Raw genomic sequence first — 105,613 nt, 5'->3', positions numbered from 1 at the left:
AAAAAAAGACCTTTCCCTCTGATAAGGTTGATAGACAGTTTAATCCCCAGATCCTCTGTGTGAATTTTCCTTATCTTCCTTTTTTGTTGTTGCATTTGCTTGCTTGTTGTTTTGTTTTTGGGTTTTGTTTTGGTTTTTATTTGATTAGCTTCAATTGTGAAACTACATGAAAAAGAGATAGATCAAAAGAAAAAAAGACATAAGGAGAGTTAATCATATGCAGGGAAAGGGTTATGCAGTCAATGAAAATCCAAGAGCACAGCAATGGTACAAAGGCAGAACCATTTTACTGTGATTTACCACACAGGGGAGAGCTTGCTTTGGCTTTGACACTTGAGCCACAGAGCAGAAATGGATTCTCTGATGGTGGCACTTTATGTTAGAAAGTCATTCTTTATCCTGCATCCATCAGGGCACTCGTGGTGCTCAGCTCCCCTGCACACAAGGTGTTTAAATTTACCATGTGTAACCTCCCCTGCTTCTGCAACAAAACTCCCTCCAGCATTTCCATCATCCTGGTCCAGCACAACCCAAGGCAGCCCAATCCCAGGGCATGTGGATGCTCCCCCAGCATCCCCAGGAGGTCTTGGGCAGCATCATGAGCAGCTGTTCCTCTGCTTTTAATTTTTTTCCTCAGGTCAGAAGGTAGGGAAGATCAAGTTGTTCCTGTCAACCCAAACAGCCTGAGCCAGATCCACAAATGTGTCCAGATGCTGACATTCCCTTCCATTTCCCATGGAACTTGGTGACTAAATACCCACTGCTGTGGGCACAGGAGTCACAGTTCTATTGCAAGGTGTTGCACAAAACAAATCTTTTTGACTGCAGCAGGCATCAGTTTCCCAAAGTGTTACAGGATAAGAAAACCTCCTGCATGGTCAGTGTGTGTCAGAGAGGCTGGATCTGCTCCCCACCCTGCCCACCTGTGTGCAGCAGAGCACAGGCAGGCAGAGGCACTGGGAGCATCCTCTGTGCCAGGACCAGAGCACTGGGTGGCTGCTTCATCTCACTCCAGTGCTTGTTTTTCTTTTTTCCCCCCCCAGAAAGAGGAAAGTGAGTTGGACAAGGATTTTGGTCTAGGAAACTCTGGCTTTTGAATGGCTAAAAGGAAAATAAACCTTCTTTCTAGTCCGAAAAGGCACAATATTAAAAAAAAAAACAATTCTAGACCCTTTACAAGGAAATGGAATTGTGCTTTTTGATAAGAAACTGGTAATTTGATATTTGATAATATTTGATAATATTTGATAATATTAATCTAGGGGTTGAATACACAGGGTTAGGTACATTTCTGACCAAGTTACTTTGAAGTGACAAGCCATGAGTGTCTCCTCAGAAGAGTTTATATTTTTATTACCTTACAGAATTTCACTCTCTACAAGATTAAAAATAGTAGTGAGTTCATTAATCAGCTTTTAGGCTCAAACAGTCCACAAAAGCTTATAAATGTTTCTTAAACTACAAACAGGACTGTGCAATAAGCAAGCAAACTGTACTGTGCATTTGAAAATCAACCTAATGATGGATTTAGAGGCTTAAAGCAACTCTTTCACTGCACTTGTTGGAATCTTTAATTATGCACTTCTCTTCATCCTCAGCCATCAGCTGTGATACTGAACTAGAGAGCTTTAGAAATCCCTGGGTTAGGCTGGGTTTAGTGTCATCACACAATTACAGATTCAGCTTATTTCAGGAAGACAGAGCAGCTGGAACACTGCTGAGTTTTGTCAAGCAAAACATGGAGTTCTACAGGAAGTTTTTAAATTAGGTTTCAGGCCAACAGAAGCAGCTCCTAAATATCCTGGCAGTGCTTTGTCTGGGTGACACTGCCTTGCTTGGGGTTTGCCTCTGGGCTTCATTTTTTAATGGCTGACACTTCTATTTAGAGAGTGAATACATGGGAACTCCTTGAAAAAGGAACATTTCTGAATACATTTCAGTGTACACAGGCTTGACTCACAAAGTCTGTAACACACAGCTCCTGGTAGTGGCCCCTTCCATTTTATCTTGAGATAGGAGCCTTTTCTCCACCCAGAGCACAGTGACTGCTGTGCTGCTGCACTCTGGGCTGCTCTCCCCTCTTAGCTGAGCACTGTAAGTGAGAGGTTCTTTTTTCCCCACTGTAATTTAAAATATCAAACCAAAGCAGATTTTGTTTTCTGTGTTCAGTTCCCCAGAACAGGCAGTGCTGTTCTCCAGGAGCAGTGAGTTAGAAGCAAAGTCAGCAGCTGACAGGTGCCATCCATTACCTTCACAGGAGAGTAACCCTGGAGGGCCTACAGGATTAGTGCTGGGGAGCCTCTGGATTGAGAGGAATGAGCCCCTGGTGGGTAACAATCAAACAAACACTCCTGCTGTTCAGAATTCTCTAAAACAGGGTAATGGTTGTAATCTTTGCTATGAGCTCTACCCATTCTGTAGCTGGTAATCCCAGCCCTTCATCCCAAGATTAAAGGGCCACATGCTGATACAGAATTTGTGTTCTTGGCTCCTGTTCTCTGGTCAAACTGAGCCTTTCACCCTCCAGGAATGTAGTTCTGTCATTTTTTTAATTGGCAAAAAGTGAATGTAACAAAGCAAAAATACATATTAGCTGAGGGAGCTTTAAATGGCAGGGAAAGGACTTTGGTGTTGATAGATGAGAGGGAATTAGAGGACACACTGGTACTGTGGTAAAGATACAGGAGCCTGCAGGTGCTGGCTCACTCAGCAGGGTGGCAGTGGTTTTTTTGCATCTTCTTGAAAATTGCTGTCTGATGCAAAGGATCAGGGCTCTGTGAGCTACCAGTCAGGCTCCTGGGCACTATGGAGCTGCCACAGGCAGTCACTGAAACGTGTCTGTATCTCATGTTCAGATCATTTGCACTCATCCATGTTAAATGACTGGAAATCAGCAGCAGCTCCCATTTTAGGCTTTGGGGAAAGGCAGTGAAACTTCCATGAGTGCTTGTGATCCCTCCACACTTCCTCAGTGAAGGTGAATCTAAATGCTTTTCAACTTTTGGAAGAAATCTGAATTTGAATTTCAGTCTTTCAATGTTCATATTCCTTTTGGGACTCTGGGTCCCCTGTGATTCTTGGACAAGACATTGAACAGTTGCATGACTTGCCCACCCTATAGTTTAAAGACAGGCACTGCCCACTCTGTGGGACTCTGAAGTGCTGACAGCCAGAACCAAGGAGAAGACATCTCCAAAACTTTTGGAGATGGCTCATATAAAAATATCACCAAACCCTGCCATCTGCCCAGAGATTATTCAGGCATCTGCCACGCACAGAAATATCTGGCAGAATAAAAGAGTCCATAAACCTGATCCCAACAGTAACTGGTGCAACCAGCAGCCTGACTTCTCTGCTGAAGAATCTGCCACCACATCACATGAGAGATGAGGGAGAGCCTGGTGATATCTTTCCCCTCCGACCTCACATGGCCAGATGCTGAACCCCACCTTCCAAAAGGGTTTCCCATGGGATCCTCAGGCATGAATTAGTGCCATGTTTTGCACAAGCACAGGAAAAGTCCCTGGCCATGTTCCATGCCTTGGCCCCAGTGCAGGCACACATGCACAAGGCAATGGTGCCCTCTGCTCTGTCCTCAGCCACTTGCTGCCCATGGCTGTGTACAGAGCCAGCTCAGGGCTCTGAATCAGCCTCAGTCAGACACCATGGAGCGCAAAAAGCAAATCTGGCTCCTGCAGGAAGCTGAACAAAATGTATAAGATACATGCTTTGAGCTGAAAATGTACTGACAATGTATTATCTACACATGCCCATTTTAAAAAGGAAATGACAGAATTAACAGGAAATAAAGATTATTCATATTAGGCCTGACCCCAACACTAGTAATCACATTGATTGCCAAATAGCTCCACAAATACTTTTCTTGTACTCAGTGAAAGTTACTTAAGTAGGCAAATACTGCAGGGCCTGGCAAAAGTGGGAGAATTTGGGCTTCTCTGATTCAAAGGTTTATTATTAACAAAACCCTAGGTTGCTCAAACCCCACAGAATGGTTTCAAGTGAACAGTCACACCACTAGTTGGAGAAAGGCACACATGTGATAAAGGAGAATGAAACAGCTCACTGACGTGTTGAGACACAGCTGATAAGGAAAACAAAAAACCAACCTCAAAAATAAACCAGTTCAGTTTCAGCCCAAGCCAGTAGCAGCATCTGGTCTCTTTTCTCTCCCAGCATCAAGAAGATGTGTGCAGCAGTGCTGAAGATATTTCCAATTCTAGCCATCCTTGCAGGTAAGAATAACAAACTGATTGAGATAGTGCTGGAACAAAGGAGCCTGTGGGGGTGAGAGAGCAGGTGAGCCTGACCAGCAAACTGGGAGAACTTGAGAGATGAATTATTTCAGGGTGGAGTAAAAATCATGGCTATACTGCCAGACCATCCTCTGGAAATCCAAAAACTGAGCCCTGCCTGCTAAGAGCTTTTTGCTCAAGAACAGAATTTTGGCTTTGGTAGATTAATGCTTTGCTCTGATGTCAGGAAGTGGCAAAGAGCTCTTGTGTGGAGAGTTTAGGTCTTTCATGTGTTTCAAGGTCAGGTTTTTCCATACTTAGCTTTTGTCTCCCCTTGATAATAGGGCTGGAAGTTGATGTCTCAGTTCCTCAACCACCAAAAAATTTTTGGGGGGGATGCTTAACTTTAGGCATGCAAAAAATCTTTTAATTAAATGAGGACTTTTAATGCAAAGAATCTTTTCATTAAATCCAGGAATTTTATGGTATAGTAAAAACTATGTATTATTCATGTTTCAAGGGCATTTCATTGTGCTAAACTTTACATCTAATATATACAGAAGCAGTCATTTTAATGCTCCATGGAGATAAACAGCCCCTGTATCCACTACAGTAAATGAAAGTCAGTTTCCACATCTTCTTTTCCAGATGGAACTATCTGATTTGGGTGCCACAGAAATATTTTAAGTAGCTACTCATGGAGTTTCAGTGTTCTAACTCTCACACACATATAAACCCAACAGATTTTTACCTTCGATATGAAAAGCAGTTCTGAATTGGTACCATATATCATTTTCAAAGCAATGTCCTCTAATTTGAAAGTTCTGGATTTAAGATTAGCCATGTGCCCATATTGGTGGGCACTACTGACTGGGGGTTCCTGTTGTGGCTCAGAAAAGATCAGCAAACTTGGATTTATTTCATGAGTGTTAAAAACTGCAAAGGACTTCAGTGAAAGTGGGAGATTCCTAATTAACTGTGACTTTCTCTGCGGGAAGGAAACAGTCTCTATAATATTGAGAAATAAAAAATAAAACTATAATATTGATGAGTAAAGACACAGATCAGCCATTTTTAACAAGTTATGGTCCTGTTCACACAAGCTGTTTTCACTGAGTTATTTCTTATTTGTACACTTTTTAAAATTTAAACCAAAGGCCTGTATGTAGGAAATGGGATTTGGGGTTGGAAGCCATAAATGCAGAGTGAAAGTGCCATTAACATTCATGGTGAGGAAACAGGCTCTGTTTCACTCTGCTGTCAGTCAGAAGATCCATGTTTCAATTAGCATTGGTTTAAACAGCCTTTTTACTTGAGGGAAGATTATTTCAATTAAATGTATTTCTTCAAAATATGGTTTTATGGAAACTAGAATGCTTTGTGGAGTAATTTTTGCTAAAATTAATTTCTTCTGGAAAATCTTTTAACAATCAGATTCTGTGGCACTCCTGACTCTAAAACCAGAGAATGATAAAGTAAATATGTGGAGCAGATGACTGGAAAATGGATGTTTTCAGCAGAATAACACTGTGTTGAAAGACAGTACCTTTAATCCTGCAAAGAGCAGAAAATAAATACATGTAATCTGTGGCAGGAAACAATCATCCTCTGGCCAACAGTAATTCTTAAAGCTGAGAACAGTGAACTGAGATACCTAAAATAAGATGGCACAGCTTTTCTATTAGATCTCAGTAAGGATTAAGCTGCTGTGAACTCACGTGACAAGCAGAACTGGCAGCCAGTCCTGGGATCCCCTTTCCCCAAGGCAGCTTTGACACATTCAGGTCAGGCTCCAGCCATTCCTGTGACACTACATTATATGTCTTCACATATAATATAAATCTTGTTGTAGTTTAAACCCATTAATTTTCATCCTAGCCACCATCAACACAGAAAGTATATTATTCTTTTCTTCCTTGCAGTGAGCTTTTGCTATTGAAGCCATCAAAAAAGGAAAACAGTTTAGATAGGTTTGCACACTGTATTAACTCATGAATTTGCAATATTTAATAGTTAAAAATGACAAAATAGATTGTTTATAAAAAGAAACAATCTATTTTGTCATTTTTAACTATTGAATATTGCAATGACAAAATAGATTGTTTCTTTTTATAAACAATGTTTTCTCAGACAGGGCTGTTAATTTCAGCAAAATACTCTTTAGTATTACTGCAGATTCTCCTTAAACTCTCCAAAGCAGCACCCCAACATAAGGTGCACAGATCCTGCATTGAGAAAAATATTTTACATCTTTTTCTCAATCATTAATAAATGCAATAAACCCACATGAAAATTATTATAACATTAAATTCTCACCTTGCCTGTTTTGCATAGAAAGCTCAAAAGTGTTTAATGTTTTCCATCCCACTGAAAAGAAAAACATTCTCAGTCTGAATCTATAGACATTAGCTTTCAAACTGGACTCAATAACCTGAAATTCAGGCTTATTTTTCTGACAGCTCTCTCTTTGCTGTCATGTGTCATCATGGCTCGTAATTCACAGAGGATAGAAACAGATGAATACTGTGAGGTGGTGCTTGATTCCTTTCATTACTGTGATTGTGTAGTCAAGGCTGATCAGAGCACTGTGGGGAAGGGCTCACAAGTTGTGTTTGCTCCCCTTCTGCTCTGAGCTCAGCAGAAAGGGTTGATTGAGTTATCAAAGAGCTCCCTACAACCCACACAGTAAAAGCACTTCCAAAAAGTTTAGTTTGATTTTCCAATGTAATAGCATTGGGAAAAAAAAAAACAGCTTCTGGTGGTAAATACTTAGAAACCTAAACAAAAACAAAGCAATTAGAAAAGAAAAGCAGAGAAAAGCTGCTGGACTCCAGCCTGAGGGATCCAACAGTGCCACTGAGTCCCAGTCAGAACATAAAGGGTGTATGAAGTGAGAATACTGGAGGTGATGATGCTCCACGTTGAAGGAGAGCAGATATCTAATGAAATAACTGCAAAAAACCCAAAAAGGGCAAGAAAGGTGTGTGAGAGGGGTAGACACAAGTGTGAATGAGAGTGCAAAGGACAGGAAAGGTGTGTGAGAGGGGTAGACACAGCTGTAAATGAGAGTGCAAGCACAGGAGAGCACTGTGAGTGCAGAAGAAACCTTCAGTTCAACCACAGACTCTTAGTGAGAAGATGACTATCAGCCAATGAGAACAAGTGTGGGTTTAGGAACTCTGCTTTTTAAGAATATTATTTGTTGTAAGGGCATAAGTATTCTGGGGGATTAATTAGCTTGCTACCTTTTACCCAGTCCCAGCTTGTTATCTTTGAAATTTCCACACAAAGCACAAGGGAAGCTGTACTGAAAAGGAGAACAGCCAGATCCATCCTACAGTTTGTTCAATAACACAGAGAGTGATAATTCCTGCATGGCAGCCCCAGCTGATCTCTCTCCTCTCCACTCTCCCTGCCCACAGGCCACACCAGTGGGGTCGTGGTGACAGTCCCCGAGAAGACAGTGAATGTCACTGCAGGTGGAAATGCAACCCTCGTCTGCACATACACCAGTTCTGGAACCCTGGGAAATTTCTTCATTCAGTGGAGTTTTTACAGTGCCAAAGAGAGCCAGCTGCATACAGTAAGACATTTGTTTATTATTACTATGAAATGATATTTGAGATGTCCTTAAGTCCGTAAAGGGTCTTGTTATGTTTGATGGGGTTATCCTTACTACAGACCAGGTAATGTTGGGGTTCCTACCCTAGAGATTAAGGACTGGGGTGTAGTGAAATGTAGGGGCAGATGAACAATCTAGGCTCCTAGCTCCCACTGACATGCCTGACTGCCATCACAAACTGATGAGAAAGTACAAAAGCGACTCAGATACTCAAACAACTTGCTCCGAGTCACACAGGAAGTGTGAAGCAAAGACCAGGTGTCCAAAAATCACACAAGGGCTGCAGCTCCTGAACCAGCTCCCTTTTCTCTTGTCTGGCAGATATTTCCTGCCATTGTGAAAGCTGCTTTCCTGGTGAGACGCCCTTGCCTATGACAATGTGTTGTTCCCCATTTAGGGGTCAAATGAGAGCTCCTTGATCAGGCCCTGCAGTTGCCTTTTGGCAGCTCAGTGAGAGGAGCTGTGCATGGTGGTGGGCTGTGAGCACAAAGTGAGCAGCAAGTGTTGGCAGCACTCTGCAGAACGTTGTCATAGCAGGAAATTTGCCACAGCAAACTTGCATTGGTATTTCCCAGCATCCCATGGCTGTCACTGTGGAAACAGAACAATTACAGGTCAAGGGCAAATGGTCCCTGCCCTTCCTGAGACCCCAAAAGGCTGCAGAGCCAAACAATATCACACTCTGGGGGATAATGAGACAGTGGAGGAGGCTGGAGGGTCAGCATGGAGGGGATTGGGAAGGACACCAATACCAGCAGTGACTTGGTCTAAGCCTGAGCCTCTCGTGTGGCTGTAAGGAGCTTGCAGAGCAGCCTGGTCTGCCTGGAAGGGGTCAGGGATGGGATGTAAATCTGTCTGTATGTACTCACACTACTGCCCAAACCTCAAGAACTGTATGTTAATCTTATGTTTTGGTGGGGAAATGAACCCATGAATTTCATTCCCAGCATAAGACACAGGGTATGAGCTCCCATCAGCTCAATCCTGACAGGTGGTGAGCAGTCAGCAACACATTCCTTCAGAAGAAGAAATCCTGATTAGAAGTGTTGCTGAATCCTTGAAGATTACTGGGATTCCTTTTCCATGCCCTGGCTTGTGCTTGTGGAACAATCATTTCCCATTATTTTTATTCTGTTGCCAACATTTTTTTTCCTGAAATTCTGAAAGTTCAATTCTCCTGCCTGGTGTTACAGCTGAGAGTTGATGTAGAGAGATTTGACTCAGAGGAGTGTCACAGTCCACACTCAGGATATTTTTGTCCTGTTCATTATTATTTCCTAATAATATTTCAGTAGGAGGCTTGCCATTGCTGATACAGCTGTACCTTCCATTTGGTTTGCCAATTACAGCAGAATTAGCCTGTAATTTGCAGAATGTGCAGGTTGTAATGTATTTGGCATTAAACAGCAATAGCCAAAATGTAAGAAATGGCAATTTAACCCAAGACAGAGCTGCTCACTCACCTGCAGTATATCACAGCCACAGATAAAGCCTGTATCAGTGCTAAGTACAAACTGGGCCCATCCCAAATTCTGACTCTAGCTGAATAACACACTCATGTAGGCACACCTTGCCTGATTGTGTAGCTGAGTAGTTGTTACTCATTGTTTGCTTTCCTCAAGTTAGAACTGTTTTATTAAATGAAGAATTAGTCCTGAAAGGGTGGTAGCTACAGGTTTCCTAAGTTGTTTATAGCACAATATATTATAATTTTGATCCAGTATGTTACATCTTAAATTATAATTGCTTGTTCGGGTGGGAAGTACAGCACTGACATATAATCAGGCTCATCTCATCCAGATTTGGTTAGAGTCTTTCTGTTCTACTTGCATCAAATTTTCCATATTGCAGCACACTAAATGCCATATTTTTTTCTGGTCACAATCAAGAGAAATAAGCAGATTGCAGTTATAAGTATTTTAGAGGGAGAATCACACACTTTCAAGAGATCCAGGAGGGGAAAACCATTTGTAAACTTGGGCTAATGATGAGAAAAATACCCCTTGAAAATTACAATCATAAAATACTGTGGGTGGTTCAGAATACACTCGACAATAACTAACCAATGCAAGACTACCAGATGTCAGGGAAACCTCATGGATCAGTCCCCCCAGTGCTCCCTCCTGGCTTCTGCAGCCCTCACTGCAGGCAGTGGGAAAGCTGTGCCTATAAGGTCCATGGGAAGCATTGCTGGGAAAATTGCAGCAGGATTCCCCCATCTGAAAGTCATTTCACGGCAAATTCACACATTTGTAGTGGCTGTGCTTGTGAGGGGTGATTTGCATTTTCATTCCATAAAGTCAGTTCAGTGTGGAAAGGCCCTGGGTTAGTGCTAATCCAGCTCTCCTTGAGCACCGAGGCACAATCCTGGGCTGGCAGGGAGGCTCAGGGGGTTCCCTCCCTTTGCTCCCTGCATCCTGCTGCTGTCCCTGGAGGGTGCAGGACTGGGACACTGCTCTTCTTAAAACGCTTTCAGCAACCCCTTCAGTCTTGGATTACTTGACCCTGTGTCCTTTCACCACCACCTGGCAATTCCTTACCATTTTCAACCTATTCACTATAAAATTAATGGTGCTAATGCAAACACTGGGAAGAAAGGCTTGTGACTGCTTGTGGAAAATATGGTTTAAGAAATCACACAACACAGCTGAACATAAAGTTGGGTTTTCACCCTCCCTCTGAATGAGGCTGGTATTTCTATTTCAGGCTGAATTTAAGAAAGGACTGGGAGCCTGAAAGCCTGCATGTTTTCTTCTCACAAGTTTAAACAAAAAGTTAATCTCTCTACAAACCTGGCTCTGCCCTGGTGGATTGGCACATTGCTGAATTAAGTTTCACATTTTGTTCCAAGTAGGAAACATATGCATGAAAATGGAAGAGGTTGCCAGCTTTGGCTTTCATTGTTTAGGTTAAACAATACTAATATGCAATGCAAAAATATATTTAATATGCTGGTAAAATGCTAAACACAACTATATTGGAAAGACTGGCACCATATCTTACTGAATACCAGAACAATAGCTTGAATTTTAACTGGAATAAAATTATTTAATTTTATGAGGTATTTAGATTTTTCTAACCGATCCATAACAAAGTACCAAACACTTCCTTGTAAATAGCATACATTTGCCCTGAAAAATTTTTGAAAATTCTGGCTCTAGTCAAAGTTTGCCATTTTTTTTCACCATCCAATTGAATAAAATTTTCAAATTCCATTTTTGATTATTGGAAAATTCTGCCAAATATTTTGAAGACAGGAGACTTACAATTTCTGTAAAAAATTACAGAAAATACATCTTCTCCCACCTACTAAATTTTAAAATTTTAATTTACTTAATGCTAGATGTCTTGATGACCATGTTATTCACACAGGCACTGTACTGAAAATAATAAGATTAAGCAGAAGAGATATTCTCTATAACAAATACATGTGGAAAAAATTATTGATTTTAATAAATACTGTTTATTTAAACAACTGAGAACATGGCCCTTTCTCTCTACAATGGCAACAAGTAACAGCGCAAGCTATAAACATTATATACATTTATAAACGTTTTATGTAATTAAGGCAAATTTATACCACTAAGGACCTTTTGGCTTTAAGCATTAATGAATGGGAGGGTTAAATTGCTAGGTTTTAGGACATATCATATAATGGTCAGAGGCCATAGGTACCCCTTTACTTTACACTGCCACTTACAGTCCAGATTTTACAGTGTTTTGAGATCCATAAGCTCAGGTACAGTCCTGCAGTGAAATCAGCAATGCCAGGAGCAGGACTAGTGCCAGTATTAATTTAATGTCCCTAAGTACTCAGCAGCAGCTTTTACCTTGCCACAAGGGCGGGCTGCGCTTTTCTTTACTTTGCAGCCCTGCTACTGAGGCAGATCTGCCTCCCAGCACAGCCTTGCTGAGGCTGGTTTTGTCTTTTGCTGCTTGTTGTGGTGTTTCCCTGCCCTGCCCTGCCTTGTCCCCCTCCCCAGGGCTGCCACAGGTGTCACAGCTCCAGCCATGGCAGTTACACCAGGGGCAAGGAGGAGCCACCACAGCCAGGCTGCTCACGGGCAGCACAGTGCAAAGGGGGCAAGCAAACAGAGCCAGGTGTTCACAGCACTCTTTTGAAGACAGCACAGCTTTAGTGGGTAAATATAAACGTTTTTTTTCCTAATTGAGCCTAACTCTGCTCTTTTCCTGAGATGTTTCTCTAGTAGAAGTAATTTCCCTCACTTGAACTTAATAATGTAAGTACAAAATCATGGAAAATAGGATGCCATACATATTTTTAACTTTTTATTTTTGCCATTTAGCCCTTAGCAACATGCCCTTTAATCCTGAATTTAAGTTTTAAATAAAAACTCCCAGCCAAGGATCTTGAGAACTTTCCAGCACTGAGTGATCTCTATTTTATCTCAACAAACTGAGGCTAACGCCACTCTGCTCACCCAGGGTCCATCACAGCCTGGCCTGGTTCATAAGGCAAAGTCCCAGCTCCTGCTAAGAGCTACATCTGTGCTTCATTTCATGCTCTGAGTCACCTGGCTGGCCCCAGTGTAAAGCACCTAAGTAAATGTTTGCAAGCTGGAGCCTCTGTTGACACTTCACAGGCGAGGCTGCAGCCTTGCAAAGCTAAATCCAACTCCTGAACCCAGCCTGGGCCACACCTTGAGCCTCAGCCCAAGCCACCCACAGCTAAAGTCACTGAAATGATCAGGGACAATGCCTGGCCAACCAAGACGTGCCCAAGGCAGGATTCTTGATTGAAATTTGAAATTCACTATATGAGTAAAGGTCATGGATGCTGTTACTTTTAGGCAAAACAGAATTATTGATAGACTTCTTTTGAAAATCTTCTCCAAAAAAAAAAGCAAACTTGTGGCACATTGGTCAGCAACAGGGGACAAGGAGGGAAAGTCCAAAGGAGGAAAGAGACAAGAGTGACCTGAGCACAGATGTGTCAGCTCCTTCCACCCTGACCCCCCAAATTCAGATTATCAGTAGTCCCAATAGCAGCACAACTCAGCTGCCCAGCACAAAGCAAGGCACAGCCCTGGCCACTGGGCTAGCCCAGGTGAGAGCCAGAGGCCAGCCAGCCCTGTATGTGGGGGGTTTCCATCAAAGCTTCTGAAAGAACAAATTCCCCTCCCTGTAGTCTGAACAGTTCAGGGGACACCTTCACACACTCTGAGCCACAAGACACCTGAGATGCTGTTCTGCAGAGCTGCCAGTGCTGCAGGGGACACCAGCCTGGGAGCAGAGCAGTCCTTCCCAGCCCATGAGAAAGATGAGCCTGTGGGAAACACCTCCTGAGGCAGTACAGGAGCACGTCCTGGAAAGAAAGGGCCTCTCTCACCCATAAGCATTTCTTTCTGCCTAGAGCTGATTTTTTAGAACTGAGTTTTATCAGCACTTGGATGCCTGAGCAGGCACTGTAAGGAACAGCTCCATGGGGAGCAGAGGCAGCACCTGCAGAGCAGAGGGATGGAGCTGCTGGTGTTGTGTCACTGCCATTGGAGTGACTCTGGGTGTCACTGGGACCATGGGGCACTGCCTGTGGCCATCACAAAGGGAAGTGCAGGCAAGAAGAAAATAATCAGGTTGTAACTGGGGTGTTTGGAGCAAACATTAGACTTTAATCTTAGTGTGCCTAATTTTAGGTAGAATTTAGGAATAAGCTTGTTTCACCTTGTGGTTGACAAGGCCTGAGGTACTTTCTGTACAAAGCACTGAACCCAAGGCACCCTGCCCTTGTGATCAGCACGGATGGTAGGTGGGGAGCTGTGTGAGAAATGGCTCTTTGATTTTGGGGGAACATTTAAAGTCTCATTTAACTCTCAGATCAGCACATTTTTACTCAAATGCAGCATTCCCCGTGCCATGGTATTCTGAGTATGGACGAAAAGTCAGTCAGTCTTTGTCAAAAGACGGTGTATGTGACAGATGCACGGGGAAGATGTAGCTGGAGATACAAGGTAAGAAAACAATCCCCATAATCTTAAGGGGGAAACAGAGCTAAATAGCTTCTACTAGATTTGTGCTACTGTGAAACCTGTATTCATATTCTGTATTGAAATCTCAAAAGCTGCCCATGACTGAAATAAGTTGAATTGGATGCATGATCCAGAATTTTTAACTCACCCTATTTTTTATTGCATTTTTCTCTGTCAAAATTATTTTGGATGTAGCTGTTGTGTTTGGGTTTTTCTTCCCCACCTCTTCTAGGTGGGTGAACTGGCACCTTCAGGAATATTCTACCCAAAGTGTATCTGAAGGGTGTGTGCACCCACAAGGAGCCTCTGGGCTGAATGTGAGCAAGACTGGACAGCCCAAAATTGGGGCTACATATTTACATAGAAAAAAAAAGTCATCCTGGATCTCCTTTCTAGAATATAAAAGGATTTTGAGATGTGGTGGATACCAAGGACACTGAGCTGAACCAGCTTCTTCTCAGCTGTCAGCTCAGTGTTCCAGCCCTAATCCATTCCAAACTCTCTGACTGCAGCAGGGTTCCCATCTCACCATGAGGTACAGGGTACAGCCTAATGTAAACTGACATCTAATAATAACTGCTGAAGAGCAGTTGCACCAAATGCACTGAGAAAACACATTTGTTCTTGATGGGAATTATTCACTAATAGTTCGGCCACAAGAATGATACTGTGAGAACATGAAAGAGCTGCTCCTTCAATATATTTGCATCAGTTAAAGCTGCTGAATGATTAATCCTCTAAAGGCTTCTGACTCCCTTCCTTTCTTCTACCAAAGCACTATTGTGACAAGACACTTCTTGTCATTATTAATACCTTCAATTCCCTGTGCAAAAAGCCCAGTGAGGGATATCCCTGTAGTATCCCTACTACCTTCTGGCAAATCAGAGTTTTGACAAAAATGTGTGAAAAGAAGCTGTGGATGAAAGAAGGGATTTGGGCCCAAATTCAGTCATGTGACATGTCAAAGAAACCAACACATGTGTGAACATTTGCTTTCTTAGCTAGCTGAGCTCAGAACCTGAGCTTTGGGCCTTCGTTGACGCTCTGACTGTGTGGCATTTGTTCTCTCTTTAGATGGTAAGATGCTTAAGGAAGTGATGAGCATTTTTTCCCCTTGCTGTTATTTTATAAATTCTGTCCATCCTCAGAATTCAAAAAGAGATCATGATCTCAAACCAGTAAAGTTGTTAATGTCCTCCATTCTCTAGTAGCTTGAGAAAATGTCAAACAGAAAATGACAAACAACCCAATGACAGGGCCCTCTGGATGCTGGAGCTTTCCAGCTCTCCAGGCAAAGACTGAGTCACACACAGAATCCACCAGAAAAACATCATCCAACAGGATCCTAGAGCTTTACATGTGCTGCAAAGGGAGAAGAGGCTGGGGGAGGAAAGACAGGTATTGGAAAAGAGGTCATGTCCTGAAACTGTCCTCCAGTCAGGAAGTCAGGATTCTGTGGAGATTAGCAGGACACTTTGTAATGCCCTTCAAGTGCATCTCACAACTCTGATATCCATAAGTACTGGGCACGTAGAGCATTGTGATGCAGTGACTCCAGGAGATGGGGATGGGAGGAGTATTGACCTGGAAATTATGGAGTCCATCCAAAGCCATCTGAAAGACACATATTTACACAAATTCTAGTATATATTTGTCCTGCCAAAAGAAGAAGAGAAGCAGAGGGAGGAATGTTTTGTCTAATTTCCTGCCTGCTTCTTCACACACCCCCTTCACACCCTAAGGAAGATCTTTCTACAGAAGTTGTATGACAAAAACCTGTAGGTGGGTTCCTCACACTCTGCTCAACATCTGGCAGCTTTTCAAAGTCCTCAGCTCAGCCTCAACTCTGCTGGCAGTTTCCTCTGCAGGCAAATAAATATATTCTACACCATCACTGGGAGAAACTGCCTGTGGACATGAAGGGTAACCACAGCTCTGGTTGGGATGGCTGGGACAGCAGCTCTGGGCACTGCCTGGCCACAGCTTGAACAACCAGCTAAACTGCAGCCCTTTCTAAGGTCACAGATGTCTTCTGGGCAACTTTGCTGTTCAGCAGGAACAAGTGTCTCAGATTGTGAAGTTATTAGGGACAACAGTTTTAGAAGTGATAATCTCCACTCCTTCTTCTGTCAGTTGTTTGATTAGTCACCCAGGCAGCTGCTTCCAGGAGATGTGAAAAGGCACCATTACATAATAACTTGCCTGAACAAACTGGCTGGTAAGGAGAAGCAACGGCCATTAATGCATCCTCAATATTGTTTCTGCTCTGGTAAATCATCAACTTCACTACAGCTGCTCATGATTTGCTAGAGGACATGAAAAGCTTGTTTGAAGGGAAGCACAGCAGATTTTTTTTTTTTTTGCATTCAAGATGGTGTACTTGATTTATTTATCACACAAGATTACCATTGACTAAATATACAGTTTTCCCATATACACACATTTTAGGTAATATGGAAAGAAAAGTCAGTGATGTGTGTCTGTAGAAGAAAACATTGGCTGGCAGTTGACCAAAACCAGAAAGTTTCTTCAACAGAAAACAATTTTTTTACTTTTGAATAGAAAAAGAAACACTTTTGCAAAGATTTTCATTTCAGTTTTCTGAAAGCCACAAACCAGCTTTTCAAGGACAGCATAAAACCAATTTGAACCAGGGTTTAAAATATGCATTTTGAGTGTATTGTTTAAAATGGACTATGAATTCACAGCCAATTAACTGAAACATATTCCTCTTAAATGAAATTTCCTGTGTACACAGTCCAATCATACCTCTGGGACAAGAGATACACTCAGCAATTAATCAGAACATTATTCAGCCTTTTTGGTGTTTACCACCTTCCTTCAGGCAATGAACTCCAGAGCCAGGGAGATAAGCATGGAACAGGAGAGAACAGAGAACAGGCAGGAGCCTGCAGAGGAACTGAACACATTGCCTGAGAATGTTCCACTGCCTTTATGTTCATGGCTGACAAAAAGTGACCCAGTAAGAAATTCTGTTTGAATCTACGAAGAGAAGAAACAATCTCTGCTGTGTTGACACCTGCCTCAGATTGAACAGCACACTCAAAATATTTTCTCTGCATTCATTGACTCAGAAAGAGAGAACACAGGATTAGTTTTTCAGTGCATTGTATGAGGACTTGAGCATGTAATTCACCCTGACTCCAGGTCAAATACACCAAGGAGCATTTGCTCCTCTGCAGGGTTTACTGACATGCCCTGCCTGCATTTACAACTTGCAGTGCCAGTCTTATTCCCAGGAAGAAGGGCTGTATCTAAATGAGCATTCTGTGGACCCCTTCTGCTACTCCTTACTCTCACATAATCCCAAAACACTCTGAGGTAGATTGAGCAGAATTTAGCCCCTTTTTCCAACAACCAAGCCTTTAATAGGGTATGATGGGCCTGACACTTCTTTCATGCTGCAGCAAGACACACATTACTTCATTTAAATCATTGTAGAGCTTTATGTCACATTAGTGTAAGGAGCTGATGGAACCCCTTTCACTGGCCTACTCCAAGAGTGCAGTTGGAGAGGAGATGGAAATCCAGCCCATCACTGTTGAGAGCTGTGCAGGGACATCAGCCTCAGAAGAGGCTGAAGTTAGAAGTCACAGTTCTTGTAACTTCAGACCCTTGCAAGAAACAGTGATAAATAATACTCTGCTATTGCTCACTCAGATAAATGTAAATGAGACAAATGGGGGGAGTGTGTTTTTGTGATTCCAGGTACACAACTTTTTTGATGAGTGATTTGTTTAAACCAAACTCCGTATTTTGAAGACTCTCCTTCCCCAGAGAATACAGTGTGTCCATCCAGACTCTGGTTTGGCAATAGAGTTCCATCTCTAGACATTTGCAAAGCACAAAATCAGTTTTAAAACTGATAGTGTTGCATGTACTCAATGGAAACTGGGAGGAGTATCCAGCTTCAGCACTTTCTAACCAGGTCTGTCATCAAGCTGACCCTGGACCTCTTACACTTCCCCACTGTGCCAGCAGTGTTCCACACCTTGGGAATGCTTTGGTGTTCAGAGCCCTGCCTCAATTGTACCTGGTGTTTGTAATCCTGGGGCAGGGAAAGATAAAGTCTGGCTGAGGAGTATGCAAAACTGCTCTTGAGAGAGGGCCAAGCTGCAGTCCTGGAGCTGCTGGTGCTGTGCAAGCTGATTCTGACCTTCATTCCAAAGCCATATCTTTGCATAAACCAGCTGTGCTCTGACAGTTTTGGAGTGTACCTTGCTTTAAGCTAATAAAGGCTTTTAGATAACATTTCTTAAAGACTTCAGTCAACACCATATCAGGGAGGATAAACAGAATTAAGAATTAATATTCTTAATTCAAAATGCAATCAGTTGATCTGCAAAGTAAAGCAAATTGTACTTCTCACCAGGGATCTGCAGTATCCCTAAAAGGCAGGGAACTTTGACCAAAAGGAAATTTTGATACTAGTCAAGTGAGAATGGCCTGTGAAGAGGAGTCTTTTTCCTACAAGCATTTTCCCACTATTTCCATTAAAAAACACACTGTTACTCCAATTTCACTGGTGATTCTGGAATACTGCCAGTAGGAACAGTGTTAGATCTATTTGGGTCACAACATTCTGTATGGACACCTCTCACAAGTTCAGAGAAATGACTGAGTGTGCTGGAACTGTTCACTTTGCTGAGTGAGTGTCTGTAGATGCTGGGGGAACACACTGCCTACCCAAATACTGTCACTGTCATACAACACTATCATTAACACCTCAGAAAAATGACAATTAATGAATTGTAGTTTTCCACATCTTTGTTCTTTCAGGTCTTGGTTTCAGAGCAGAGTTAGATTGGGCAGAGGGCAGGTACTCCTTGAGAACTGCTGTACTTACCCAGAGCAGATGAGATACTGCAGTTCCTAAACAGACTCAGGCCAAGGCTCAGACTGCCATCGGGCTCTGCAGTGAACACAATTCTACCTCTCCTTTCCATCAGCAGACAACAAGTTTGGGCTTATGAGGCCACTTCTACTCCACAGTGTTACTAAGAGTAGTTAATGCTACTGAAGTCAGTGAAATCAGTCAATGTTAAATCAGCAACTTTTATTTGGGAGGAAATGCTGCATTGCTTAGAAACATTTATCCTTACTATGCCTATCATTTGGCAAACCATTTTTTTACTATTTAGTAAAAGGGGAACTTCTTGATCCCAAATAGGAACCCCCCAACCACAGGCCAGCAGGTATTCTTTATTTCCTCCCTGATATAAATTCAAAAAGCCAAGATAGTCCATGACACTGCCTCCAAAGCTGATGACACAAACAAGAACAGCATGGCTGCTCTAATTGCATGTGTGATGACTCTGCTCTGTTCTTGTACTGCATCCTCATGGCTTTCAAATTTACTGCCAACAGATCAGGTGCCCTGTTTGCCTAGACCTTTGTCTTGTGAATTCATTTCAGTCCTCTGTTTGCGGAATTTTACAGAATCCTTTCCAGATTCTATATCTGGAAAGCTCTGCAGCCACCCACTTTTTCCAATGACAGGTCCATCCTTGTCATAATCTTCTACTCTGTCTCTTATTAATGCTATCACAAATTATCAGTGCTTCACTTAATACCATTATTCACTGTGCATGACTTAGCATTTTTCACAAAATTCTCATTTGATGTTCAATGGTCTCGCTTTTGTTTTTGCAATTGCATCAGTCTGCGCTTGGAGTATGCACAAAGATTTAGCTACTGTCAATTACACAATTAAAAATACCATTTCTGAAAAGCTTGTTTTTTAAGAACATTTAGAATTATGTATTCAAATGTACTATGTCTTCATTTCTGCTTTCTTGGGGGAGGAGGCAAGAAAAGGGGTGACATTGCTTGGCTTTAATCAGAAATCAAATATATTCTGAGTACCAAACAAAGCAGCAAGAAGATCTTTTGTTATTAAACTAACAATTGTTTCTTTATCACAGATCTATTATTATTCAGGAGGCCAGTCTTACTCCTATGGAGCATTTAAGAACAGAATAACAGCTTCAACAAGTCCAGGGAATGCATCAATAACAATCACCAACATGCAGCCCTCAGACACTGGTTCCTACACCTGTGAAGTTTTCAGCCCTCAGGGTGATGCTGGACAGAGTCAAAAATCTGTGATTGTCAATGTGCTGGGTAAGTGCCTCCCCTCTCTATTGCTGTATTGTCTTTTTCATCCCAGATTATGAAACACTGAATTCACAGCTCAAAATGCGTAGGGCCAGAGGGAATGACAGGCTGTGGTAAACAAGGCCCATGATGCAGAGGGAGCTCCCTGAGTCACTGCTGCAGCGCTCCAAGGGCTCTGGAGGCAGGCAGAGCCTGGCTGCCCTCTAGCTTCCAGCCACAGCTGACCTGCTCCCACTCCACAGCTGCCTCAGCTGCAGGCAAAGCTCACTCGCCCACCACTGCCCTTCAGAGTCACTTTGTGCTCTCAAAAAGTTCCCTTCTGTAAGCAGGTAAGAGGGTGGCCAGAATTACCCAGCTTCACTCCATTTTTCATACTGGAAATCAAAGTGATACTAGTTTTGGTTAAAATAAAACACTATTTTAGCTGGGAGTGACAACTTCTCACTGAAACCACTACATGCAGTCCCAGCACAGTCCAAAACTTTGCTAATTGTACCTAATGTTGATCATGGTGCCTTGCATAAATGTAGGGAGAGGCAGCAGCACAGCCCAAGAGTTCTGACTCACATAAATTCCCAAAACCTCTAGAAACTTCCTATTTATTGGATGAAAGTAGTACAAAGTTTGTTTTGTGTGAAAGAAAGCAATAATTCAACCATGAACAGGCAGAGCAGAAAGGATGAAAAGCAGATAAACTTGGCATCACTTGCCTATCTTCCAGGCATAAGCAAAAGATACATGTAAACTGATTTCCTGAAAAACCAAAGCACTACTGTCTAAAATTCCCAAAACAAATAGTAAATCTTGGAACAGTTGAGTAAAAGATTGCACTTTTTACATGAAAACCAAGAAAAGTTGTTGTTTGGGCTACGTTTGCTGGTGATTTCCCTTGATAGCACTCTAAAGAACCACAAAAGCATTTCTGGAGGTAGGAAATTAAAAACAATGGTGAAAGTGAAGACAGAATCTTCCCTTTTGTGCAAAGTGAGGACATTATATAAAAGTGGATACATTTTTAACAGAACTATAGGTGATTTATTTCCTTCACAACTGTTAATATTCTGAAAGAATTGGGCCTTGATCGTCTCCCTCTCTGTGGAAAAGCTCCCGCCATGCCTCTAAGTAAAATGATGTTGCTATGTGGCAGAATGGTGTATGGTGAATAGTGAGTAGTAGTGAGTGAAAATAATTGATAGTTGTAGTTTCAACACCTCCCTAACAGTTAATATGCAAATGAAAGACAATAAAACTGTATCCTAGGCCATGTGCATATATTTAATATTACTCCTTTTTTAATGGGAGAGGCTTTGGTCCATGAATGAGACTCTGCTCTTGGATGGAAACCTGTACATGGAGTTCAGCTCATTGCTCACAGCAGCTTGGTACCAGAACTTGAGGTGAATGTTTGCAGCCAGGTGTGCGCTCCAGATGTGTCTGTTCTTATTTTACAGTCAAACCATCAAAACCTTTCTGCAAAGTAGAAGGAACCCCTGAAAAAGGCCATCTGATCTACCTCCTATGCAACTGTGAAGAGGGCTTGCCTCGCCCCACCTACCGCTGGTACAAAGTTGATGAGAACACCCTCAAGCCTGTGACAGAACAACTTGGTATGTAACCACAGGACTAACATACCATGTTCAGGATCTGAAATTCCAGCATTCCAAATGCTGTGTATTACATAGGCTAATTAAAATTAATCCTCCTCTTCCAATAGTCAATGTCACAGGATCATATTTTTACTTATTCAAATCAACTGACAGCTGTCAAAACCACAGGATGCTTTTTCTATTTAATGTATATAAAAAATTTTGAAGTCCATGCCTTTAAATTGTTAAAATGAGAGAAATATGTATGTCTTTACATCTCTCCTCCCTTGAAATTTTGAGTGAATTTAAGTTGAATCAATTTGTCATTCAAGTACTAGCACATTCTTCCCTCCCAGAAATTTTCTGGACCTGTTACATTTTCATTTGTGGAGTTACACAGACAGCCACAGTATCAGTGTGGGTAAAACATCAGCCAGACTGGTTGGCAGAGTAGGGGCTTCTATTACACCCCCAAAGAATCCACTGGAGCAATTTTCAAAGAAGGTAAATATTTTATTTTAAAGAATATAAAAAACCACACAAATAAATCAATAATTGCTGAACCCTTTTTCTAATACCTGAATAGCTCTGAGTTACCCACTACAGAGAACTGTTTGCCTCTACAGAATAAAAACAATAACGTGTACCTGCTCCCCACTTGTCACAGATCCAAACTCTGGCATCCTTTACATTGGCAACCTCACCACCTTTGAAACTGGCTACTATCGGTGCATAGCCAGCAACCTGCTGGGGAACAGCACCTGTGAGCTGGACCTAACAGCAAAACGTGAGTAAAACACACCAAAGCAATCACACCTTTGATGGAGAACATGCACATCTTGCAGGAAAATTCTTTAACAACTTTGAAGCTTAGATTATTTTTTTCCAAGTAAGAACAGAACAGGAATTGGAGAGCTCTGGAGATTTCATCCAGGCCTGCCCAGGCTTTACGACGACCTAGAAAACTGATTTAACATCCTTACCTTAATTTCCTGCAAGGAGCAGGAGCTGGACCTGGGTCTGACTGCAGAATCTTTACTGAGAATAGACAGACAAGGAGTTTTGAGCAGTTTCTTCCAGCCAACAGTCCCACTGAGGTCTCCCCACCCCAGAAATTACAACCATCAGTGAAATGTGGCAGTACAAGGACTGGGGCACTGGAGATGTGACCACTAGCTGAAAGGCAGAACTAAAGGCAGCCTGGATTTCAGGATGTGTTTGCAATGATTGAAAAGCAAAGGCTTTTACCTACTGTCAGTATTACAGCCCAATGATTCCTTTAGCCAGGCACAAACAGGGAGTTTGTTGGGAGAGGGAGCCACCCAGTGAGAGAGGAGGCAGCAAAGACCACCCAAGCACAGAGCTCTCAATTTCCTCGAGCATCTTTGGCCACCCTCCTGCAAAGAGTTCTTTGAATCCAATCCCTTCATTCTGCTAAAGGCTCCTGCACTAGATTTCCATGGGATTTTGCTATACTACTACTTCTTTAAAAGTCAAGTAATCTTTTTCTTTCATTTGCAGATTCAGATGGTGGTATTGTTGCTGGAGCACTGATTGGAGCAATTTTGGCAGCTGCTATAATTTGCATTATTGTCTGGGTCTTAACCAAGAAGGCAAAAAATAGGAAGCCATCAAATAATGAGATGCAGTAAGAATTTCTGTTTATTTCATTTTAAGACAAGTATTTCTGTAAAGCACTGCTGCTAATTCAGAACTAAAGTAAAATGAACAATACAAGTTTTGAGAAAACTTCCAGAGTGAACATCTGCTTTTGGGGGACTTTTTACCTGTTGCTTTTATAACAGAAGGTGCCATTGCCCTCTTCCCTATTTTAACAGGCAGCTTCCACTTAGCAGCCTCTGAAACAGTGAAGTAAATGTTTTTAAACAACACAAACTAAAGTGGCAAGTTATAAAAGCAGCTCTTTAGAGTTAAAGTTAATGGGGTCTGATAAAAGCAGGTGGAGGAAGTAAAAAAAGAAAGAGCAGCTAAGGGTCACCTCAGGAAATTTACTGATATTTAAACACAGAGGGCTCAGGTCAGTGCTATCTGAAATTACAGGACACACACTTGGGATACTCCCAGGCATTTCAGATTGCAGGAAACACAAGGTTTAGACAACAGAATGGAACCCAGAATGTCCAGTTTGATCCTGCCCTGGAGATGTTTTCTTCTCTGTGCTTTGGTTGCTCATTTTTCCCCTAAATTGCCAAATCTTCTGAATAGGGATAATCTCATGCACTATATAGACTGTATTCAGCCCATTGATGTAAAATTCTAAATAATTACATAGAGTTGAGGCCAGAGAAAAACTGTGACTTGCCTGTAGCACAGGTTTAAGACTTCCTAATACAGAATTCTGCTAGCCCAGACCAGTGATCAGTCACGCATGCACCTGATTTCTGCTTTCAATTGATGTAGCATTAACACGTGGTTTTGTACTTGGATCCTAATAAATCTTACTGCATTGAATTAATCCACTAGCATCTGATATTTTTTACCATGTGAAAGTGCTTCAGTATTGGGAGTTGGTTTATTATTGTTTTGATAAGATAAAAGGAATTAATACCTGTTACAAGAAATATTTTTCTAGATTTCCATATTTTCTAAAACACTAAATGTATTTTATTTGACCTTTCCAGATTTCAGTCTTTTCATAATTCTTTTCTGACTGAACTCTAGTTTTTGTGCCCTTCAGTGGGACCCCAGATGTACATGGAATTTCCCAGAAAGCTCACATGGAGCAGCAAGTTTTGCTATCACTCCTCAGATGCTGCAGCACTCAGTTTCCCTTTCCACTTCCCTGGCATAACATTTAAACTAAAATCTATTTTATTCTAATGGGATCACTTAAACCAGCAATGCAGATGTCTTTCTAGCTAATATGCTGTCAGTCTTTCTGTCTCAGCACCAGCGGTGTTTTAAACTCTTCACACAATCTTGAAACAAGTCATCATAACATCAGAGTCACTGTTCAGATAGCAAATACAAAGATTCATTATTTTGAAAGACTCTAGTGTACATGGGATTTCAGCATGTGAGATCACAATCCTAATCCTGTCTTTCTGCAGAGAAATGGTTCAGAAACAATCCAATGCAGACTATGTTCAGGTACCCAATGAAGAAAACATTCCTGTGACCACAGTTCCATCAAGCAATGCAACAAATGAATACCCCAGTGTTGATGAAACAGCAGCTCCTGCGACACCTGAAAATGGCGAGAAGCAAGAAGCAGAAAAAGAAGAAACAGCCTAGAGTTTATAATAGTTTTCTTTGTCACCTTTGGACCCCTTGTACAAAAATTATTGCCATTGAATTAACATAGAAGCATGACTAAAACTTGTATTCAAGGCATTTGTATTGTGACCCACGGGGGTGGATCAAAAATGGTCTGTTACACAGGCACTTCATAAATAGCAGATTTGGCCTTTAAAGTGAACCAAAATTCTTTTATTATCTAGTTATACAGTACAAAAAATTAGTATAAAAAGACTATCATCTACATCAACCTATTTTGCAAAACTAATTAGGAAATGGGCTGAAGCATTTGTCAAAGTAAGAGCTTTCCAGTCAACTACCAGTACTGCTGTGTGTGCACAGAGTTCAGAACCACAGCAGCCTTGTCCAGAAACAGTGTTAGCCAACCTCCTTCATGTGCACCAAATAATCATGGCCAGTACATTGCAGTGTTTCAAGGAACTGATTTTGCACATCAGAAGTAAAAACAGGTTACATTATTGTCATCAGAATGCTGAAACACCTGTTAATATCTTAACAGATGTTAAGAACTGAATCAAGGAAATCTTGTGTGTCTGAATTCCACCTAAGCTAAAAAAAATTTAAAAAAAAAAAAGAATCCTGGAAAATTTTACCCTGTTGCTGCCTGACGTGGAAAACATTCTGTTAACAGTGACCTCCTTGGCTTAAAGCTCCCAAGGGTGCCAGTGTTCCAGAGTTGTCTGTTTCAGCAATTCTGGCTTTCAGTTTAATGGAACTGGCATTTGGGTACCCAGTTCAGACAGACATGACTGTTGTACACAACAGGAGCTGGAGATCTAAATCCTTTGCAAGGCTTGTTCCAATAGGCATGCACAGCAGCACATTCCTCATGACACACAGATAAAGCTACTTTCAAAACTTAGGAGTGATACTGCCTTCTATACAGCACATGAGTTTTGATTGCTTCCTCTGTCTGAGATGATTTAAATCTCTTTCCAGGCTAGTCCTACCCACTAAGCAACAAACTCAGGCTACTTTTCTTCTGGTCTCTTATCCCAGTGTAACAATCTATCTTCTGTAGATGAAAGCATCAAGAGGGAGGTAAGTGGCGCACAGCACACCAGCAATGACACGGAGAGCCGGCAGTTGAGCCACGAGTGCCCTCTTGGAAGAAGAAAAGGGAATTGAAACACACACACCTGGGTCACTAGACAATCCTTCTCCCTGGGCCTCATTTCTAAGGTTACATAAACTGTTTTTCATAAAGGCAAAGATAATACTTCCAGAAAAGCTCAAGGACCATGGGGCTCAGGCAAAGGCAGACCCACAGCCTTGCTGATACAGGCAGACACTGGTTTCAGTCTCATGCACTGCAGCAAAGCATATCTGGCTCAGGGATCTCGAGCTTTTTGGCACTTAAGTTTTCATAGGATCTAATATTCATAAATCCTTTGGTGACTGTTCCTAGACTATAAACATTAGTTGTATGCAACATTTAAGATTTCTGGGCTAAAACTTTCAGCTTCAGTTCCTACAGCTCTAAGTACATTTTTCAAAATAGTGAGTTATAAAAATATATATATATATATATATAAGGAAAAAAAATATGTGGCAATATTTAAGGATGTAAGACATGAGATCCTGGTTAATATTTATTTTGGATCTTCAAGCATAATTGTATTCATTGCTCTTTCCTCAGTTTTCTGACTTCCAAATATTTTTCTTTGATAGGTGCGTCCCATCAAAGTGTTAGCTTCATTCCAGACTAAAATAGTATTAATGGTATTCTTCTAACACTATTTTAGCCAAAAACTGTTTGTGCCAGTCTGTGAGGGTCACACCCTTGCTAATATCAATACTGCCATGTTGTAGCAGGGGATCCTCAGACTCCTCTCTCCCCAGAATATCCAGGGTAAATCTCAAATTGGAATCTATACAGAAATCTCCTTAACCAGGCAGCTCTTATTGACTCTGTGCCAGGCCAAATTCCTCCCTCACATCCTGCCATCCAGGTTAAGCAGCTTACTGAAAATATCTGATATTGACAGCCAATTTGTGCAAACCTGCAGGATGATGACATTAAACACACTCAGAAAAAGCAAAGGAACAGTCAGTACTACCTGCTGCTCTTCGGGGGCTATTTCTTACTGAAGCTGTTTCCTGATGATATAATTCAAATCCATTATTGGTCCAAAGGCTTGGCTGACAGCAATAATTTAAAATACTTTATCTGACATTCCTAAGCATTCTTTTATTCTTGTCCTTCATAGGAAAAGATTAATGGCTTCATGTCACTGCTATACCTGTACTAGTTCTTCTAAAGCCATTTCCTGCATGGATGTGTACTTGTCACATTGTTCTTACTGCTACACCTTTCCAGCTTCCACATCTCTGCAGCAGCACTACTGTGATTCAAGAGGGGACTCTATTATGTGGTCATATTTCTTTTAATCTTTCCTTCATCTCACTTCCCCCATTTATCTGCTGGTATTCCTTATCTAACTTGCTACAGTAAGATAGGAGCTTATGCTGGTGAAGTTGTCTCTAACTTCTATAGATGGTACAGTCTTCCTAGAACATCACAGGTTTTATATTTGTTCAAAAAGTAGAAATTGCTCAAGTTGTGTTTAAGTTTTATATAAAAGAAACAATTCACCACATTCTTGACTAATGACTCCTCTCATACTTCTAACCACCAGTGAGTAATAGATGGTAGTAAAAAGGCAAAACAAGAAGCAAAACAGGCTGCTGGGAGTAAGGAGATAAGGAAAATAATATGTATTTGGAGTTTCTTACCAGAGTGTGGTGTTTTCTGTAAGTCTTCTGGCAGATGTTTGTTCTCATTTGGGTGTTTATCTAAAGTTTATTAAGAAGGATGGGGTACCATTCCCAGCTCCCCACTAATACTCTTGGCAAAGCACAAGTCCAATTAGGTACTGATCCACGGTGTGTAGCTGTAAAACCCTGCAGGGCTATGCAGGATACACAAACATTTTTCAGAAAAAGCTTTAGATATTCCAACAGTCTGTGCAGCATGGCCCATTTATCTTCCCACAGGGAGTAGGGATCATTAATATGGACACCAGAAACTAAGCCAACATCCAAGCCACCATCTCCTAAGGAAGCAGATTTACAAAGCTACAGAGCAGGGTTTTTTTGCTATACAAAGATCAAGAATGAACAAAGAACTCTTAGATTCAGCTGCTCTCCAATAAAATTTTCATCCATGCCTGTGCAATGTATAAGAAACATTTACTCAGTCAGGTTCCTCCTTCAATCAAGGTCTGCATGGCCAGAGTTTACTGTACAGGCAAGTTATCCCTCCTGCTCCTAATGAGTCCCCTCAGTGAAATTTAACCTGCATTTTGCGTTCTAAGATACATTTAAAGTCTTGGTGAAGGTATTTGTTTGGTTGTAAGTTTCTGTCTTGCTAATCAAAATAAAGTGCATTACTTTAATCCCTACAAGTCAAACTGTAGAAACTGCCAGCTTGCATTTCACCCTTTCCTTGAGGCTGAAGAGCAAACATGCTGCATTTCCATACTTGTAACGGATGGCAGGGTTTCATCTTGTTGTTCACACCCCAAACATACAAGCTATTTAGAAAATACTGGTTTTCTTACATGTCAGTTTAATAAAGTTTTATAATACCAAAGACTTTTGTTTAGGAAAGTTCTTTATTTCACAGAATTTCATTTTTTGTTCAAGTGGAAATCTATCCACCAGTGACAAAAATTATCTTAACATCAGGAGAGGAGGTCACTTCTCAGGCTCTACCTTGTTAGCGCTGCCTTGTAATAACTTAATATCAGGATTTGCTATGAGTAAATAAAGGTTAAACCAGGCTTCTGTTATAAAATAAGATCGTAAACTTCAAGTGTCAGTGCTGCATATGGGAGTCAAAGAGAACAGAAAAAAAAACCTTCAAAAGGAACAAGAAGAAAAAATATTAAAGTTGAAGTACATCCCAGAGGAGTATCCAGAGCCATCCATTATAAAACAGTGTATTTGCAGAGGTAACCCTGAAACTGTGCCTGCATTCTGCAAGCAGTCCAGTGCACTTCATCAAATACATGTATTTAAAGACTCAGAGAAAAACAGGATAACAACCAGTAACAACAGAAAAGCTTTAAAAACTCAGATTTCACTTAATACACCAAGAGTAGCAAAAATGGATACAGTTATCTAAGTAACTAAGCAAACTGCATTCCACAAAGAGAAATACAGTGTAGCTTAGAATCATCTGGAGAAAGACAATCAGTACCCACAAAACAGACAAAACCCCATACACATATCACAAAAGCTAAGAGAAAAAACAAAGACTCTGGAAGAAAACAAATTTGGATTTAAACGGCTAAAAGATTTTTGGTCCTGTTTCTTGAAATAAATAATTCTAAACTGTGATCTGAAGTAGAAGGAATACCACATTTATACACATCACACTGTAAACTGAAAGAAAACTGCAAGATATTGAAAAATACTTTAAAGTCAGTGAACGATTTAATTAACAGGAAGTACAAAGAGTTGTTTTGGCACTGCACTTGAAGGACAGCTTCAATAAAAATATTTCATTACCATGCTGATACCATACATGACATCCCAGATGAACTATCAAAATATGAAGTTTGCAATCCTAAGCAGAAGTGCAACAGGAGACAGACTCAAGTGAAGCCCCCTCTAGCCTTCCACCATTCTTTTAAGGATGGCTCCCAGGCCACCCTTTGCCACTTTCAGAGGGGTCAGCTCTTCTTTATTCTCAATGTGAATACTTGCACCATGAGACACCAGCAGCTTTGCCTCCTCCACTCTCTCTTCATCGCAGGCTAAATGACTGCAGTGAGAACAAGAAACCCACAGCCACTGTTAAACTGTCCAAACTTGTAAAGAGCAACAATTACACCATGTCAAAATGACAGTGTCAATGTTGGGGGGAGATACATCTGAGAACAACAAACCCACAAGCAGCCAGCTACCTAGACAGATTCCAAAGCTTGCTGTCCAGTCCCTCTGCTGTCATTAAGCAACTCAAGAACATTCCTCCTGCTGCTCTCCTTGCAATGTTAAGACAGTTCTTTGGGTTAGGATTTGGCTCTGCAGTCAGCAAAGCTAAAGAGAACATAATCCAAGGTGAGAATGGAAAATGGCAATCTCTATTAAATTGAAGGTGAGAAATAAATTGTCTGATGCTAAAAAATTAGTGAGTTACTGCAAATGCAGCAAATGCTTTTTTCCATTTAGCACAGTGTCCTAGGAAGAACTCTCTGCATTCCAGGGCCATAGTGGGGTTTATGTACAGCTAAAATTTACTGCTTGATTTTATTCACAGCACAATCTGGATTCCACTGTGGTTTTGACACCAACTTCAAAATAGCTGTAACCCTTACAGATTCAAATTGATCTCTAAGGTATCAATAAACACTGGGCTGATTGTACTTCAATTGCAACTTATTTTCTTTAGAGAGGTGAAGAAAAACTTCTGAAATGAGTTCTTGCTTGGCAGGACAGAGTAGACCAGCCTGCAAGACCAGTTTCCTCTGACTCTGATGTCATTAGCTCACTTTCTACCCTGCAGCAACAACCAATGTATTATAGATTAATAAAAAACATGTTGTACACTCTAAGTGGATGCAGTAACACAAGTTAAAGTATGCATGTACAGACCACAATGGCAAAATACTAAGTATGACTTTCTGAAATAATTTTTAATTGCACAGGGATGTGAAGCAAGAGTGTATTTTGAAGCAACAAAAAAATTAAAGAAAGAAAAAGACATTGAAGTAATGGAGTTGCATTTCACAGAGGTTACTCTATATTAAGCAAAATAAAAATAAAAAGTTACTTACAGAGGAGTATTCCCTTCAGAGTCCCGTATATCCAAAGTTGCATTGTGCTGCACGAGGATCTGGACCATTTTTAGGTTTCCTTTGGCTGCTGCTCTGTGTAACGGGGTGGATTCAAAATGGTCTGTTGCATCTGGATCTGCTCCATTCTCCAAAAGCATGATTGCAATCTGAGCATGTTGAAAGAGAAAGGAGCAGGGGAGGAGGATGTGGGCTTAATACACCTAAACCCTTCTTCCAAGAACACCAGCAGCTCCAGTAGCTTAGGTAAACATACCTCCTGCTTATTTTTGGAGGCTGCATAATGCAGGGGTGTGCAGCCATTCTGATTGACAGCATTTACATGAGCACCCTTAGCAATGAGGGCTTTCACAATTTCATCACGGCCTGCTGAAGCAGCGATGTGCAAGGGAGTCCAACCAGCCTACAGAGGCAAGAAGAAATCCACATTATTCAAACCATGAGTTTCAGGCAGAAAAACGTGATAATGTACAACCCAGACAAACCTGAACTACTCACACTACTCATATTCCTACCAGTGTAAAGCTAAAATATTATTGATTTTCACTAGATGCAAGGCTCATGTCTTCTTACATGCCTGCATTCAGTACCTGGAAAAAGCTGCCAGTTAAATGACAGAAATCACTTCTGCTATGCAGTTATGCATGGTATCTTTGCAGAACACTTTGTCCCTGTAGAATTGACACTAGTGCCTTTTTAAGAACAAACAGCAGTAGTAGAAAAGAGTGTTAACAACTTTTTCTATATCTTACTCTCTAAACAGAGGAGACATTTCCTTCTTTATGGATGCTTTGCAATGGCTACAAATATTTCAACTCTTCCTCTAGAACAGGAGCAAGCCATGTCCTTTCCAGCTGCAAAACCACTGAACCTGCACCTGCTTTATTAATGCCTTCCCCAGTGTGAGAGATCTTCAGGCTGCCTCATGATTTGGCACAACATATTTGAGAGATCACACGGAGATAAAGGTCATGTGAAAACCATAAGAACTACCCAAATGCCCCTGGTTTTGCAGCTTCCTTCAAAAATACAGCTCTCCTAAAATTCCGGGACAATAAGCAGGTCTGAAACCTCCTCCTCACGCCCATTTCTAAATGCGGAATACTTCACCCTGCCTGCCCAGGGCACACAGAGCAGTCGAGACCGGCCCAAGTGCCAGACACCGGCTGGGGGCCCCGGCCGGCGGCAGGAGGGGGCGAGGGCGAGGAGGGAGCGGCGCAAGCGGCTCCGGGAGCAGCTCCGGGAGCTGTCAGGGCCCCTCCGCGGCTGAAACCGTGACAGCAGCGGGCCCGGCAGCACCCGCGCCCCGGGAGCGCCCCGCGGCTCCCTCAGACTCACATCGTCCTTGTCGTTGACAGGCACGCCGAGCCCGAGCAGGAGCTCCGCGACGTCCGTGTGTCCCGCCGAGCAGGCCCAGTGCAGCGCGGTGCGGTGATCCTGCGGAAGGGAAGCGGTCAGCGGGTCAAGGATGGGCAGCGGCCGGCAGGAGCCGCCCCCAGGCCGCCCGGGGCCGCAGCTGTCTAACCTGGTCGGCCCGCGTGGCCTGGGCCCGGTCGCGGAGCAGCAGCGCCCGCAGCTCCTCGAGGCGCCCTGTGAACGCCAGGTTACACACGGCCACGTCCGACACCGCGCCCTCCATGCTGCCACCGCACCTCCCCGCCTGCGGGGCGGGGCCATGCCTCCGAACCGCCAATCAGGAGGGTGCCGGCGCTCAGTCCAGCCAATCGCGCCTGCCTGCCCGCCTGCTCCGCTCGCCGCTCGGGCCGCGGGGGCTGCTGGGGTTTGTAGTTCCATGGACGCGGGGGCGGTGCGCTTCCGACTGGCGGTGGGACTGCAGCTCCCAGGGCGCCCCGCGGCGCGGCCGTGTTGTGCCTCCGTGTCGGGGCGAAGGGGAGGAGGATGGTGACAGCGGGAGGATGGAGGCCGGTGAGGGGCGCGGGGCTCGGGCACGACTGGCGGGGCGGCGCTGAGGGGCCAGGCTGGGGCTCCGGGGATCCAGCGGGGCTCCCGGCGGCGGGAGACGCCCGCGGGCTGAGGGACGGGGGCCGGCGCGGTGCGATCCGCCCTGAGGGGTCGCCTGGCGCTTGGGTCCCGCGGCCTCTCCCGGGGCCGGGGCTGGGGGCTCGGAAGGGGGCCCGGGCGTGAGGGGGCTCGGCCGGGGCGCGGGGCGGCCTCAGCGGAGGGGCCGGAGCCCGGTCTGGCAGCCCCGCTCCGGGAGGCGCCGCCGCTCGGCGGGCAGCGCTGTGGGAGAGCGCCGGGAAGGGGAAGGGGACCTCGGCAAGGGAAAAATCCCGGCGGTGCCTTCTGCAGTGCTCCGGGGTGTCGGACGGCAGCGGGGCCGAGAGAGGTGGCCGCGAAGGGGGTGCAAGTGCCTCCGGTTGGATTTCGGGGGTCCAGAGTGTCTTAAGTCTTTGCAGTAAAAACCAGGTAATTTGCTCTGGAAGTGCAGTGAGCGACGGCTTTTCTGACGGAGAATGCAGAGTACGGGGTGAGAGTTGTTCTGCTGAGCTGACAGCCCTGGAGGAGTCTGGCTCGGAGTTTCGCCACTGCCTGCGGGGACGCTGAGTGTCGGGGCTCGGCACTGCTGGCCCCAGGCTCCAGCCAGAGGGTGGTGCAGCTCCCTTCTGATCGCTGGAATGTATATTCTTTTTAATGGACTCTTACTTTATATATATGATTTTACATTGTTTTACACTTGAAGCGTTGCTGCACTCTTCCAAAAAGCACCATTTTAACGAGCTAGAAAATAGTTGGACTGTCTTGTTTTGGTAGTATTAATTATCATTTGTTATTTTTCACTAAATAGATATGGTGTTGAATAATAACATTAATACATCTTTTTTTTTTTTTCTGAAGTGTTTCAAATCTCCAGTTGGGAAAGTAAAGCCCAGTCTTGCTAAAACTTTTCACATGCTTTCCATTAAGCATGAGGCCATAATCACTCTGATTTGTATTTTTTCTACGTTTCAGATCAAGCTGTGGTGCCTAATTTTTTTTTCCTTTCCTCATTATCTTGAATCAAATCTCATCCTCACTGCAGTCATCCTGAACTTCTGTCACTGGCTTCAGTGAGATTGCTTATAAAGGTGTTATTCCTGGTGTTCTCTCAGCACTCACTGAGGATCTAAATAAAAAACAAGGCTTTGGTTATTTCAGTCAGAACAGCTTTTAAGGGAGAAAATTAAAAGCAGCTGGCAGCACTGCTCAGAAGCCCCAAAGACTGTAAAGACTTACTACAAACTATTTCAGTTTGAGAGCTCCAAGTTGGGTATAAAAGAATAAGGGGATAAAATGGAGTTTGAATTTTGTGTATTCCTGTTCAGTTTTATCTAGGTATGAAAACCAGATCACTATTTTGTCAGACTACTTAGAAGAATTTCCAGAAACTGATGAGCCAGTGTGGATTTTAGGAAGGCAACACCACCTAAACACAGGTATCTTTAGAATGAAATTATCTGTAACATTGGTAGAATATTCATAGATTCACATGTAGCAACAGCTCCTGATTTCCTTGTGTTCCCTAAATGAGGGAAGTTTGTTCTCCATCAGTGAGACACCAGGTGTAAGCAGTGGAATTCCTCCTGTACAGAAGCCAGAACCAAGGCCAATGTGCTTCCACTATAATTCATGCAAAATGATCACATTCATAGCAGAGGCTGTCAGATGTGAGCCTGGTCGCTCCACAACATCAGGGCCTCAGAAATAGACATATAAATAACTTTTGGGAATGCTCAGCATTACTGATGTCATTTTCCTATGAGGGATGCTATCTGCAGCCTGTTACTTGCAACTGAAATGCTATTTCAAATAACAACAATAAATTAGTCTATGGCACATACTGCATTTTAGTGAAAATAAGTGCATGACCTAAAAGTTAGAGCAGAGTAATGTGTTTATATAAAAGTAAGATTTCAGAAATGAGTTTTGCTCCCTGGGGAGAAGACAGGGCCATCCTCCTGTGTAGAATGTCAAAGGCAGTGGCCCCCAGTGCAGGACAGCCCAGGGTGCTGCATGCAGCCTTGATCAGCTGGAGAATCCTTTGGAAAAGCCAGTCTGAGCCACAGCTAAGGGAAAATGCAGCAAACAGGATTCTTAAGCATTCTTCAGAGCCTTTGGAGGATTCTGTAAGTGCAAATGTGTTTAAACAAACAAGAAAAAAGAGAGGTTTAATTCAATTTAACACTATTAACCTTTTCTTAAAATTACTTTCTGTTGGGTTTGGAGGTAATGTATAATTCCATGTTGATTTGCATGTAGAACTTCTTAACCTGCTTTACCAGTTCTTTCCTGAGGACAGTTCTCCAGAGTTGTTTTATTCAGGCTGGGCATAGTCATTCCAAGCACCTTGTAAAATTTCATTGGCTAATAATTATTTAATCTTTAATAAGTTAACTTTAATTAGCAGTCTGCAAAAGCTCTCTGTGTTTGAATTGCTAAAAATGTTTTAAGTAGTAAGGGTCTTGTATGTAAAAGCTATAGGAGCCTTCCATGCACTCTATATAGTAACTGTACAGGGATAATTTGAATTTTTCAGTTTAAGTCCGTTTTGATAATTTATTTCCTCTTAAAATTATTCCAGACAAATCTAAGTTATTGTTGGATATAAGTGCTCGTCTCTGGTTCACATATAGAAGAAAGTTTTCACCTATTGGTGAGTATTCAGCATTCCAGCAGCCTGGTTATGGATTAGCAGGATTAGTGATGATGTTGGGGACTGAAAAGTTATTTTTACAGTACTAGAACATTTTGATCATAATTTAACTGTGTATGCAAACAAAAGATTAAAGCTATCAAAATCAGTGTTTGCTTATACCTGTATATAATCAGGTATTCATGTTTGTGGGGAAGCAGTGAAGTGACAGCAGCACTGTGGGGAGAAAGGAGCTGGCTCAGTGGGACAGGCTGGCTCCCCCTCAGCTGTGGTGCAGTTGTCAGAGGTTTGACTGTGAGTTTCAGTTGTCAGAGGTTTGACTGTGGGTTTCAGTTGTGACTGTGGGTTTCAGTTGTCAGAGGTTTGACTGTGGGTTTCAGTTGTGACTGTGAGTTTCAGTTGTCAGAGGTTTGACTGTGAGTTTCAGTTGTGACTGTGGGTTTCAGTTGTGACTGTGAGTTTCAGTTGTGACTGTGGGTTTCAGTTCTCAGAGGTTTGACTGTGGGTTTCAGTTGTGACTGTGGGTTTCAGTTGTGACTGTGGGTTTCAGTTGTGACTGTGAGTTTCAGTTGTGACTGTGGGTTTCAGTTGTCAGAGGTTTGACTGTGGGTTTCAGTTGTGACTGTGGGTTTCAGTTGTCAGAGGTTTGACTGTGGGTTTCAGTTCTCAGGGGTTTTTCTGTGGGTTCTCTCAGAAGCTGGCTCTGTGAGAGCAGAGCCCTTGCTGATTTGAGCCCCTCTATTCACAGGAGGCACTGGTCCCTCGTCGGATGCAGGCTGGGGATGCATGCTGAGGTGTGGGCAGATGATGCTGGCCCAGGCACTGATCTGCAGACATTTAGGAAGAGGTGAGTACTGTTGCTGAGGCAACTTTTGTGTTATTTGGAGGCTGTTTCATTTTTGATGTTGTTTTCCATAAAAGCATAAAACCTAAAGTTATTAATGAAACTCTCTTTGATGCCCTGATAAAGTTATTAGTGAACTATTTTTGTCTGATGGGGCAAAATCATGTCAGCCTTAAGCAGAGAAAAAAACAGAGGAAGGACAAATAGGGAATCCCACTGTTGTTATTTTATAAATCTTTTTGAGGAATACCCAAATTGAAGCCAAGGGAGAACTTGCTACCATGGGTCTGAGTTCTTCCCCTCTTTTCATTGCATAGCCACCAAAATGACACCAGGGTGATGGTGTCAGTAGTGACAGAGTGATAGACACCACACAGAGTACTTCACAAACCACTCACCCATCATCAGCCTGAGTCCAGACCCCACAGCAGACCCCACTAGTGTCTGTTATTCTGTACTGACACCCCATGTCCCAGGGTCATGGGTGAGTGTCTAGGTCTGCTCTTGTGTCACTCTCCTGTCACTTACCTTGCTGTGGCTGGGTCTGTGATCCTTATGCTCTTTTGTCACTGTTTCTATGGCAGCACGATTTGTGGATTTACCAATTTAATCACTGAATACACAAAATGGTAGTGCAAAGATTTAACTGAAAGAGTAGGCAAACAAACATGTTACCTGAGAAAAACTAGATCTTGAACTTGCAGTATGGATCTAAATAGGATCAGCCCTGTGTAAATGTGAGGTAACTACCTTATGTCAGAAGCAGAAGCTCATGTGGCAAAGCCATGGTTTGCATTTTGCTGTGGGAGAGGGCCAGCATTGTGTTTGGATTTTGCTTTATGAGTCTTATTATCCTACAAATGTTTGCAAATCTGATAAAGTCCAAACAGAACAGATAGTTTTAAATAGTCTTGGAAGCTCACATAGAGGAATAGCTATCAATTCTCAGCAGTGATCACTCAGGATATACTTGCAGTTGGCACTGTTATTTAAGTTTCTCAATTTTCACACAATAGCATGTGATGATAAAGGGCAGCTTGATAATAAATGACAAGGTGTGACTTCTAGGATCTCTAAAGAAAATATAAATATTAGAGATGGATCATCTCTTAAAATCTCATTGTATGGCTTTCTGCCATCTAGAAATTTGATCAGTACAATGAAAACATTATTTTTTAATCTGTATAACTTTTTTCCTGAAAGATTGGCAATGGGAAAAACACAAAAAGCAACCAGAAGAATATCACAGAATCTTACGGTGCTTTCTGGATAGAAAAGATTGCTGTTATTCCATCCACCAAATGGGTAAGAACACACATCAACTTCCTTTTGTCTTGTTGAAGTTCCTACGGTGTTGAAACATTTTTAAAAGGTGATTATGAAGACAATGTATATTTTTATATAAAAATAAAAATGTATGCAAGTGGGTATGAAGGATAATAATTTAGAAATATTATTCACTAAGACCTAAATGAATCTGTATTCTAGAATACAGTGTGCAGGTTTTGGGTAGCAGAGTTGATAGTGTTAAAATAGACAGTCATAGAAGTTATTGCTGTAATTTGTAAGTAAGGACATATTTGTAGTTGTCATTACAGTATAGGAACTTCTTCCAAGGGAACTAGCAGTCATTAAGTGTTGAAAAGAGTATAGATTGAGAAAATAATTGTTGTTGCTAAATACAGCTTGCACTTGCTCTAGAGTGTTTGGAAAGGTATTAGTAGGCCATGCTGTGTGACACAGACTGTGACCAGCCTCTCTGTGGTTTTTCCTGTGTGTGTTTTCCTTTTCAACAACAGCACAGATGGGTGTTGGAGAGGGGAAGTCCATTGGAGAGTGGTTTGGACCAAATACAGTTGCTCAAGTACTGAAGTAAGTCATGGCAGGGCCTCCCTGGGTGTGCTCCTGGGCTGCCCAAGGCTGCTGGGGAGAGCCTGGGAGCTCCTCCTGGCCTGGAGGCCTCACTAGAGCTGACTTTGCTGAGGGATGGGGAATGTCCCAGATAGGGAATGTCCCATCCTGCAGCTCCTGGGTGCCATTTGCTGCAGCCCTGGGACAGATACGTTCTGGAGAGAGAAAGGAGCTGAAGGATGTCCTGGCCTCCAGCTCCTTTCCCTTACAAATTCTTCTTGACTCACATACCAGTTTTTCAGGCTTATTTTAGACAACCAGCACTGCCTGTGCAGCTTGAGAGCTCCCTTCCCCAGAGTTCTGGATGTCACACAAAGTGGACAGAAACCTGTGTGCTATTATGCCACCCCCCTAACTTTTGGGTTCCAAAATCTTGAACTGCTCTGACTTTTAACAACCTGAAAATAGTTCCACTGAGTTTAGTGGAACTTCTTAAGCACAGAGTAATGTGGAAAAACTGGCATAGGAATTTTTTTTCTTCTCTACATGATGTTAGGCACCATGGGCAGAATTCTACAGTGGAATCTGTTAATTGCAATAAAAAGTAATAAACCTAGTCATGTGGTTGAGCTGTTACTATCCCTGCATTTGGCAAAAGGACAAAACAGCTTTCACATGGTATAATGTGTGTGCTTTTCCTGGAACCACTCATTTTTTTTTTCTAAGTATGTTAAACACTGAAAGTTATCTTTTTATTACATGGAGACTTAAAAAAACCAACAAATTTTTCTTCCAAATAAGTGACTTTTTTACTCAAGAACTATTTAACTGTCCTGAGTTAAAAGCTATCCTCATGGTCCTAGTAAGCTTTTATTAATTATTGCCTCTGTGTTTTCTAGGAAGCTTGCTTTATTTGATGAATGGAATTCATTAGCAGTTTATGTGTCTATGGACAATACAGTGGTCATCGAGGACATCAGTAAGTGAAACTGGAGCTTCTGCAGCACTGCTGTAGTGTCTCAGCAGATACCAAAGAGTAGCTCAAGCTCATGGCAAATTTATATGTTTGGACAAACTACTTCTGGGAGCATTAGGGTAGTGGTTGGATTTGATGATGTTAAAGGTCTTTTCTGGCCTAAATAATTTGATGATTCTGTGATTATTTCCTTGGTGACAGTTTTTGATTTGAATTCACTCTCCTGAATGTATCTAAGTATGGACAAAATCTTGGCACCATCCCTATGTGTTCCCAGGGTAAGAAAAGGAATGAAGGAAATGGATAATCAGGTTTGGGGTTTCCAAAAGTAAGGTTAGCAGTGAGGGATTTTTGGTGACCAATTCCACATACCATGTGGATGAGAAAGTGGAGTTTGGTCTGTGCTACCTTAACTCCTACTCCAGCAATGGAATGAAGTTGAAGTATGTAAAAATACAGGGAATTGTTTGTAATACAGAGTTTGCCAGAAATTTGCTTTTGTCAAGCAAAAGGGAAATGAGGGGCAGCAATCCTTCAGAAATGTGTGGCCCATTTTCAACTTATAACTGTAAGAAGGGTGGGTTTACAAGTGGTATTCAGCCACAGCCTGGTTCTACTTTAGTCCCTACTTCTGCTTATTTTATGTCTACATCACTGGAAGGGAAGAGTTCCCTGAAGAGTTTCTGATGCTTCCTCCCTGCTATATCATCTCCCAGGCAAAGCTGGACAGCTTTAATACTGCGAGTAGTAAATGTAGCTTCAGTCTTAAACATTCATCCCCTCATTTTCCCGTGTCTCACTAATGTGCCAGCACATACTCTGACTGCCAAAATTACTTCTACTAAAGAGTCAGGATTTCCATGCCTTGCTCCTTTTGTCTTAAAACAGGAGCTCTATAAAGCTGTCTGGAAAAGCAATTTAATTCATGATTGAAAGATCTCTGTGTTGCTGCTTGCATTCACTGATGTCTCTTTTCATTCCCCCAGAGAAGATGTGCTGGTCCCCTGCCCAGAGCAGCAGTGTTGCCCACAGCAGTGCACATTTGCACAGAAGTGCTCTTGGCCCAAACAAGAACACAGCAGGATTGTGCCCAGGCTGGAAACCCCTCCTGCTCATAATCCCTCTCCGGCTAGGGATTAATCACATCAATCCAGTGTATATTGATGCATTTAAAGTAAGGCATTCTTCAGTCACTTGTTTGTGTATGTGAAAAAGTTCAGGTATCTGGTACATCAATAAACAAATCAATTTAATTTTTCTCTCTTTGGACTCCTAGGAATGCTTTAAGATGCCACAGTCTTTGGGAGCATTAGGAGGGAAACCCAATAATGCCTATTATTTTATAGGATTTTTAGGTAAGGAAGAAAGAAACTTACTCCAAATATCCATATGACTGAAAGAGAAAGGATTTTCTTTGGGAAGGGGCAGTAGTAAGCATTTTAAACGTGAGAATGGAGAAGAAGAAACATACCTCAGACACTTCAGGAACAGTATGAGACCATCCTGATAGGAACAGAAAAGAAGCAGCAAAGCTTGATATTAAAATATGGAATGATATAAGCAAGAACAAGACACTAAGTTGGTAGCATTCAACAAATGTCAGGTGCCACTGCTGCCTAAATACTGTATTTTTTCTAATCAATAGTACTTTCCAGTGAAGAGTGTCTTGTTTTATTCTTTTCCTTCCTGGCTTTCTTAAATTATTGTCTCATATTTTTCAATTTTTTTCTCAAGGCAGTATGTCTTTCACTTCTTCCATGTCTTTAGTAATTAATGCAATACTTGATCCTGGATTCAGCCTTTGATATTTTACCCTGGTTTGATCTGTAACTCCTTGGATATTTTGTTCTTTCTTTTGTAAAACCTGAGCTGTTTTAGTCAGACTTATTTGTTCAATTTCTGGGTGAATGCCTAATGGGATTACAGATTGGATTTGTGGTCATCCTGTATCTTTGATCTGAGGAATGTTAGGGATTACTGCAGTTGAGATTTTTAGAAAATGTACTGGACTTCTTGTATATAAAGGAAAGTATGTGACAAAGGTAGAAAAAAAAAACAATTCAAAAAATCTACCCTAAAAAGTAACAGTGGAAAATTATACTAAATCCCCGTGGGATACTGTTGTGCCTTTCTGTTGTACAGTTCTCTTAAAGACTCCCTAGCTAGAGAGTTGAGATACGGACTGTGCTGACAATCCAATTTATGTTTTACAAGTCTGGATGGATAAAGTGTTCATTACTGCTTCTTGCTTGTTATCACCATGTGAATTTTACTCCTCCAGGCAATGAGCTGATCTACTTGGACCCTCACACCACTCAGAGTTTTGTAGATTCAGAAGAAAATGGCACAGTTGATGACAAGAGCTTCCACTGCCAGCAAGCTCCACACAGAATGAAGATCATGAATTTGGACCCTTCAGTAGCTTTAGTAGGTGTTAGAAAATAATAAATGTGTGTACTTTGTTCAGAGCAATACCTCTGTGTATTGGTAAGGGCAGCAACATGTTTCCTTGATCACATCAAGATCTCAGGGCACTCTTCTGCAATCTAAAATTCAACACATAGTAGTTGAACTGCATAGGATACATTAATTTTAGCTCAAGCAGGGAACCAACTGTTTGTATCTTGGGGAGCCAATTAAGTTTCTTTCCTGGGTAACATAGACCTTTTCCAAGAAGTAGTTTGAAAGTCAAAGCAAGGAACTGGATCAGGTTTCATTATTTTATTCCATCACTATCATCTGTGCATTGGTTGTTCTCAAGAAGATACTTAACCTGAGCTTGTTTTATTTAATCTACAAATCTTCAAGTGAAATTACTTGTAGAATAATCCAGTATAGACCACAAGAATACTGTGGTAGTTGAAGAAATTCAGTCTGATCTCATGCCAGTGTCCTTTGGTTGGGTTATGGGTGATTGTCACTTGAGATATAACCCATACATAGATACCACAGCATCTTTGCTCATTGACATACTGTATTTAATATTACTGTGTATTCTTTCCTTAGGGCTTCTTTTGCAAAGAAGAATGTGATTTTGATAACTGGTGTAGTCTTGTACAAAAGGTAATACTACTATCTTTTTTGCTCTGTATGAAATCATGGATACTGTTCTTTTTTGGTTAATGGAAATTTCCAGCCTTCAAATCAAATGATCCCCAGTGAAGGTGGCACTAATGATCAGGGAGAGCTGACACTGCTGATGGTTCAGCATTTTGCAACCCTGAGCCCTGGCACTGGGGGAAGTGCATCCACCCCTTCTGAGTGTGTCTTCTGTTAGCAGTACTGTGTTAGTGGCTTATACCTAAGTCATTTACTGAGAAACACAGCAAGCAGCTGGAATATTAAGCAACAGGGATGTGAATATAAAGTACCACCAACCAAAAGCATTTATTTAAAAAAAGGCTACAGAAAGCAGTTTGCAAATAACTGAAGTAGAGGATATGATGGAGCTCACCTGATAGCAGTGAAATTTTGCTTCAATAATAACTTGTTTCTCCTGATCAAAACCTATCTTCCAAAATCTCTTGGATTTTTTTAGTAGATAGATCTGTCTTTTGTTCCCATTGATCAACAGAAAACTTGAACACAGAAAGGTTCAAGCAGGTAATTTACTTTTAAAAGGCAGAAGTATGTTCCTGGTATGTGTTTGCTCCATGTAAACAAAATTACAGATGTATAAAAGCTTGTTATAATCCACTGGTAACTTGTAGTTCAAGTAGGACAATACTAGAGATGTGTGAAGCTGTGATTCATGATGGCAGGTACCTGACCCAACAGGAATTTACAGCCTTTGTTCTTTGGCAGATATACAGTGTTAAAAATGGTTCTTGGTTTGTATTCTGTCCTCAGGAGATTCTAAAGCAGCAGAGCCTGCGGATGTTTGAGCTGGTCCAGAAGCACCCACCCCACTGGCCTCCTTTCATACCTCCAACCAAGCCAGAAGTGACAACCACAGGGGCAGGTGTGGTACACTGAAAGCAGAGTGGGGCTCCTCAGCCAGCAGGAGAACCACTGGGCTTTCCTGAGGATCAAGCAATCAGTGCATGATTAAATGCCTTGCTCTTACAGAGTATCAGTTATCCAAACAGCCCCTGTCCAATTTACATGTGTTAGCACAAGATATTTTTAAATCTTTGAAAATATTTCCAAGGCAGCATTTCGGAAGGATGGGGGGAGGTTTGAGGGTGTTTTTAGTAAACAAAATCAGGCATGTCCTCACATTCTAAATGGTTTAATTTATTTTTCAGAACTCATTGAATCTACTGACAAGCTATTTGAATTGGAAGAAGAATTTGAAATCCTGAGTGTATGAAGGAAACTGTGGTGACCCTTCTGAGTGTTGAACATATTGCTAATATTATTGCATTGACATAAATTACACAGCCATGTTAGCCCACAAGTGCCTGAAATCATGGATAGCAGAGCACAAACATCTGGTATCATCCAAACTCCTACAGGGACAGTTCCTTCTGTCAAAGAGCTTCCCCAGATGGAAAGGCACTGAAAGATTTTATTATAAGACCTGAAAGGGAACCTCTTTTTAATGTGTGTCTTTCTTGAAGACAAATGGACCTCTGAGATTAAGGCAAAAATAAGTCTGTCAGTGGGGCTGTATGTTTGGAGAAAGGGATAACACAAAATGGGTATTTCTTGCTCTCATATAATGCAATAGTTTAGTTCTTAAAGCAAGAGTCTTCAGTTAAGGAGGATGTCTACTTCTGTTCCTTCCTGTGGGCTGCATCATAGAAAAAATGCATTGTCTTGTTTAAAAGATCAACTGGATCAGGAGAAAATTGTTTCCTTGTTAAATATTTTAACATGTATTTGAGCAACCACACTTTATGACAAAAATGTTTCTGTGAAAGGAACTATGTCTAACGTATCCATTTTGCAATAGCCTTCCTGTTTCTGGGAGACCTCAAGAGGAACAGGAGCCTCAAATAGTTGATACAGATCACAACCACTGTTCTGATATATTTCACCTTGACCTTAAAGTTCAATCATTAAAACTTAGGCTGACTTTTCTTCCGGAGCTAAAGCGAGTCAAAGGTGGTTTAACTGTACCTTATTTATTTTAAAAAAGATTTACACAAGTATCTCTGTCACTGCACTTTATCTGTGCATCTAATAAATTTCTTAAGCTTTTCATAGGTTGTATGCTGCTATATTTTGTTAATTTGTTTGTGTGAACTAAATATAACCCAGGTTATCTTAAAACTTAATATATAGGCATATGCAAATTACTTAATTGTTGGGTTTTGACTTGTTGCCTTTTGAAATCTGTTTTGGTAAAAGTGCCTTAATTCTCCAGTTTTATCAGCAGAGCCGGTGCAGTTTTGTTTCTTTTTAGAAAGAGTATCTCTGTAGCAGCTCTAAGAAAACCAGCTCAGAATAAAGGCAAAGATCTTTTAATTCATTCTACAGTTCCTTTTTACTATCACAGTCCCCATTCTGATCACCTTGTCACAATAGTGTAATGGACATGAGTCACACACTTTGATCTTCAGTAATAAATGACCATGTAGAGAAATCCTGAATGCTGTCTCCTCTCACTTGCACTTCTGCATCAGGGCCAGTGTGATTTCCAAGAAAATAGTCATGACATGGGCACAGTCATCTTGTTTGCCTTCAATGTTTATTAGCTGTGGTTTGGAAATACATATAGGAAAAATATCATTTTCTTTCCCTCTCCATGGAGTAGCTGCACAGGTTTTGTGTTTTGTTTTTTTTTAAACAAAGTATTTATTTTTCATTAATACATGAAGTTACTATGCTTATGACATCAGTTGCAGCCCTCTCCTCCCCAGAGACAAGAAATTAAAATGAGCCCTTGTTCTGAAATGCTCAGTCTTGAGCAGTACCTGCTAAAAAATAATTAAAAGATCCTCAATGGAGTACCAGGTGCTCATTCCCCAAGCCACCCTTAGCCCCTTCAGAGAGGAGCCTGAACCTTGCAGAGCTCTTGAAGGATTCTGGGTGGGGGTAAACAGCTGGATGAAAATGGGGCTGATGGCAGAACAGCTGGTGATTGGAATTCCTGCTCCCTGCACCTGCCAGGGAGTGGCTGGTGGAAATGGATGGAAGCTTGGACAGGGACAGCAGTGGAGCTGGTTACTTTGAGAGAAGCAGCTCTCTAAAGGCAGTACTGCTTAAAATGCATAAAGCTCTGGTCCTGGGGAACAAATTAATTGTGTTAGCATGTGTCATGTTGAAAAATAAAGCCAAGTCCCTGCAGATAAAAGACCTGACCAACCAGACTCTTTGTAGCACCATGGGAAGCCAGTGGATGAAAATTTCCTTGTACTTTGTCAGTTATCTGTGTGATTTTTCAGAAGTCTTGAGCTTTGCTCTGTGCACACAAGTGCTTTAAAGATGTATGGGCATAATCCAGGATGTAAATCCCACATGCTCTGTCTGTGCCAGGCCAGCTAGGAACTAGATTGAATATCCTGCAGGAAAGGACTGCTGCTCAGGAGCGTTAAAACGCCTTAAAGATACTTGCAAAATACATCCAAAGCAGTTGCTGATCTTTCACAATTAGGAATAAGTGAGATGAAAGACTACATTGTTCCTCAACTTCCCTGTTCATCTCTAGTGTGGTTTAACTCCTGGACTTGGAGAGCTCTGACCTCCATCTGTGAGGATAATAATGTGTTATGCAAGTAATACTTTCATCTTCACTGATTATTATCTGCTTAAAATAATGTCTCAGTTGTGCATTAATAATAATTTTCTGAATAATTTTATCCTCAAGATTTCTAAGCCAAGGTGAGAGTGTATTTGCAAGGCACTCCTTTGAAATGTCCTGGAATGTCAATAGACAAGGAATTCACACCCTTCACTCCAGAGAGGTTAAAGGTAATAACTTTAGTCCTACTGAATGAATTCATTATAGGTATAACCATACCTTTGTCATGGCTTTCCCCTAAAATATACAAGGAAAATCCAATTAGTGGCACTTCTCTTTAATTTTGCCCTGAAGGAAAGTTAACAGTGCATACAGTAGAGATACAATTTTCTTTAACTTACAGCAATAAAGCCCAGAGGAAGGAGTGTACAACACATGGTGACTGCAGGAGTAAAAAATGTACATCCCATTGCTGCTTACTCCTGTATCTGCATAAGCTTGCATGCCATCTAGTGAAGGCTCTACATTTCAAACACACACAGCTTGAATAATAAGCTTGAAAATAAGTGTGCCAAAGCTGCCTCAGAAAGGAAATTTATGTTCAGAGTAATAAAATGTTGGCTAATAAAGTATGGCTGTATATCAATGGCTGCAAGGAGATAAGCACAGACCTTGAAGCCAACAGACCTGGAATATATTTCAATAGAAAGCAACGGAAAATGGTAGAGGTGTTTTGGATTTATCTTCACATGAAAAATTGCATTAAGGTAGGCTGTGGATAGCAGGCTGGATTAGAACTGGTTACCTGTCACTGGAGGAAGAATGTTCCATCTGTGTAATAAGCAAAGCAAGTAATTCATTTTTCAATTTTTCTAAGAAAATCCATTATTAACCATTAGTGCATAGTGTTTCCAAGTCACCCAGCATATCCTGATACATTTTAGCTGGTTCTGTGTTTCACAGGAGAATGAGTCTCCACTTGCTTACACTAGACCAAATACTGTTTGCAAAGGCACTAATTAAGCAAAGTCTCTCTGGGCGATGACTGGATGTGCCTCGGACAGAGGAGTGGTACGAGGTGTCAGCTGCTCTTCAGTCTGAGTAAGGAACTCACTGAGACTTTCTGAGGTAGCCATAAAGGAGGGGAAAAAAACATTGAAGTAAAAAACATAGCACCATGTTTCATTTAAAAAATGGCTTCAGAACACTGGTCTTTCCCTCCTCTGCGCACAAATTCCTGGACTTGAAACTTGATTTCTGTAGAGTTCTGGCTGTCTTGATTCACCCATCAAACACACACAAAAGAGGTTTGTGAATTTACCCTTCTCCAGTCAGTGATGTCTAACGTGGGGTAACAAAGCCTGTTCCCATAACTGCACCTCTGTTACTACAAGTTCTTCATGCACACCTGGCAGCGGCTGACGCGAGTCCGAAGCTGCCCCGCCTTGAGCGTCTCTGAGGGGGGAGCACTGACAAACTGCTGCTCCTGCTCCACCGTGGTCAGCCAGAAGCTGTACTTGTTGGCAAAGTAGTGGCACGTGCCCCGAGCACCGTTGCACTCGATGAAAGGAGTAGCTCGGAAATCCTCCAGGCAGGAGCCAGGTGAGACCAGGGACTGGCCTCCACCTTCTGCCCCCGCTGCAGTGTGCTGAAATAAAGATGGCAATTCAGTGAGCTCAAAGGAGGTAAACAGGCAACCAAAATTACACCCTGGCTATGTGTATCTGTCTCGAGTCAGGGCTAGAAGGCAAAGAGCAAACATTCTTAGGCTGAATATGCAGGCCTGGAATAATGGAAAACCAGCTTTTCACTTGAAAGTTGGGAAAATTTGTAAACAACGATGCTGACGTCATGTTTTTCTAACAATCTTACACTAATAAGCTTCTAGGAGAGTGCACTGAAAAATTTTTTCCACTGAGAAAGAGGATTAAGTCAATACTGTAGCTGAATTACTGTTTCCACATTTAAAGGTTTGAAGAACAAACATCTGTGGTGATACAGAACTTAGGCAGCAGTGTTACCAGCAAAACTGATCAGGGCAGGTGCTACACAGAGCAAACTCAGAGCTACAGCAACTCAGCTGGTGAAGAAATGCACTGAGGCAAGAAGAGACAGGGTTCCAGGTTCCTGTAACTCACAGAACACAGTCTCAGTGACCTCATTAGAGAGGAGAGATGGAAGTGTTTAAAGCTGCCTTTGCACCAGCAGTAGTGTCCTTACCATAAGGAAGGAGTATCCTATCCACAGGCTGCGCCAGCCCAGGGGACACTGCGGGATGGTGATGTCCTGGCTGTGCACAGCCACAGCCTGGGAAGGTGCCTCACACACAGAGCACCTGCTGATGTACTGTGGGATCTGGACGCTGTCCACGGGCATCATGGGGATGGGAGCAGTGGTGGAGAGCCAGTAGGACTTGTCGTTTCGGCTGGCGTAGTAGCACACTTCGTTGATGTTGCAGTAAATGAAAGGCATGGTGCTGAAGCGAGGCAAACATGAGCCAGCAAAACCTGCAAGAAGCAGAGCAGCAGTCACACCAAGCATCTGCCAAAGACTCCAGGCCATACACACCAGCATTAAGTGCTGAGGATGGCATGAGTGACACCGCTCCCAGTGCAGATCTGGCCAAGCCACCTGCCACCAGCCCCACCACAGCCCTCTGTACTGCCATGGAGGATTGCTTTTTAATGTAATTTTGTGTTGTTCATTCTTAAGAGAATTCTGTCAACTCACCGAGATCCTGGTTGTGGGCCTTCTCCTGCCCCTCCACATACAACAAGCTGTATCCATCCCAGAGCTTATTCATGCCAATGGGACAGGGGGGGACCTGCTCTGACTGGCTGTGCTTCACCAGGGTGTAGCCAACGCCCACGCTGCGGCCCGGCATGCCCGGCAGGCCAGGGGGACCCAGCTTCCCGGCAGCACCTGGGAGACACAGGAACAACCACCACTGCCAGGGCACAGCGGGGACAGCAGCTGCCTCTGTGCCCCACCTGGCATTGCTTATGGCACTCTGTACAACGAGGAGCACAAGCTATATGGTTGTTATATGAATTACTGGACTTAACAGCTCCAAATGCAGCCATTTCACAGCACCACCCACCCATTCCCTTCCTCTTTTAGTTCTCTTTCTTTGCCCAGCAACTCTGGTGCCAGGGTGTTAGGTACATCTCAGAGTACAGTAGTTCTGAGGACCTCAAAGCACCAACCAAATCCTAATTCATTCATTTTTGCTATAGCACTTTTCTTGATGATATTTCTCTTCTTTCTCACTACACCTTTCCTCCCCTGTCCAAGCCTCAGAGCTATGGTTACTGTGAATACTTTAGCACTCCTCTAGATCTTCAAGATCATTCCCACATCCAATAAACATTAAAACCAAAAGGTGTTTAGAAATGCACCTACAGAAAGCACTATGATATCAACAAGGACATGTGACAGAACTTTCCTCACTGAAGATGACATTTCCTTCATTGCAGATACAAAACACAATACCACAGAAATCTCCTGGTTTTCCTAAGCTAATTGGCTGTAAGCAAACACAATTCCACTGTTTGCTTCTTTTTTATCTGTGCTCCCCAAATCATAAAATTACCTTCAAATCCCTGTGGTCCTGGGGTACCTGAAAGTCCTGGATCCCCAGCTATGCCAGGGGTTCCAGGTAAGCCATCACGTCCTTTCAAACCAGATCTTCCTGGCAAACCTTTTGGGCCTGAAATAAAATACAATTATTAGTATCATTATTTCCTCATACTATTGGCTTTGACTCCTGCAATCTTATTCCAGAAGGGAAGTAAGATGTCAGCAGCCATGCCAAGAGCTCACTCTTCACCAGCTGTGGTTATAAACAGCCACCTCCAAAGGAGGCTCCACTTGATCTGGTTGTCTGTAAAAGGATTGAGAGGTGCAGCTGGGTATCACACATGGTTAAAAATACAGCATTATGTTTATACATATTATTTGATGGAATTCTTTCCTTAATTAAAAAAACCTGTAAACATTCCTAATGTATTTGATAAAGTAGTGTTTTTCTTCCAGAAGAACAGCATTTGGGTGATCTGAGTGTACTTTTTACCTGGTTTTCCAGCTGGGCCATGTAATCCAGGATCTCCATCAAGGCCAGGAACACCATCAATGCCTGGCAGACCAGGTAATCCTGCAGGGGCTGTGACTTCTTCTGGCTGTGGGGTTATTCCTGGAGCCCCTGGTCTGCCAGGGAGACCTGCACATGGGCAAAGGATGTGTAAGTACCCCACAAAAACCATACAGATTTGACACTAATCCTGACACAAAGAAGAAAAATGTGAAATTAGAACCACCTTTGTACATCAGCACTGAGTGTCTTGTAAAAAGTATGTCAAGCTCTTTCTTACTTGTTTCAGTCTAAAAAAAATCAAGAATCTCCCAAATAAGCCCATTAAGGGAGCTCTGAAATCATCTCCAGCCCAAACCAGGTGCAATAAATAACAGCTTTTTAAATCCTCCAGCACTCACCTCGAGGGCCCACTTCACCTTTCAGGCCAGCATAACCAGGATCCCCTGGAGGTCCATCTTTACCTGGCATCCCCATTAGGCCAGGCTCACCTCTTGCACCTGCAAAGACACACAGCTAAGACTGGGCCTAAGCACTAATTCTGACCCACAGCTGTGGCTCCCACTGATGGCAGCAACAGCACTGGGGCTCCAAGACGGAGAGAACCACAACCAGTCTGTGCCAAATTTCACATCCACAATGGCTAGAGAGCCTCAAGACAAGAATTTCCACTGCTACCTAACTGTGCTTTATTGAAAATACCCTTCCCCTTCCTTGGGTAGCCCAGGGACAGGCTTTGGAGAGGACACATCTTTACTATTAAATCCATCTCTGTGCACAGCACAGAGGGATGGGATCTGCCAGCCTACAAAGACAGCACAGTTGTTCATCTGGCAGTGGTTCTCCAGGTTCTCCATCCTGCCCTGTCTTTTGAGTTGTGTGGTGTCTCTCAAACCTTGCTCCTTGAGTTCCTGTGTGCAGCTGCTCTTTGGCCTCCTTTCTACAGACCAAAGAGAGATCAACATGCTCCCTGCCTTAGCCCAGAACAACATCTCTGAACTCCTACAATCCTCTTAGCCTCTTGTTGAGACCTAAATCCACCACACTAATGCCTCTGAGCATACAGGACAGGTGGGATGAAACAGCAATTCCAGACCTAGCCTAGAGAGCTCAAGCAGGTCAACAAGCACAGCAACATTGCAGGTGGACACCATCTACTCAGGAAAAAAACAAAGATAAGAGGAAAAACATAATTAGGGACACATTGAGAACACGTAGAGCTGGCCCCACTTTGCTGCTTTTGGAGCCAGTAGGTAAAAGCTGCAGGAGCCAAAAGGGAAGACTGAGACACAAAATTCAGCTGTTACACCTGAAGGAGGAGGCCACACTAACCACCCAACAGCCATTCCTACTGTCACATGACAGCTGCCAAAGCACTCCCAGGTCCTTTCAAGGCAAGGTTACCTTTGAATCCAGATGCTCCAGGGAGTCCAATTGGACCAGTGGGTCCCACATCACCCTTAATGCCTCTCAAGCCAAGAACACCAGGGAAACCTGGAGTGCCTGTGTCCCCTTGGTCAGAAGCTGGGCCAGGGGGCCCTCGTGGTCCTGGAGGACCTGGAAAACCTAGAGACAACAGAGTTCATTGGCAAAATCTATTTCTGGGGCAAAGTGAATTCTGGGGCTATCCCCAGCATTTCTTTCTGTGTGGGGAAAGGCTGGAGTCCCAGCCTCTCCAACAAGGATCTGAGGTAATGAATTGTACCAGTGCCACCCTGACAAAGCTTCCAAACCACACACACCTGAACTGCCATCAGTGCCTGGAACACCAGCATCTCCAGGTCTGCCCCGTATATCAGATGGAAGAGAAACTCCAGGTGTTCCTGGCAGGCCAGGTAGTCCCATAGGACCAGGGGGACCTGGAATAAGAAACAAAAGTGAGGGACAACCAAAGGTCTTCATGGATCTTCACAGACTTTGACAGAAGCAGTGGCTGGGGAGCATTTCCATTGAGGAGAACAAAGAGACATCTCACTACAGGAGGAGAAACAACACATATAGTGCTGTTCAGGAGAGATATAGATACTTTCAGAACTGTGCAACCAACTGTTTCTCAAAATACAGAGCAACATCACAGATTTCACATTTGCCTGTCAAGCTTCTAACCACCTTTGTGGCTTCAGGAATTGTCTTTGGTAGTTCTGCTGACCATGCAGCCCATTAACCTCAGCTGCAATACATCCTGCTTTCAGAACATCAGTATTTACCCATGTCTCCTGATGAGCCTTTTGGTCCAGGGAATCCTGCAGCTCCTCTTCCCAAGCCTGGAGAGCCTTCTTCACCCTTTGTACCTGGGAGACCTGCAGGTCCTTTCAGTCCAGCTTCACTCAGACCTAATTAAACATGGTTAACAAAGGTAAGAGAGCCCATTCAAACTGCCTAATAGCAGTCAAATTATGACACAAAATGAGTGGTGATTTAAAAACTAGACATTTACTACTGTCTCTGCTGTTTTCAGTAGAGCAGCTGGAATTGGTGATCTGGTGCCTCACGTGTTACTCTGGTTGTGCAGAGTGAATTTAAACAATCTGTGAGAAGAGCACATGACTGTTCTGGTCTCCCCACAAGCTCTTGCACAAGAATGGGAACACAGCAGTCCTGTGACAGGATCTGCTGCCAGGCTGTATGCTTGTCTCTCACTAGGACACACCAGACTCAAGGTTCTGGTCTTTAAATAACCTTGTGGGCTTCATGCTGCAGCTCAGGGAGGGAGTTCAGTGTGCACAGACTGCAGCAGAATGCACACAGGCACAAGTGGTGCAGGACTGAGGCTCCCTGAAAAGCTGCAGGGAGATGTTCAGAATGCCACTCTAGAAAAAGGATACGCTAAAAGCAACTCTCTCAGGAAAATTGTGGAGGATCTATATGCTGCAAATCATGGCCTTCTGATAATGTTTTAAACAAAGAAAAAACAGGTATTGTTTGAGTTGCACACATGAAGCCCATCCATTTTCATGCATAAAACAGCCGCCACAAAATTTAGCTGCTACTTTACAACATGACTGTAACTAAACAAGTCTTTTTGGTAAGATCTTTCTTCACTTCTTTCCTTTAGTAAAACCCTATTTGCAACACAGAACTGCATTCCATTTCATATGATTCAAATATGAGAAAGTCCGGCAAAAGCTCCCTAAAAGCAGAATCTGGAAACAAATCAAAGAAATCAGTTTCTGATTTTATTGATGCCTTCCCTGAGCTCCATAAAATGGAGGGCTCTGAAAAGCAGTACAGAAACATTTCATTGCTAAGTCCAATTCAAAGCAAGCATTTGGTGCTGCCCTGCTCAAATCAAACATCCGTTAGAAAGAGTTTTATGATTTCATTCTATTAGTTTTCCAGAAGTGACACAATCCTTCAGGAATTCAAGGAGAACCATCACCAGAAAAGCCTTTTTAACTCCACAGGCTGCATCCTGTTCTTACTGGCATTGAAGGAGAGTTAGTTAATGCACATTCAATATGCTGAGGTTTTTCTTTAGGTCATAATTAAAGCCAGAACTGATGAAATAGGGGAATTTTGTGGGAAACGTTGCTCTCATGGAGGAGAAGTTACACATCTCCCTAGCTATCACACTTCCACTACACATTTCCCTTACCTGGTGTTCCAGGAGAGCCTTTTGTGCCTGGCAAGCCATTCAGACCATTTAAACCTGGAAATCCATGAAAGCCTGAGGAGACATTGGGAACACAAAAGTGAGCACAGTACATAAAGCTGTAAATCTTCCTTCACACGAGTGCCCTTCACAGAAACTCTTCCCACTGCTCTCTCCAGTTTTACCCTCCATGAACACCCATTAGAGATTCAAACCAAGTGAAAGCCCCTCCCTTTCCAGCCCTTCCTCTGCTCATTCCTAGCAGCTGGTGCCTGCACAAGGTTGCCAAGAGGAAGCCCTTTCCCACACACAGCTGGCCCATCACACGCTGCCTGCCCGAGACACTTGGCCAAAACTCTGCTTTTCTGACCCAAATCCTCCTTCCATCTGCAGATTGCACATCTACCTTTAGGTCCCACTGTTCCACGAGCTCCAGGGAATCCAACAGATCCTGGCTGTCCTGGAGGTCCTGGTGGGCCTGGGGCTCCTCTCAGCCCAGCATTTCCAGGGATTCCTAAAAGCAAGCAGAAAAATATTCCTGTACTACACATCGTGTCCAGGCTGAAACAGCTCACAGCTCCATCTTACAGCCTCTGTTCCTGCACTTGACTCATAAAGATAGGTGAATAAACTACTATTTAAATACAGCAAAATCAGATCCAAATCTCTCCTCATGCCACCATTAGCATCGCATTTATTAAACTATCTTTGATTTTTTTTAATCATAGCAGTAACGTTCTTCACCATCCACTAAGTAACACATGAACTGTTTACACACAAATAACTAATTAAATTGTTTTTTCAAATAAAACATTTCAATAACAACTTTCACTGTTCTCCAACCTTTGATCTTGATAACCATTTGGGAATCTACCTGCTGATTACCCACAACCCAAAGACACTTGTAGCCCTTCGTCTGGGTAGGTTTGGCTCTAGAGAGGGAACAGACAAAAACATTGCAATGAAAGAGCTGTGAAGAAGCTGCTACTGCTTGTATCTAACTGAGATCTTCCCTATTTGTTAATGGGATTCCTTTGGGTTTCAGTGTTGCAGGATTCACCATATTTGACCAGCAGGACAAGGTGACACCTTACACTACTGTCCAAGAAAATTCTCATTTTCTTGCCAAACTTTTTGTTTAAGCTTCAGCTGAGACAGGCCAAACTGGGCTAAGGAAGCATCAAGGTGAGGTTGTCATAGTCACAACAGGAGCTGCAGAACTTGGGTGCTCACTCCAGTACCTGCTGGTCCTTCTTGGCCAAGATCTCCTGGGCTGCCTTTGGGTCCATTCACCCCAGTGCTTCCTGGATAGCCTGGTTCACCCTTGAGTCCTTCTCTCCCTCTCTCTCCTACAAAGATATAAACATACAAGTCAAACTGGAGCAAGGCATGAAGAGGGTGAGAAACATGGTATGCTGAGGTTGCAGCACTTGTGTTTGCTCAGCCATCACCTGGGCTGGACTCCCAGGGTGCCAATGCCAGTGCAAGTTCACTCCTCAAGAAGTGAAGGGAACCCAGCATTAGAACTGGGCTGGTCTCAGGTGTTCATTATCATCCAGATTTGTGCCACACCTGGATTGCAGACTCCTCAAATCTCACTTTCAGGATTACAAAAATACCCAAATTTGGCAATGCCAACCTGTTTAGTCTCTAGAATTTTGTATTCCTGAAGTGAGCAACCAAGGCCTACTTTACCTGGAAACCCTGTGTCTCCCCTCTCTCCTTTTGGTCCAGCAATGCCAGGAACACCAACAGATTCTCCCTGTTCACCTGGAAAAGGAAGGAAAGGCCCTTCTGTCATTGACTGTGGACATCAGTTTCCAGGGCTTGTTTAAGAAAATAAATCTTGCTATATTTCAAATTCATGGTGCAAACAAAGACCATAGCAAATGATGCACCTGAGTCTTATAACCACCAACGGATGCAGACCCACTCATGCAAATGCACAAGACAGACACTTCCAGGTAATTGCACAACATCCTGCACTTTTGACATGAGGAGATGAGAGAAAAGGGAGCTTCTTGCACTGCCCAACAGGCTTCACACAGTGCTGTGGCCAAACTTTCAGAGGATCATAAAGTATTTATGCTTGGTATGGGTCTTGTCTGAATGAAGGCTCCTACAAGGGGATATGTACTTGGAACCAGTCACTGGAGAGCAATGGACACTTCCAGAACACTGCTGATTCTTTGTGTCATTAACATTAGGACTGTGCATAATGAAATACCATATAGACTGTGAAAGGGTTTTTACCCTTTGGACCAGGAAGGCCAATAGGTCCTGGGAATCCAAGTGTTCCTGCGGTGCCATCTGAACCCTGAAAGAAACCAACCCAACCACAATTAAACTGTGCTTTTTATTCTTGATGTTCCAAGCTTGGGTCATGTGGAATAACAGAACACAAAGGTGTAGGAAAAAATACTGTGTAAAATGCCATTTAATGGTATGAGCCAAACAAAAACAATCTGGAAGTTTTGTAAGGAAAAATCCTGCCAGGTTCTGCTGCCGTGCTACAGAAGTACCAATTAGAACACAGGGTTTTGCAAAGAGCACCCAGAGAAGAAGGAAATGGTACTTTACAAGGTATTTACCCTCTCTCCTGGCATTCCTGGAAATCCCATGATACCATGTGCACCCTTCTGTCCTGGCAGGCCAGGTTGTCCAGGTGGGCCAGGGAAGCCTGGGTCACCATGAAGACCTCTCTCTTTGCTTGGTGACCCAACTGGACCAGGGAGACCAGGCTGTCCACGGCTTCCTGGCATTCCTTTATCACCTGGGTAATACAGAAGAGTGGAATTTCATTCAATAATACAGACATCCAGCTCATTTGTGTCAGTTGACCTGTTACCCTAAACTCCCCTAAAGAGGAAGAAGGGATGGGATTAGATCTACAGAACAGAACTCCAAAGGAAAACTGTTTTCTCAAAATCCAGAGCTGCCATATGCAAGTCTTACTAGAATGGGAATGGCAGAACTGAAAACAGTAACACTGTGGGCACTGCCAAAAGGACAGACCATGCTCCACTGATAACAAGCCCAGATACTGAACAACTGATACTGGCAACTAACTGCAATGTTGTGAAATACCTCTAGGTCCTGGGAATCCTCCCAGTCCAGCTAATCCAGGATCTCCTTTGTCTCCTTTGATTTGCAGTGCCTGTTCTGAAGTCCCAAGAACAGGAAGACCTGGTGGACCTATATCACCTCTGTCACCTGAAGAAATAAAAAGTCAGGAAATCTTCTTGCAAAATAATCTAGCAGAGAAAAACAGAACTTCCATGTCTCCTGATGCAAATTCATTAGTAGTCTTTGGTAACCAGGCCAAAGTATTGGAAAATAGAAGATTACAATATTTAGAAGAAAAATACCAGACCCAGACATCTCAGAATTGCCTCCTAAGTCCCTCTGCTGAACAGCCAGCAAAAGCCATTCAGCTGTTTCTCACCTTTTTGACCTTGAAGTCCCACAGCTCCTGGACTTCCTTTTCCTCCAGCTGTGCCAGGAGCTCCTTTAAAGCCATTCACTCCAGGGACACCAGGCAGTCCTGGCATGCCAGGGAAACCAAGCAGGCCAGAAGAGCCTTTCTCACCTGCATAGAAATGTTAAGAATTAAAAAGGGAATATCAGTCTCTGTACACCCACCCTGGGGCAGGGAGAGGCTGCCTGGGTCTGGGCAATCACCCAAATCTGGGTACTTAAACAAGCACATGGCACAGCACTGTCACTGTCTCCACTCACAATAGTTTCAACCAGCACTTCTCAGGTCACCTTTGAGAGCCTGGTCCTGTTTCCAGTGGAGATCAAACACAATCAGTTTGCAAGAGAACAACATGCAGTTCCACAGTTCTATTGCTTTGTGTTATTCTCCAGGTAACCAACAATTGTATTGGTGCTTAAAGATGACAGTTTGTAAATTTTTCCTTCCCATTTGATTTGTGCTTGATTCTCTCCCTTCTTTCTATAAATTTCATTCACTGTTCATTTCTTCAATTTTCTTGTCTATTTTGAATTACACAATCCTTTGTCCACACGGACCTAAGACCTTTAAGATGGATTTTCTTAGGAACATTATTGATAATTAAATCCATAATTTGTAACTCAGCAGCAAAACAAATGCATCCCAACACTAGCTGGGGATTCATTCCATTCCAGCAAGTTGGGCCTAAAATCAGCACCAGCAAGGTTATTTTTTTTTGTGGTCACAGCAATCTCAGGACTGAACCACCTACCTTTTGGCCCAGAGAAACCTGGACGTCCATCTTGACCAAAGGGCCCAGGTGGCCCTACGAATCCTCTTTCCCCAGGAGATCCTGGAGCACCATCAAGACCTGGGAAGCCTTTCATGCCAGCAGGGCCTTGTGGTCCTACATCCCCAGCCACACCTTTGACTCCAGGAGGTCCTGAATCAATACAAGAAAGAACTCAGTCCGGGACATTGCAGAGAACCAGGACAGCTTGTGGCAGCTTCCCAAGCTCTTTAAACACAGCATTGTTTTTAATAACAAATGGACCTTATGGCACATGCAGCCTACTAGAGGCATAAAGCTTAGAACTGCAAAAGCATTAGTCATCTAATAATGAAATACCTACAAGGAGGGTTACTGCCTACATCACTACACAACTGGCAAGAGTGAAACCCCTTATTTTGACCACCAGAAACTGACCTGCAATGCACAGTCTTACCTCCATCATCAGGGCAGCCAAGACAGAATGGGGAGCATCATTAATGCCAGCTTCTGCTCCCTACCCCATTGTCTGGGTGAACCAGACATCAATCAGCTAGACAAGTTCACAAGTTCTTTTTTCACCTTGGTAGTTGAGCTGTACTTCTCAAGATCCAATTGCTCACTACAGGAGCAAGCTGATTGTGCTCTCACAAAACCAATACTATATGCACTATTTTGCCTCTAAATGTTTCTAGCTGAAGCTTTGTAATGGTTTACAATTTTAAACAAAGGCTCTAACCATTGAAAACAGAATGCTCAGATCCAAAGGAATAAAGAGAAGGAAAACTTAGGTTGCTTCTGAAAAATTACATTTGCTGCAGTAGCAGTCAATATTTGAGCTCTGTTACACTCAGAGCTTTGTGCTACAACCCAGCAATTTTTAAGCAGATGAAAGAGCTGCCTAATTTAAGAAGACAAAGAAAACACACACTTAAAATCTCTGCATATTAATAATTTCCTTATAGGCTTGAGACTTTGCTACTGTCTGAGCATTCTCATTACAATGGTTCTTTGCCTTCTGCTTTGATTAGCAATGATAAGGGGTATCACCTATGGTCAATGCAATTCTTGTAGCATTAAAAGCTGGGTTGTTAGTCCATGAGCTTTTATGCTACACTGCATTTTCTCACCTTGACAGCCTATGTGAAGAACCCATAACCAAACAGTGTGACATCAGAAATGGAGAGTTGATGATAAATGGAATAGAAACATGGTGAAGGAAAAAACAGACAAAATATGTAAACAGAAAGAACAAGGCTACAAAAGAAATTAATGATTCAGGGAGACAACAGCTGCAAAAAAAAACTTAGTTATTTGGAGCTTATCATCCTAGCAATGGGAGGTTTTTAAAAACAGTTGAAGAAAAGTCAAATATAGCATACAGACCACAAATGTGAAACAATAGAGAGGCAGAAGGAATGCTAATATTAAAATTTTTAAAAATTAAAAACTCTGTAATTTTCATGTCAAGTGATACTGCTCTCATTCATTTGCTGCCACTGTGCTTCAGCACTGTCATTCTACATGTCAGAAGAGCACTTTTATGTCCCAGAGCATCATCTACCAATTCCCAGGTCTCTCTTTGCTTAGTTCTCAAATCTTTCATATACTGCTATGACACACTTCAGTCAGTGCAGCTTTACAGATACTACTATACTCCAGTGGTGGGGATTTTTTCCTCTGAAGTGAAGGAAAATAAAGCTCTCTTCTGCCCCAGCAAAGAGAAAGACAGAGAAGACAAGTGCTTGTCCTGAGAACGTAAATTTTTCAATCTATATCACATTTCAAGTAACCCTACATAACAGAAGTTAATTGTCATGAAAATGGGAAATGAAGATTAGTCAATGATACAGCCAACACGTAAGAGCAAAGATGTTAAAAACTTCATGACATTTAAGATGCTTTCTTCTATATTTCTTCTATACTTCCTACAGTACTGGAGTAACATTTCCCAGCAGGAACTGCCCAGCAGTCAGAGTCAACAGGCTCAAATTCTGCACTATGGTTATCCCTAACCAGAGGTAGGAGCTCACTCCAAGCAATGCAAAACTTCTCCCACACTTCAACACCCCAGAGCTCAGCTCAGCTCCTTGTCTTCATCTGAAAACACCACATACCTGGTGCTCCTGCAAGGCCAGCTGACCCCAAGGGTCCTGGTTTTCCCTTAATGCCAAAAGGACCTCCAGGGCCAGGAGGGCCCCGCAGTCCAGGGACACCAGAATATCCTGGCTGACCCTGTTCACCTTTAACACCCAGGAGGCCTGGTCTTCCATCCAGCCCTGGAAACAGAGAGATGGGAGGTTACAGAACAAATAAAGCAAAATTCACGCTTTTAATTAAAAAGTGAGTTTTAATAAAAGCCTTTGAGATGCATTAGATTCTAATGGAAAACCAGCAAATCACCATCTGTGAGCAGCTCAGAGGAGTTGCATTATCTTAAAGTGATTGGAAAGAGGAAGGGTCTTTGAAAAAAGAAACAGTTTGATATTCCCAGATACAAGCAATATCAGTGCTTACCTTTTGGTCCTGGAAATCCAATATCACCTGTAAGCCCTTTATCACCTGGAAGTCCAGGTCGGCCACGCTCTCCCACAGTTCCACTCTCAGCACCAAATACATCTCCAAGAGCTCCTTTTATTCCAGCTAAGCCTGGAGCACCCATTTTCCCAGGCAAACCATCTGTTCCATCCAGTCCTGGAAGTCCTTGTGAGCCTTGCTCTCCTCGAGGTCCAGGGAAGCCTTGAAGAGAAGATCCATAAAAGCCACTCAACAGAAGTACAGAATACTGCTTCCAATAGCATCTCAAATTAAATATACATTTAAAAATTTCCAATAAAGAAAAAGTTGCTTGAAAAGTTCAAAATAATTTAGTACTGAATTAGAAACAATAATTGGTGATAGAAAGATGAAGCTGTTGAAAGGTTTAGGTTTTTTGGCTTTTTTTCCAATAAAAGAATACTGTAGAAGTGTGTAGCTGCAGCTATATAAAGCATTCCAAGCTTGGTTTTTCTAGATGGTAGGTTAAGCAAAAGGACAAAACCCCTAACCCCTCATCACCTTTGCTTCTTGGTCTTGACACAACCATCAGAAATTCCTATGGCTAAAATGAGTCCAAGCACTGTGTACAGTGTGCCTTTATCAGAGTATCACGGGACTTAAAATAAATGTTTCACTAAATTAGTGGCTAACCTAAACTGGAACCAAGTACGCGACAATGGTCTCTGGAGAAACAAACTGCTGACTGTTCTCTTTTCTCACAGCAGTGATACAGTGTTACAGGCAGGTGATAAACATCCTGAATATTTCCTTTGTTTTCTCCCAAGCTGCAATCACTTGTCTGCATTTGCAAGGAGCACAATGGAACACTCGATGGAGCATTATGGATGTGTGAGGCAGAAGTGGCCAAGAAGGTTAGACAACTCTTCTGATAAAGTACTGTACACATTGATCAGACAATAAAAAGACCTCCAGCAACTTCCCTCTTACCAGGTTCCCCTTGCAAGCCTATTATTCCTGGAGACCCTGGCTGTCCTTTAGACCCATGTAACCCAGGTTGGCCTGGAATGCCAGAGAAGCCTTTGCTGCCTTTGGGACCTAAGGGTAAAAATATATTAATTAATAATATCAACAAACAAACAGCCGAAGACAAAAACACAGCACAAGAAAACAGGATCAAATATTTTCTGCAAAGCTGGTGCTGGATACAAAATTTAAACTAAATAAAGTCTCAAAGCTATGGCCACACAGAAGCAGAAGGTTTGTGTTCAAGGCTAAAAAACGGTGCAGTTAATATGATCCTCCATGGGATTTAGGCCTAGTCACTTCGGGAAAAATAAAGGACATTGTTCTGCCAGTTAACCCTCTGGAATAACTATCACTTGGAGGAGGACTAATTGGGAGGTATTATCTTCTTTGACAAATGAGTGCTGTTTGGCAGTCAGTCGGTGCATTACATCATCTTGTGTCCCCACCTGGCAGTCCTGGAAAGCCGGGAGTCCCTGGGGGCCCATAAGCTCCAGGAACTATGCAGGGCAAGGTGATACCTACAACAAAGAAACACCAAGGTTGTAGCCTCACTCTGCCAGTTTAAGCCAGTGATACTGTATTATTGCCTTTATCTTAATTTTCTTATTAAATCATAGTTCTGACTTGGGATCTCTCACTGGTTTGCTTTCAAACTAGTACAAAGTCACAGACTCTTTAAATGTTTTTTATCATTTTCACAATAAGGCCTTTCAATCCGGACAAATAAAGTATGATTATTTCTTCTATCCACACACTTTTCTTTAATATTAGAAATGAATGAATATTAGAAATTTCTTTAATATTAGAATTATTATTTCTTCTACCCACACACTTTGTTGGATGTTATGTATTTTAATGTATGCATTAAAATACATAACATCCTACAAAGCGTGGATGTTATCAAAGGATGTTATGTATTTTAATGTATGCATTTTATTTCCTAGTATGGGAGGAAAGGCACTCACAAGTTTTCTTACACATCTTTGTGGAGGTGCAAACTGAACTGGCTAATGACTTACTCCCTTTCCCACATGTTCTGACTATAAATACTCTCCTACACAAAGGACTGTTCATTGTTCCCAAAGCTTTCATGTAGCACTCATAAAAAGCTGGCTTGTGATGTACTCTGCAGAATAAATGGAGTTCACATCATGTACAGAGCATTTTACTTATACTTATCTCACAATGCAACTTTCATTTAGCAGATTCTGTAGGAGAAAATTTACTGAACAAATATGTAAGCTTTCACAACTAGGAATTAGTAAAGCTTTTAGCATTTAGGATGTGACTTGAATTGGAAAAAAAGCTTATGCAGACTATCCCTGGGGGAGATTAATGCTACATCAATACAATGGACATCTCCTTGCCCCATAACAAGAAGGCAGTATGACACTGGTGTGAGGTACTATCCCCATCCAGCACATCTGGAACCTCCTGGGGCTGCCCTGGCCTTGCTCTCACCTCCCTCTGGCTCTGAGATTCCTCTGCCAACTCTTCTCACTGTGGTGGTCTTACCACCAAGGGTTTTAAGCTCAGAGCATCAGTCCAGAAATCTATGCCACTATATTATGCCTGCAAATACTCTACTAGCTCTGCATTATTGACACAGACAGAATTACAAACCTAGGAGCCCAAGTATACACATGTAAAATACACTGAAAATCAGCAGCAACAAAGAAAAAATATTGTTTACCTTAAGTTATATTTAAATGGCTGACATGGAATCAAAACTGGGACCAGCTTTCTGCAGTCATTTTGTAATGAAAACATTTTCCATAAATGTTTAGACATGAATTTCCATGTAACTTAATTTGAGAATGAGCATAAAACATCATATATGAAGTATTATCAAACCCATATTTACTTACTTTATCACTGTCATTATGGTATGCTTTAGGTGCATATAATGACACACCAACTGAGCCAAACCACAGTACCTCAGGAAGCAAACAGAGCCCAGAGCTGGTTGCACAAGTCACAACTGAACTCCTTACCTGACTGTCTTGACAACCTCTTATTCATCAACACCTGTTCAATTCATACAATGTATTAACATTTCTTCTTTTAAAAAGAATCTGGAGCTTTTATTTCAATAATAGTAATAGTTTTGAAAACTGAATCAGACACCTCTGATATCAGTGAATTACTATTTTTATTTGGACGATGATTTAGGTGTTCTCAAAAACCTCATTTTCTCACTCTTGCTAACTACCTTTGGTGTAAAATGGCTCTCCAACAATAGCCAGGGAGTAGGTCCATCTAATACTCGTAGTATTTCAGCACTGCTTGAGTATTTATTGCTCATTATCTGTGTCCTCCTGAACATGACAACTTGAGAAATCTGTGACTGCCATGTGAGGCCTGGTGAGCCCACAAAAAAGTTTTAATTAATTTGAAGAGCAGTCTTTGGCCTAATGCAATCTTCTGGCCTAGCCACAGGCACAGCAGTAAATTGAGTACCATTTCACTTGCAGCTTTACCCTTTTCAAAGTAGGAGCAGACCCAGCAATACCTACCTGGAGGGCCTGGAAGACCTGCTTGTCCTGGAAACCCATCCATTCCACTGTCACCTGGTGGTCCACGAACTCCACTAGGGCCTGGGTATCCAACACCAGGAGAACCAGGCTCTCCTCGATGGCCCTTGGAGCCAGGTAATCCTGGCAGACCCTTTTCACCTGGGAAACCCAGCCCACCATCACCCTGTGCACAGCAAAGACAATTACAGCTCAAAGTCAAAGGGATGCAGAAAGAATATCCACCACTATCATCTTAAAATGTGTGTAAGGGTTTGGTTGGTTCTGTGCAAAGTTCAGGTGAGCCTGAAAAGATATACAGAAACCACTGTAAATTATCCATCTTTATTTTAAAATGTAGCAAAACTTGGTGACTATTACAAAGAATATTTTACATTGTATTTGCCAAAATGCAAATACTACAGATTCTGAAAGACATTTACTTTCTTTTTAATTCATAAGATTCTGGTGGGATTTTTTTTTTTCCTATTTAAAGATTTCACTTATAAATATGCCTACAATGCTTTTGTCTTTTAGGACTCAACATAGAACAGCATTAGGGTCTACTGAAGTTTATCTTTTCATAGAGGCATTAGGAATGCCAATTATTAATCCTGACCAAGACAAATTTGTGCTCAGGGACTGTGAGCTTTTTATGCATTTGAAGCTTTACCCCAGGGCTACTCAGGACTAGTTTGCCAGGCCTGGCTGCTTTCTCTGCTCCTTATTCCAGTTCTGAAGCACTGCTGCTGGGTTAATCTGGACTTACTGGAGGGCCTGGTGGGCCTGGCAAGCCTGGCAGTCCATCCCTGCCCGGAGCTCCTGGGATGCCTGAAGGTCCTCTGGGTGCTGTTGCACCGCGGTCCCCACGGACACCTTTGACTGTTGCATAGGATGGATCCCCTTTTTCTCCCTTCAGGCCTGGAAGTCCTTGCTGACCAGCTGAAGCCTACAGACCAATAGATAAAGAAAAGGAACATGCAGAGAAAAGACTTTGCTTCTTAAAAATGTCATACAAGGGCAGGACACAATGACCAGATCAGAAAGAATCTCCAGGGAGTTTCCTATTGTGTACAGTAACTTGGGAGGGGAAAGAAGTTTGTTTGTTTTCAGCTGTTTCTACTATCACTACAGCTCCACAGTGGCAAGCCAAACCTTGGTAAAAGTGACAGCAATCTTGCATGGCATCTGGGAACATTACATCACTGATGATATAATGGGACCCAAGTAATGAAACTTCTTTCCTATTGCTTGGTGTGCTGCACTTACTGACACTGATAAAGATCCTCTGAAGATAAATGATTTGTATCTTTATGGACTATGATTTTCAAAAGTAAATACTTGCAATGAGCAATGCTCAGCACTTTGGAAAATCCTATTTGTTATGTTAGCTGTTTGATAAAAACCAGAGCTCAACTCTCATTGATGTATTTAGCATACAGCAGTTAGGAAGCAGACTCCATTTGTGGAGCACAGTTTTTACAGCTATGAGCAATGATGTGGAAAGATCTCCCTGTTTGATTTTTCAGATCTTCTCTCCATGCACATGTACAACTGCTTCCCCAGCCAGCCCTCACTTAGGAAGAGCCCTGGGTCTAAGCCAATGTATGTCTACTTCCAAAAAGTCCTGGGATGAATAAGTCTTACTACTTTTCTCTTGACTGATGAATGTGCAGTTCTCAGAATTTAAGAACCATTTGTTGTCCCATTTTTATAGCTAATAGTATCTCTACTTTCAGTTTCTTTACACAGATCAGTTTCTAGGTTGATTTTTTTTAAATCCAAACAAATAGAAGCAACTATGAAAAAAAAAAGTTCTTTCATTACATTCAAGATCACAATTCATGGCCACAATTCAGAATAACCAACACAAACTGTTTTTGCCTTACCGGAGGGCCTCGCAGTCCTGGTGCTCCCACAGAGCCTGGGTCCCCACCAATGCCCTTGGCACCAGGCACACCAGGCCTTCCTGATGGACCTGGTGGGCCTGAGATGCCTTTTAGGCCAGCTCTTGTAACTCCTCCATCACAAGCACAATCACCTGCCTCTCCTGGAAAATAGTCAACACTCCAAACTGAGTTTGGATAAAGTCCCTTTTCAACTGCAAGAGCTCCAAAAGCAGTATTTGATTCAATTAAGACAAAGCCATTCTCATATTCTCATTCTCCTCTACTCAGGTGATGTGAGTGCCAAGCAAGTGGAGCTCAGGTTTTCTCCAGTTTAATTTCCATGCAATGCCCATCACTAAATAACAATGTGTGGCACAAACCTCAGCACTTCTAGACCTCTTCCCAAAGGTTTAAACTTTCCTAAACAGATGGGTTTAGGGGAGTTTTAGGGAGGTCTTCCGCATTTTTTTAGAGATAGTTATCAGAGAAAACAAATCCATACTCCCCCTCCCAGTAGGTTACAAAGACACCCTGAATTGTCACTGGTTATGGACCCGAACAATCACTAAGCACAGTGATATCTGTGTCATCATGGCTTTTGATGCTGGTTCTGTCGCACACTAAGACCCAAATTCTCACGATTTTTAGCAAAGGAGAGAATAAATTTAAATTTTTCTGTCATTTACAGCCTCTATTGCAAAAAGCAGTGAATAAGATTTTATTTCTAAGTCTCATGGCTTTAAAGTATAACTTACTTAGGCAATTTTCTGTGCATGATATGTTTATCAGCTTATTTGCCTGAGCAGAATAAGAAGAAGAAATAGGATTTTACTGACAGTGCTGGCCACAACTCTTTCTAAATTGCAAAGACTGTTGGCTCTTTCAACCCCTCCTGTGATTTCTCATAAAGACACTTACAACTCATCCCTTAAGATATTAACCACATGTAAACATCTTTCAGCCTGATGACAGCTGAAAAGCTCTCTCAAAACAAGAGTAAGTTACCTTTGTAGCCCTTTGGACCCAAAGCTCCTGGCAGCCCTCTTGGCCCAGGCTCCCCTGGGACCCCAGTCCTTCCACTCAGGATTATCCCTGGGGAGAATGAAGGGCCTATAAGCAGAAAGAAGGCAAGGAAAAGCCGTGAGAAGGCTGATCTCCAGCTCATTACTGACTTAAAAAATCAGTGATGCAACTGGCACCAGACAAAACTACATCTCTGGATGTAGCACAAGGAGATAGATCTTGGTTGGTACCACCCACAGTAGTTCTGCAGTTCTCTGCCACATTTGCTTCCAGCTCTTCATACAGAAAAGCAAAAGTTCTCACAATGTGGATCCAACAGAGTTTAATTCCTCTACTCTGCCACTGCACTTTTTCACAGATTTACCAGCATGACCAAAGAACTCACCAAACTGTGGACAGGTAGTGTAAAGAATGGCAAATTACTTTCATTCAGTGGTTGCAGCTCAGGAAAGATACTAAAGGGCAAAAGGGTTAAGGGGACTTTCCCTGTCCCTGATTTCATGTCTGCAGGACTGTTGTCTACATCTCTTTATATGCTGAATGGAATGAAACGTAAGCTGATGGAAACAGCAGCAGAAAGCAATCAAACATAATCTAAAATTACACTGTCTGCAAACCCTTCCCCTCTGTGACAACAGTAAGATGGAGTGCTGACCAGCACGGTCTGATGCTCCATGGAGACAAACTGCAGCCATCAGCTAAACACAGCCACAGGAGCTTTACAGACTCTGCAGAAAACTGAGCCAGAATTGACCAGCAAAAAGTTAAGAGAACACTTATTTCTTCTCCTCAGAAAACCAGTTTATCAGACCATGGCTCCATCACTGGAGTGTCCTCTGTTCTGAAGGGTTGGCTCTCAAAAAAAACCCCAGTTTATGGCAGAATGGTAAAACACAGCTTTGTAAACTCAACCCTGATCCTGTAATACTCAATTTCGGAGGAAAACAAAACAATGCACAACTAATTTCATATGGACATCCATGCAAATGAACATGTAAAAACAAAATCCTACTGCCTTGGGTCTGGAATCCTATCTGACTCCTGGTACCCAAACGACCTGGTCACAAGACAGACATTTACCTCAGGTGTTCATAAAGTCTGTTCTTTACCTAAGCCAAAAGGAGACTAACCTAGACTTTCAAAGCCCTTGGTGTCATAAACTGTGTGTACACAACTTTGTGCTTCAGTCTCTCAGGCTACCACACTCAACAATAATTAGGTTTATTGTCTTACTTTAAAAGAGTGTCAACTCATATATATAAGTTTGTGAGCTACAATCACAATGAGGTGTCAGTCAAACATTTACAGTTTACAGATGAATAATCCTTGCTGGCAAAGAACTAAATATATAAATGATTATTTATCCTATTTCACTCTGAATCTGATACAAAAATAGATATAAAAATTCTACATACGTGGTGAACCAGGCAATCCTGGTGCCCCTGGCAGACCTGGCAAACCACCTCTGCCAGGAGGGCCTGGTATTCCAATTGTTGCTCTTCCTGGTTCTCCAACTTCACCCTTCACTCCTGGAATACCTGGAGACCCTCCAGGGCCCATTCCATCTAGACAACAATGACACAATGAGCAGCTCTCCAGCAGCCAACGCACTGAAGTATTTTTAATGTTAAGATAATTACCATTGTACCCTGAACTGCAATCATGTTAGGACAGAACAATTCATAATTTTACACCAAGGAAAAAGTACTAATTGGAGGGACCAACTGGCTCCCATTTACACACTCCTTTGGTGACCCAAAATACTCCACAGCACTGTTTAAGTCCCTGTGAACAATCAGACAATTAACTATGTAACACTGAGCAGGGGGGTTATTTTCTGATATTCTTGGCAGTTCCAAATATCTGGATTACTGCAGGCCAGAATTTCCCAGATGACATTCAAGTGAAACAAAAACTTTTGAGTGAGATCTTGGATGGGACAAATGGGTTGCACGCCCAGTGGGTTTATCAAGCCAATCTGTTAGCTCTTTATTGCAAATATAAAAAGTCTTCAAAAACAGTCATTATAATTTAAAAGGCAGGAAAAGTTCTTCCAATTAGCACATTCAAAATGGAAGTCAAACCACAGCCTCCTGTGTACACTGCCACACCAAATATTCACATGTGAAGACTGAGCTGTAATAATTGTGGCACTAATTCTGCTCCCATCTAAGCCAACAATTGGCTTCCCTATGTGCCATCCCTGCCTCCTATTTCTCATACAGCAGCCCTCACATCAGCCAGTTGAAGGAGCAGGGAGAGGCTTGCTCCAATACCTTTACCATCTCCAGGCTACTACACAGAAACTTCTCCACAAAACCCAGAGCAAACAGCCTGCCAAGAGCACTGTCCCAGCTGCTTTACCTCTCTCCAGGCCTGGAAACCCTGGAGGCCCTGGAAGGCCTGGTAAACCAACAATCCCTTCATCTCCTGGAGAACCAGGTATTCCTGGGTTTCCAGGGTCACCTGGGGCACCTATTAGAGAAAGAGGAAAACAAGGAAGAAAATCTCATCAGAATTTCTGCTGAAATACTGTTCAGTCAATTACTGTAGTAGCCACTGATCTCTCAGATAGCAAAGGCTGCCAAGCTGTGAGCAGGAAGTCTATTAGTCAAAGTTAATAATATTGGGAAAAATTCCTCCTGAGCTGTTACAGAGGTTGTTTCAAACTTGACTGAAGGAGAAAGAATAGGAGAGACTATGCCATGTCTCCTTACCTTTATGGCTTCAGAGACTGTTCCCATGCAGGCCCCAGTCAGCTGTGGCATTAATTAAGCTCATTTTTCTCAACAATATTCTTACCTCATTGGACAACAAGTAACAGCAGAATTACATTCAGAGCACCCTTTACCAGCACCAGGAAGCCATTCTTCCTTGGTACACTGAAGAGAGATTGAAGTGTGTCTACAGAGCAGACACAGCACTTGCCCACGCTCACACAGACTCTGCCTGTCCCAAGCAAGACACTTCATTCTGTCTTGAAACACATCATTTGAATGGCTTTCCTTAAATTCTGAAGTTATAAACAATGAATTAAATATATGTGTAGCCAAACAATACAGAAATAAAGAAATAATAACAAGGGATAGATTAGACCCAATATACAATGTGGGAAAGCATTAAAATACAGTAAGAAAGAAAGCTGGATTGGAAAAAGTGCTTTAGATGAGTTCCAAAAAAAAAAAAAAGGAAATGTGTACCTGAAATGACTACACCTTCCCTGTCAATAATGACAGGAGGACCTGGGGGACCGATGTCACCTAATTCACCCTGTAAAGAGAACAGATTCATACCACACTCAGATAGGGGATGGAGAGGAGGCTGCTGGTCAGGAAGCAGACTGTATTATGGTACCAGTGTCTGCAGCCATACACTGAGTAACCATCATTCTTTGTCTTGCTGAAGAATTCACTTTGTTCTGCTATTCATAATCATCTGCTCTCCTGACTTACATCGTTCCTGTCTGATGAAACTGATGGCTGCTTCAGATAAGATGGCTGCTACTGTCCAGCCATCCTCTGAAGGTCTCCAATTACCTCAGTAGGAAGCACAGACATGTATATACAATGTGTACTGGAGACCAGTTATGTCACCACGCTGACCAGCATCAGGTAGATAATATCTGTTCGTTTAATGGTGAGAGCTGCTATGAGCAATCTCATTTTTAAAAGCTTTCATCACTTCAGCTATCTCTTGCCTTGCAACACTGAATTTCAATAATAGAAGCTTACAGAAAGGTGGATTCCTTCATAAAGTCATCCAGGTAGAACAGGCAAGTTGTGACAAACTGCAGTGTCATTCCTTCCTCTCACTGACACTCTCAAAGAGAATCAGATCCTCTTTGAAATCACAAGCACAAAATTTGACTGTCATCATATTTATCATATAAACACCATGCAGTGAGCCAAGGCAGTGCACACTTTGTTGCTTCATCCAGTAATACTTCTCTGTACAGAAACATCTAATACTACTTCTTCCATGTACTCTGCACAAAACATCCCTTCAGTACTTGCATTTTACAAGTCTGCAATCTTGGTGGCAGAGCAGTGTTTTCACAGCAAACTACTAGCTAATCATTTTCCACTCAGTTTCCAGCTGTCTGACTGCCCAAATTGTAAGATACCCAGAAAATGTCTGCTATGCATCACCTATATTTAGTACAAGAAACTGAACACATTCTCAGGTCTGTCCATACTTGTAGACCTGTGATCCAAGACTTCAGATAGCCTTGGCACTATATTCACATCAATTCACTTCCACCTAATCTTGCCTCAATGGTCCAATAAATATGGCATTGCTGTAAGGATAAAGGAGACCAGAAAGGCTACATGTAAATTCTAAGTCATGAAGTTCAATGATTAACATTGAAAAATTATTAAAATACCTGAGCATTCATGGCTCAGCAACAACTCATTTTTGTGCTTAATGATAAAGTGAACGAGGAATTGAAATGTAGTGACAATGACAGTGATATAGGGGCAAACATGAGGTTTGATTGGAGCAATGATAGCTATTTATTCATGAAAATACCTTTAAAAAAACAATGCTTTAGTGAGAAGTTACCTTCATGCCTTCTACTCCATCCAGTCCTGGATAGCCTGGAACACCTGGGTGGCCCTACAAAACCCCACAATGGAACAGTGATACACACTGAAACAGTAAGTGGCATTGCTTTTTAGCTGAGACATCTGCAGAGCCTGGACTCAAATCACAAACTAAATTCTTTGTCCTACCAAACATTTGAAGAAGAATTAAAGAAAGAGAAAACCAATGGTATCAATTTCTCAGCACTCACAAAATACCAGAGCTCCTTCAGGCCTCCTTGTGAAGATGGTGAGAACTCGTGAGCAGGCTGAAGGTGTGCAAATCAGGACAACACCTAGGAGTTCTCACAGAACTGTAGAAATGCTTGCAAAATGAAGAGTCTAAAACATTCTTTTCCTTGTCCCACACATTTTCCCCCACTGTTTTCCCCTTCTAAAAAATTATTGGCACCAAAACATTTAAAGTAACACTGGGAGACATAGGATCTACTGATTTTGTACTTTCTACTTAGCTTAACTATTTCAATAAGGCAGGTATATTTATCCATCAGAGAACTTGAAGCCACAATATAAGGAAGTTGGTAGATGTTAAGCAGTTAGAGAGCTTCTGTAACTCTTAAATACAGTGAAAAATAGAAGAAATTTCACCTTTCTCCCTGGAATTCCTTCAGATCCATCCAACCCCAAAAGACCCTAGAACAGCAAACACATTAACTTTTAGAGGCTCCATCCCAGTTTGATCAGGCTTCAAATATCTCAGCACCAAAGAATTAAAAGTTAAAATTTTCAAAAAGAGAAGCTTCCACTGCTTTTCTTATCTCTCAATTATTAACACTAACAATGTAAAGAATTTAACAAAATAACTGATAAAAGCAGGCTTATCTTATTTAAGCACTGTTTTTCTAATTGGCAGTTCAAGTTAAGGAAGTAATGGTGTTTCAATTTATTAGGAACGTAGGTGTTACAATGTAATCACAAAACCAATAAATTGTAGTGTGGTGAAGACTTTCTATCAGATAGTTTATTCTGCACACACAGAACAGAATGTCCTGTTGCACAGGAGCACATCACAGCAGGGAATGAGTCTGTTGATGAAAGGCCCACCCCATGTGTTTGAGAACAGGCATTTAAAGACTTGGTGAAGTTACCTACCCTGCCACCTGGTAAGCCAGGCACACCTTTTTCTCCTTTTTCTCCAACACCTCCAAAGCCCTGAGGAAAAATGTCAACATTAAATCTCTGTGATCTCGTTTGGAATTGAACAGCACATCCCTAAGTAAAGGGAACACAAACCCATTTATGTATACAAACAGTACAATAGTGAGACAAAAGGAGCTGACTGTTTCTGCTGGGACTGCTTTGTCCCAGCAAGAAAAACTCCCATCCATCAGACTTGGCAGGATGTGCAGTACAGTCCCTGCTTTATTCCTCAAGACTTCTATCCATTCTAACCATGGCATATATTTCAGTAGCAACTGCAAGTGACCCCATGTTACAGACAGCAAAGACCTGCCAATGCTACTCTGCATTCTATTCCACATTGAGAAATTCTTTCAAGTCTCATTTCTTAACAGCAGCAGCTCAAGGGAATGCTCAGGGCATGCTTTTCCCTTCCAAAGCCCATGAATAACACAAAACTAGCATTTTCATGCTCAACATATGGAAATGTTTGGTGGCTTTCCCAGTCAGCAAGAAGTATCAAATCCAGAGATAGTACACCAGGATTTAATTTCAGCATGAGTTACAGTAGTTAAGCAATTTCCAGGCTTCAATCTTAAAATATCTTACGGTTGTGGTTAAGTTTGTACATATGTTCAATTTCACCAGCTTCAATGGGTCTCTTGTACTGCATAAAGCTAAGCATGGAACATGTCCAGAAAGGCTAATAACAAACTGTGCTTCATGTACAGGTTTTCCTTGCACGTATTTCTCCTAAGAACATCTGTAACTGAAGAAACTGGCAAACAATTTATCTTATTAGTCAGAAATTCCCAAAAATATTTATTCCCTAAACTTATTGAAACAACCTCTGTTTACAAAATGTTTTAAGGCGGGAAATAGCTCTCTGGAATTCAGGGCTAAGTTGTTTTTCTTAATTCATATAGAGGAGATGCAACACCATGCTGAGTTGATTAGCACTAATACTCAACAGCCCATTTTAACTGGGTGTATATGGATAGAAAGAAAGATCTGCATGTGCTTCACAGCTTTAAAGTAAAATTACAAAATATATGTTTAGAGATAATAAAAGGGAAAAAATAGGATTTTTAAAAATGCCTGTGGGACAAGGAACACTGCCATCAAGTGGCCATGCCACAGGTAGAGCTCTGAGCAGGTCTGCATACAGCAGGCTGCAGGTACTGAAATCTGGGCAGCTTTGCAAGTCTGTAGTAGGACAGCACTTTATTCTTTGTATCTACAGGACAAAAAACGATCAGATTACAGTTACACTCTTCAAAAAGTCTTGTGAACACTTTTATCAAAGTTCTCTGGTGCCTAGAAACTCCTGTAGAGGCCTTGTGAGCTATTCAGAGGTTGCTGAATCATCTAACCCCTATTGGGCACGTGTTAAAAACACTCCTCTGTCCTTACCGGGACACCAGGCAATCCTTGGTCTCCAGGGAATCCTTGAGGACCTGGCTCTCCCTGGCAGGGGGGAAGAGACAAACACAATAAATCACTATGCCTGTGAAAGGAAGACCTTCCTGTCCACCCACCCTGCTCCTGACACCTAAAGCAAAGCTCTGTCCTTTTTCTGCCAGGGAGTGCCCTGGGTTTGTGTCACCAAGTGCTGCATCAGAGGCTCCCAGCACAGAGCTGGTGCTTCCTCTGGCCACTGCCTGGCAGCTGCTGCTCTGCTGACCACAACTGCCACAAGCCAAACCAGGGCCATGTCACACCATCAGCTGGGAAACTGCAACATGCACAGTGCCTGGTGAGAGCAGCAAAACAGCTCATGATGGGCCAGCAGTGTTTTCACAACTCTGCTTACAAACTCCAGAGAGAGCCCAAAGGAGTGGGATTTGTCTGAGCTTCAGCTCACACTAATGTCAGTTGACCAAGTACAACAATCTCTCTCATAACTTTACACAGGGGCTCAGGCAAGCTCAGACTGGGCTCCCAAACCAGCCTGTATAAGTCCCAGATTAACTCAATATGCCTAAATTTCACGTGTCTGAAGAATCTTTAACTCAATCTTTAACTCAGACCACACAGCTTTCATAAAAACACTGATGACCTAAATTCACATCCCAGTAATAACAATGCAAAGGTGAAAAAATCAGATTATTTCAAAGTAGTGCGCACTAAGGCAAAAGAGCTGGAGGTTCCATTTATTTTTCTAAATTGATTTTTTTTGCTTCAGCTGACACAATTTCACAGGTTCAACAAAAACAAGCTACAGTTCACTTATTTTTAGGATTAATGACAAAATCCTTTAAATAGCTTCCAGATTTCTTCCTCTGAGAGGTATGTATTCTCTAGTGGTCCACAATGGTCTGAGCTATGAATATTTTTATTCAATAACCATTTGGCAGAATAAACTGGTACAAAAAATTATTTTGATTTGGAAATATAACAGCTCTCACTGTTCAGTAATTTTGTTCATTCTTGAATGAAAGAACATGGAGAAGGAGACGGTTTGTAAACTGAATTTACAGACCTTTTCTCCTTGCTTCCCCTTTGGAAATCCCATGAATTCCAGAATTCCAGTGGAGGGTGGGGGACCTGGAGGCCCAGGCAGCCCCACATCACCCTGTAAACAAAAGAGGAAGATATTAACATAGCAGACCATGTTTGATTTTCCATGGAAATGGACTACAAATCAGAAGAAAAACCACTTCAATTGTATCTCATGTATATAAATCTGTGTGCCTGAATGCTAGCATGGGACTTCGGTCATGGGAATCAAAAGATCAGATAGAAAATCAACATGAACAAAATGCATCTGTTTCCAAAGCCTTGTGATTATAAAACATGCCAAGAAAAAAAAAAAAGGCTCAGCAATTGAACCAACAGGAAAACATTGCAGAAAAATTTTGGGGAGAAATATGAAAAAAAAGAAGAGAAGGAACAATTAGAATTGTGGAAGATGAAGAACCAATTCTAACATCAGCAGAATCAAGTTCCAGATTGAGAACCTGAAGAAGCCCCATTTTGCCTGTGTAAATTCTGACTGCAAGACACCCATTTAGGATAGTGAGACTATAAATCACACACCAGTTTACTCAAAGAATGTAATGAAAGCCAGGAAGAATGAAGTCATTGGAATAACTCAACACAACAGGTGATGATGCAAAGAAACTGAGAAGTGGAGATTCAAAAGATGTCTAATGACCTCCAGTCTTGATAACCACAAAAATACTGCACTGACTTGAGATTTCCCCTTCTTCTTCACCCAGAATAGGCTCCCATCCTTTTTAGTGTACCAACAAATAAGGAAGCAGCAAGATTCTTTAGCATTTGAACTGCCAGCCATTCCAAAAGAAGAAAAGAAAAAGGAAAAGAAGAAAATACTAGAATCTAGCCACTTTCTACAGGACCAAGGTGTGATGGAACTCTGGAGTATTATTTAATGCTCTTCCATAATAAAACAAGTTTCACTTACCTTTTCTCCTTTCTCTCCTTGAAAGCCTAATCCCATGTTACCCTAGGGGAGAAAAAAAACATGGATGAATGAATAATAAAACAACAGCAACACCACCACTCCTTATTATTTAAGCCCACAGCACTGTTAAACCCCAAAAATTAGGTGTAAAAAGAAAACAGGAAAGGTAGCTACTTACTTTTGGACCTGGTGGCCCAGGGGGACCCACTGGACCCTAAATGTAAACAAGATCAAGATTTTATTCCTTTTGATTTAATTAGGATGCAAACAACTGTAGCAATGCTGGGATTTGCAGTGGTACCTGAACTTTCTTGCCTCCAAAGCAAAAGCAACACACGTGCTCTCAAGTCTACACATCTCTAACAGCACAGCTCTTTGGCAACGTCGTTAATTAAGAGAAAACTTCAACTTAAACCCAACAAAAATGTAGTTTGGTTTTACCTTTGCCCAATAGAAATTCTCTTGTAGGATCTTGAAAAAGCAACTCTAACACATCTCATGGCAACAAAGGCTCCAAGGATCAGAAGTCAGGCTATTCCCCCAGCCCTGGGATGAGGCAGTGCTCAGAGCAGTGTAACAACGTGTTGGTGTTTGCAGGGAGCACTGCAGAGCTCTGCTGGAGCCCTCATTTGCTGCTCTGGGTGCCCAGAGAGGAGCCTTTGCTCTTGTGATTAGATTAAACTACCCAAGAATGAGCATCCTGTGCTGGAAGTCAGCTGTGCTCAGGGTTTTCAGATGCACAGGCACTCTTGCTCATTGCCATGACACAAACAGAGACAAGGGAAAGGGAAACTGCCAACAGCTGGAACTGTTCCATCAACAAATACAACAGCTGAGGTCTCCTACCTGCAAACCTGGTAATCCTATAGGGCCTGCAGGACCTATTGGACCTGGAAAACCTTTTGGGCCCTATAAAAAGAACAGAGGACAAATAGAGGATGTGTAGAATTTACCCCATCAAACCCCATCCAAAGTGAGTCTCAGGAAACATTAAGTAATATCCCCTAGTTAAGTAAGCCAACTTAAATATTAATGCAAATTATTTCATATTATTAGAGGTACTTTGAAAATCAAAGTTACAGAGTTCAATGAAGGGAGTTTGATTTGAAAAAGGAATAATGAGGTAATAGGAAAAATTGGACTTCCCCTACCATACCCTTTCCCTACTCATACCCTTCCAAATCTAGAATTGCTTACACTACTGGTACCACACATGTAAATACACTTCCCACTAATTTGAAAAGGGTCCTTGAGACTCCATACCTGACAATGTACCTACTTAATATTGTTTAAAATCATTATGCCCAATATTAAATAACTTACAGGAACTCCATCCAGTCCAGGAAGACCATTTTCACCCTAAAAATCATAAATGTATATGTAAAAATTACACAACATAATTGCAGCAAACTATCAGGAACATAAAGCTTTGTATAAATAGAAATATTTGCTGTTAGTTAATATTAGATCAAGTGTAAATGGGAAAATATCTTGAACTTTATTCCTTCATATTTGAATTGGGTAATGGAGATCTCTAGAAAAATTGGAACCATTTTATTTATGTGTAACAAGAGAAAATAAAGTGACATTAAAAATATTAATTAGAAAACCACTGAAAATACACTATAAAAACTCTTATTATATGACTGCCAATAAAATAAGCAAAAGTACATCATCATAATAAGAAATTATCTTCATTTCCCATAATTATAGAAGTCAATTAATAAAGACCTATTTAACTTTTATGAACTTATGAGCGTACATAGTGTGGATAGAATCTTAGAAAAGTTTCTAATTTTGACCAGCAAAGTCAGTGTGAGAGGCCTTAAATCACAGAGTGAATTTTTTAATATTTTCAATATTTAATGAAGCACATATGTAAACTGTGAGTGATAAACTTCTAGTACCTTCCAGCACCAGAAACACTGAGAGGCCGCTGGAATCTCACAGCAGAAGTTGTAAAATGCACTGAACAGTAACAGGATGAGCAGTGTCTCAGCATCTCAGTATGGGATAATTAAGATCTCTTCAAAAACCAAGCAATTCCAGGTTCTGAGAGTATTCTGTGTCATTAATGAAGTTATTACAAGGCCCTTTGCACAGCTCTGCACTCATACACCCAGGACTGACACCACGAGCAATCAAAGCTGCAGTATCAGCCCTGCAACCTGTGGGACATCAAAGAGTTTCTTGTACTGCATTTTCTCCTGTGTGATGACAAGTCTTACCTTCATTCCTTTAAGACTGCCTTGAGCAAAAACAGGTTCTCCTTTAAGGCCTTTTGGGCCAGGACGACCCTGATTTAAGAAAAAATAGTAAAAAATAAATTTCTTGAAAAAACACTGCTTTAGTTTTGAAAGACTCTCTAAATTAGCAAAATGAACAAGGCAAACTCCTGGCTCCAGTTAGCTGTAAAAGGACCACTGCTGCTTTGCCAGAGAAGCTGGGCTATTATGAGAACTAAAGACTTCCTGCAGCTTTAGAAAAACAAGGTTCTGCAAACATTTTCTCTGGTATTTTCCTGTTTATATAGGATTTTCTTTTCATTTTAGGTCTTTGACAACCTTAGATCCTATTTGAACCTGTTTAACACGGTAGAACTCCCCTGTTCATATGCACATCAATGCCATTTAGAGGGACCTTGGCAGGCTTGAGGGATGGGCCCATGTAAACCTCAGCAAGTGCAAGATCCTGCAACTGAGCTGGGGCAATTCCAAGCACAGATTCAGGCTGGGGAATGACTGAATTGAAAGCAACAATGGAGAAGGACTTGGGGGTACTTGTGGATGAAAAACTGTCAGTGTGAGTTTGCAGCCCAGCCAGCCACCCATATCCTGGGCTGCATCCAAAGCAGCAATGACAGCAGGTGAGGGAGGGGATTTTGTCCACAGGATCTTCATTTTATCCTCAGAGTGGATAAAAAAATTGAGCTCTAACAATTCTAATAAACTTAGGGTTTTTTGGGTTCTTCCTAAGTACTTGGCAGTTACTTCTCCAACAACGTCACAAAAAGCAAATCCTGGTTTAGTGACAACAGAACACATTTGAGTTGGGACATACAGGCAGTCCAGGTAGGCCAGGAAACCCATCAGGTCCAGAAATGCCAGGACTCCCAGTGGTGCCATTGCAGCCATCGAGGCCAGGAGGGCCTCTGGGTCCAGACTGCCCAGGGTGACCCTGTGTGAAGGGAAAGAGAGAGAATGACCACAGGATCTGTTATTTGCCAGTAAAACTGTTGTCCCCAGAAAACTGATATCTTCCTTCCAAATGGCAACACAAACCAAAAGAATTGCACAACCCCCGACCAAGTTCAGTGTATGGCAGAGTGCAACAGAACAAGCTTCTTCAGCCAGCTTTGTTTGTCCTCCCTAAAGGTTAAATCCTAGAACACTGGCTGCATTCATCTGATTACCTTTTTCTCCAAGGGACAATTTTCTGAAGTACATAACTTGTGCATGAGTAGGTCCCAAAAGGGACCATCCCACAGAGTGTGAACCATATGGAATGTAACAGTGTCAAACAGCACGCAAGGGTGCACCTGACACCAGCAATGGAAGCTGCTCATGTAAAAGAAAGGGCAGAGGCAGACTCAACAATACTAAGCATTTATAATCCAAATCTGCTTGGAGTTTCAGTGACTTCTCTTCCTCTCCAGTGTGGATTCTTTCTTTTAATAGATCAACAGATGTTAAAGCTCCAGTATCAGGCCATTCAAGCAGAACAGCTTTATTTGTTATATTAAACATATGACCTTGGGCAAAGCAATTGGGAGAAAGATCCAATTAAATTAACAACATTTTAAAGAAAGTATTTGCAATGGCCAATTATTAAATCAAGCAGAGCAAAACATAATTGTACCTAATTCTGATTTCACAAGTCTTTTGCCCTGGTATATCTCTACTAATTTGACTGGAGTTTACTCAGCATGGTACTAATGCAAAGGAGATCAAAGTTTGGGACTTCAGGTAGTTTTTCTTCAGTGCCACATGAGTATCTGAGAGCAGAAGGCAGAAAGGCAGAACTGTCAGTCACAATGCCCAAGTGTCAGGCAGTTCCTGATTCTGCACTACTTTTCCTATAAGTGAGTCCTGTGGCACTCAACAACATTGTTTTAAGGCAAGAAGAAAAATTAAACTTATGGAGATAGTATCAGTAACTTGACAGTTCTCTCCCCTCTCTGTACACGGTGATCTTGACTCATCCCAAAAGTACTTTTATTTGATCCCAAAGATTTGTCCTTAAGATATGGCACTAAGCAAGTTATGACTCACATTAGGAAAGTAAAAAAAACCAAACATGGATAAAATGGAGATAAAGCAGAACATTAACAATTCTTCATGCCTGACATTTAAAATAAAGCACATTTTCAACACTTAAGGTCTTCCCAGTCCAAGCCAATAGCATATGCTATTGGATTGGACTGGGAAGACCTTATTGGTGAAACTCAATGAGAACTTTGCAGTAATGTAAAGCTTTTTATCTAAGGATCTTTAAATACCTTGAAAAAATGTGGGAACGCTATAATCTAATTTTATAGATGGGAAGCTTGGGACACACAGTAGCAGGGTGATTTTCTCAAGGATGCAGAACTACTTGAGCCATATTTATGTAATTACTTGAGCTGATCACTGGCCTCAGCTGCTGCCAGGACAGCTATTCCATATGGCTGCTTATTCACACATACCTACTCCCTGTGCTGGAAACAAACACAGCAGAGAAATAACAATTCTATTTCTTAATGGGGTTAATTTCCAGTCAGATGAAGTCCTTGGTCCAGCTCATTTGGCAACTGCATTGAGATTTGTGCCAACAAAATCGAGAGGGACCTGATCTGCTTTCTGTCAGTCAACAAGGTACAAACTGATCAATGTCAGGTGTGTCTCAACTGCACAATTAAGGCAGCTCACCCAGACAAGTATAAATTTGAGATTTAACAAGGAATGGAATGAAGTCATCCTAAAGCATTACCATCAGAGACCACTGCATTAACACTACCAGTTGCTCTGATGATTATTCTGCTTATCAAAATAACATGTGGCATGCAAGCAGGAACTTGCCAGGCCCTAGTAAAGCAACTGGAGTAGGCTGAAGCAGCAATGTATTGCCACTTAGATTTTTCTCTTAGAAATTACTTAATTAATTTGATCCATGCAGGATGTCACAGCCAAGACCATCAAGTCTCTGACAGGACAGGCAGTGCTGCAGAGTCAGAGGCCAGAGCTGTCAGTGTCTATCAGGTCTTTCACTTTGTTTACAGCATAAACAAGACCAGGAGCTATGTGGCTGCACATGTATCTGGTTACAACACAAGGTGACCAGCTGCAAGGTTTAGTGAAGCTGAAAGGGCCAACATCTGCCCCTCAGAGTGAGACAGAAGGGAGCCAAGCTGCTCCAGCTTTCCTGCTGGCCCAGAGCCAGCCCGTGGCACGCAGCTGCCGGGTGAGCACGTCCTGGGAAACGCTTGGGGCGAGATCTCCTAACTCTCAGACCAAGATAGCCTGTAAGAGGCCCAAAGGACCTTGGTATTCCTCTTAAAATGCGAGTAGGGCTTAAGAGAGAGGACATAAAATATGCTGATCACAGTGATTTCTTATGTGTGCTAAATAAATCTGTGCCCCTGTTACTTAATCCCATGGCATCCATGTCTGTGGGTCTGTGCCAAAGCATGACACAGACTGACACACAAGCACACACACACATTCTGTGTCTTTTGCTTTAGGAAAACAATCCAAAGGATTTCCTACTTTAAAGCTAATCTGCAATCAGAGTTCATAATATTTTGTTTTAAGACCCTTATCTGAGGAGATACTGAACACCCACAACTGACTTCCTTGAGAGTTGCTAAGTCCTGCCTTAAAAGAAGCTTTTTCCCAGGGGTTTAAAATACTGATTTAAAGAGCTGGTTTGACCTGAAAAAGTGGTGGTTAATAGTTTCATTGCTCTCACCTCCTCTAATTCCTGTTTTGGCAGATGTGCCAATTGAACACAAGCACCTCAACTGACTAAGGCACAAGACTTTCACAGATTTTACTTATACATGTCAGGGTGATTAGTTTACAGATCTGAGTTAAAACACAGGCTGGAGAGATGCTTGTGCTCTCTGTACTCACAAAAGGAGGCATTTGGTGTGAAAGAGATAAGGAAATTTGAACTGGTTATCTGGGCCCTCCTTTATCTGGCTCTTGCTGTACACTGACACTGTGATCCCAAGGGGCCTCTTTTGTAAATCAAACAGGGAAAAGGCAATCCCAACAGGAGAGCTCAATGAATAATTAAAAACAAAGAAACAAATGCAATTAGGGATGAATACAAAACTAATTGAATAAATAGTTTCATGGTTGCTAAGGCAAGTGGCCTTTCTACAGCCATTGCCAAGTGCTTGCTTTTACTCCAGGAAGGTCACAAAACTGCCTCTTCATCCAGCTTTGGCTTTCATAGCACAGACAAGGGCTCACTAATCATAAAAGTATTTCCTTCTAGAACTCCTTGGACAGTTCATGAAAAGCTATATACATCTCCCAGCTTCAGCTCCAGCCTTTGCCAGAGGTGTCCTTGAATCCTGTCTTATAGGAAAAAATAAACTTCCCAAGTAGGGCTAAGGATTTGAGGGCTTCTCCTACAGCATGACATGAAAGTCTAGCAATAAACACATGTAGCTGCTGTATTTACTAGGTTAAAGGGATTAGTCAGGCCAGCTGCAACAACATGATTTACTTGCCACCAGCACTCCCCAAGGGAGCTCTGTGGAATACCACTTCCCTTAAGGTCAGCAGTGGGATTCCCCTCTGAAAAAGGGCCTTGCCCATGGCCATGACTAAAGTACACCTGCCTACACTAACACACCTGCATACTACAAAGAATCTCTCTTCGTATTTGGATGTGCAGAGATAGCAATATATTTTTACTTCTTCCATCTTTCTCACACACACATGTTCTCTCCTTTGCTCTACATTCCACACATCCATATAAAGTGCCTTTATTGGTATACACTTCACAAAAAAATCTAAGCTGCTCCCTATCCTGAAATGTAATGACAAAAGTAAAAATATTTACTCAAGCAGTGGTGGTTGCTATTTTCATCCTACAATGGAAGCATTTATCTCAGTGGTTATAATGTAAGCAGTATGAACAAGTTTCCCTTTTCCCTTTTTCTGTCCTGCAGTTGTGGCACAGTGCTGAGCCACAGTGCTGAGCACTTTGCTACTTATGCCAGCAAAATCTGCCTCTTTCCCATTCACCCACCTGCAGAATGTTGCAAAGCAGAGTAGATCTGCATATGCTGGAGGCTTTGAATCCTCTCATCTGTCTCCCTGCTCTCTCCTTGGAATGCCTGTCCCTGCCAACTACCTGGCAATCTGTCTCTGCCTCCCCTCATTGTTGGGAATCCCCTTTCTCCAGAGCCTCATCTGAAAAAACACCCTGAGAACAGCATGTTCCCACAGTGTGTTCAATTAAATTAAGTATTATGCGAACAGCTTGTTCTCTTCAGACCTAGACAGTTGGCTGGTGGTAAAAGAAAAAAAAAAGAGCAGCAAGGGAGTAGAGCAGGAGAGAAAACAGGCAAGGATGAGCAGAGGGGGACTAAAGGACAAGGGCCAGGAAGGAACTGGAATCAAACAAGCTCATTTACAAGGCCTATTGTGCATTTTCAGCCAATCTATCACAACTTTTCTGGTTTTGATATGAAGTAAGAAAACACAGCTCAATTGTTGGAGCTCCTGGCCATCTGAGAAAGCAGGGAAGATGAGAAAGAGTATGAGCATAGTCTGAAGGCACAATGACACACAGGATGGAAAAACACCATCAAGAAAATAAAAATAATTCTAATATTGGAAGGAAAAAGCAGGATGATCCAAAGAGTGTAGAAAGAGTAAGGAAGTTTAGGGCAACTTCTAAAGCTGATCCATTTAAAGGTTCCCTGAGATACCTCTGCAAAAATCACTGGAGAGACCAAGCAAACAAAAGCTGGCAAAAACACTCTAGCCACATAATTTTTTATAAACTGTCTCTAGAATGCAAAGTTCTAAAGAATGAAGGAAACAAAATGCTCCTGATGGTCAGGGAAAGTGGTTACCTACCTGTGACCTGATCTAAACCAGGACTAGAACCTAGAAGAGAATTAAGGGTAATCTGGAGGGCCTCAGCTCTCATCACTGTTTTCATTCATGTCACAGCAAAAGATGACTGAGGGAGACCTGGTAAGAGCTATCACATACAAGACGGCAACTACAAAGCAAAAGTGAACAATCTGCTCTTTGTGTCCCTGATCAGTAACATGAGAACTAAGAGCTTTAAACTGCAGAAAGAAAGACTGAAGTTAGCAAAGGTTTTCTAATAGAGAATTTAGTCTCAATCATCACAAGGTTTTAAGAACTGGTTAGGATACGCATGCTAAAAATGGCCTGAAGCACAGCTGACCATGCCTGTTTGATTCCCTGAGGTCCCTTCAACTCTGCAAGTCTGTGATTTTATGATTCGGGGTTTTTTAGGCAGTACTGAGGGAACATGGTGCTGAAAGAAAAGCGAATCATGCAAACAATCCCCGTGTAACTCGGGCTCACTTTCTGATATGTATCAGCTTCCTGGTTTCTTACAAACCAGCATGGAATCACCAGGTGGATTAACAAACATCTAGATAGAGGCAAGGTACACTATGCATGTGCTAGGACAATCTAATCATGTTCAGGTGCTTTTCATTGTGATTATCATTCTGGTGATTTATATTTACATATGCAAACTTACTGGGATCCCGTTGATTCCCTGGAATCCTGGAACTCCCATTGGACCCTGAAGAAAAAGAATACACATTATATTTCACTTCATTGGTCTGTATATTTCAGTCATCTGTGATGTATTTTTCACTCCAACACTCTCAGTCTTGGACTTCTGCTTTCAAAACCAAAAGGAGCAAACTATCTTAGGCAGATTCCCTCTGACCACAGGTGTCAGTGAAGACAGGAACTGAGCATCTGAGCTTGACTGGATGCCAAATGAGTGCTTCAGGAATGTTTTAATCAGGCAATTTAAAGTAAAAATATAATCTCCTACTGCACATCTGGGGAAAACAAGATGCCAGGAAAATAAACAATCTGCTATAAATTTAACCCTTGTCTTTCCAAGAGTTTCAACAAAACTTACATATTTTTCTGTCTATAGTTGGATAGGACTCCTAGAGGTATGCAGACCACTGCATTAACTTCATACTGCCCAAGCTGCAAGTAATTGCCATACCTTGTTGCTCTGCTCTGAATAGCAGCAAAACAGACTGTGCAAGAATTCCCTAAATTGTTCTTCCTTTGGAAAGGTAAAATACATTTCTCCCACAAGGGATGAAGAGAGAGAATCTTATGGCATGTTGGTATTGCATATGTATAGCTTCAGGGGATAGAAACAGTTCTGGAGTAAATGGATTTTTTTCAGTGCAAAGAAATTGTTTCCAATCATGCACATTGCACCGTTCATTGACACCTATACCTTATGGGCTACTTTATTTATTATGACGTCGTTTATTGTATTCTTTTTGTTAGAAATAACTTTGCACCTGCAAAACTGAACTGCAGAATTTGTTTAGTACCTATTCTTTTTGCTTTTCTAGACACTAGCTCAGGGTCTTCTACACAGGAACCAGCCCCATGTCTCCCTGAACAGAGTGTGGATAATAGCCATCTACCCCTGGGCATGTGAAGTGACAGACTACTTGCAACAGCAAAACTCATTTGGCTGTAGCTCACCTATCAGATGGCTACACTGTTCAGTAGCTTTAGCATGTGTATTCTCATCCAAAAATAAGCGCAGACAATTCTCTAAAGATACTGTTGAAATGCCATTGTATTTTTATCCCTGGACATATAGCCCAAGATTATCTTTATTCACTCAAAAATATACACAAGACCATAGAACTATTGCAGGGACAGAAGAGTCACTGCTGAGCCTACCTTGTCACCTTTCTGTCCAGCTGGTCCAGGAGGGCCCACTGCTCCTCTCTCACCTTTGGCTCCAGGCAAACCTTCTGGGCCAGCAAATCCAGGTGCTCCTATCGGTCCTTGAAGCCCAATTGGTCCCGGTCGACCCTAATAGACATTAAAAACAAGTCAATGCATCGTGTCCCCAAACTCCTTTGTAATTACTCTTTCCAACTCAACTTTTAATGCAATTTGATACCTCTCTGGGTAGTTAGGACATCCTAAAGTTTTCCCTGTCCATTTTCAGATAAAGACTGCCCAAAACTGCACACAGGACTTGAGATGGGGCCTCACCAACACAGAGTAGAGAAGGACAACCACCTCCCTAAACTGTCTGGTGATGATGTGCTGAATCGTTAAGGCTGGAAGAACCTCCAAGATCAAGTCCAGCCTTTGACTGAATACCACCATGCACACTAAACCATATTGCCAAGTGCCACATTTGTTCATTTAACAATTCCAGGCACGGTGACTCCACTACATTCCACTTCTTAACCACGCTTTGCAGTGAAGAATCTTTTCCTACTACCCAGCCTGAGTCTCCCCTGGCACTTGAGGCTATTTCCGATCCCCACCTCGCCACAAGAACAAGCCCAGCTCCACCTCCAGGCGCTTCCCCTCACACCTGTGTTGCAGACCCTTCAGCTGAATCTGGAGCACAAGTGTGATGGGAAGGAAAGGCCTTGCTGCCGTTCCCCGGACTCGCCGCAGCGCTCAGAGTGCGGGGTCGCTGTCAGGAATCCCCTTGCCCGGAGGAGCCCAAGCGCAGGAGGGAGAGGAGCGCGCCGCGGGTGCAGAGCCGGGCGCTGCCGGCAGAGGGCGCGGCCCCCGCGGGTTGGCGCTGCCCGGTTCGTAGGTGCCCACAGCGCCAGGCCCGGCCCGGCCCGGCCCGGCCCGGCGTTACCGCGCCCACAGCGCCCGGCCTGGCGTTACCGCGCTCGCAGCGCCCGGCCCGGCCCGGCCCGGCCCGGCGTTACCGCGCTCGCAGCGCCCGGCCCGGTGTTACCGCGCCCACAGCGCCTGGTAGGAGCCGGCGTCACCGCATCCTCAGCGCCCTGCGGGGCCGTGCCCAGAGAACAGCACAGACACCACGCTAAGCTCCCACAGTACCAGCAGAAAATACGGTTTATTGCTATGCTTTTCACCGACAAGACAATCAGTGGATCACACAAAGTTGCCCGCGTAAAGGATCAAGACTTACTGTTAAATAAAATACAGGAGGAAGTTAAAAAATCCCCACACCTTAATAATTCCACCACATAATCCCCCTTCCTTTTAATTCTCATGTCCATGGAAGTGTTTCCCTGTTCCCCAACTCTGTAAAACAGCAGAAGGAATGCAGCTCCCTGCTGCAAGTGTTTTAGTAGTCTCAGCTGGAGACATACAAAGCCCTGACTCATGGCTTGGCAGGTAAAAAGACTTTTACTGTTAATTTAAAAACGCATTGTTACATGTTTAAAATCAAGCAAAGTGAAACAAAGTGTACATGATTTTAAAAATTCTTTTTCCAAGATAATTTTTAGTACCTGATCAGGCGAAAATATTTTTTCCCATATTCCATGTGTCTTTCTTCACTGTTGTAGTTTTCTTTTAATTGCAACAATTCTCCCATATCGCTCTGTCTGGTGTGATTGTTTCATCCTGGCCTTTTAACGGAGGTCAAGTGCATGTTTGATATTTCATACCTTTTCTGTCTAGACACTGTCCATAGTGTGCACTTCCAGAGGCACAGACTCACATCTGAAAAGGCTTTTATGTTGATTATTTTTAGCTTTCTTCACTCTGAGCTAATTATCAATGGAATCTTTTATATTGGAAACTATATAATCAGAACATTAATCCCCAAATCTTCAGCTGTCCTTGGCAACCATACACAACAAGAAACGTTAAAAATCACGTGCTTTGCTCTCACTTAAAAAAGTTAAAGCTGATGACTGAATTTCCCATAATCACAAGCAATTCAGAGGCTTTCAGGCAACAATTCAATTACAAAGCATGGATTGTGGACTGTTTACCTCAAGGCATCACAGCAGTGCTGAGGCATAACCTGAAAATGGGCACAGTTACACTTACAGTCTTACTTACCTCTCACAAAAGAAATGGCATCCAAGGGCCCAAGTTTGTAGAGAAAACACACTGTGAATTCCTCATTTGTTTGAATTGCTAATACTTCTGTATTCCATTAGCTTGATTGCCTGGTTAATGACAGTGTTTCACAATGACTGAACTGATGGGAATTAACATTTTAGGAGGCTTTTGTTTTGCTCTGGTGCAGGTGGCTCTGAGAAATATACCTAGACTGGAGAATAAAGACAAGCAACTACACCTTCTGCTTGTGTTTGGATGAGCAGCTCTCTGACAGAAGAATTAAATATGTTCTCTGTGATTGCAGGGCCCACAGCCCCATTCAGGGCTCTCTCCTCCATTAGTGCCCTACGAGAAAGATTTTAACAGCACTTGAAGATTTTGTCCAGTCCCTTGGAGTGTCACTAAAGCATAAGGACACAGTAAAGTGCTTCTAAAATCTCTGATAATGTGATTATGCCATGATAATTAGGCTCTCAAGAATTCCCACTGTTTCTTTTGAAGTCTGTGTGGATGGAAATCATGTTTTCTATGCTGAAACAAAGGACTTGCATTCACTGCTAAAAAAGCAGTATTTTTCATCACTCAGCAGCACTCCCATGAACTGTTCCAAGATTAGAGCATTATAAAGAGCAGGCACAGTGGCATGCAGGAGCAATTCGAGGATAACACCACAATGAAGACTCAGGTTTTACCACAAGGTAAACTTACAGAGCTCAATGCCAGGTGGAACTGCTGTCTGACCTCAATGTGCTTACCTAGTCTTTACTCTGCTTTAGCACCAGGATTGCTCTTACTTATCCAAAGGATAAAAAGGATGAAACAACTCCTAGCAGTGAGGACAAGCTGAAATATAAAATGTGGAGAACATCAAACACTACAACGAATCAACAGAGGTCCCTATTTTTAATCTTTAATGTTCAACATATATTACATAGTAACTGGCAGAAAAGCCATTAGCAATCAGTGCAAGTGTTTTGGTTTCCCAGATGTATGATAATTGTTTTAAAAATAGGAAAATTATAGAATGCTAATAACACCAAGCAATAACAAAGCCAATGACATTACTGTGACTTGTGAATGTTCTCTCAAATGCCCACTAGAATTTCATATGTGAAATCTACGACCTGCATTCTCAAACATATTTGTGCACCAGGCTTTTACAATGCAGCAGCACTAAATGAGATGCCTGTCTGTAATGAATATGATGCTGGTAAAAATAGTGTTATTTTTTTATATACCTGGGCATTTTCATAGATAATTCTGGATTCTTACCAAGTTTGTGTCACAAGTTCAGCATGAATCATGTGCATCTCTGTTCTGCACATATCCATTGCAAACCGTTACAAATACACAGCTGGCTCAGACATTCAGCTTTCCATTCTCAATGTGTGGTAAGCAAGAGCAAAGAATGCCTGGAAAAGGAACCTCCCATTGCTTCTGAGTCACCACAGTGCAGCAGGCAGTAAAACCAAACAGCCTGAAAGTGTAATTTGATGGCAGTGTCTTTCAAGATGGAAAAGGTTCTGCAACATGTACCTTTTTCATTACACCCTTTTAAATTCACCTGTGTCCCAGGGTGTCATGAGGAAAGGCTTGAACAATGGGTAATGATGGGGCCTCTGCTGCTGCCCAACCCAACACATCACAGTTTCTCTGTTGTCCCTACCCCTTTTGCCAACTCTAAAACCCCACGTAAATTTTCGCCCACTGAAGCAGAGCTGCTACACATAGCACTGCAAATTCCTAAGATTCTTTTATTTCCCATTGCCTCTGTGAGCTTGGAGAATAAAGCATGAATCTATTTGATTTGTCACTGTGTAAAGGAACACACATGGAAGTGCTATGGAACCACTGGATAGGCCCCTTATTTCTGGGACAAAAAAAACCAAGTACATACTTACTTGGGGAGCAATTCAACTGGCCTAAGTCACTGTCAAATGCCAACTCAGTGATTCATCACCATCAAAAACACTGGAACCCACTAAGACAAATCTAGCAGCTCTGGTAACTGAGCAGAAAATACTACTGATCAGGAAGGGCAGAACTGATTCCTACTTTTGTTAGCAAATTTGTAGACTGCCATATTTCAAGCAGCAAAAGAACTATTCATTTTCTAAGCAAAATTAAGGTCCTGTGTATGAAAAGAGTAATTGAATTTAAATATACTCATGTCTTCTGAAACTAACATGTGGTTCCTTCTCTATGAGAATTCAGAGACCAAATTTTTTAAAAGGTTCTCATTCACATTCTCTATTCCTTCACCATTATTTGCCCCATAAAACATGTTTTATTGACACAAAAGATTGTTAGTGAAACATTTACTTCATGAGCAAATGCTTTGTAGCTTGAAGCATCTTATACTTGTTTGATGACATAAAGGTGAACCAACCATTAACTCATTACATTCTGGCCCTAAAAATGCATGTTCCCATACACTGCATACTCTAAGGCTGAAACTTTTAAGGAAGATCTGTGTACCCAATTCCTGTTGGACAGGACAGCCTGTCCAAGGGACTGGTCCCTCAAGATGCTCTTTCACACACACAGATTGCATTTCCCATTTAAACCAGGGACATTCTCCCTGATGAGAGCCACCAGGTAACAAAAGCTGACCCAGGGATCTCCCTGAATTCAGATGAGGGCTCTGTCAGTGACTTACCAGTGCAAGGCAACCATGTCCACTGTGAGCAGCACAGTCTTGGGCCAACCTTCAGCTTCCCACCTCCACTTCCTCCCCTCTCCTCTCTGGTCAGCTCTGTCTCCACAGCAAGATTCCCACAGCAGTGGTTCTCTCTTGCTAGATAGACAGGGAGTAGCACAACAGAGTCCTGCTCTCAGCTGGGGCCCCACAGTTCTACTGTAATAATAATAATTACTGATGAAAACCCCTCCACCATTTTCCTAAATTACAGGTCAGGTATCCAGTGCCCTGCTTACATTCCAGAGTAAGTAATTATTCTCTCTACTGAAAAACGCTTTGTACTTTTAAAGAAAATTATTCTTCTAAAAATGTCGGGGAAGTCCTAAGTTAAAAATGGCTCCTTTATTTCTGTCAGATAATTCATTGCTCCTCTACACAGCTTTTTACCTACACAGCATGAGAAGATTACAAAAAACTGTGTGTGCACACAGAAATAATGGCCCAGAAAAAAAATCCTGTGCAACAATCCCGCTTCATCCAGCATCCTCCCAAAAATGCCATTGTTTGGGATTTTTTTCTGTTTTGTTCTCTGTTTAAGGAAGAATATTAGGGTGAATTTCTTTTTCATTTAATTTCAACAAAAGAGACAATTTTTTAATGTACCATATGAAATTCTTTAGTATCACAATGCCTTTCAGAAGTTTTCTGTTTATGCAAAGCAGCCTTTGGCATGCTCATACTGCCAACTATCAAGGCTGCTCTGGTCATCTCAGGACTAATTTTTAATTTAGTAATGGGCAACTGCAGGCTGGGTCTTATAACAATTTTAAATTTTAATTCATATGATAAAATCCATTTTCAAAAAAGACTTGTGTTATTTCCACTAAGCTTGACTAGACATGACTGCAAGTAGAAATTCTGGGTGATAAAAAATGTCTGTGTGCATGTATATGTATGTATGTGTGTATATTTATATATATGGGTTTTTTAACTGCTTAAAAAATTATTGGAATTTGATTCCACAAATCATTTGATGAATCCCATACTTCAGTAACAAAGTTGCAAAGGATGGTTTACCACATTATAAATACAGAACTATAGATGAAATTTAGACAATTTTTAAGAATATCTGTATTTTTTAATTGGATATTTAAATCCATGAAAAGCTTGTTCCTTAGAATGTTTGATTTCCAGTTAAAAGCTTTCATGAAACATCCTGATCCAATCAATTCCACATATTTGCTATTTCTATTTAAAACACACAAAGAGACCACATACTGTCATCTTTTTCCCCACTATGGACAATGCCAGGAGTGACTCAATATGAACTGAGAGTAATTATTCCATTTTATACTTCACAACTTTCTGAAGCAACTATGAAAAATGTATGAAAGTGAAAAAGCATGACTTCAACTTTGGTTGCTTTTTTGCTTTGATGTTGTGAAATGTCCAAGTTAGATAAGAAATAAGCTCCTGTGGAATGGTTCCAGGCCCCAGAGAGGACAGATAACATGAAAGCCTGTGAGAGCCCTTGTGGGCTGTAACATCTGTGTGAGAGCAGCACCACTGAGGCCACAGCCCTCCTGTGCTGAGCTCCAGACAGGAGGGGAGCCACAGGAAACACCCACAATGATGGGCACTGCAGCAACAGAAAGATTGGAGTTATGGGGATTTTAAAAATAAAGAACAAGCAGCAGGATTTACAAAGCAGAGTGATAACTTACATTGTATTCAGTTAAACAAATAACCAATGAAAATTATGAGTTATAGCTTATTTTTAAGGAGCTGTATTATGTATTTGAATTACATTTACTTGCCTTTTTCATGAACAGTCAAAATTATACCATCTTTTGAGCAAAAGAAAAGATTTGCAGAGACTAGATCCCGATGAATTGCATTGCAGAGTGTCACCAGAGCAGAGGTGATCACCCCTGAATCCCCAGCTTACCCACTGTTTGTTTAAGCCAATTGGCCGTGAGCCCCAGGTGATATTTGGACATCTGAGATTCAATTTTTGCTATTTGCCCCAGCGAAAGCTCTTTTTGCTACCTTGACTGATATCTTTAGGGCCTTTTTGTGCTTTCAATTGGCAGAGCAGTACAAGCTTCATACACATTCATTGTCAATGAAGACAATTCGTGCAGACAGCACATGAGACTGACAACAGGCACTCCTCTGAAATCATGCACATGTTTAAGCCTGAATTAGAGGCAGCTGAGGAAATGAGACATGAAGGAGGAGGTAACATAAGCAGGAACTGCTGCTGCACCTCATGGAGCTCTGGCACTACATTACACTCATCAACATTCAAAAAATAGGGCTTATATTGAAATATTCAATTATGAAAACTTAACAAAAATGCTGAAGCAAGTGAGGTCTAACTGACTTCAATTTTTCATTCCTGACTTCAAGGAACAAAAGAGCATAGTACAGCCAAAGGTTTGAATGGTTTATGAGATTTTATGGTCTTTTGCAACCTCAGTTCATATTCTCTCCCTCAAGCCTTCAGTGCTTAATCTCTGAAAAATGTTTTAGAAAGCCTTTACAGTTCCCCAACCTGTTCACATAGGACAGCAGCTGTCATAACATTTTTCTGCCCTTAATTGAAGGAAGAGAATTTGAGTATTGTGTACATCTCTTGACAGCAGAATAAGTCCTGAGCTGAATTTTAATACAAAAGAATTAGTTATTTCAGAAGAAACACAAGGTTTCCCTAGAACTTCTTTCCATTCTCCTGGTGGCTGTACAGGAAAGCAGACAGGGTAGCATATGCAAAGTGTTCTCCTCCCCAGGATGCACACAGGTCATCTCTGGTGAGAGCATGGCAGTGGAAAGGACCAAGTGGCAGCTCCTTGGCACTCAGTCCCCTCAAGAGGGATGGTAGAATGACAAGTGAGGGTCACAGCCTCTCTGTCCCCTGGCTCTCATGGCCATGAGTACATAAATGTGTATATTTATCATCTCTCCCACACATTTGGTAAGATCAAGCAAGTTACTGTCCACAAACAATTTAAAGGAGTTTTACTTAACTCATTACAGAGGAAGACACAACATTAATCACAGATATTAGACAAGTCTCCTGGGGAAAACAGATGTTAAATCACAGTAACTTAGTGGGCAGCCACATCAGTACTGCTGCCCACAAACCCACAGCTTCTGCCCCTCCTTAAGATACCCCCTACAACACACAATGTTCAGGGATCTGCTGTGGGCTCACGAGGAAAGAAGAACACACAGTGTTGTGTTATTTTCCCTTCCATTTATCCCTAGCACCCCAAAGAACAAACCAAGAGAAATCTCAGTGTGTTTCTAAAGAACTGTTTAGTGAGCAGTGACAATGAACTTGCTCCCCCTGCCTCTGGCTGGCATTTCCAAGCTGCCTTCCCCATGGACTGGAGTGACAGAAGATTCATTGTTGCAAAAAAATGTTGTCAGTAGAAAATTAGCTGTATTAAGTAGAGTACTGAGCAAGTGAAATCCTGCCAGTGTCAGGCCTGTTAAGACTATTAAAAGGACATTGTATCTAGAAAGGCAGGGAGGGTTCAGCCACATGCTGAAGCCGAGCTGACTCCAAACCTCCGCAGGGTCTGCTGTGTCCAGATCTGTTAATTTGCTTTGGGCTCCTCTCCAGTTCTTTCCTTTACAACAAACCCTTTTTAAAAAATGTCTAATTCTCCTTTGCAAGCAGGGGCTATGAAAAGTTAGTGTTTCTTCAGAGGCTGAACAGGGATGTGGGCAAAGAGTAGATCTAGCAGGAAGTGAGTGCCTGTACCATGTTCTCCAAGCACAGCTATTCCTTAGCAGAAAGGATGGTTTGAGATTCCCTGGTGCACTGAGGGGCAGAGCTGCTCACTGCCACACATCCCACACAGGCACTGCCCACGGGAATCCTGGCTGCATCTGGAGAAAATGAGAGCTGCACTCTGTATGGACGGAGGGAGGGAGGAATTCCCTATTTTTCACTTCTCACAGAAGTTTCCTGGGTTGCTGTCAACCATCTCATGGTATTCCAGCTAAACCAGAACAACTTATTTTGGTTTAAAGGCTGAAAAATTAACGACTAAGAGAACAATCTATATTTAACAACTTGTCTTTGAATCTTCATATGAGGTGCTCAATCTTTGCTTTCTACTCTTTGTCTATCTGCAGATATTCTAGTCAGCAATGTGGCTGTTCATATCAATGACATTTGTCTTACTGCATTTTGCAATACATTAAATATCAAGATGAATTTTTTGCAGAGATTTCTTAATATTAACTAAAATAATACAGATTTCTTTTCATATTTGGAATAAAACATAGCTGTGGTTTTTCAGTTGGTAATGATATCATCATTAAATAAAACTTTTCAATTATTGTTATTGTGTTGTCTGTTTCTGCAGAATGCAAAGTGTATCATTAGAAGATGAACAATAGTAATTTGGATCCCAAGTGTAACATCGCTATTCTAAAAGCAGATTTAAATGTCGGCATCCATTTATGCTTCTAGGAGTTTCTCTCTATTTGTCTCAAATTCCTGAGAGAGAAAGCATGTAAAATGCTGAGATAACTGAATCTAAAACCTGAACCTTTCCTCTATTTTAGCTAGTAATCCCAGTCACAGCCTAACCTATTCTGGACAACAATCTTATGACTGCTTTTTTGGCTCAATTTTATCATACTGGATTGTCCTATTATTTTTCTAATCTAATTATTCTATGGCATTTCACTGTTACACAGAAAATGTGTATCTGTAAATTGCTGTAAGTTAAGCAATGTTCCAGAAAAACAATCTTTGTCTTTTTCCTTTTGTTCTTACTGATGCACTATCATGTCCCTTCCCCTGTCTGATACTCAGTGTTTGTGCTATTACAACCAAATTAGTGCTGAGTACAATGTAATTCTGAAAGCAAGTCTGAGCCTGGCATGTGATATATGCAGCATGACTGCCCCTAACACTTACTACCATATCATGTATAACATTAATAGCCTAGTGAACAAAGTAGCCTCTTTTTTGGAAAAGAAAAAAAAATACAAAACAAACAACAACAAAAAAGCCCCTCCACACATTTTTTTTAGAAAAAGTATCCATCTTAGTCACTAGACCATGTTTCACATGCTAAACATTCTGTTTACAAGGGAGAAACACAGCAAAACTTCTCATTATCCACTAAGGTCATTGAGCCCCAAAGGATGCTTCTAGTTAGAAAGGCAGGCAGGGAAAGTAGGCCATGCACAGATCTGGCCAGTACAGGGTCAGCAGCAAACAATAGATTCTCTGCAAGCAGTTTCCCCTACGTTTTGCCTCCCAGAGCCCTCCCAGCATGTTCCTGGCACTTCAGAAAGGTCTGAGCAGCTTTCCTTGCACGGGGTTCTGCTAAAACCAACAGTATCTGTTGGACTAGATAATATTAGTCAAGATTTAAAACTCAGATGGGAACCATCTCATGCTTATTCAAGATAGCAGATTTAGAACAAAACCTCTTCCCAGAGATCTGTTACACAGCAGAGCCGAGGGGAGCTTTGCAAACACATAAACAATTCACTTTAAAGGAAAAAATGGAGTCTGTGAATTCTCATCCATACATTGCTTGGAAATACACAGGCCAAAGCAGGAGTGGAGAGTAGCAGAGGTCTGCATATCTACTAACATAACATCTGGCCAGATTCCAGTTATCTCTAGGGGCTTAAGCAGAGCGGGTCCAGGCAAAATTTCACTGCAGAGCCTGATAACATAAGCGCCAGTCAGTCAGCAGCTGGTTTACTGGGCAGTGCCAGAGAATAAACTGCAATTAGTAAAAATAACTTCAAACTAAAGTCTGGGAGAGAAAAATAGAGGATTTTTCACTTGTCCTATATAAGTGTTGCAAATTGATCGAGGTAAGGACGGAAATGAACTTTTCACCTAGTTGAATTCCCACTGGCTAAGGTATATAGAATAAATGATCTATTCCAATGTTGCTTGTCATCACATAAATTGTATGTTTAAGTCCTTGGACATTTACTGCGTGGCTGTATTAACACTCCAAAAAGCTTCATTCATTTGTTGGTATAAACCACACTTCCAGTCTGCTTAATCTTTGACAGACAGGTCTCATTGTCCCCAAAATCCCTCACTACACAATACAACAAAGACTTAAATGACATTGTAGGCCTGCTCTGCTACCCACACTGCTCTGCGCTTCCTGCCCATATATCCCTGGAATTCATGACCATGCAGATTACTAAATTACACACTAGGCCAGGGATTAAGCATGGCTCTTTGTATGGGAGCATCTGAGGTCTGGAAGAAGATTTTACCTGTCACGGTCTGTGCTCACTGGGCCTTGATGGGAGACAGAAGGAAGCAGCACTGCAGAAGATCACAAACACTGGTGTGTGATAATCAGCGATCTGTGGATGATGACAGGATAGCCTGACTGGGGCTGTCCTGCACACAGGTCTCAGCAGCTTTTCACAGACAATAACCAGCCTGCTATTTCCATATCAGCTCAGCAGCTTCTTCCTCCTCAAAATAAAAGGTGAAAGTGTTCCCAGTTCTGATGGATGGCAAGCCAGAAAATGGCCTTCGCTGCACCCAGCAGAACTGAAAAGCCTAAGGGTTAGGAATGCATCCTGCAGTTAAGCAAACATGCCAACAAGACAAAGAGAGAGGTAGGGTAGCTCATCAGTTGTTTTAATTTAGATGCTAATAAAAGCTGCAATTGGTTCTGATTATTTTCAGAATGCTTTAAAGTTACATATCTAAAAGAATTAAAAATAAAACCAAGGAAAAAAGTCCTGAAGTACCAGCATAAATTTAAAAATCTTAGGATATTGAATGCCTTTTATCCACTGCTTTTCACCTGAAAAAACAGAAGCCTTTAGTAGGAGTTAATCTTGATGTCTAGAAGAGACTAAGGAGAGCAAAGTAGTCTTTACTCCAATATAGCTTACAGAGGGCTGGCAACTCCAAGCTTTGGTTAAGTCTGTTTAGTAGTTCAGAAGTTACCAGGACAGTATAATGATGGAAATCAGGAGAAGTCTGTAGAAAGACACCACATTTTACAAAAACAAGGTATTTCCCTTTTTATCTTTTTAAGAAATAGTAGGTATTAATTTTTTTTTGCTTTTCTCCTCTTTGCATACATATTCTTCTAACAGCAAATACTGACATCTCTCAGGTTTTGTTATGTTGATGTAGCCATATTGTTCTGAAAGATGATATCGTATTTCTCATGTATTTTGCACTCACTCGGAGCACAGTGAATGACAGGCATTATCTAAGGTTTGAAAGATACAAAGTTCACACATAGCTACTTCTATGGATTTGTTTCAGACAGCAAACTCTGCTAAAAAATAACAAATAGGGACCAGTACGCCACAATAAAGTGATGTTTTAGTTCAACATCGTCCTATTACATCAAAGAGTAATGTCACTACATGCCAACATGATGACATGTCATTTCAGAGAAACCAAAACTGTCTCAGATCTGCAAATAGCCTTCCCACAGCTCATAAAAATTGCAACCCCCCAGAAACCCTGGGATGACAAGCACTGGAAGTGGATCTGGTCTGCACAGACTCAGCAGGACTCTTTGGAAGTTGCTGCCAGTGCTCCTTTTGCAGCCAGAACAGCCACTGTTGAGCTACACAAACTACTCTAAGCCCTTTCCCTGGAGCCATCAGCCAGGACCAACATCCAACTGCCATTTGAGAAAAATAAGCAAAGCATACTTTAAAAGAATAGAGAAAAAAAGAATCCGCTCTTGATCACTGCTGTAAACTGGCTTTGTACCTCCCTTGTTCCTGCACTCACTCCAATTTCAGTTAAACCACAGCTAGCTGCAGCAATGCTTTTCCATAGGATATTTTTAAAGCTTCAAATCATGCTGCCTAGCGTGCAACAAACTGCCCTGAGCCCACACATACATACCACCCTTCTCACACCAGGCTTAGCTCTTGATAATCCCCACAGGCATTTATAACAGCCTTTTAGCCAGCAAGAACAGCAGAACAGTGAGCTGGTTCAATGAATACACATTCACTTCTACAGAGTTTTAGATCACATAAAGACTGTGGTATCTTCTCAGTGACATCCCTACAGACACATGGATGGCTGCAGTGAAGCACAGCCCTGTGCCAGGGACAGGCATCACTCCTCCACTGCCACTGCTCCTGCCAGCACAGCCCATCTTTGCTTGGCTGAAGCAGCATCAGCAGAAATGTTGTCTTACATCTGCCACTGACTGGAAATGCCAGCTTTGCAAGTGTCTGCCAAGGAAAGCCTGAAAGGAATCATCCCACTGAGGAAGGCTGAATAGTCAAGGCTAGAAATCAAAATAAATAAATAGAAAATAAAAGGAGACTAAAGAAAAAAGAATCTGAGAAATAAAAGGAGATAATGTTAGGAAGTACAGAGGAAGCACAACTATACTGTCCACCTTCAGTTTGTGGCACAGGCTGAAGAGTACCCACGAGGGAAGCCCACAAAAGTCAACAAACAATCCCGCATGTAGGGTCCTTGTTTCCAGCATGAAAGGATGTGCATCAGAGACTGTTGCTGGTTGCTTATTATGTGATTCTGGTGGCCACCTCCTTGATCTTACTGCTGCTCCAAATGGTAAATCCAAGAAACAGACCCAGGAAGGCTGAGCTGCAGTTCCACAGGTGGCCATGGGAAAGGCAGGCTGCAGAGCCTGGCTTTCATTGTCCCAGCTCTCACAGAGGACGTGCCTGAGCACAGGACTTGCATCCTAAATACCAGGATTTTACCTGAGTCTCAAAAGCTGCATCATCATCTCTTTGCTTTCTAGAAACAACATTTGTCCACTGACACAAGTAACACTGCAGTGCCAAAGCACCTATGGGTCAACTGAAATAGCAGCTGTTTTATCCGAGGGATAATTTAGCTATCCAGAAACTTTGCTGAATAAATAAAAGAAAATAAAAAATATTTACCTTGTCTTTGCAATACTAGATGCAGCAGCAAAAGGGGAAGAAATCTGGGACTCCTTCAGATTGTGATTACCGGTATCAAATCGACATTATTTATTTTGATAGATTTTTTTCTATCACTACATCTTTCTAGTGCTAAGAGCTCATACTATATTTATCAAATAAACAATTGACTATTAGTACCAACTATTTCATTTTCCTCTCCACTATGGCAATATGTGAAGTACACATTTTTTTCCAAATAGTGAAGTGCACATCCTTTTCCAGCAGCTTCAAAGGCTTTTTTTTGGTAAGTATCTCCAAATCTAGCAACCTTCCATGAAAGCAGGACAGATCAGATCCCCCCTGTATTTAGCAGGCCAGCACTCAGAAACACATTATCTTGAAGATACTTTGTACCCCTGACTGTAAGTAAATCTAAATTATGTGGTGTACATACATTCAGTCATCCAATAAGGGTTAAATTAGTGACCTATCTTTCTGTAAATTAAATAAAAGAATGCTAAAACTTGATCCACACTGTGATGATTAGAAACAGGACATTCCACAGAGTCATGTGGTGCTTTTATGGCTCCTTAACTCTGTTGAGAGGCTGCATGTCCTGAGCACACACTCACCCAGTCAGGTATGGCCAGCTGGCTGCTGCCCCACTCCACTCCCAGCCCAGAGCCAGCTCCAGGGCAGAGCCCTCCTGAGCTCCTCTGCTTGCTTGAATCAGATTCTACCAAAATATTCTCAGGCTCTTCTTCATTGAGTGTCTTATCCTTCAGCTTTGCCTGGGTGTATATTGGGAATGTTATTTTAATTAAATTGAGGACCATGAAAGGAATCTTTAAATGTCTATTAATCTATTATGTCTCCAGTGAGCACTAAATCCAAATGCTCCACAGTTGAACACAGATGGAAGGAAATCCAGATCTGCCCTTATGTCCAGCTGGTTTGGGATCATTCCATGGTTTTGTCCCAGCTGTGTGTTTTCCTTAAAAAATCAGGACATTTAATGCTTAGAAGAAAAGTTATTTGGTGCAAGGCTTTTTTATTGTTTATACAAAGTACAACTGATCCTGATGTGTAACTGAGGCCCCAGGCCCTGCTGTACTCTAAATATTGAAAACAATCACCAGACCAAAGCAACTAGAGTCTTTGCACAAATGCTCTTTTTAAAATATGATCCAGTTGGATGGTGCCTTCCAATTCCGCTGGAAATAGCCTTTACCTCCCACATTACCAGAGCTGTTACAGGACAGATATATTTCTAATTTACAGGAATAAATTGGTTCTTCTACAGAGATGGTGAAAGAAATCTGTGTAGTATTTCTAGTAGCATGTAAGTTCAATGCAAGGAAAAATTAATCAAGTAATAAATAAAGAAGAAGTAATTGATTGAAACAAAAATCTCTTCCACAATTAATTTTTCTTGTTAGGTTTCAGCACAAAAGTTATGTGAAAATATAGCAATATTTTTTTCATTGATATATCAACAAAATAGTATCTCCAACAGTACCTTCTGTGGAAAGAACATTAAAAATTAAACTAAGCAAACAATTTGTAAATATATTTTTTGTTTAGTCTGGAACACAAATTTTACACAGCACATATAACTCTTAAATCCTATCCAAACAAACTCAGGGGCAAAGTAGATTATAAGAGTACATACCTAGAAATTTAGATTTTATTTACTTGCAAAACTTGCCCAAAATATTTGGAAAATAATTTAAACATAGGAAGCATTAGCTCAGAATCAGCAGAAAGAAAGTAAAGTGCATTATTAGTCATAGCCACATTTCATTACTTCTTCATCTTCCCAGAATAAGGCTCCTTCACTCTTGTAAGACAGTGGTTAAAATATTAGCTCCTGTAAAGCTGAAATGAGATCAAATCCTGTATGTTTAGCAGAAATTAGCAAAATCTACCAGTTCTGACAAGCAGTACTTGCTATGGTTTTTGGAAGCCCTCCAAAGTGAGTAACTTGACTAACTAGTTGTGTTTAGGAGGGAGTTTCTGACATGCAGTGACATTTAGGAGCAAGCAAAGGGCACTAGCTCCAAGAAATGTGTAAATTTGTTCAGAAGCCACTTACATTCCAAGCTGCCCAAGACCCCAGGCCACTACACTCAAGAGAAAGAGTTAAAGGTCTCCTATGTTCACATCTCATGGTGAAGTGAGCAGACACTCGCTGGAGGTGAGTGCTGATCAGACAAGTTCTTGCTGATTTGTGAAATGGTTGGACAGCACCAACATTCCCAGTGTTGGGCAAGATGAGAGAGAACACCAAAACCCATGGCTTAAAAGTAGTGCTCCCCAGTTTCTCTAATAAAATGCACAGCCTAGGATGACTTACACATAAATAACCAGCTTTCAACTTTGTTTAGCTGTAGCTTTCATTCTACAAGTGAAGCTTTTCACTCACACTTCTGTAGTTTAAAGAACATTAAAGTTTTTAATGTTTCTTCCAGTGGATACAACTATTAAATACACAGGGAATCAGTGTTTCCACACCAAGAGCCTGGATTATCCTCTGCGAAATAAATTTGGGCTATTCTTTCTGCTTTCTGCCTAGACAAACTGTTCTCACTTTATCTCCACTTCTGGATATCAATTACATATTTAGTTACACCTAAATATGGAAACTAAGGGTAGATCTACAGCCTCTCTTAAAAAAAGGGTATTTTACATAGCCAGCATACTGGAAATACTGTAATTCAGGATCCCATTTATTTACCATTTTTTGCACAAAGCTAAAGTAGCATCACCAAAGTCAGCCAAGTGATTTCTTAAGGATTCCTAGCAACTGGTTTTCACTAATGCAAAGAACAGATCTCCAGCAAAGCTAAACCAGGAGAAACTGGTATTTCTTTGGTATTTCTGATACTGCTATGAGAAGTGTAGAAATGCAGCAGAATAGAGTGAAATCAAGATCTGGTATTCACAAAGATTTTTGTTATAACAATTTTAGAAACATGTTTCTAGAACTTATATTTCTTGATTTAAAACTCTCCTGCATATACTCAGTAATTCAGTCAGTTCCTAATCTTTAATTTGGAAAGTTGAAGCAAACTTTCCTTAAGACTTCACTAAATCCCAGCTGTTCTGGATCTTCCCAATACAACTATAGAATGAGATGGAAAGTAAACAGTCTAATCCATGTATAAATATTTAATAAGACACTTGAATCTGGAGCAAAATGCAGCTAACTTAGTGTTCCCTCTTTAGAATGCAAACAGATTAGCTGCATGACACAGTGTTAGTACAAACTTCCCTTGACTATAAACATTTCCTGATGCATTTCACCAATAATGTAATGTATAGGAACAGAGGAAGGGTTTACTCTGCAGAGAGCTGTGGAAAAGGTCCAACCTCACAACCTCCTCTCACCTGGTGATCCCTTTTCCTGAAGCACCTTGAGAAGTTCCCTGTGCATCATTCTCCACTGTACCGGCAAAGAGGAACATGACCCGGATAAAAATCAATGGCAGACTCTACCAGAAGATGCTGTTCTGCTTCATTTATCCCCACAGAAAAATCTCAGCCTGGAATCACAAGTATTTGCTAAAGACAATTCAGATGGGACCAAGAGCAGCCAAAAATTTTGAGATATTAAAAATGTACTATTTAATCTTTAATTTCTGTGTTACTCTCCTTCAGAAAAGGACCCCAGAAGGTAAGTGGCAATACATTTCCTCTCCCCATCTCTTTTATCAATTCTATTCCTCTGCAGTAAAATCAGACCATTTTTGTGTTGCCTTGTGATCAGACAGGATCAAAAGACAGTTGTTCTGTCAGAGCTTTTTTGCATACAAGTTTTCAAATGCCCAAACCAGTAATATATTAAAACCACACTGGCCCCAGTGCTCCCTAATTAAGCAAAGACTGAAGAGAGGCAGCTTCTTCACAGGGGATATTTCTATGGCTGATCTGTTGAGGGAATGGAAAAGTAGCTACAAATCCAATGAAAACATAAAAGCCTCATAACTCTTCTGTTCACAGTTTACTTCACATCTATTTTCACATCAACATTTCCACACATAAAATAATTAGAAGTATAGGAGAAATTATTTAAATTCTTTGTTGAAGTGAACCAACTTACATTTAATATGATCACTTGCCATTCAAAAAGCCAATTTTTCATTGTGTGTGCCTATGACTCAATTAGATTCTAAATGTGGCCATTAACACAAATCACAGAGTTATTGGGACCTGAAGTTGCCTTTTTTACTAAGAGAATTTCTATTCTCAAACAGGGTGCCAGGCTGAGCTAAACTCCATCCATGTGCTCTGCCATTTTGAGCAGCAAACTTAAAACACAGATCGACCTTGTATATGGAGCATGGACCAGACTCCAAGTTGAAGCCTGTTCTTTGCTGGCACCTGGCAGGCAGGTGCAGTGTCTGTGCAGCTGGAGGAGTTGGAAAAGTTTGGGTAGACATAAAAGGAAAACTCCACATTCGCTCCCATGCAGCTTGGAAAGGACAGCTCCACATTCCCAATCTGAACCACAGCACCCAACATCCCCTGCAGTCCCACAGCACAAGCAGTGTGGGAAAAGAGGCAGCTGGCCCTCTCCAAAAGACAGGAAATGCAAAGAGAAGGGAGCTGGGTGACCTGAGCAGGGATGTGCAGGTCACACACTCCTGCCTTGGGCAGCCTCTGACCCGTGCTCTGCAGACATCCACACAGCCCTGGGACAAACAGCTGAGTCCAGCAATACATGGAAATGGAAACAGCTACAGGAACATTTTTCCACAGGAAACTGTTTTTCCAAGGTCATTTTGCCAGGTCATCTAAGATTTTTATGGCCACATACTGAAGCACTGAAAGCAATCCCACTTAACATAGCTGGCTATGAAGATAATAATAACCACAGCTGTACTATTAACAATGTAAACCAGTTATCACCTTCTCTTCAGCCTCTAACAATTATCAAATAGGGAAATTATCAAATTAGTTTTAATTACAAAATTAAAAATTACAAATGATCAAATACTTGTTTGTGCTCATGTAATTACTAGGCAAAAGCTAGTTGTACCTTATGTTTTTCAGTACATAAGAAAAAAGTGATTTAAAAAATCCTAAAATAGGGCTTTAGTCTTCAAGTTACATATCTTTAATCTATTAGGTAAGCCCAAAGTAGAAGGAAGAAATGTGAACCAAATGCTAACTTGTTAGTAAAGCATAAGCTAAAAGAAAGAATAAGCATATGCCAGATGGTTCTTATCAGAGGTAAGTCAGTATTCCTAAAGATTCTTTATTTTTGTTTGTCACAGTTATCTGTTCCTATTTGCAGTTAAAACAGGGGAAATTTAATTAAGTACAGATTTATTTGACAGGGATGTTATTTTTTTAATGAAACACACTCCCACTTCAATTTCCCTTATGCCAAGAGACGTATTTACTGAAAAAGTGTAAGATGGAAGAAAAGATGTTTCTAAAAATTCAAACATCATTAAAATGGGTACAACCAGCATCACAGTTGCTCACAAGTTGATAAGACATTTTATAAAATAACAATAAAAATCTCAATCCCCAGTTAAACAGTTCTCATGAGGCACTGCAAGTGACAGTCTGGAAAGTGGCAGAATTGTGCTGCTTAAAGAGGAGGTCTGGAAAAGATCACATATCTGGAGGTTCCAAAGAAGACTACTGCACAAGATGGAAGGATCATTCAATTTCCACATCCTTGAGGGACACACAGCTTGGTTTTTTTCTCCATGGCAAACCATACTGTGATAGTAAAAATCCCAGTGTTTCTCCCTTCCTCCTGCCCTTTCCTGTTTGTCCATGTGCTGAAGAGAAAATCTTCACCTCTTTAGAGTAATTGATCTCATCAAAAACTCAACATTAGGAACTTGTGTGTGTTTCTAGCAGTCAGGGCACAAAGTTGAAACCTCCTCCCAGGTTAACACCCTGCACTGGAACTCAGTGAAGCAGGATGAAGTTCTGAGATGTGACATTGACTCAGCATGGTCCCAGTTGAGTATCATTTGCAGAATAAAGGCTCAATTTTGCAGAGGAGATCCGATTTAAGGTAATGCCCTTCCTCCAGCTATAACATCCTGCCAACCCTATATGCAGCACTCACACAACTTTTCTAAACAAATGTAAAGAAAAATACATCAGGAGGTACTTCCCTTGAAATTGCTTCCCTTAACAAAAATTTCACACAAAATTCACATAAATGGTTATTTGAACAGTCATTCTTAGAAGCCTGAAAGCAATTTGCTTCAAAGGTTTGAAATTTAAAATCCTGTCTTTCTCACAGATGTTGGGAAACCCCTCAATAACACCAATGGAACCCAGCTTTCCTCTTCAGTCCAGACTGGAGAGTTGATAATACTGATACATAACACAACAAAAGTGTGTCAGAGCCCAAGTCCTGTTACAG

At 41.8% G+C, this 105,613-nt stretch overlaps 4 protein-coding genes across 4 annotated transcripts; 2 read left to right on the top strand and 2 right to left on the bottom strand.

The window, feature by feature from the left end:
- Positions 1 to 4,204: 4,204 nt before the first annotated feature.
- On the top strand, positions 4,205 to 24,841 carry VSIG1 (V-set and immunoglobulin domain containing 1). The gene is made up of 8 exons (XM_066559792.1): positions 4,205 to 4,253; positions 7,676 to 7,836; positions 13,737 to 13,844; positions 19,808 to 20,006; positions 21,452 to 21,607; positions 22,254 to 22,373; positions 23,108 to 23,234; positions 24,658 to 24,841. Exons 1-8 carry the CDS (start codon positions 4,205 to 4,207, stop codon positions 24,839 to 24,841), a joined length of 1,104 nt encoding a protein of 367 aa, XP_066415889.1.
- Positions 24,842 to 28,463: 3,622 nt separating this feature from the next.
- PSMD10 (proteasome 26S subunit, non-ATPase 10) lies at positions 28,464 to 32,321 on the bottom strand. The gene is made up of 5 exons (XM_066559543.1): positions 32,192 to 32,321; positions 32,005 to 32,103; positions 30,923 to 31,069; positions 30,649 to 30,815; positions 28,464 to 29,636 (listed from the first exon to the last, which is right to left on the bottom strand). The coding sequence occupies exons 1-5, from the start codon at positions 32,303 to 32,305 to the stop codon at positions 29,483 to 29,485; spliced, it is 681 nt and encodes a 226-aa protein (XP_066415640.1). The 5' UTR covers positions 32,306 to 32,321; the 3' UTR covers positions 28,464 to 29,482.
- A 172-nt stretch (positions 32,322 to 32,493) lies between these two features.
- Positions 32,494 to 44,404, top strand: ATG4A (autophagy related 4A cysteine peptidase). The gene is made up of 13 exons (XM_066559240.1): positions 32,494 to 32,592; positions 33,990 to 34,100; positions 35,246 to 35,317; positions 36,066 to 36,164; positions 37,365 to 37,466; positions 37,961 to 38,033; positions 38,912 to 38,991; positions 39,975 to 40,162; positions 40,265 to 40,343; positions 41,270 to 41,415; positions 41,995 to 42,051; positions 42,838 to 42,949; positions 43,236 to 44,404. Exons 1-13 carry the CDS (start codon positions 32,583 to 32,585, stop codon positions 43,298 to 43,300), a joined length of 1,194 nt encoding a protein of 397 aa, XP_066415337.1. The 5' UTR covers positions 32,494 to 32,582; the 3' UTR covers positions 43,301 to 44,404.
- A 200-nt stretch (positions 44,405 to 44,604) lies between these two features.
- COL4A6 (collagen type IV alpha 6 chain) lies at positions 44,605 to 87,198 on the bottom strand. Its single transcript, XM_066559791.1, has 44 exons — positions 87,113 to 87,198; positions 86,564 to 86,723; positions 85,560 to 85,694; positions 84,367 to 84,411; positions 78,685 to 78,801; positions 77,853 to 77,921; positions 76,948 to 76,983; positions 76,471 to 76,533; positions 75,803 to 75,838; positions 75,625 to 75,666; positions 74,680 to 74,772; positions 73,611 to 73,664; positions 72,171 to 72,230; positions 71,667 to 71,711; positions 71,038 to 71,091; positions 69,675 to 69,744; positions 68,839 to 68,949; positions 67,890 to 68,039; positions 66,457 to 66,561; positions 65,452 to 65,612; positions 64,332 to 64,511; positions 63,566 to 63,749; positions 61,496 to 61,567; positions 61,011 to 61,118; positions 60,042 to 60,263; positions 59,642 to 59,803; positions 57,528 to 57,698; positions 56,744 to 56,887; positions 56,386 to 56,511; positions 55,890 to 56,071; positions 55,552 to 55,615; positions 54,994 to 55,068; positions 54,540 to 54,647; positions 53,705 to 53,812; positions 53,302 to 53,373; positions 51,914 to 52,039; positions 51,449 to 51,565; positions 51,111 to 51,272; positions 50,108 to 50,206; positions 49,689 to 49,835; positions 49,209 to 49,325; positions 48,347 to 48,538; positions 47,837 to 48,123; positions 44,605 to 47,264 (listed from the first exon to the last, which is right to left on the bottom strand). The coding sequence occupies exons 1-44, from the start codon at positions 87,196 to 87,198 to the stop codon at positions 47,004 to 47,006; spliced, it is 5,178 nt and encodes a 1,725-aa protein (XP_066415888.1). The 3' UTR covers positions 44,605 to 47,003.
- Positions 87,199 to 105,613: the final 18,415 nt, after the last annotated feature.

The sequence above is a fragment of the Molothrus aeneus genome, chromosome 14, assembly GCF_037042795.1.
Source record: "Molothrus aeneus isolate 106 chromosome 14, BPBGC_Maene_1.0, whole genome shotgun sequence".
NCBI classification, from domain to species: Eukaryota; Metazoa; Chordata; class Aves; order Passeriformes; family Icteridae; genus Molothrus; species Molothrus aeneus.
Note: the sequence above shows the minus strand (reverse complement) of the source record. Positions and strands in the feature narration are given on the sequence as shown.

Bases quoted from the DNA above. Each gene is read 5' to 3' on its own strand.
- VSIG1 (XM_066559792.1), top strand. From the start codon at position 4,205: ATGTGTGCAGCAGTGCTGAAGATATTTCCAATTCTAGCCATCCTTGCA. The intron at 22,374-23,107 runs GTGAGTAAAACA...TTTCATTTGCAG, and splicing joins GCTGGACCTAACAGCAAAAC to ATTCAGATGGTGGTATTGTT. The intron at 23,235-24,657 runs GTAAGAATTTCT...GTCTTTCTGCAG, and splicing joins CCATCAAATAATGAGATGCA to AGAAATGGTTCAGAAACAAT.
- PSMD10 (XM_066559543.1), bottom strand. From the start codon at position 32,305: ATGGAGGGCGCGGTGTCGGACGTGGCCGTGTGTAACCTGGCGTTCACA. The intron at 31,070-32,004 runs GTGAGTCTGAGG...TTGCCTCTGTAG, and splicing joins CTGTCAACGACAAGGACGAT to GCTGGTTGGACTCCCTTGCA. The intron at 29,637-30,648 runs GTAAGTAACTTT...TTCTCACTGCAG, and splicing joins TCTGAAGGGAATACTCCTCT to TCATTTAGCCTGCGATGAAG.
- ATG4A (XM_066559240.1), top strand. The intron at 34,101-35,245 runs GTATCTTTAGAA...AAATTATTCCAG, and splicing joins GCAACACCACCTAAACACAG to ACAAATCTAAGTTATTGTTG. The intron at 40,344-41,269 runs GTAAGGAAGAAA...TTACTCCTCCAG, and splicing joins TTATTTTATAGGATTTTTAG to GCAATGAGCTGATCTACTTG.
- COL4A6 (XM_066559791.1), bottom strand. From the start codon at position 87,198: ATGGGAGAATTGTTGCAATTAAAAGAAAACTACAACAGTGAAGAAAGA. The intron at 56,072-56,385 runs GTATTTCACAAC...TGTATTACCCAG, and splicing joins AGGATTCCCAGGACCTAGAG to GTGATAAAGGAATGCCAGGA. The intron at 47,265-47,836 runs GTAAGGACACTA...TCTTTATTTCAG, and splicing joins TAGGATACTCCTTCCTTATG to CACACTGCAGCGGGGGCAGA.